Below are 103,394 nucleotides of genomic sequence, written 5' to 3'. Positions count from 1 at the left end.
GTTATAAGGGGTCAAAGAAGCGGATTTTATTATTTTTTTTATGACGCTCATGATCGAGATAGTGCACCAAAATTTGGAAATAAGTAGGTCATGACGTAACTAAGTAAAATCTCTAGGGGCGGAACGCTGCGTGGTCGACAAAGGGGTGGGGGTAGGGGTGAATATAAAAAATATAAAGGGTTTTTTGCGACGTTGGTGATTGAGATAGTGGACCAAAATTTGGGAATAAGTAGATCATGACATTACTAAGTAAAATGCCCAGAGCCGGAAACCAGAGATGGGGATGAGGGTAGTTATAAGGGGTCAAGGTCGCCGTTTTTATTATTTTTTTTGTGACGCTCATGATCGAGAGAGGGCACCAAAACTTGGGAATAAGTAGGTCATGACGTAACTAAGTAAAATCTCCAGGGGTGGTACGCTGCGTGGCTGACAAAGGGGTGGGGCAGGGGTGAATACAAAAAATATAAGGGGTTTTTTTGCGACGTTCGTGATTGAGAGAGTGCACCAAAATTTGGAAATAAGTAGGCCATGACATAACTAAGCAAAATCCTCAGAGCCGGAAACCAGAGTTGGGCATGAGGGTAGTTAGAAGGGGTCAAAGTCGCCGTTTTTATTATTTTTTTTTGTGACGCTCATGATCGAGAGAGGGCACCAAAATTTGGGAATAAGTAGGTCATGAGGTAATTAAGTACAATCTCCAGGGGTGGAACGCTGCGTGGCCGATAAAGGGGTGGGGGTAGGTGTGAATATAAAAAATATAAGGGGTTTTTTGCGACGTGCTAGATTGAGATAGTGCACCAAAATTTGAGAATAAGTAGACAACGACTTAGCTAAGTAAAATCCCCAGAGCCGGAAACCAGAGTTGGAGATGAGGGTAGTTTTAAGGGGTCAAAGTCGCAGTGTGTATTATTTTTTTGTGACCCGGCACAACATTTGTCCCCCACGCAGCGTTCCGCCCCTGGAGATTTTACTTAGTAATGTCATGATCTACTTATTCCCAAATTTTGGTGCACTATCTCGATCACCACCGGCAGAAAAACCCCCATATATTTTTATACTCACCCCTGTCTACCACCCCTTTGTACCCCAAGCAGCGTTCCGCCCCTGAATATTTTACTTAGTTACGTCATAACCTACTTAATCCCAAATTTTGGTGCACTATCTCCATCATGAGCGCCACAAAAAAAAATAATAAAAACCGCGAATTTTACCCCTTATAGCTACCCTCATCCGCCACTCTGGTTTCCGCCGCTGGGGATATTACTTAGTTATGTCATGGTTTACTTATTCCCAAATTTTGGTGCACTATCTCAATAACGAACGTCGCAAAAAACCCCTTACATTTTTTTATATTCACCCCTGCCCCACCCCTTTGTCGACCACGCAGCGTTCCACTCCTGGAGATTTTACTTAGTTACATCATGACCTACTTATTCCCAAATTTTGGCGCACTATCTCGATCATGAGCGTCACAAAAAAAAATAATAAAAAACGGAATTTTGACCCCTTATAACTACCTTCCTTCCCCACTCTGGTTTCCGGCTCTGGGGATTTTAATTATTTATGTCATGTTCTACTTATACCCAAATTTTGGTGCACTATCTCAATCACGAACATTGCAAAAAACCCCTTATATTTTTTATATTCACCCCTACCCCCACCTCTTTGTCGGCCACGCAGCGTTGAACCCCTAGAGATTTTACTTAGGTACGTCATGACCTACTTATTCTCAAATTTTGGTGCACTATCTCGATCATGAGCGTCACAAAAAAAATAATAATATCCGCGACTTTAACCCCTTATAACTACCCTCGGCCCCAACTCTGGTTTCCGGAAGTTGGTGAAAGTCATGTACACAACTAATTCAACATATCCCCGTATAGTTTTTCCATATTACTTATCACGCACAAAATCCGCTCCCAGCTCTTAGACTATAACGATTGTGGTAACCATAGTTTTACTTAGGTTTTTATTTGTCAACTTGACACTAAACCCACTCTATGGCTCAGTGGTAAGAGCGCCTAACCTTTGGATCGAAAGTTCCGAATGGTAGTGAGTTCGAATCTTACCAGGGTCAGGAATTTTTTCATTTATTATAAATTTATAAATGAAAATAGTTTCTGTCCTTGTGGGATCGGTACTCACCGGAGGGACCGCAGACGTTCGGATATAATTAGCGTCTCTTTGCAAAGACAATGACGTCGACTTTGCAAAGTAACAAGACACTTACTCAACACACACACTACACATTACACTTGAGTTAGTGATAAATTATGCAATTACGTGGCTAAAGGTTCTAGTTCTAAACCAAGGCTATAATCAGAGAAAAAAAACTTGACACTATTTAACTAGTTGTTTAAATTTAACGACCATGGGCGATATTTTTCAAATTAACGAATTTTGAATTAATTTTTCAAATTAATTCAAATTATTTTTCAAAATAACGCCCTAGGGCATTATATCATATTTAACTGTCTTCGAAATCATGTCATTATTTGTCAAATAATATACCAGTCGGACATTAAAAATTTAATTCCCAAACCATCACCCAAACCATTGATTATTGCCTTGTCTCCAGCTGCTGGGTAAACGCGCCTTTAGTCCCATAGCAACGCTATTTACAAACAAAATGAGCTTGGCTGACGCTGTGATATGTATTCTTTGCTTGTCACATCAAACGCCACAATATGTAGCCAACCCAAACGAGTAGATCTCATACCGAATAGTGCTAATAGGTCTACTTACCGTGGCTGTTAAAACCATTTGAAAAAGTTACAGTCCACTCTCCACCTTACAATGGAAAGGAGCAGTCGAGTTCAACCATATACGTCACCCAAAATAAGTCCCCTACGGTCTTTTAGTAAGAAGCTGGTTTAGGATCTTTCCCTTTTTGTCTAATCCTAGTATTGGTGATCGCTGCTTCTTTTCACCAGGTTGTTTCTTTACCATCCCTAGAACCAGGGTTGCCACTTGTTAATTAACTGTATTAAATAATATTATATTTTCCAGCTTTACTAAGCTGTGGTCTTCACACATTTCCCTATACATGGGAACTCCGTGTAATTGGGTCACTATCTGAACTTAGCCATCTACTAGCTCAGGAATACTAAAGCAAGTGGTGCCGACTCCTGCTACTTGAACCAAACACGACTTGCTCATTTGAGCGACAAAGAAGGTGATTCTTTGCTTCATAACCAAGTTTAATGGGAATTTATGATTTCCTTCCAAAAGGCAGCTGCTTTATAATACAGGTAAAAACAGATATTAATAATGTATAAACATTCTCAATTTCTTTGCTACACGAAAATGCAGCAGCTGCATAATACTATGGTCAAATCTGAGAGTGCAGGAAGAGACTATACCGGTTTCGGGGGTTGTTTCCCCCTCATCAGTAGTCCCATATTATCCTCCTCTCAGATTCTTCCACGTACCACACTTTGGGCCTTTCCGAATTGCAAAGAAAGAAATGTCACAGTTGAAATATAGCCATCTACCGAATAACAAAGTAAGTTATCAATCGAAGTAGCACAGAAAACGACAATAAATATCGTCTCCATACCACCAGATTGACAACAGGTGGAATACTTTCTTTGGTTACACCTCCTGAGATTTTCAAAATTTATAAATCATACAGGATGCCGAGATATAGATAAAGATACGGGAATACAAATAAAATCTTATCTTCTTAGTCTCATCTTACAGTTTATCGACTAGACAACTCTTCAATCATAACATACTACACCGTACATCTTTCATGCCAATATCACAGCATACTTTGTCCAACCACCCAGACCCTCCAACGCCCTCCATCTTTTACATTCATTTATTTTCAGGCAATTTGGTGTCCGGTCTCTGGAGTACTCAGTTTCATCAAATTACTTTTAGTCTCATTTTCAGTCATATACAATAACAGTTTTTCTTTAGCAATATTACATATTCCATCTTTATTTCATTTATGTTGGGTCCACCTATAATCCTGGATCCCGAGTACCAAAAAAAAGTTCATTAATAGCAAGCTGAAAATTTGTTAATAGCTTAAGGATGCTTAAGTGGACAAACTTTGATGTACGGGAACACTGCAACAGGGGAAGTTTTAATTGTGGAACAGTTTAAAAATTTGGAACGTCAGATTACGAAAACGTCCCATGCATTTTGTCGGACAGAACATTCAATTGATTTGTTACCCTTTCATTAAACTCTCATGCAAAAATCAGACTGCTATTACTAACCAACATGATTCCTGTCATTTGACATGGTCTCCGTGTTCCACTCATTAAAATGCCCAGTTGATGATAAACACCAGTACGATTTTTTTATGAGAGTTTAATGAAATGGTAACAAATCAATTGAAAGTTCTGTCCGACAAAATACATGGAACGTTTTCGTAGTATAACGTTCAAATTTTTAACTTGTTCCACAATTAAAACTTCCCCTGTTTCAGTGTTCCCATACATCAAAGGTTGTCCGACTAGATACCGTTAAGCCATTAACAAATTTTTAGCTTACAATTAATCAACTTTTTTTTGGTACGCGGGATCCAGGTCTACTACATTTTACATATCAGAGCAAGTTATCATGTCCAGTTACACCAACAGATAAACGATTGATTTGAATTGCTCGTTTATTTTAAAACATAATTGTCAAAAAACTGCCAAATTAAAAACAGAAATTTCAGCGATTCCCCAAAAAATATTAAATTTTACCCTTTTTCGAAAGAAAAAAAAAGTGTTCTGCTATTATATTTGATGGTTAAAAATTTATTATTTTTCGGTGGAATCGTTAAAATTTCTGTTTTTAATTGACAGTTTTTTGACAATTATATTTTAAAATAAACGGGCAATCCAAATCAAAAAATCAATCGTTTATTTGTTGGTGCAACTGGACATCAGTCATTAAAACAATAATTACCCTTTAATTAATACTCTGCAAATTTTGTACTCCATTTTAAACATACTTCTAGGCTACCTACGCACCTGAAATTTTCAGAATAGCTCATAACTAGTTTACAATGCAATATTTAACTGCTAATAGGTATTTTAAAAATATGACTACTGCAATGACATTTACATCCCGTTTTAATTAAAAGTTAGTTTACTAAAAATTCATATTTTATAAGTTAATTATTCTTTCCAAACAAGTTTCATTAATTTTATGCTATTTTTAAATATTTTCTTTGATTTATATGAGTTTAAAATCGATTAAAAAATTCTTTTATGAAATAGGGATTTAAATAACAATTATAAAATTACATTTAATAATAATATAAAATTGTAGTTAATAATTTTATATTTTGTCGAATATGACCCGTATGCACACCAATGGTGAATATAAAATTCATAATTTTATGTCAAAAAATGCCCAATAACTACATCTTAAAACCTACCAAATTCCATTTGCATATCTCAACCGGTTTCAGATCAATAAATAAATCATCAGTTTGTAAGAAAAAATTCAACATCCCGTATCTCGGAAACGAATCATATGCGGACGTATACGTGCAAAGCAAAAGGTCATAATTTTTTATTGCAGAATATCCCTTTAAGTTTGTCGCACTTATTTAGAAACACCCTGTATTGATGAGGAACGTTGCTAGATGTTAAAGTACCTAACTCTTTTATTATCCAACATAAGCGAATGAATCAAAAAGAAAAATATTAAGAAAGCCTAAGGCTACAGTTGTGTTTTAATTTGTTACATCGATATTCTTGAAGAATAAAGCTATAACATATTAAAAAAAAAACCACCAAAATCGGACAACAGGTTTAGGAAATACGAGACATCAAATATGTCCCATTTTTAAGGCGGTGCGTAAATTTTGATGCTTAGTGTATAACAAAACCGTGGTATTATAAAAAGTACTTTTTTATGAAAGTGTAATTCTGGAATGTTAAGCATTATTTTAGTCTATTTGAATTCTAAATAGTGCAATGAGCTTTCCATCCAACATTTACGTCAATAATATATATCTCAATTGTTTAGTGGATAAGGTACAGTGCTTTTACCCAAAAGCCTGGGGTTCAATTCCCGGTATCGGAAATCCTTTTTTTATTTTTAAAATTGACATTTAGATTTGAAAAATAAATATTTTTCTAAAAGACTAAGTTTTCACTCTAATGGCATATAAAACAACATAATGCTATTCTACATCCCACCAGAATGAAAACAATGGGAACATTCTCTGGTTACACCTCCGAGGCTTCTACAATTTGCAAGCCATACAGATGCTGAGACTAAGGAAGATGAGGGAATTCTACAATTTACAATTCACGTCCCATCTGCTCAGCGCGGTAAAGTTCCAACGAGAATGGTTCCCTTCATACTCCACACAGAGTAAATGTAAATCAAAAATGAATAACCATTTTCAATTTCGTTGTAAAACAAAAACACAGCCGAACAATATTCTAGTCCAATCAGAGAGTGCTGCAAGCACCCCTACCGGTTTCGAAACTTATTAGTCTCCCATCAGGAGGCACATATGCTGCTCTCCCTGATCCAACCAAAACAAACCCCAGTGTGCAGTCCCGGATTGCAACGAACGAAATGGCATAGATGCCCTAGCGGCAACTGCTAGCATAAAGACTAAGTTTTCACTCTAATGGCATATAAAACAACATAATGCTATTCTACATCCCACCAGAATGAAAACATCAAACTACATCTCGTTGGAACTTTACCGCGCTGAGCAGATGGGACGTGAATTGTAAATTGTAGAATTCCCTCATCTTCCTTAGTCTCAGCATCCGTATGGCTTGCAAATTGTAGAAGCCTCGGAGGTGTAACCAGAGAAGGTTCCCATTGTTTTCATTCTGGTGGGATGTAGAATAGCATTATGTTGTTTTATATGCCATTAGAGTGAAACCTTAGTCTTTATGCTAGCAGTTGCCGCTAGGGCATCTATGTCATTTCGTTCGTTGCAATCCGGGACAGCACGCTGGGGTTTGTTTTGGTTGGATCAGGGAGAGCAGCATATGTGCCTCCTGATGAGAGACTAATAAGTTTCGAAACCGGTAGGGGTGCTTGCAGCACTCTCTGATTGGACTAGAATATTGTTCGGCTGTGTTTTCGTTTTGCAACGAAATTGAAAATGGTTATTCATTTTTGATTTACATTTACTCTGTGTGGAGTATGAAGGGAACCATTCTCGTTGGAACTTTACCGCGCTGAGCAGATGGGACGTGAATTGTAAATTGTAGAATTCCCTCATCTTCCTTAGTCTCAGCATCCGTATGGCTTGCAAATTGTAGAAGCCTCGGAGGTGTAACCAGAGAAGGTTCCCATTGTTTTCATTCTGGTGGGATGTAGAATAGCATTATGTTGTTTTATATGCCATTAGAGTGAAAACTTAGTCTTTATGCTAGCAGTTGCCGCTAGGGCATCTATGCCATTTCGTTCGTTGCAATCCGGGACTGCACGCTGGGGTTTGTTTTGGTTGGATCAGGGAGAGCAGCATATGTGCCTCCTGATGAGAGACTAAAAAGTTTCGAAACCGGTAGGGGTGCTTGCAGCACTCTCTGATTGGACTAGAATATTGTTCGGCTGTGTTTTCGTTTTGCAACGAAATTGAAAATGGTTATTCATTTTTAAATATTTTTCTACTTACCTCTACCGAAAGTATAATTGTCCTGACCTGATTGTAGGGAGCAAAGTCGTACTTTTCCTCCCTAGGGAGTAAAAGTACTTTTCCTCCCTAGGGAGGAAAAGTAAAAGTGACGTCATGGTATGTCATTGATGAAATAACTTATTGACGCCCTATACAACATTCTATTATCTATTACGTAAGTATCTATACATTTTAACGTTTATTTGTAGAACACCCTGTATTTTGCAGAATGGTGAAAAACAGTAAATTGTTATTTGGGTTTAATAATGTTTACATTAATAATTTGACGTATATTTGACAGTTTACAGTTCTACTATACCTGCTTGTAAATTTTGTTAGTTAGTTATGTAAATAAATTATTTAAAAATGAAAAAATTACGTGTTATTATGTAAAGAAGCTGGAAAAATCATATTATTTATAACATATGTATAACATGGAAGTAAAGTGCCTTTTCCTCCCTTGAATGATTGCAGTAAACCTGGCAGTAAACTTCATTCTCGGGAGGAACTTTCCTCCCTTGTTATACAAATAGCAATTTATTACACTTTTTATATTTTGTTTTTAAATTAATAAAAACGTGATATTATAAAAAGTTCTTTTTTTACGAAAGTGTGATTATCTTGATTTGTATTTTTTTTTTGCTGATAGTTTGTATCAATAATTTTATAAGACTGCTCTAAATTTTTGTGTAGCTATGGGGCCTATGGGTAATAAACTGTAATTTGCATAATTGTTTTATTTTTTCTTTATTATCAAAATTTCGTTAATAAACGTAAATCTGTATATATTTATAAATAAAAATTAGAAAGTATAATTGACAAGTAATTTTATTTATACTGTTGTCTTGATGAACGCTTGGAAAAGTGAATGAAAAATTAAAACATAAAGTTATATTAGTTATTTTGTTGAAACAAACCAAGCCAATAGACATGTTTCTGATAGTATGTTTCTAAAAAAATAGGATCAGGGGGCTTCCTTGCCCACAGTTTGGTTTGCGTAACGGGTTTGGAACGAGAGAGGTAATTTTTGGAATGAACGTACTTGCTCAAATATGTCGAGATATATCTGTAGACATATACTGTTGTTTTATTGACTTCCAAAAGGCATTTGATCGTGTTAAGCACTCTAGATTGATCAAAGCTCTAAAAGACATTGGCTTGGACGGCAGAGATGATCGAATAATTGCAAATTTATATTGAAATCAAACAACATCAAATTTAGTAGATGGTCTGGAATTACAGGCTCTTAATATTAAAAGAGGGGTACGGCAGGGATGCCTCTTGTCACCCCTGCTTTTCAACGTTTACTCCGAAAGAATTCTCAGAAAAGCACTTTCTGCAAAACAAGAAGGAATACTGGTGAACGGTGAAGTCATCAATAATTTGCGATATACGGACGATACAATACTCCTAGTTTCTAGTTAAGAAGATCTGCAAACACTACTTGATAGTGTCGTTGAGAGTTGTAGGGAGGCAGGTCTGGATCTGAACATACGGAAAACCAAAATACTCGTAATAAGTAAACAACAGCATATAAAACCGTCTATATATGTAAATATTACCAAACTTGAGCAAGTTGATAAAATGGTTTACCTTAAACAGCAATTATTTTGTAACGCAGAAAGTCACGGCGAAGTTAGATTTAGGATAGAACAGGCTAGAGCCGCTTTTACAAGGATGTCCAAGGTGTTACGTAACAGAGACCTAAAATTGGGCCATGTTAAACAAAAAGCAACCAACCCTCAATTTGTAAATTAATAGAAAATTAACTTTTTATGTTTTTCTAAATATTTAATTTTCCGTTATATTTTTTACACGATAACTCCACTAATCAATAGTTTAATTTTAGAGCAATTCTATCATAGTAGTATCAAAAGGATCCTAATAAATTTTTACAAAAAAAATAGCCATATTGAGGGTTTGTTTCTTTTTGTTGTTGGAAATATATCTAATAAAATGCAATCTGCAAAATCCAACCAACCCACAAAATCCATGAATAAAACCGAATAATTTCAGTCAACTCAGTAATACCATACAGTAGAATTTCTACTATTAAACATAATATCAATACAAATAAAAAATGTGCGGTAATCAGTCAAAACAACAAACCATAATATTTAAAAAGTAAGATAAACATAGCCTTAATCCTAAAACTTACCACTTTCTGCAATTTCACGAGCCGCTTTAATTATTTTAACAGTTCTTGATTTAAACATATTTTTCGCATTAAAGATTTAAAGATTTCTTCATATAATAGATATAACACAACAAATATTTTAATATTTAAGCACGAAATAATATTGGTCAGCACCTACACGTAAAAACAAAAAGATGCAACATTCCAGGAACCGTAATCGGCATAACAATATCAACCCACTTGGCTGGTACTTTTCGACAGTGCAATGTAATAATATGTTCAGTCACACAAATAATCCAAGTGGGTTGGTTGTCTTATGCGAAATCTTAAGTGAACTATTATTAAACAGAAATAATTTGGAGTAGTATTTTTCATGGTTTATTATTTAGAATGGCTTGGTTGCTTTTTACACAATGTAGAATACACATTTTTAAATCGATATGTGACATTATCTTGTTTTCCTAAAAAATGTGGGTTGGTTGCTTTTTTCATATCAAGGCCCAATTGGCATTGAGGTTCCGCCTACTTCGCTGCTACGTGTTCTCGGTCGTACTTTATGGTGTTGAGTCCTGAACTGTGAATAAAATCAATCTAAATCTCCTTGAGGCTTTCGAAATGTGGTGCTATAGAAGAATATTAAAAGTTTCCTGGGTGGAGAAGATTCGAAACTCCACAATACTAGAACGTATCAGCAAGACTACTGAGATCATAAAAAGCATCAAGCAGAAATCTGGAGTATTTCGGACATGTAATGAGAGGTCCCAAATATAGGTTGCTACAAAATATTACGCAAGGAAAAATAGCAGGCAAACGCAGTCCAGGACGAAGAAGAACCTCATGGTTGAAGAACTTGCGAAATTGGTATGGTGTTAATACAAGTATACTATTTAGGGTGGCAGTGAATAAAATTAAGATAGCTATGATGGTAACCAACGTTCTGCAAGGACATGGTACATGAAGACGTAGAAGGGCTTCCTTCCATTTGTTTGGTGGTTCGCCAAAATCTTCACAATATTTCAGGTGGTACGCATTTGCTAGAAGGTTGGGAACTCCTGATCTAATCAATCAATGAGATAATATAATCTCATAAGTCTAGGGCACATCTAGAATGCCAGAATGGGCAAAAAATATTTAATTCCTGAAATAAAGAAAATTTAGGCCAACTTCAGCAATTATAAAAGTTCTAACACAAAGAAAATGCAAAGCGATAAGAAAATAATATTAATAAGACAACCGATACAATGTAATAAATTGAACAAAAAAATTTATTATTGCTCCGTATTGTATGCACACATTTTATTTTAATGATCAATATATATCTTTCCAATTGTGAGAAAACGATTAAACTAGTTATAAGTTTGTATATATAGATATAAACGAAATATTCGTACTTGTTTCATGTACGTAAGTACAACCATGGGTTTCAAATACATTTTGTTAACATCTTTACTGATTGGCATTACGTAAGTATCGGATATTATTGCTTTTATGTACCTTTACAAAAATATATACTGTACATATTTTTGTACTCTATATGTATAGTTTATATCAAACTATTTAATTTTCTATTATTGTCTCAGTTGTGTTTACCAATTAATAAGCGCTAACTCTATCTAGGTGTAATTTATCTTAATTATAAAACGATTTTTTAGTACCGCTGATATTGTACTTAACAAAAAACGATTTCCAAAGGATTTTATGTTCGGAGTGAGTACTGCAGCATATCAAATTGAAGGTAAGAAATAATTATTTTTTATTATTTACGTATCAGTGGCTTTACATAGCATAAATTCTGTTTGCCGTTTACCATATCCTAATCGCCATTTTTTCTTGTAACATATTTCTTCTTCAGCGAGGTCTCTTTTTTTCCGTTTATCGTCATTCTCTTTGCCTTATCCCTACGCGGGGTCGGCTTCTCCCATTGCATTTCTCCATAAGTTTTAATCTTGGGTCATATCAATATTAATCCCCTTTGCCAGCATGTCCCGCCTAAGCTTGTCCCAACAGGACTTCTTAGTATTCCTCTCGAACTTCTTCCAGGAATCTGCACTTCAGCAGTTTTTCGTGTTGAGTGATAAACTTCTCGACGTTAAACCAAACCATGACCAAACCATCTTAACCGCCCTCTCATTTTGGCATCAACTGGTGCTACACCTTCTTCTCCTTCTTCAGGTGCCATCTCCGCTACGGAGGTTGGCAATTATCATAGCTATTTTAATTTTTGAGGTAGCTCCAAATAGATGTTTTGAGCTGCATCCAAACCATTCTCTCAGGTTCTTCAGCCATGAAATTCGTCTTCTTCCGATGCATCTTCTGCCATCTTTCTTTCCTTGCATTATGAGTCGCAGGATGCCATACTTCTCGCCCCGCATCACATGTCCGAGATACTGTAGTTTTCTTTCTTTAATTGTATGTTTAACTTCCTTCTCTTTACCTATTCTCCTCAGTAATTCGTTGTTCGTAACTCTATCTACCCAGGAAACCCTCATAATCTTTCTATAGGTCCACATTTCAAAGGCGTTAAGTCGTCTCATTGTCTCTACATTTAACGTACATGATTCCACTCCACAGTATAGTACAATGTATACGTATCATTTTGTTAGGCATATTTTAAAAGCTAATGTTAAATCTTTGCTACATAGTACCTTTTTCATTTTCATAAAATTATAACGTGCTTTTTCGATTCTGACTTTGATTTCTGCAGTGCAGTCATTATTTTCTGTTATAAGTGTTCCTAGGTAAGTGTACTTTTTTACTCTTTCGGTCTGTTGGCCCTCTACTATCAATATTTCGTTAGTGTTATGGTTGTTTTTACTAATTTTCATAAACTTCGTCTTTTTTAAATTGAGAGAGAGTCCGTACTCCCCACCACACCTTACTTTTTTACTCATGAGTCTTTGCAGGTCTTGTAAACTAGCGGCTATTATTACTGTATCATTTGCATATCTGCCGATTTACTCTTATGCCGACTGTTTCATCTTCCAGAGTTTCTCGTAATACCTCTTCAGAATAAGCGTTAAATAATAGAGGTGATAGTATGCAGCCTCTCTTTATTTCAATTTCTTCAGATGTTTCTTTTTTAATTCTTACTACTGCTCGCTGATTGTAATAGAGGTGTGTTATTAGTCTTAAATCTCTTTCATCTAGGTTTTTAGTTTTCAGAATTTCCATGAGTCGATCATATTTTACTTTATCAAACGCCTTATTGTAGTATATAAAACCGACGTAAAGAGGACGTTTAACATCCAAACATCTCTGTGTCAGCACGTTGAAGGAGAATAATGCCTCTCTGGTACCCATACCATTGCGGAACCCATATTGAGTGTCACTAATATCCAGCTCCAGTTTAGAGTGTATTCTGGCGTGGATAATTTTCAGCAGAATTTTTAAATTATGTGACATTAAGCTTATGGTTTGGTAGTCACTGCGTTCTTTGGCATTCACTTTCTTTGGCAAGCACACAAATTCTGATGTCAACATTTTTATAGGGATGATTCCCATAGATGATAGCGTTGAACAGTTCTACTATTATGCCAAGGTTTTTCTCGGTGACCAACTTTATCAGCTCGCTAGGTAATTCATCTGGCCCAGCAGATCTATTGGTTTTCATAGAGTCTATTGCCTGACTAACCTCTGATTTGGTTATCTCTGTGCCCATATTTCCGGTTTGGCTATCTACGGAGCACCTACTAGCATCTTTTGCTACACCTAAACTTCCCCTAATATACTAATATATAATTTTATCATTTTTTGTCACTCCACTCATACATCTAAGCATTCTCATTTTCGCCACATGCATTCGTTGCTCCTCTTTTTTTAACTGTCTAAATTTCAGTTCCGTACATCATAGTCGATCATATGGCTGTTTTGTAAAATTTTCTCTTCAGCTTCATCGGAAATTTTCTGCCACACAACACACCACTCGCCTCCTTCCACTTTATCCATCCAGTTCTAATTCTATTGCATGCATTTCCATCTATTTCTAATTTACTCTGTGACACCGAGCCTAGGTACTTAAAACTATTGATTTTCACAATAATTTCAATTTTCATCCGTCTCTTTTTTCAATTGATGTTTTTATTTGTCCGTTCCACTATAATCTAGGACCATTTGGCTTCCATTTCCAAATTCCTAGTGATAATCTGGTCCCGCTCACTCTTGACGTTAGTTCATACCAGATTAATTATGTGTTATATTTTGTCTTTACATTAGTATCTACTTTATAATCATTATTTTTCTATTTTCTTCATTTTTCACGTTTCGCATTAATATTATTATACAACTTCTTCTCTAAAGCATCACTTCCATTTAATTTACCTGTCTTTTATTGCTCACCCACGTGTCTGAGCAATACAGTGAGCAGCTTTTCAAGATTTTCCTAAAGACTTGGTGTTGAAATTTCCTTATAATATCATCGTTCCTTAGACTTCAGTGCTATTGGCGTGTTATTGCCTTTTTTTCTATATTTAATTTATTTTATTACTTTCATCTGAACCTATATTTTTTGTTAAAGGTACCCCCATGTATTAATATTCATGTGTTTGCTTATTGAGTTGTTATTTATCTCCAAGTCTTCCGCGGTGTTTCTAATGACCATGTATTCGTTTTATGATACTAATTTCCAAATCTCAGCTTCCAGGTTCTTCTTCCAGCTTTTCTATTATGAATATAATGTCGTCTTTGTTGTCGTTAAGTTTTACACCTATTTGTCCACATTTCTTTCTACGGTTATTCTGCGATAACTTGTACATAGGTGAGAGTGTGAATACAATCTTAGGATTGGACTGTATGAGGGATTTCTAATTTACTGGTTCAAGTGGGAGAATAAAAGTTTTATGCAGACAATATTGATATGTAGATAAAGAGTCTTACCAAACTGTGAAGCCTTGTTGAACACTAGAGTCGGTCACACACACGAGTTGACAGTTCTCTTTCCACGTGCCTCGCGTTTTTACTGCTGCGAAATCGTGTATGGCATCACTCCCGAATTAACTGTTCGTGCCCGACTTTGATTGGTCGTTTCAGCCCAAAAAAGGCTGTACTGCGAAGAGATGAGCGGTACCCGAGATGACCCTTTCGAAAGGTCGTAGAGAAAAATGGTTTCACCTTCACGTGTGGTGAGGGGTACGAGAGAGTACCTCACGCTTCGACGGGTGTAGGGTGTAGTAGAAGAGAGAAATTTTTAATCGCAAATTTTCCAAAGGTTGAGGAGAGAGTGTAAGAAATAGGGGGTATGAAATGGTACTATTAAACAGGGCTGGCTTGAGAGTTATTTAAAGTTAAGGGTTTTAATAAGAGATTAAAGACAGTAAAAAATATAATAATATTTTTGACATGTGAAAATTGAACAGTTATTACCTTTCTTTTTATTTTACCTTCGTTGTTTTCCTAGTAATTTTACGACTTTATTGTAGTTGTTAGCTACTCCGTGATTTTCCGTTGCTTTCCAAAAGTTATTAACTGTGACACTATCGTAGACTTTTCGGGGGTCCACAAATATAATGTGCAATTCTGCGATGTATTTTTTCTATGGGCTCTTTTGTAGAAAATGTAGTTATCATCGTTACATGATCCTTTCACTTTCACAAAGGATTACTCCATCCTGTCTTTAATGATTTTCCCGTACAACCTACCTACCCAATAACGAACTTTGGATAAACAACACCTTTTTTAAAACACAAAGACCTTAAGAACAAAGACTTTAAGAATATGCATTCAATGACACCCGTGGACAAAGGTGCATGATAGAATATGTTGTAACTAATAGATACATACATCCGTCAAAGATAATCGACCTAAGATACCTCAACTCAGCAGATATAGGTAGTGACCAGAGCCTAGTATTATGTAAAATTAGAATCACCATGAAATACTTCACACCTAAGAGAGTGGCACTAACACAAACAAAAATCAGAGTCGAACGACTAAATACGGAATCCACGGAATACTTATACAGAAAAAGAATATCAGAAAAGATTGCTGAGAATGGAATATTAGAAAACGATAACATTGAGGAAAGGTCAAAACATCTGGGAAAAACTCAAAAGTAACATAATTAACGCAGCAACAGAATCACTTGGAGTGAGAAAAGTAACGAGTACTAATATATCAAAAAAGAAAACCCCATGGTTTCGAGAGAAAGATAAAATTTGAAGAAAAGAAGAAAGCCATTTTACAATACAGAACAAAACAAACGCAACAGGCATACAACCACCATAAACGAATTAGAAACGAAACGAACAATTTAGTCAGACAAACAAAAAGGGAACACTGGGAAAGCTTCTCAAAACAGATGGAACAGGACTTCTACGGAACACAAAAGGAAATGTGGAGAATGATCAGAGGACAAAGAAAAGAGATGAACGAACTAATAAAAACGAAACACATTCAGAAGGAAACTTGGGCAGACTATTTTCGATCTCTGTTTGCTAAAGGTGACGATAACGAACCACCAACACCTGAAGTGACAAAAAACGAAGAAATAAACATTGAAGAAGTAGAAGTAACGGACGCATTAAGGAAATTAAAAAATAGAAAATCACCAGGAGAGGACATAATATCGAATGAACTCCTAAAGTACGGAGGACAAGATTTGAACAAAGAATTTTATAATAGAACAAAACAGAATACCACAAGAATGGAGATCAAGCATCCTAAAAACTCTCTTTAAAAAGTGAGAAAAATCGGACCCGGAGAATTATTAGGCTATTGATTATATTCAAAATAAGATAGCTTAAAGGAACTACAACGTTAACGGGGTTTTATTATTTCATATACTACTATCATTGTTTGATTTGCGTGTATAGATATAATGCTGTGTGGAAATGCGATCAATGATTGTCCCCGTTTAGGATTTTGTCCTCTTCAGGGTTTGTAGTGAATGTATAATGTTGGCAGCAAAAGCAAGCAAAGCAAAAGCATTATTTCATATGGTCAATGGACATCTATATATGACAAAACCGTGGAGTGCTACCATTTAAAGAGGTGCGTTTTTGAGAAATGGGTGAATTAGTCCCTGGGCACAGGTTACATTAGGGTGAGTTATATGCACTTTTGGTACAAACATGTCTTCATAAAAATTGTTCCTGGTTAAATTTCCTATCTAAATATCACTTTTTAAAGTCAACGATACTTTTTTTTACAAAAATATATTCAAAAGAAAAAGCACAAAGAAACCCAAAAAACGAAATTTTGTTTTTTGTGCCATAACTTTTGTCCACGAGGATATAGGTATAGACATTGCTTAACAGAAAAAATACCCACATATTTCTTCTTTAAAATATTGTTTAGTAGAGGTAATTAGGATTTACAGTTTTCGAAATATGATTTTTTAAATTTCGCCACTCACAGCAATTTTTGGCAATTTTCCTTGTTATTTCGCAAATATTGTTCTGTAACTTTTTTCTACGTAACTTTAGGTATATACCATGGTACACGTATTAGGAATAGAAATCAATTAACTTTAAAATGGTCTACTGTATAACGTCGTGCGACTCTTTTTAAAGAGATTATGGTTTTTCGAGGTTTTATACTTTTAACGATTTTTTTATAATATAATATAAAAATAAAATAATACTATTATATAATATAATATTATATTATATATTATATATTATATATTATATATTATATATTATATATTATATATTATATATTATATATTATATATTATATATTATATATTATATATTATATATTATATATTATATATTATATATTATATAATACCTAATATAAAAAAATATTATTTTTTACATTTTTTACGATTATTTTTAAAATTTCTTATTAATTTTTTTTTTCTTCTACATTTAGGTATATATAGCATTATATAATAAAAAAATCTTATTTTGTTTACTTTAAAATGGTGTATTACAATAAATTCTAGGATTATTTTTGAATAAGATATTATTTTTCAAAATGTAATAAGTACTTGCAACGATTTTTGATTTTACGATTATTTTTTTAATTTCTGATTTTAACTTTTTTTTCTTGTACATGAATATACTATATATTGCTCAATAAAGAGGGCTTTCTTTTACAAAAATTACATAAACATTAGTCTTAGAAAACATCACTTTAGTTAAAGTTATTTAAACGTTGACATTTAAAAAATTTTCAAAATCAAAGTCCATCTCTTCGTTATCATTAGCTTCAATATCTTCCTCTGACACCTCAGTTGTCTTAGAGTTCCCACAATTAGTACCCATGCACATGCACCCTTTGCAGAATATTGAACTACTAATTCCTATCTTCCTACAGCCGCAGTTTTTTGTACATCCTTTGGTACATTTACATGCTATTTTTTCAAGCAAAGCTTGTGGTGCAGGAGCTTTGACAGTAAATATTGGAATTAATCCATATTTTGAAGTTTGCCCGGCCGAGTCAAGTGGATCCAAAGTATTACCTATAAAAACTAAGATTCAATCATAATACACAATCACATAAAGAAGTATAATGAAGAATTTTAAAAATAATCGTAAAATCAAAAATTGTTGCATGTACTTATTACATTTTGAAAAAGTATATCTTATTCAAAAATATTCCTAGAATTTTTTGTAATACACCATTTTAAAGAAAACAGAATAAGCTTTCTTTTTTTAGTATATAATATATACCTAAATGTAGAAAAAAAAGTTAAAATGGGAAATTTAAAAAATAATCGTAAAAAATATAAAAACTCGTTAAAAGTATAAAATCTTGAAAAAGATAACCTCTTTAAAAGAAGTCGTACAACATTATACAGTAGAACATTTTAAATGTAATTGTTTTCTATTTCTCTTACATGTATCATTGCATATGCCTAAAGTTACGTAGAAAAAAGTTACAGAACAATATTTGCGAAATAACGAGGCAAATTGCCCAAAATTGCTGTGAGTAGCGAAATTCGAAAAATCATATTTCGAAAACTGTAAATCCTAATGACCTCTACCAAACACCATTTTAAAGATAAAATATGTATGTTTTTTTGTAGAGCAATATCTATACCTATATCCCCGTGGACAAAAGTTATGGGACAAAAAACAAAATTTCTTTCTTTTGGGTTTCTTTGTGCTTTTTCTTTTGAATATATTTTGTAAAAAAAAGTATCTTTGACTTTAAAAAGTTATATTTAGATAGGAAATTTAACCAGGAACAATTTTTATGTAGACGTGTTTGTACCAAAAGTGCATAGAACTCGCCCTAATGTAACCTGTGCTCAGGGACTAACTCACCCATATCTCAAAAACGCACCCCTTTAAATGGTAGCACTCCGCGGTTTTTTCATATATAGAGATTAATTGACCATATGAAATAATAAAACCCCGTTAACGTTGTAGTTCCTTTCTATAGTACATAATCAATAGCCTATATAGAGGAATTAATTTATTAAACACAACACTAAAATGAATAACAGTTATTATACAACAGTTAAAATTTGCCCAGTTAATCTTTCAGAGTTAATGTGCGGACTATGTGTCCGCTTGTCAAATTATTGGTCGATTTCTGACGATTAATTATGTTCTCGGTCGTGGGATGCTCGATAGCTTCAAGTAAGGGGACACTTTATTCAGAGGGGGATGTGAGATTTGTCTAGTGCATTTAGTTCTGATGTTATATTGACTTGCGGACTGTGAGTCCGCACGTTATACAAGTTGTAACAAATTTTCAGGTAAGATCCAATTAGAAAATATTTTATTTAAAGGGTAAATAAAAATGTTTATGTGATTTATAATTATGAGTGATATACTGATTATGTGTTACGTATATATGAATCATATTATAAATGTATTTAGGGTTTTTTGAATATGAGTTTTGAAAAGCAACAAACATATCTTGTAAAGCTTCATGCGACATTTCTCTCTGATTCTGAGCCAGAAGTTGAAGCTTGTCCATGACGATGCTAGTTTGTAAAGAGATTTCGAAGAGATACAAGACCACGTCGCCGACATGGAAAAAAATTAAGGAGCCAATCTCAGAAGCCTTGGATGTTCCACTAAGCGTGTCACATTGCCTTACATGTATAGAGGTATCTACTATTCTGCTCAAACATTTGTTTCTTATTAAGTCTGTGTTTAATTTCTTAGAAATAGTTGTTTTGTTATAATTTGGGTTTTTGGGTTTTTGTGTTTTATAGTACCCAAAATGTGAAAAAGATATATCTGTTAACTTTTATTTTTAAAGCATGAGTTTATAAACAAATGATACTAAATTTTTGTGCAAATTGTTTTTTTGTTTATTTTAAATATATGACAAATTCTCAGATAGTTTTTCCGAAAATATTATTTGTTTTTTGGACTTTTTCTGGATTTGCGGACTGTGAGTCCGACGTTACCTTTTATGTACCATCATGCCACGTTATCTCTGAAAGGTTAAAATATATGGAGCTTTAACTGGTCGTGCTCCAATTCAAGTTAATAAAATAACAATAGATAATAGTCTTCAAAATAATATTTTATTAATTGGATAAAATTGAGTTCTTAAATATTTTTCTTTCACTTACAAATGGTAAAATATACAGGGTGTCCCGAAAAGATTGGTCATAAATTATACCACACATTCTGGGGTCAAAAATAGTTCGATTGAACCTAACTTACCTTAGTACTAATGTGCTCATAAAAAAAGTTACAGCCCTTTGAAGTTACAAAATGAAAATCGATTTTTTTCAATATATCGAAAACTATTAGAGATTTTTTATTGAAAATGGACATGTATGGCAGGAACATCTTAAAAAAAAATTATAGTGAAATTTGTCCACCCCATAAAAAATTTATGGGGATTGTGTTCCCTTAAACCCCCCCAAACTATTGTGTACGTTCCAATAAATTCATTATTGTGGTACCATTAGTTAAATACAACATTTTTAAAACTTTTTTGCCTCTTAGTATTTTTTCGATAAGCGAGTTTTTATCGAGATGCGGCTTCTTTTTCAATATATTTATGTAAAAATTTTATGGGGGTTTTGTACCTTTAAACCCCCCAAATGTTTGTGTACGTTCCAATTAAAATATTATTGTGGTACCGTTAGTTAAGCACAGTGTTTTTAAAACTTTTGCCTCTTAGTTTTTTTTATAAGTCACCTTTTATCGAGATGTAGCTTCTTTTTCAAAATATACCTAAAAATGTAAATTATAAATAAATTTTCAGATTATTAACAGGTCTCTATAATCGTACTTATACAAATATGTGGTGGATTCGACAAATATTCAAAATATCTCGATAAACACTGGTTTTTCGAGAAAGTAGTAAGAGGCAAAAAAGTTTTAGAAACAGTATGTTTAACTAATGGTAGCGCAATAATAATTTAACTGGAACGTACACAAAAGTTTGGGGGGTTTAAGGGAACAAAACCCCCATAAAATTTTTATTGGGTGCACAAATTTCACTATAATTTTTTTTTAAGATATTTTTGCTATAATAATGCCACATGTCCATTTTCAATAAAAAATCTCTAATAGTTTTCGATATATGGGAAAAAATTGATTTTCATTTTGTAACTTCAAAGGGCTGTAACTTTTTTATGTGCACATTTGTACTAAGGTAAGTTAGGTTAAATCAACCTATTTTTGACCCCAGAATCTGTGGTATGATTTATGACCAATCTTTTCGGGACACCCTGTATAAAATAGCAATTGATATTACTAATGCAATCACTCCATCCAACGTATTGGGAATTGAACGTAAAATTGCATATGCGAACAAAAAGTATCATTCTGGTTGAATATTACATCTACATTGTATCTATATCTATAAAATATAGTTATAGAATATTATATCTATCACTTTGGTAGGAACCAAAGTGATAACAAACAAACTGAATACAATTATAAGATTAGCAGAAAAACAACAAGGTTTTAGGTCGAGAAGATCATGCACCGACGCTATATTTATAATGAGGCAGGTTCAAGAAGAATCGTTAGAATACAACAAACCGGCATACTTATGTTTTGTCGATCCTGAGAAGGCATTTGACAGGCTCAAACTTAAAGACCTTATCCATTTATTACAACGTATTCTGCAACGATTTACAACGTATGCTGCACCAATTTAATATAACCGCTAGAAAATTTAACACGTTAATTTCTCCAAAAAAGACTAAATGCATGGTTATAACAACAAATGTAATAAGGTGTAAATTAGAGCTGAAGGGTGAAATAATAGAACAAGTCATGGAGTTTAAAAATATCTAGGCATCACACTATCTAGTTACGGAAAGCTCGAAATCGAAGTGGAAGATCAGGTGAATAAAGCAAACAGAGCCGCAGGCTGCCTGAATGACACAATATGGAGAAATAAAAATATTGGAAAAGAAGTGAAAGGCAAAATTTATAAAATAGTCATCATACCAATAACGACATACGCGGCAGAAACACGAACTAAAAGAGACAGGACAAAAAGATTGCTAGAAATAGCAGAGATGAAAACACTTCGAAAAATCGATGTTAAGACGCTATGGGATAGAGCTAGAAGTGTAGATATAGGGGAGAGTCTTGTACCTTGAACCAGATTTTTTCAAAGCTCAATTATTTTTAAGTTTTAAAATTTCTAGGAAAAATTTTTGAACTAACTTTTAGTTTACACGCCATAGTATATTATATTAAAAGGTCATTTTAATAAAACAAAACCTAACACATTTTTTAGAATTTTATTTATTAGAGCTGATTTGGTCCAAGGTACAAACCGGTACTGTACCTTGAACCACGTAGTCTTGTACGTTGAGCCACCTTCAAACTTTAAAAATATATACAAAAAACTGTGTTATTTAACACTGAACCTCTAAAAATCTAAGTCAAACTCATGTAGGTACTCCTTTTTGCCTTTAAGACAACCCAGCCTGACTTGGTGGTTTAATGTCAAATTGTCTACCACTTGGGCCAGAATATGTCTTGCTGTTCAGAATTCTCTTTAAATACTGAACTGGTAAATACGGACTTACAGTAATTACTTGTGAAACATAAAAATGTGTCTTCTTTTTTTTTCCTAAATACCCTTTCAGGGTATTTACAATACGGCTCAACTTACAATAAGTGATAGCGGTCCAAGGTACAAGACTTGGCCGAAAAGACAACAACTGTGAATTTAACCTAATAAATCGGTTTTGATATATTCCTCACCATGTTGTTTAACTACCTATTATAGGCATACACACCTTGTGATTTAATTTACGATATCTGTTAATACAAAATTTAGAAAAAAAAATATGTATCCTATAAATAGTTACTTTTCACGAAATAAAACACTATACAGGGTGTCCCGGAAAATAGTGCGTTCCTTAAAGGTATAGGTAGAAGGCACCATGTAGAACAAAAAACTCTTATAACATTTTTTTCTAAATGCAACCGTTTGACCAAAAAATTAAAATGTATTTTGGTAGGCAAATTTAAATCTGACAACTATGTGCGGTACGCAAATTTAAGCATAGACAGTCCCATGTAAATAAATAGAGAGAGAAGATAGTTAGTAAACAGATAGTTTTAAAGAATCCTGTTTAGTGTCAATGCCGAAAATGTTTTCGAATAGTGAGTGTATTACCTATTATGTTATTACCTATGAATGGTGTTTGTGAAAGGTTACTTGAAACATCTATTCGGTATAATAATTATTTTCAAGTAAGTACAACTTAGTTATTTCAGTTCACAAGTAAACAAATTACTGAGACATTATCTGGTGTATTTAAGTTCCACTGTAAACTATTAAAACTATGTAATTCAGATAAAGCCCTCAGCAATACTCAGCATTCAACCCATTTTAACCTTACTAAATACATAATACTAGTTCAGTTAAAAGATGTGTTTTTATGTTAAAAGATGTATAATTCGTTTAAAATTATGCAATAGGTATTTCAATACATTTCAAAAGAAAATAATTTTAGTAAACAAATTAATAGTAAATACATAAGTATTACCTACTATTAGGTTGGATTATGTTAAATACTGTTAATCACAATCACAAACGAGTTCTTATTATGTTATTATTCCGTAGTGCGTACGATGTTGCCAGTTTATTAAAATTTCCAAACATTAAAATACAGGTATATGGAAAACAATGTTAACTTTTTTTTTGGAAACGGCTAACTTTAGAAAAAAATGGTATAGGACTTTTTTGTTCCAAATTGTGTATTCTCTCCATACCTTAAAGGAACGCACTATTTTCCGGGACACCCTGTATTTTTACGATAGCCGCAAACGATTTCTAGTCACGTTCAACAACTAACCACAGAATGACGACGATTGTAGAACTTGAGATAAGAAACATAGAGAGTTCGCGGGCAAAATAAAAAGAAAATGGGGTGGCCCATGGTACAAGCCATAGGCGTAACCAGGGGGGATTTTGGGGGTTGTAACCCCCCCCCCCATTGGGATGTACTTTGAGCTCTATACGCTTAACACCATAGCCCTCAGAGACCTTCCAGTAGTTGTAACCCCCCCTTTCAGATAGTTGTAACCCCCCCCTTAGGATCATCCTGGTTACGCCTATGGTACAAGCTGGTCCAAGGTACAAGCCTCTCCCCTACGACAGAGATGCAAGGTGGATGGAACGACCACATAAGCCGAATGACAACAAATAGGGTAATAAGGACGGCGAGAGACGATTCCTCAATAGGAAGACCACGAAAACGGTAGAATGACAACTTACTGGAGGTACATTGAAAAGCAGACAGAGTCATTTCTACACAAAAAGATGAAGCAGAAGAAGAGAACCTCCTCACAGAAGATGTGACGCATATTTCCATATAACTATTGGAGTCATTTTGTTTCCTTTTTTGTGTATGGAGCATAAGTTGCCCATTTTCCATTCCTTCAGTAATTTTCTATCATATACAGGGTGATTGATTAGTAGGGTGAAGGTATATACAGGGTGATTGATTAGTAGGGTAAAGCTCAATAGCTCCGCTATAGTAATAGATAGCAATAAAAGTTAATAACAAAATCTTTAGCCACCTTTGAGCTTCACATTACAAAATTAGTTAGAATGTTACAGGGTGTTCGGTAACACAGTGGCAGATCAAACTTTTGTTTTTTTAAATGTAACACCCTATATGAAATTCTGTTAACTTCTCCATCACAAAAATATAAAGGTTTGTTATGTTACACAGGGTATTTACAAAATTATAACCAATTTTATATGAAAATCGTAAAAATTCAACTCCCTATATAAATAAAAATAAGCAAATCAACAATGGTTTATTAATGCCATATTTTTTTACGTATTGTTAATATTTTCAATAATGATCGATATTGCTAATTTTCTTTATATCAAATACAGGGTGAGTCAAAACGCAAGTACATTATTTTCTCAGTAATTTTAAATGGAACACCCTATATTTTATATCACTACTGAAAAGTACCATTACCGAACTTTAATTTTTAGATAACATTCCCTATGTCTAAATTTATTAGTTTTCGAGATATCACCAGAATTTAATAAACTGGACTGATTTTTTTGGGGTTAATTTTAATAATGAAGTTTATAAAATACCTCCAACAACAAGGGATGAGATGAAAAATAGAATACAAAGTGTATTTCGATGTGTTAATTTACAAATGCCCCGTAGAGTAAGTAGCTCATTCAATGATCGTTTTTAGGCGTACATAAATGTGTTAGAGATAATTTTGAACACCTTATGTAATTAAATATTAAAAATATTTTAATAAAAGTAGCTTCTAATTTTTTCAAACATGTTTTTTTGCAAAATGTATTACTGATAACTCATATTTCGTTCTTTATTTGTTACATTGTTACATTTACATAAAAAAGTAGTGTTTAATTGTCTTCAAAAAATATTGTATTTTGTGTTTGTGTGTTTTTTTGTAAAATTTATCACTAATTTTCTTACAATAAAACACTGAAAAACGTTTGTTTTCTATACTTCCACAAAATTTATTACAACTATGTTATTACTACAGCTGTTTCGGCAAAGTGCCTTTCTCGTAGTAGTTTCTTTTTATACAGCTCCGTCATATAAACTTTCAAAAAAACTGTCAGATATTATTACAGAATACACTAAATTTTCACCTAAATTCACCGTAAAATATACACTAGAACTAGTTAATAAAATACAACATTTTCAATTGCCCAACAACTCCAGACTAATTTCATTTGACGTAAAAAATCTTTTTCCTAGTGTTCCTCCTACAGAAACTTTTGTTTTAGTTAAAAACCTTTTAGAACATAATAGTACAAATCCGATCATTGCATCTGAAATTTTACACTTTCTTGAAATTTGCATAAATCAAGACTATTTTGAATTCAATAATCAAATTTACACAAACAACAGTGCAAGACTTATTATGGGTAATCCTCTAAGCCCATTACTATCAGATATATTTATGAACCAACTTGAAACAACAATTTTTAAACACCCCGTATTTAAACAGTTCTTATATTGGTGGAGATACGTGGATGACATACTAGTCTGCTTTACAGGAACTAACAGACAACTTGACCAATTTCTATCATACATTAATTCACTTCATAGTAATATTGAGTTCACAATAGAAACAGAACAGAATAATTCCATAAACTTTCTAGATGTAACGATTACCAGACTACACAACAAACATGAGTTCTCCGTATATCATAAACCTACACATACTGACACAACTATACACAATTCATCATCCCATCCTACACAACACAAATTAGCAGCCTACTATAGCATGATACATAGACTGACAGAAATTCCTATGACAAAAAATAACTTCGAGACAGAACTAAATATCATTAGACAAATAGCAGTAAACAATGGCTATAACGAACAAACAGTTAACAACATTTTAAACCAAAAACTCCATAAGAAAGCCTTGAAATTAGTGTATCCACCACCACAGAAAGAACCCAGTACCTTCTGCTCTCTCACATATACTGGCAAAATAACAACAAAAATAGCCAGATACATAAAAAAGAAAGGAATAACACCAGCTTTCAGAACTAACAACAACTTAAGCAAACATATTAAAAACAATAAAAGCCGAAAGAGAAAGCAACTACAGAGTGGTGTATACAAACTAACTTTTGGTGACTGTCCGAAAACTTACATCGGTCAAACTGGCAGAACTTTTGACAAACGGATAGCAGAACACAAAAGGGCTTTCAATAATAGAAAAACAGACACTTCTACATACGCACTTTACCTTGATCATAATCATTCTTTCAATGAAGAGTTTCAAATTCTACATATTCAAAATAAAGGCCTTAAGCTATCACTTTTAGAATCAATGGAAATTAATAAATTGAAAAATACAGATATAATTCTGAATGACCAACTCGAGACAAACAGCTCCCCACTCCTCAACCTCTTCAGTTAAAGACTTAAAAAGGCAAACACATTGTAAAATATATCACTTGAGAAAGGCACTTTGCCGAAACAGCTGTAGTAATAACATAGTTGTAATAAATTTTGTGGAAGTATAGAAAACAAACGTTTTTCAGTGTTTTATTGTGAGATAAAAAGAACTTTCATCAAGTAACGGTCGAATCCATCAATTACTAATTTTCTTTGTTTATTTGTTGCATTTACATAAACAGATAGTTTTAAATTGTTTCAAAAATGTTGCATGTAGTGGTTGGGTTTTTGTTTGTAAAATGTATTACTAATAAATTACTTTTATTTCTTTATTTGCTACAGTGTAACATTGATTACCGGATTGATAATCGGTAATCTTCAATTGACAATTCAGTCATGGCTTACTTAAAATTTCGATAAATTTAAACACCTAAAATAATTTGCTCTGAAAAATGAAAATATCTCGAAAACTAATAAATTTGGGCATAGGGAATGTTATATAAAAATTAAAGTACGTTAATGTTAATTTTCAATAATGATATAAAATACAGGGTGTTCCATTTAACATTACTGAGAAAATAATGTACTTGCGTTTTGACTCACCCTGTATTTGATATAAAGAAAATTAGCAAGATCAATAATTCTTAAAAATTTTGACAATAAATAAAAAAATATAGCATTAATAAACCATTGCTGTTGTGCTTATTTTTATTTATACGGGGAGTTGAACTTGTTACGATTTTCATACAAAATTGGTTATAACTTTGTAAATACCCTGTATAACATTACAAAACTTTATATTTTTGTGATGGAGAAGTTAACAGGATTTTGGATATAAAGTAAAATATAGGATATTCCATTTAAAAAAAAAACATAAGTTAGGTCTGCCACTGTGTTATCGAACACCTTGTAACATTCTAACTAATTTTGTAATGTGAAGCTCAAAGGTGGCTAAAATTTTTGTTATTAACTTTTATTGCTATCTATTACTATAGCGGAGCTATTGAGCTTTACCCTAGTAATCAATCACCCTGTATGTAAGCATTTGCTAAATATAAGTTTTAAAGTATTGAGTCCGAAGTGCGTCTTTTACCAGTTGTGCAGGTATGTCTCCAGCTCCAGTTGCTCTTTAATTTTTCGTCGTCTCCAGCGCACCTTTTATTTCGTATTGAGATTTATCTGTAACTTAATAAGTGAGTAATATTTTACCCATTCATCTATTTGCATTAGTTGTATCTTTACCCTTTCATCGGTATTCTTTATGATGTTCCACAACATTTTCCATGCCTCCCTTGCTTTTAAGCTTCCGATTAAGCTATCTATATCTTCACAAAATTGTTTTTTTTTCTGCTCTTTGTATTATATTATTCGCCGTCGTTCTTGTTTTGAAAATAATATTCTTATATTGATTTTTTACATTGTAAATTCTAGGTGGGTGGAATGAAGATGGTAAAGGAGAAAGTAACTGGGATTATTTTTCTCATCAAGTTCCATCTCCCGTTTTAAATGGAGACACAGGGGATGTAGCGTGTGATTCTTACCATAAAGTGAAAGAAGATGTGGCGTTATTAAAATATTTAGGAGTTAAGCATTATAGATTTTCCATTGCATGGTCAAGAGTTCTTCCAACAGGTAAGCAGAAGATATATAATATATAAATGAATCTGTGAACCAAAAAATGGTTGTTTAAATTGTAAAAGTATATATAGCTCAGCTCAACAGGCCTCAAGGGCCCAAGGCTTTAGTGGTTTTTTCCATTTATTTTTGTCTTGTGCTAGGTTTTTCCAATCTTGTACCTTCAGCGACTTTAGATCTTTTTTTGCCGACTCCAACCATCTTCTTCGGGGGCGTTCTCTTTTTCTTTTTGTACCAGCCTCTGTGTTTATTAATTCATTGGGAACTCTTCCTTCTCTCATTCTTGCTACATGCCCGAGCCATCTTAATCTTTGAATTTTGGCGAGTCTTGTTATTTTTGGTTGTCCATATATTTGCATTAGTTTTTCATTCGTTCCTATTCTCCAGATATTCCCCACTTTTAGACCTCCTTATATCCTTCTGAGAATCTTTCGTTCTCATCTATCTAATTTTACTTTCATGTCTTTATTAGTATCCAGGTCTCGCTAGCATAGAGTACTGTAGGTCGGATAACTGTTGTATATATTCGTTTTTTGCTATTCTGGATATTACCTTCGACCTCAGTATCTTATTCAGACTCCCAGCACCCGTACTACCTTTGTCCATCTTTGTTTTCTGCGTTCTCGTTTTGATTTGGTCTTCCAAATTCTCTAACCAGTTTGCTGATTTAAAAGTAAGGTTGAAATCCTCCGTAAAATTGTTCCAATTTTCCCAGAAGTCGACGTTGTTTCGGAACCATAGTATCGCTTTTCCCTAAATACTTCTGGTAGCGCTTTCAATATTGCATCGTCTTGAATCCGGTAACAGGTTTTTAGTTCGTGTAGCCTTTCCAAAAATTCTGTGGGGTCTTTGGATCCGTCAAAATATAAGCCCCATTTTCTAACTGTGTCCATTATTTGACTATGTTCATTTTCCGTTTGTGTATCGTATGTTTCCGGATCCTCAGTTGCGATATTGGTAACTGTGACGGTCTTTTTTGAGCGTAAGTGTAAGACCATTCTTGATCGAAGATCGTCCAATTTACCTCTAGTATCTAAGTTAAATTCTGCCATAACATTATTAAATCCTCTTTCTTTAGTTTATATATTCAGCCTACCCTCTCATCCGCAATTTCTTAACCTAACGTACCTTCTGATTCCGCCATATTTATAATATATTTTTTCGATCCGTTTAAATGTCTTAAACCCTTTTAAAATAAATGCTCGGACGCCAATGTAACGTGGTCGTTGCGTTTGTTGCTCTAGGTAACAAAATCAGTCGAAGACAAAAGGTTCACTTTTTAAGACATTTTTATTTAGAATCAAAACATACAAAAGATAAGATAATTAGCCTTAAGTACTCGTTAATTTCGTTAATAATAGTTATTTATGATATAAGTGTTAAAAGTATACGTTTAAGGCACGCATGTGAAAGTTTGCAGAATGAGCGATAGCGAGTACTTAAAAGCGAGTTAAAAATGTACTTTTAACACGCATATCATACAATATCTTTTCTACAAACGTAATTACAGGACAATATCTAAAAAACTTTAACTTGAACTTGACTGACATTCCATTTTTCTATTTTTTTGACATTACATCAAAATTGCCTATACGGTCAATACGAACTGCAGTGCCTTAAAAAAATTTTTTTCTACGAGCGTGCAAAAATGTCTACTTTCGCGCACGCATTTTAGTTTAGAAAGTTTCACTTTTCCGCACGCGTGTTACTTTTCCGCACGCGGTTTTTACTTTTCCGCACGCGTGTTAATTTAGATATGTTAATATGGCCTTAAAGTAATTATAATACATGCAATAAACTAATATTTAGATATTATTTACTAATTTATTTTAAATATATCTTATTGTGTTCCTGTTTTAATGAAATTAACGCGAAAATTCGATGAAATAATAGTATATTACTTTATGAGGCGGAGAAGCATGACTTTTCTTGACGCGCCCGATATTACGCGCCGAACGAAGTGAGGCGCGTAATAGAGGGCAAGTCAAGAAAAGTCGCTTCTTTGCCGAATAAAGTATACTATTTTTTCTTCAAACGTAGCAATTTTCAACCATAAATAGTACAATTCATACGCTATTTTTACTCGAAATTAACTGTGACAACTATCAAAGTCGTCTAGATGTTAGAAATTAAAATAATTCAGTCGTCGGTGGGATTTGCGTCTCCCTGGTTACAGTTGTTTGACAGTTGTTTGCAATTATTATTACGACGAACTTCAGCAACACTTTTAATTGATGGAGGCGGAAATCTAGAATGCCTCAAACGACATGGGGGCTGGAAATCAAGCACGGTTGCCGAAGGATATATAGAGGATTCAATAAGAAATAAGAAAGATAATGCTCAAAAAATTTTAAACCCTCATGATTCGCCAACATCGGGAATGATTGCTGATAGTTGTGCTCGACCAGAAGTATCATCAACAATTACCGATGCGTATCAAGAGTCGGGAACATTTTTGCACGGTTTCAATGTTGAAAATACCTCACTAACTAATTGTACTTTTAATATTACTATAAATAAAAATTATGTTTAATTGTGGTTAATGACATTTGTATTGTTGCTTTGTGACATGTTTCATATTGTTGCCATGACAACATTTTTCTCTCCGCCGTAAAGAAATGGGAAAAAAAACTGCTGCCGGCGGAGACATCAAACTTTGACAGGATCAAGTTAGATAAGTAATGTCATCATTATTTGACGTTTGAAGAAAAAATTATTTTGATATAATATTCGAAAGTCAAATCGGTAGACAATAACAATCGTTTTGAATCATCGTCATGGAAACCAAGATCGTCGTCGTGCTAACTAATTTTATTGAAAGTTTGGTTTTGACAACCTTGTCAAAGAATTAATTTGTGTATGTATTTTCATATTAATTAAATTAATTGATTAAGATTTGGTAATTTTTTAAAGACTCTTAGAAAAAACATTGTTCCTAACTCTTGCAGAAAGTCTCTTTTCCGCACTCGACTGCTTGCCGAACTCCTGCTTCGCGTCGTTCGGCAAACTGCAGTCGCGTGCGGAAAAGAATGACTTTCTGCACTTGTTAGGAAAATAACTTTAAAGCACTAGTCCCTTAAAGTAGCATTTTTAACGCTCGTATGGAGTGCTAAAAACTGCATTTTTAACACGGTTGTAGAAAAAATATATTTATAATCTACGCATCGAGCTTTCGGTTCGGGTCAATGTGACAATATTTTGTACATGAATGAATGACATTGACGATCGCGTGGATTAGGAATTACTTTTATTTACTAATATGAAATGGACGCATAAGGAGAGGAAAAGACATGTAGGGAAATACGATCACCGCTCGTATAAGGATAGGTAAAAGGAAAAACCATCGGATTCGTTCAGCACACCAAAATGAGCTAAAAATGGTCTGGATAACTCATCTCTTATACCTCGTTGTTGTTTATTATTCTTCGATCAACGCTCCAAGAATAATAGTCAACTAGTCTTTTCGTTCCGACTTTTATATCGTCCAAGACGGTACAAAAACACGTTTTACTTAATTCATTGGCGTACTCTCGACGATAAAATTATGTTATCGTCACAGATGCATGCATTATTCCGATATTAACATATGGGGCATAAACATAAAAATCACAAAAAAGAATATAAACATACTCAGAGTCACTCAACACGCGATGGAAAGAGCAGTGCTTGGCATATCACTTATGGACAGGAAAACAAACACATGGATAAGACAGAAAACCAAAGTCACCGATGTGGTACAAAAATCACAAAAATCATTAAAATTGAAATGGGAATACGCTGGACATGCAGCTAGGAGCGATCTAAATAAATGGCACAGAACAATCCTAACCTGGAGACCATAACAACCCCTATCGTAGGGGGTAACTACCCCCAGCCACTCTGAGATGGTCCAGATGATGTAGAACTAATATAGTAGTATCTCGGTTGAATGAATGAGTAGTCAACCCGACCGATTCGTGGAATATGCTGAAGTATGTTTCAAGAATTTTGGAGCCGATATTAATGTGAATTATGGGAGACGGGATTGGTTGCGATATTGTTGGCCCTGGAAGAAAAACTAGCGATTGGAGAGTACCTTTGTGCTCACAACCCCTATTTAATTTTAAAATTCTCGTCCGTCTATTTTGTAATGTTTCTAAAATTCCGAATATCAGAAATTCCTTCTAGAATTTCATTACATAAACAGATTTGTATTTAACTGTTGAATGGGTTGCATGTGAGAGTTCATTTTGAATGAAGTAAAAGACAGACGTAGGTACTCTTAATCATTTATTGTAACTTCCGACGACCGGTTTCGCTCTCTAAAGTCAACAGTTACAATGCTACAAATAAAAACCAGAGTTAGAGCAATGTCTGGATGTAAAAGATGCTAAAGATCCATAAGATCAAGCCAATATTGAACAACATTATATAAAAGTAGTGAAGATAGCAGACAAATACATATACATGTAAACTCGGGGGCTGTAACAAACGTCCCCAAGCTCACAAACACATGCAGATGTATACCGTCTAAAATCATGCAATGATAACGTGTCGTACTTACATTCGGTTACAAGTAGCTAGTACCTCAGTATTCATTAACATAATATTTCTGCTTAAGTTATGCTAAAAGGATATGGTGGAATAGACGGAGAATGTTGCAAAGGTAAACAAGTTTATGGAATTTGGGAATTCTTGAGGGTGAAGAGATAGTTGGTGAAAGACAACCATCAAATCTGTGACTGTTATTCTTGTTTGTGAAGTAAACTAAAGTGAATGTCATAATATATACAATGTTTTAAAATGTGATGGTTTTAAAGATTTTTATTTCTATTTATTAAAAGATTTTTATTTTTATTTATATTTATTAAAAGACTTTTATTTATTAGTGTATGTGTTAGTGTAAGAATGACAACATTTGGATCAAAACGGGTCGATATGTAATATGTATGTTAGATGTTGACGTGCAGCTGTAACCTAAATTGTATTGTACAGTAAGGATTGTATTGTCCTTACTGTACAATACAATTTAGGTTACAGCTGCACGTCCACATCTAACATATATATTACATATCGACCCGTTTTGATCCAAACGTTGTTATTCTTACACTAACATATACACTAATAAATAAAAGTCTTTTAATAAATATAAATAAAAATAAAAATCTTTTAATAAATAGAAATAAAAATCTTTAAAACCATCACATTTTAAAAAATTGTATATATGACATTCACTTTAGTCTACTTCACAAACAAAAATAACAGGCACAGATTTGATGGTTGTCTTTCACCAACTATCTCTTCACACTCAAGAATTCCGAAATTCCATAAACTTGTTTACCTTTGCAACATTCTCCGTCTATTCCACCATATCCTGTTAGCATAACTTAAGCAGAAATATCATGTTAATGAATACTGAGGTAGTAAGTACTTGTAACCGAATGTAAGTACGACACGTTATCATTGCATGATTGTAGACGGTATACATCTGCATGTGTTTGTGAGCTTGTGGACGTTTGTTACAGCCCCCGAGTTTACATGCATATGTTTTTGTCTGGTATCTTAACTACTTTTATATATGTTGTTCAATATTGGCTTGATCTTATGGATCTTTAGCATCTTTTACAACCAGACATTGTTCTAACTCTGGTTTTTATTTGTAGCATTTAGTGACTTGTAACCGTTGACCAGAAGATGCTCTGCATACTTTAGAGAGCGAAGCCGGTCGTCGGAAGTTACAATAAATGATTGAGAGTACGTCTGTCTTTTACTTCATTCAGATTTGTATTTCCTTATCTCATAAGTCCTTAAAGGGATTGTATTGTTATTTCCATAGTGTGAAATACCAAGAAGATTTAACAGTATATTTATGCCCATTTAAACTAGGAATAAATTTTTCCCTGCTCTTAAAGGAATATTTATCTTTTGTAAACTACCAAAAACGTTTAAATGAAATATTCAGATACGGGCATTACTTCAGTATTCTATGTATCTTACTTCGATTTAAAATTGCAAAAAGTTTACTAGTTTTCATAAAATATGCAAAATATGGAAAATACGCAAAATGTGCAAAATATGCAAAATATGCAAAATATGCAAAATATGCTAAATATGCTAAATATGCAAACTATGCAAAATATGCAAAACATGCAAAATATGCAAAATATGTTAACTGTTAACTTTATCTTTCAGACAAATTTATCATTTTTATTATAATAATATGTCTTTCATTCTTTTTATTTCATATCTTTGTTAAATTATTTTTCTGAAATTCTGTTAAAAGCATCTTTTTGTTTATCTGAAGGATACATCAACAAAATAAACCAAGCAGCTATCAACTATTACAAAAGTCTGATCAATGAACTAAAAGCCAACAACATTATACCTATAGTAACATTACTCCACTTCGACACCCCACAACCGATAGAAGAAATAGGAGGTTGGATGAATGAATGGGTAGTCGACAGATTCGTGGAATATGTTGAAGTTTGTTTTAAGAATTTTGGAGAGGACGTGCAACATTGGATAACTTTCAACGAGCCCGTATTAATGTGTATCATGGGATACGGTATCGGTGTTATTGCCCCTGGAAGGAAGACTGGCGGAGTTGGAGAGTACCTTTGTGCTCACAATGTTATCAGAGCACATGCCAAGGTTTTCCATAAATATCAAGAGGCCTACAATCCAACGCAGAAAGGTAAAATAGTTTATACATTAAAACTTACTGAAATATAGTTCTAAAAAATGGTTTATAATGGTTGTGAAACTATTTCCTTGTGGCATTGCTATATTATCTACTTTATTTCATGGAAACTTTTTTTTTGGGAGGTGTGAATCTTCGCAAGACCGTCTGGGAAGGTGTCCCAGGTTTGTCTGATTCAGTCTGTCCTACTTCATCTTGACGGGCCGCCTACTGACTAAACCCACCCCCTCTTTCTCCAGCCGACGAGTCTGGAACCGCTCTTAGCGAGCATGTCTGACGATTCATGGGAACTAACCACAATTTTACTTAAACAAACGTCTATTTTGACTTGTCCTCTTTGTGTTATGTTGTGTCCTCTGTTACTCGTCTTCAAATGTCACTTTCTTTACTATATTTATTTTTGCTAATTATTTAGTTGGTGGCAAGTCCATATTCTTCAAGGTATCTCATTAGTTTACCAAGCATCTTTCCATATTCCCTAAACTATTTCCTATTATCGTGGTCTCAGATAGCTCATTGTCTGAGGAATGGTAAGACAATATCAAGGAAAATAAGTTTAGATTACAACGAAATATGCACAAAGAAAGAGATGTTCTAGGTATACCTTTGTCTGGAGGAGACGGGAGGTGAGATTTTCCAAATGAAGGACAATAAATCGGCTGGCCAAGATGATATACGAGCAGAAAAAATAAAGAACTTTGGAACAGAAACCGTACAGTGGTTTAGAGAAATGAGGAATTCCTGCATTTCTCCTTCTTCTTCTTCTCCTTGTAATACTACTATGTCCTGTTTCTTCTGTTACAGTCTCTGCTGCGATCCGGAGCTCCAGCTCTCGTACCATCGTTTTTTGGGTCTTTCCATGGGTCGCTTGGTATTGGACTTCTGTGTCTTCGCCCACTGCGCCATACGTTCAGAGTCCATCCGATCTACGTGGTCCTCCATATGCGTCGTAGTGCTCTACGTCTTGAACGCCTAGCTCTCTCAATGTGTCTTCGTTTCGTATTCTATCTCTGAGTGTAATACCTCTTATGGATCTTAGGGTTTTCATCTCTGTTATTCTCATTATTTGTTTGGTCTTTGTTGTCTCGGCCCTTCTCTCAGCTGCGTATGTCAGTACGGGTCTTAGGGATCCATAAACTATATGGAACTATAAATACAATGCTCAAAGAACTGGAACAGTAGCCTCGGATACTGGATGGAATTCCTGCATTTGTATGTTACAAATCCTCAAAATTTGGAACAAAGCTAGAGTAGTGGCCTTCCTAAAACCAGATAAGTTTTAGACCTGTCTCTCTTTTGTGTTACCTTTTCAAGGCGTTCCAAATAATCATACTAAACCAAATCGCCGCATCTGTAGAATATTTCAGAACGATCAAGGACGAATAATTCATACTCATCAAGTGCTACTTTAGTCAAATTCTTATTTTCATCCCATATATTATTGAGAATGGTTTTGTACGAAAAAAATAACAGGAGTAGCATTCAAAGCTATAAAATTTTTATGACATAAATATGGTCATAATGATAACGACAAAAGGTTAATGAAATGTCTTCTCCAGAGTAAATGCTTCTACGTAACGCTTCAGTCCAAGAGTAGAGAGTGAAGGAAACAAAAAAATGGACACCCACAGGGTAGTGTTCTCGCGCTGATTACAAGAATTTTGTATGTATCCCTTGTATCACCAGCAGACTGCAAAAAACCTAAAATCTCGGAAAAGCTTTCTGAAAATATCAAAATCCATTGCCGAAACACCAGAGAAGCGACGAATATACCTATGGAGTCAGCTACCACAAAACATTTTGCCCTCTCAGAGGAAATGGTTACTGGACACAATTATTTGCCTAATCCGACATAGAAAGTGCTTAACCGACTAAGAACGTTGTGCTAGTAATCTAAAAATGGGGATACCACCCCATTCACATTCAGAATAGTCACCATCTAGTATAATGTATCATCATAAGAAATGCGTAACCACAAATTGTAGTAACTACCTAACCATTTCACCAATTTCATACCCAAGCAAAATTCTGTTGCGAATCATCAAGTGTCGCATGCAGACATACCTGGATAGACAAATACCACAAGAACAGGCAGGCTTCGTGAAGGGTAAAAGCACAAGGAAGCAAATTTTTAATATGCGACAACTCATTGAGAAAGCACGAGAATTCAAAATTCCCATGATCATCTGCTTTCTGGATTATCAGAAGGCATTTGACTGTGTAAACTAGACAGTTATGTGAAAAGTTATACATGAGATGGGGGTTCCTGATCATCTGTCAGCTCTGGTGAAAAGCCTATATGAGAACAGTGAAACCAGAATAAGAATTAAAAATCATAAGTCCAATCCTTTTAAAATAGGTAGAGGAGTCCGACAAGGATGTATTCTATCTCCAAGTCTTTTTAATTTCTATGGGGAATATATAATGATAAAAGCACTCTACAAATGGAATGGCGGTATTTCTATCGCAGGAAAGAAGATCTCAAATCTCAGATATGCAGATGATATAACATTAATAACTGCATCCGAAGAAGAAATGTCCAGCCTGCTGCAGCTAGTGGAAGCCGAAAGCAATAGATGTGGTCTCAAGATCAATAAACAAAAAACAAGAATTATGATAGTAGATTATTCAAATTCACTTCAGACAACAGGAGCCTTAGACCAGTTTGAAGTGGTTAACGAGTTCAATTATCTAGGATCGTACATTAGTAATACAGGATATTGTGAAACAGAAATACGTAGGAGAATAGGCATGACCAAAAACGCTATGAGTCGATTATCGAAAATCTGGAAAGATCGCTCCTTGTCGAAGAACACCAAAATAAGATTAGTACGTGCCTTAATTTTTCCCATATTTAATGAAGGATCCGAAACATGGACAATGAAATCGGACGACAGAAAAAGGATTGACGCCTTTAAAATGTGATGATGGAGTAGAATGCTTCGGATTTCATGGACGGAACACAGAACAAATCACTCAATCCTCCAAGAGCTTAATATTCAGCCACGACTTTCCTCCATTTGCCTCTCCACCGTCTTATAAAATTTTTCATCTATATTGCAAGAAGAAGTGATGATGATCTTGAGAGACTTATAATTTCGGGAAACGTTGAAGGGCGCAGAACTAGAGGGCGCTCATCTACTCGATGGACGGATCAAGTACAGAAAGCCAGTGGAAAAACATTATCTGAATCCATGAGGGAAGCTCAGGACAGAAGCCGATGGAAAGAGATAGTTGCTCGTGTTATAGGGAATCACGACACTAAGTAATGAGGAAACGACTGAGGAGGAGGAGAATCATGTACAGATATGAGAGACCTGCACCAGAAGACGTAATCTCACAATGGTGGCCAAGCATTGTAAGTACAGAACTTAAAGATGTTGGTGGTCCGGACATGGAAAGAAGTAAGTATGGTCTTCTCCTTCTAGAAACTTATGCTCTGCAGCACATAGGGATTCATGCTTGTTGGATTATGCGTAAGGATTCTTCTGCTCTTCCTATTATTGTACTGATATTAGGTAACGAGCGATCCAAAATTATTGGGATCAAAGCTAGCCGTGCAAAAAATTACGTATGTCCTCTTTTAATCTGAATTTATATCATTGGTTTATCAATTAATTTTGATTAACATTATAAAACATAAAAAATCAGTCAAAACCTTTAACACTGAACTTTAATCAAAAATAAAAAGAATTAACAAAATTATAAGTAACAATAATAAATAAAATCAAACAACCAACATCTCTACATAACCTAACTTTTCTTGAAGTTGACGTACACTGCAAAGTTGACGTAAACTGGTAAATATATCTGAATTAAGAATAGACATGCACTGTATAGCTATCTCTGTCGTTCAGAGCCACCTATGGTGACAATAATTTTGGATCACACGTTATGTCACACCAGTTTCTTATATCTATGAACCATGAGTGTCGTTTGCGACCTGGTCCACTTCTACCTTTAATCTTGCACATTAAAATGATTTTTAAAAGACTATACTAGTCGCCCATTAAATTGAAAATATTTCGATTTAAACTAAACTAATAAACATTTTGTTACTGCAGGTAAGATAGGAATATCTTTGGTTACTGCTTGGAATGACCCCAGAACTGATAAACCGGAGGACATTGAAGCTGCTAACAGACTTATGCTGTTCACTGTAAGCGACCAAACCAAATATACCTTTATATAATATATATTTTACTTGTATTCTGTTAAGGCTATGGGTTCATAATTCGCAAATATTTTACGGCTATCCCTACCTTTTCTGTCTTTACATGGCAAATTACGTGTAGTAAAATTCACACTGGTATGGATATATACATATTACTAGAATGTCATTCTACTTGACAATGTCATAACTGGCTTAAAGAGATGGCTTTTGACTGTTCTTTGATAACTATTATTTTTTGTATAATTGCAAATTATTAATTCAGTTAATAAAAATGTGATAATTTTTTCACTAGCTATGTATTCAGTGATTGTAATAATATATACCTACAACAAAAGCTAATGCTCAATCGAGAAAAAAGCAAAAGTGTTAAAGTGATTTTTTAATAATATATTGTTACTATGGAACGCTTACAATTTTGAACATCTTTAAAAACAAAATACTTGGATCACAGAATATATCTTAATGTATTCTCTGCTTCTATCGTCCATAAATAATACACAATAAATAACTTTTTATAAAGTTCACCTCTTAAATAAATTATTTATCAAATACACTATACGCTATGATCTCGTCAGAGATATGTAAAGAAAATAGATCAGGCTAGTCATATGCCACTCAATGCATCGGGGTGTAACGCCGATATCAAGTACGGTGGTCTATTTATCTTTGTCTGTCGTGCGAGTGTGAGCGTATCTACCAAGAGGTGGGAATAACGGAACGACAGTGACACACAGGCGGCGGCCATCATATGCTAGAGAGAGAAAGCTAAGCGCCGGTAGAGAGAGATAGATAGACCACCGACCCGAACTGTTCCGCGTTACGCTATTTTTCGAACTGGCCTAATCTATTCTGTTATATCTATGGAGCTCGTACGTAGAGGGGATATTTACAAATTCGCGAGCGCCAGTAGTGACAAATCTGTAAACCTTTACCGGAAATTTGACATAAACGTCTAAGTGATTAATTTAAAATTAAAATTAAAAACATTAATTATCAAAAATATTAGTTGGTCAAAGCTGTGGTATATATTTTTACCTTAAATATACTTACGTGTTAAATACTGAATTTAAGTTTTTTTACTGTTCCGTAATATTTATTTATAAATTATTCTATTAATATTAGCGCCATCTACACGATAACTGTGAAAAGTATCCGAAGTAAGAAATTCATATTTTATCAATAGAACTTCAAAATGATTAACAAAATCTTAAAAAAATCGATTACAATTTAATTACTTTTTTGCGTTGTAAATATTAAGCGATAACAAATAAATAATAAATTTAAAAATTACCGGTGAAAGTTGAATTAGTAATCCGCTAGGAGCGCCACCAGCGAAGCTTAGAGCGTATATATCAATATTATTTAATCAATGACTAAAAATATTACCGATTCATGTCAAATAATTATTTAACACTGTCACTGATTGTCAGTGTCTGACTGACAATATTCTATTCGACTAAGTGCGTTGTATGACAAAGATAGATTTGGAAAATATTATCACGGACATTGTGTTAATTTTTTTCGATTCCTGAAAAAACCAATAAATATTTTTGAAAAATCTAAACGCAGAATGAAAGACTAAATTATTACCGAGGGCCGAAAATCTCTTAGAATAAATAAAAAGTTTATTTTGAATGAGATATTTGAAATTAAAAATTACACTAAATTTTCTCTTAGTTTTTCACCCCTGCAACTTATTAAAATAAACAATATATAAGTTCTTAGGGACTTTCGGCCCTCGCTAATAACGTAATCTTTCATTCTGCGTTTAAATTTTTGAAAAGTATTTGTTAGTTTTCTCAGGATTCGAAAAAAATGAATTCCCATTTGAATAGCATTGCAGCCGAAAAAACGCACCGATCCTCTTAACAAAAAACGTGAGGGTCGTGGTTATTTTCGAAGAGAATGAAAAGTAAAATAAAAGCAAAAAAATATCTCTTTGGGAATATCTCAGGGAGAAACAATGCTCGGGCAAGTTTTCTATTTTAGTGGCGCGGTCAGCGGGTATAAATGTTCAAATAGGTACTGTTTTTTTATTATAGCATTTCACCAGGACGCGAGGGAGGGGTTATGTTTTGTGTCATTCATTAGATTTTTGAAAAGTATTAAACACGTATTTTTCTACTACTACATCGCCCCGTGAAAATCGTCAGATTATGTTTTTTCCATAATCCTGTAACATGAAAAGGGAAATAGAATTTGACGTGATGTTGATATGTCATATTAGGGGATGTTACACAATGAAGGGCATGGCCTAGTAGCTCAGACTCGGAAGAGATATGGGCTGGATTTTTAAGGGATGTTGTTAGTATACTGTTATTAGCTTAGAAATGAAAAAACATAGAAAAATCAAAGTAAGAATGTCAAATTAAAAAATAAAATATTGAGCGCCACCGGTTACCTTAAGGGAACCAAAAATTTACAAAAAATAAAAATATTAAAAGAAAGATAGCTAAATCAACATAAAACAAAAACATAGTCAAATAAAAAATATGTAAAATACTTTTATATGAAAACAAATATGGTGTGAAAACAAATATATCGTGAATTACCTTATCTACTCTATATATACTCAGCCAATTCTTTATTGTTCTTACGATACAAGAGAGAAGGAAAAGAGAAATAATAAATTTGTATTTTGAAAATCCAACCTTATTTATTAGAACAAAAACGTAAATTTATGAATCTGTGATCTCATGGTGTTATTTATTTTATTTAGCGTATGGCTACATCACAGGTTCATATATATACATATATATAAATTACAAACAAACAAATTACAAAATTACAAACAGTAAATACAAAAATATTCTACACACAAACATCTAGATTATAAATATATTCGATTGACTCTTTTGTAGCAACCAGGAAATCCGAAGGGTTGCCGTTATAGTATCTAATCGGGCATTCCTCTACCATGTGTTTTACTGTTTGCCTTTCGGCGCCGCAGTCGCAATTTGGTGATTGTATTTTTCCCCATCTGAAAAGTGAGTCGGAACATCTGCCACAGTTCGTCCTTATTCTATTGAGTGTGGTCCAAATTCGTCTCGGTTGGTTGAAGCCCTCAGCTTTGCTTGTAATACATAGCATGTTCCAGTTAGCTGGTGCAGCGTTATTCTCCCATTGTTCTCTCCACCGTTCAGTTACATTAAAGTTTTGATCTACTAGCCTTTTTGCTGTTTTTAGAGGCGGGTGTCTTGAACGGAGCCTATTTATGTCTCTGGCGGAAGTTCCGACATGGGAGCGGAGGTCAGGATCAGTATTGATTTTTGTAAATTCTCTGACAAGGGCATGTTCCCGGCGGATGGGTGGTGGAGCTATATGACTCAAAGCTGGTAACCAGTAAGTGGGCGTGGCCTTGATTGTGCCCGATATAGTTCGCATGGCTTGGTTGAGTTGGACATCAACACGGTGAGTATGTGTACTGTTTATCCATACTGGTGCACAGTATTCCGCTACGGGGTATACCAGTCCTAATGCTGTCGATCTAAGTGTGGGTGCTGAGGAGCCCCATGTAGTGCCGCAGAGCTTTTGCAGGATGTTGTTACGAGTTCGGAGTTTTGCAGCAGTCTTAGTAAGATGCTCTTTAAAGTTTAGCGTTCTGTCGAGTGTAACACCTAAGTATTTTGGGTGTTTATTGCAGTTAAGGAGTCTGTCCTCAAAATGGATTTGAGGTTGATAGTTGGCCATCTTGTTGTTCAAATGGAAGCAGAACACTTCTGTCTTAGTTGGATTGGGTTGCAATCTCCATTTGCGGAAATAATTCTCTAGGGCATTTAAATCGTTTGTTAGAATGCGTTCAGTGACCTCGAATTCTTTTTGACTTGCGGCAAGCGTCCAGTCGTCTGCGTATCCAAATTTTTTGATGTGGTTTCTGGCATGTCTGCTATGTAGAGGCTGAAAAGCATGGGAGCCAGCACGGATCCTTGTGGAAGTCCATTATTCAGTTTTCTTTGGGTACTAGTCTTGTCTCCCAATATAACTTTAAAACATCTGTTGGATAGCATGGCGTTAATAACCTCAGTGGTCTTTCTGCATGGGATTATTCGCACTAATTTATATATTGCCCCTTGTCGCCACACAGTGTCGTAAGCAGCAGATTGATCGATGAAGACAGCGGTTGTTTTTAATTGCTTTTGAAAGTTTGATTCCACATAATTGGTCAGGGCGAGTACCTGGTCTGTGCAGCTGCGGTTTGGCCGAAATCCTACCTGTTCCACTGGTAAGTGTTGGAATATGGTTTTGCTGATTCTATTATACAACAGTCTTTCGAACAATTTGTACACCATACTTAAGAGTGCGATGGGGCGGTAGTTTTTCGGTGAATTATTACTTTTCCCTGGTTTTAAAATGGCGACGATTTTTGCATTTTTGAGTTGGTGGGGGACGTTTCCCGTTTGAAGGATGTCAGAAAAGAATTTTGCAAGCCATTGCCTAGTGAATCTGCCGCTATGTTTGAGGAACTCAGCGTGAATGGCGTCGAAACCCGGCGCTTTTCCTGTTTTCATTTCATTTAGGGCTTGCGATATTTCTTCATGCGTAAATGGGTTGAAATATTCTGTTGAGTGTGCAAGACTAGATTTTATGGTTTTGAGGTCTTTTTTTAATTTAATTGTGTGTAAACGATTTTGAGGTGCCCTAGAGGTTGACACTATGTGCGTAGCTATTTGGTCTGGAGTTACTAGGTTGGTTTGGCGAGCGGGTGGGTTGCTACTTCCGAGTTTCCGTAGTAGGGACCAAGCTTGTCGACTTGACTTCTGAAAGTCTAGGTTTTCTATTGTCTGGGTCCATTTTTCACGCCTGGCAGCATCAATGCTGTGGAGTAGTTCATCTGCAATCTCCTGCTTTCCATCTTCGCAATATTCTTCATACAGTTTTTCGCTCTGTTCTGTCCAACCAGGGATATATTCTTTGCGGTATCCTCTAGGGATTGTCGCTTTTGCTGAGGTGATTATTGCTCCTGTTAGTTTCCCGTAGTTCTGTCTCTTTGGTGGAATCCATCCTAGGCATTTGTCAAGGTTACTGGTGAAAGCAGACCAGTTAGCTTTCTTGTAGTTCCATCTGGGGCGTGGGAACGATCTTATAATCGGAATGCTGATACCGATCTTGATTAGGACGGGGCGATGTTGACTATGTGGAAAGTCGGGCATAACCCTTCGTGATGCTGCTAGCGGTTGGCCTTTGTTGTCAATGGTAACAAAACAGAGATCAGGGTTATATTCTCTCCTTCAGGCCGCAGATCTGAAAGTGCCTCTATCTTTGGCGTCGAATAGAAGGTGGGCACCATGTTCCTCTGCCCATTCCACAAGGGACGTGCCATTTCTGTCAGTTTCTGAGTATTTCCACATCTCATGGTGGCTGTTGAAATCCCCTACGTATATGGCTGGGTGTTCATAGGGATTAAGAACTTGGACAGGCCAGGTAATAGCAGGAGGTTTGTATATGTTAGCTATTATGACATTGCCTATTTTCACAGTTACCTCGTGGATGTTGTTCTCGGGAGAAGTGGCGATTAATGCTGCATTTTCTATGTTTGAACGGACATATGTTGCCACTCCGTAAGCTCTATCGTAGGTAGCGCCCAAAAGATCATAGCCGGGGATTTTTCCTCTTGAGCTTAGTTGACCTTCGTTTTCTGTGTGCGTTTCCTGAAGTGCTACTAGGTCAACTTCGTTGTCTTTTAAAAGTCTGTGCAGGATTTGACATTTTGCCCTGCTTATGCCTTCTATGTTAAAATGGCAAACTCGTATGCTTGGTCCGAGTTCTTTGGTCAAGTGGTCCTGATAAGGTCCATTTACAAGTGTCATTTCTGGAAAGATTTTCTGTGATATTTGAATTGCCAGGAGATTCAAGATTGTCTGGCGTCTTTTGTGCTAGTTCATTTAGCGTTACCCAGGGTGTACGTGTAGTGTTCTACTACGGACGCGAACTAGCTTTACACCCCTCTCATGGTGTTACAAATTGAGATCGAGATTACCAAACAAAAAAAAAAATGAAAGAAAATTCTACATAACAAAAAATTATACCTTGTGTTACAATCATTGTCCTGGTTCTTCCTGGTGGTTGTTGAGTCCAAAGCGCGATTTCCACTTCACTTTAAAGTCACTTTATAAATGATTGGTACAGCAACAGTAGATAATTATTGATGAAACCATAGTTCATAGAAAAATCTTTATAGAAAATTCAGCATTGTATGCATTCTGCATTCTCAAAAACAAATTAGTTCTACTCGAAAAAGAACATATCAAATACATTTATATCAATTATTTCCCATGTTTCACTTAAGATTATACAGTCAATATCAGAATTAATTTTATTTAATGTTATTAAAAATTCATCTAGATTTTTGTTTATACTGCGAATATTCATAAAAGTTAAACACAGTATTTTTAAAACTTTTTTGCCTCTTTGTATTTTTTCGAGAAGGCACCTTTTATCGAGATATGGGTTCTTTTTTAATACGGTTCAAAATATACCTAAAAATGTAAATCATACATAAATTTTCATATTATTACAAAGTCTCCATAATCGTACCATACACAAATACACGTAACCATATACAAATATGTGGTGGATTTGACAAATATTCAAAATATCTCGATAAAAACTGACTTTTAGAAAAAGTACTAAGAGCCAAAAAAGTTTTAAAAATATTGTGTTTAAGTAATGGTACTACAATAATAATTTAATTGGAACGTACACAAAAGTTTGGGGGGTTTAAAGGAACTAAACCCCCATAAAATTTTTATAGGGTGTCCAAATTTCACTATAATTTTTTCTTAAGATGCTACTGTAATTAGAATGCCATATGTCCATTTTCAATAAAAAATCTTTAATATTTTTCGATATATTGGAAAAAATTGATTTTCATTTTGCAACTTCAAAAGGTTTTAACTTGTTTTATATGCACATTTGTACTAAGGTAAGTTCAAGGTTCAATCAAACTATTTTTGGTCCCAGAATATGTGATTATATTTATGACCTCCATTTTCGTTACACCCTGTGTATTTGAGGTGCAGATCTGAAAGTACAAATAAAAACGCTTAGAATAATATATGCAGTGGACCCCAAATCTTTTTTTCAGTGCGTCATTAATTTTGACGTCATTTAAGATTTTAAGAATGTCTCAAATCATTACATGGCATTTTAGTTATATCTGAGAGTTGTCAGAATATTTATATTTATATTTTTTTGTATAAACATCAATAGGTACTTTTACAAATATTTGCCAGAATATGAATATTTATAGTTATTTAACCAAAAAGTGTATTAATAAGGGCGATTAACAATTGAGATATTTTACCGCGTGAGCGGAGTGAGTGCGTTAATGTTCGAGATTGTTAATCGCCATTTTAAGTCACGAGTTCGTTACAAAACTTTTCCTTCGACCGTACTTTTCAGAAATAAAGATATATTCATCTTTTGATTTTTCAAATACACAGAATTTTAAGCAATAAAGTAAATAATAAGATACAATTACATAATATGGTACTAACAGCGGCTACTTGATTTTAAATTTTTTAGTGGGAATATAAATAGGTAGGTATATGTTTGGTTGCCTACACCACAGGTCACTGCCTATCACAGAACGTTTAATTAATTTATGCAAGCAATGTATATTGTGTTGCCTATAATGAAATCGTTCACTAATAGAAAATCATTCATTAATAGGGGTCATTAATCAATGATTTTGAGGGTGTGAAAATTGATCATAAATGGACGGTCGACGGAAAAAATATTTTAATGTAAAAGTTAATAAATATAAAATCAAATTTCACTATATAATGTCTGAATATACCAATGACATAAAATATTTATATTTACGTCGCTGAAAAATACTAACCTAGAAATGAGGCGCTCAGAGCAACAGTGGCCTAACCCCAAAAACGAAGTTTTGAGATAAATACAACCTTTGCATACGTATTTTCATTGCTCGTACGAGATGGCGCTACAAATTATGTAGCACTATTTAGCCAAATATAGAGATAGGTTGTGTAGACCCTTGTCAATCCGAAGATTTAATGTTGCCGCTTTTATTGATACATTAATCTAAAAATGCTTAATTTGTGGGTTTTGATCACTGTTGCTCTGATCGCCTCAAATTACAATTATCATTTTACCATGATAATGTGAAAATACTGTCACGATCGATTACTTTTGTGTCGAATTATCTTTATTCGCATCATTGATAGCTTATCTATTTAGAGTATTGTAATCGCCAACCGCTATTCCGCTATTCCGAATCGTGAACTCGTCATAATTTTAGGAAATTTTAACGCCAAAGTAGGGTCATCTAATGAAAATATTGAAGGAGTGCTGGGCAAAAATGGACTTGGACAGAGAAATGAGAATGGCGACCGTCTAGTGGAGTTCTGTGTAGAACATCTTACAATTACAGACACGTTATATCAACATCATCCACGGAGATTATACACATGGCGCAGCCCAGATGGACGAACAAGGAATCAAATAGACTACATCCTAATAAGATCAAGATGGAAGTCGTCGTCCATCAACTTAAAACATATCCTGGCGCAGACTGTGGAAGCGATCATCAACTCCTGGTATTGAACGTTCGACTTCGTTTTAATGTCCCCAAAAGGAGACCCCAGAGAAAAGTAATGTCTCTAAGTCCATCAAAAATCAGTGACTTCCAACAAAACCTAAAAGATGCTCTTTCTTTAGACCAAGTAGATAGTGACCCTGAGAGCACCTGGATCTATCTCAAAGATAAGGTAATCGAGGCTGCAAAAGACTGTGAGGCAGCGGTTTCCACTGGCCGTAAGCCATGGATATCCGATAATACGTGGACTGTGATTCAACGCAGAAAAGAACGTAAAACTAGATACGGAGTAAACGATGAATACAGAGCGTTATCGAGAGAAATCATAAAACAGTGCCGCAAAGATAAAGCTGATTACATCATCTGCAGAGAGATAGAGGAACATGGCTGTCGAAATGAACCGAGGGACTTATTTCAGAAGATCAAACTCCTTACCAGAGAATTTAAACCTCAAACGTGGTCTGTAATAGATAAGGAAGGTAATTTAAAGACCGATACTGATGACATATTGGAAACATGGCGAAACTACTGTGGCGAGCTATATAAAAATAACGAGGTATCAGAAGAAAATCAGTGGCCTTCTGAATACCCTAGAGAACCTACTGTCTTACTCGCTGAAGTTAAAGATGCAATTAAATCACTAAAGAGAAATAAATCCCCAGGCATTGATTCAATACCATGTGAAATACTACAGTTACTAGGTGACAAAGGGTTACATATCATCCATTCTATCTGTGTCGCTGTTTGGAGTTCAGGAAAATGGCCATCTGATTGGTGTACCTCAATTTATATCCCACTACACAAAAAAGGAACTACTACCAGATGTGAAAACTACCGCACACTGTCACTAATAACACATGCTAGTAAAATCTTGTTGCATATAATCAAAAACAGACTAAAAACATATCTACATTACCAAATACCTCAGGAACAAGCGGGGTTTGTAAAGGGTAAAGGTACAAGGGAACAAATCCTGAACCTGAGACAATTCATTGAAAAGTCTAGAGAATTTCAAGTACCTTCGTTAGATATGCTTCGTTGACTACCAAAAGGCATTTGATTGTGTAAGCTGGATAAATCTGTGGTAAATTTTAATAGAAATGGGAGCACCAATGCACCTGGTGACACTTATTAAAAATCTGTACCAGTTTAATATAGCGGCAGTACGACTAGAAGTTCTCAAACCAATTCAAGACCGAGAGAGGTGTCAGACAAAGATGCGTGTTGTCACCTGACTTATTTAACATTTATGGTGAACATGTCATGAGGATGGTTTTAGAAGGATGGGCCGGTGGAGTAACAGTAGCTGGTAGGAAAATCTCCAATATAAAATTTGCTGATGACACTACACTTATAGCAGCAAATGAGCAAGAAATGTTTGATCTTCTGCGAAGAGTTGAATACGAAAGCAATAAAGTTGGTCTGAAAATCAATAAAGCTAAGACAAAAATAATGGTGGTCGACAGATTTAACACTATTCAACTGACTAACATATTACAGGAATACCAGATAGTAAACACCTTTGTCTATCTCAGGTCTAGTATAACTTACGATGGTAACTGTGAAGCAGAAGTTCGGAGACGTATTGGTATGGAAAAAAATGCGATGAGTCGCATAACTAAAGTTTGGAAAGACAGATCTATCTCTCAAAATATCAAGATGAGACTGGTGAATGCCCTTGTATTCTCAATATTTCTATACGGAGCAGAGACTTGGACTCTTCGCGCATGCGAGTGCCAAAAAGTTGATGGCTTTGAGATGTGGTGCTGGAGAAGAATGCTGCGCATACTTTGGACAGCTCATAGGACAAACGTTTCCATTCTAAACCAACTCAATATTAAAAAAAGGCTGTCCACAATATGTCTGCAACGAATTCTGCAATTCTTTGGTCACGTGGTTCGCAGAGGTGACGACAGTTTGGAGAGATTAATTGTTTCTGGAAACGTTCCAGGGAGGAGATCAAGAGGACGATCACCAACTAGATGGTCTGACCAAATAAAGCATTCAGCTGGAAATTCATTCTGCGAAGCTCTTAGAACAGCTGAAGATAGAGACCAATGGAGAAACATTGTTAGGAATATTGGAAGAAATCACGATCCTCAGTAATGGGGAAACGATAGGAGAGAGAGAATCGCCAACCAATTATACATCTTTAAGTATAAGCCATTTTAATGTGCAAATACCCGTCAGGAAATACATAATTTTCTAAGTTCAATGTATAATAATCACAGAGATACGTTTTTTTTTTCTGTCACTTCTAACTCTAATGCGTAAGAGAGAATTCGATATTCTGTAACGCACTGAAAAAAGAGTTGGGGATGATCTGTAAATAAATTTTAAATATAATAAAATTATTCATGTTTCAGTTTGGTTGGTTCGCACATCCACTCGTATTTGGCTCCTATCCACAAGAAATGGAAAAAACAGTTTCTAATAGAAGTGATGCCCAGGGATATTCAAAATCCCGTCATACTGGGTTTACAGAAGAAGAATCGGCATATATTAAAGGTACAGTGGACTACTTTGGCATTAACTATTACACGTCTGTGCTGATTTCCCATTATGACGATTTACACCAAAACGAGTCAGGTTGGGCAGCTGACTCTCAAGTCATTCAGTACCAGCCACCCGATTGGGAGGATACAGTAGTCAATATGTTTAAAGTAAGTATATTGTTATATATTTTTATACAGTATTGGAAATCCTTATCCTATTTTCGGAACATAGGAACTTTCTTGCAGTAAGTTAGAACCTCGCGACGTTTCATATTTAATTCATTTGTTCTACTTCACTGAACTGAGGTGTCCCATCGAATTGCATCGTTTGTGCGATAGCTAGCGGTAAAGGGATTACAGTCGAACAAATGAATTAATTTTAAAACATTGCAACATTATATTGAAATTTACACTGGTTAATCAGTATCAGTTACACAGAGATCTCAGTTTGGTGCAGTCGAACAGATGAATTAAATATGAAACATCGCGAAGTTAGGCCGGCGACAGGAGACTGGGTCGACAGACACACATGGAGACATACGGAACCGTGGGGCGCAAGACGCTATAAACCGGACATTATTTATGTAGAAATAAGAAAAAATAAGATGCAGGTAGATAATTAAAAACTACATATTATTATGAAGTGGTCCAGAATGTTTTTCTTTAAATCGCATTTCTCACCCATACATTCTTTTTTCCATACATTTGTTCTTCCTACTTGCTTCTTCTTCTATTGATCCTTTTTCTATAAATAACATTAAACTGTTACTATTTTTTCATTATTTCTGGTTTTATGTTGTTTTTTCTTGCCTAGCGATTCAAGACGTCTTTTCAGTTTTCCCATTCAACGTTTATATAGAGTTTTGTAAATTATTTCCTATTACATCAATGTGGTATAAATTCCCACGTTGGGCCCCCATTTGTAACAAAAAATTGAACGGGCATGAACTTATCCTCACTAGCTTGATATCACCATCATCATCAACCCGTACTCCTCCACTGCTGGACATAGGTCTCCCTCAGCTCTTTTCATCTTTCTCTGTTTTGTGCGGCTTGCATCCAGTTGCCGACAATACGCTTCAGATCGTCAGCCCATCTGGTTGGTGGTCGTCCTCTGCTCCGTAGTGCTTCTTCTCGTGGTCTTAACTCGACAATACGTTTTGTCCATCGGTTGTCTGACAATCTGGCGACGTGTCCTGCCCAATTCCACTTGAGTGACTCGATTCTTTCGACGGCGTCCGTTGTTTTTGTTCTACGACGTATTTCTTCGTTTGGGATTCGATCCCTCAGGGAGACATCCAACATCTGGCGCTCCATAGCCCTCTGAGTTATGCGAATCTTGTTCACTACCTTTTTTGTGAATGTTAATGTTTCCGCTCCCTAAGTGAGTACAGGCAATACACACTGGTCAAAGATATTCCTTTTCAGGCATATGGGTAAGTCCGATTTAAATACATAGCTCAGTTTATCAAACGCTGCCCAGGCTAATCCTATGCGACGTGGGAGCTCGCACGTCTGGTTATCTCTCCCAACCGAATTTCATGTCCCAAGTACTTATAAGATACAGTCTGCTCAATATCCATTCCATCAACAACAATATTACGATTTAACACCAGATTAGTCATTATTTGCGTCTTGTTGATATTAATCTTTAGTCCGACCTCTAAGGAAGCCTGATATAACTTGTTCAACATTATTATTGCATCATCCATACGATCGGTTATAAGGACGATGTCATCTGCGAATCTCAAATGACTGAGCTTCTCTCCATTTATATTGATACCATATTCGTTCAGATCTGCCTTCTTAAAAGTGTGTTCTAAAAGGGTTGTGAACAGCTTTGGTGAGATGGTGTCTCCTTGCCGTACTCCTCGCTGCATACAGAATTTATTAGTTTGTTGATCAGAGAGTCTTACGCTAGCTGTTGCATTGTGGTAGATATGTTTTATCATGTTAGGGTAGCGATTGTCTATTCGGCATTCTGTCAATGCTTTTAATATTTTCTGTGGATTTATGGTATCGAACGCTTTCACGTAGTCCACGAATATCAGTGCCAATGATTTGTTGTATTCCGCCGACTTCTCTATCATGTTTTTATTACCAGTAAGTGGTCGTTAGTGCTATATCCGGATCTAAACCCAGCTTGTTCTCTAGGCTGATAGATAGTCTAACTTAGCCTCCAGTCCTTTTTTGATAATTTTTGTGAAAACTTTATACAGGGTGTCCAGAAACTCTACCGACAAACGAAGACAGGAGATTCTTCAGATAATTTTAAGATAATTTAACCCAATTCACTTAGTCCGAAAAGGCTTCCTAAGGTAGCTAGAGCTCTTTGAAGATGGCGTCTTGTAATTAGTTTTTCTTAAATACCTCCAGAACGCTTCTATTTAGAAAAACAAAAATTGGTACGCATATTTATCTACAAGATATAAATCTAATCCATCCATTGCAAATTTCTAGTACCTAACATAGGCGACCGTTTTGGGTAGGGCAACGGATATTTTATCGCATAACTTTTTTATCTTTAACTTTTATGCATTTCTGACACTGGATTATGAAATTTTGAAGTATTTTAGTACTAAAAGATACTCTTGTTTTAAATCGGTAGAACACACCGTTTTCTAGAAAAATCGATTTTAAAAATTTTTCGCTTTTTAAATAAAAAAAAATTTCAAAAAAAAACTGTTTGGAAAGACGAAAACTGGTACATTTATTTATATTCCAGAGATAAATCGATTTCATTAATTGCGAATTTCTATTACTGGTCATAGGCGTCCGTTTTGGGTAGGTCAACAGTTATTTTATAGCATAACTTTTTTGTCTTGAATTTTTGAGCATTTTTGACACTAGATTATTAAATTATGAGGTATTCGAGTACTAAAAGTTACTCTTACTTTATGTTGGTAAAATACTTCGATTTTTGTTGAAAAGTTCTTTCAATTTTTTTTCAAATTCCAAAAACGAAAAACTTTCAAATCGATTTTTCTAGAAAAGGTGTGTCCTACCAACTTAAAACAAGAGAACCTTTTAGTACTAGAATACCTCACAATTTAATATTCCTGTGTCAAAAATGCATAAAAGTTAAGGACAAAAAAGTTATGCGATGAAATACCCGTTTCTCTACCCAAAGCGGACGCCTATGACCGGTACTAGAAATTTGCAATGGATGGAATCGATTCATCTCTGAAAAGTAAATAGGCATACCAATTTTCGTTTTTCTAAATAGAAGCGTTCTGGAGGTATTTAAGAAAAACCAATTTCATGGCGCCATCTTCAAAGAGCTCTAGCTCCCTTAAGAAGCATTTTCGGACTAGGTGAATTGAGTTAAATTGTCTTAAAATTATCTGAGGAATTTCCTGTCTTCGTTTGTCGGTAGAGTTTCTGGACACCCTGTATATGTGTGATAGCAGACTGATAGAACGGTAGTTTTTTATATCTGTTATGCTTGATATAGATAATATTAATGTATTAAACTAGAAAAAGCAAAGAATATTTCCTAAAAAGTTCTTATTTCAGGTTTACCCACATGGTATCTACAAACTTGTAAAATGGGTCTCGAAAACTTACAACAACATACCAATAATTATTACTGAAAATGGATATCCAGATGACGGATCAACATTAGACGATAACAAGCGGATTAGTTATATTAAGGTAATAAGTTTTCTTTCATGGTACATAAATGTAACTTATAGTTTGAACTTGTAGCGCCATCTTAGTAAGTTGAGAGATGCGTTGGATGAAGGGGTTAATCTAATTGGTTACACTTACTGGAGTTTTATGGACAACTTTGAATGGTTGAGTGGTTATTCGTAAGTTAATTAAATATATTTTTAAAGGGATATTTGATAGAAACACGGCTAATACATTTATGTTATGACTGTATACATATTATTATCTTATATTTTTTAGAGTAAAGTTTGGAGTCATTGCCGTCGACTTTAACAGTCCCAACAGGACCAGAACACCAAGAAAATCTGCTAAGTATCTCAAAAACGTATACGCCACTAGATGCATTATGGAGGACAATTCTCAATGTTCTGATTAATTGCAACTTTTGTTTATTATATGGTTATTACCTATTTTATTTATAAATATATAAAATTAAAATATTTTCCTGTTATTTTGTTTTTTCATGACACTATTACCTATTTTTTGCTTTGTTTTTTGACCTTTAGCCACGTTATTAGAGCGAGTAATGTCTACCTTGTGTTGAGCAAATGTCTTGTTACTTAGTCACTTTACTATCTTTAAAAAGAGACGTATATTGTATCCGAACGTATTTGGTACCTACCTCATGTTACTATTAACTTGGTACCTACTTAAAATCGGTAACAACGTGTGAGTTGGTTACGAGCTAACTGCACAACAACAAAATATAAACATCTATAACTTATAACAAAATAAAAAAATTATTAAACAGAATTTATGAAAGAGAAATGTATGTTTTATTTTCGGTTCAGAGATGATCAATTATCCGCTTCCATACGTTTCGGTCTCCCCCGACCTCATCAGAGGGACTACGTAAGCAGCTCTGAATCAAAATAAAACCAACCTTTCCAATTGAGCAGAATTATAAAAATAATTCGCGTTTTGGACGCTGCTGCGGCATCTAATATTCAAATGGGAAGTTCCACATTTCCACATCTTAATCTGAAATCTCTCGTAGTAGTATCGAAAGTAAATCTGAAACCTCCCGTAGAAACAATTTCTGGATACATCCCTAATCTTTGCCTTTTAAAATTTATAAAGCAAGCAGACGAAGGACAAGAAAGACGACAGGGACTCTACAATATGCAGTCACATTCTCCATTCATCTAAGAACAAATTCCACCGAAAGTTGGTTAGTCAACTGAGAAAATAAACGACAGCTTATAAAAATTTATACAAGACATTTACATCTACACGAAGCATCAAAATTAACGCACCACCTTAAAAATGGGACATTTTTGATGTCTCGTATTTCCTAAACCTGTTGTCCTATTTAAGTGATTTTTTTAGTATATTATAGCTTAATTCTTCAAGAATATCGATGTAATAATATTATCGCTAAAGAAGTAAGTGTCATTGTATACCGGGTGTAACAATGATAGTGTGTTTTTTTCCTTAAAGTTTGGAACACCCTGTGGAATATTCTAGCGTATATAAAATATTGAAATTAAAACTCAAATGTAGCCTTAGACTTTCTTAATATTTTGCTTTTTAATTCATTTACTTACGTTGGATAATAAAATGTTAGGTACTTTAACAACTAGCAATATTATTCATCAATACAGGGTGTTTCTAAATAAGGGCGACAAACTTTAAGGGGTAATTCTGCATGAAAAAATAATTACCGTTTGCTTTATAAAGATATGTCCACAAATGCTTTGTTTCCGAGATACGGGATGTTATTTTTTTACAAACTGACGATTTATTTATTGCTCTAAAACTGGTTGAGATATGCAAATGAAATTTGGTAAGTTTAAGAGGTAGTTATTGCGCATTTTTTGCTATATAATTAAGAATTTTATATTCACAATTGGCGTGCATACATCTATAAACATTTTAGATACATCCCGTATGCACGCCAATGGTGAATATAAAAGTCTTAATTGTACGTCAAAAATTGCGCAATAACTACTTCTTGAAACCTACCAAACTTCATTTGAATATCTCAACCGGTTTAAGAGCAATCGTCAGTTTGTAAGAAAAAATTCAACATCCCGTATCTCGGAAACGAAGCATTTGTAAACATATGTTTATAAAGCAAACGGTCACTAATTTTTCATGCAGAATTACCTCTTAAAGTTTGTCGCACTTATTTAGAAACACCCTGTATTGATGAATGACATGGCTAGTTGTTAAAGTACCTAACTTTTTATCATCCCACATAAGCGAATGAATCAAAAAGCAAAATATTAAGAAAGCCTAAGGCTATAGTTGAGTTTTAATTTCAATATTTTTTATACGCTAGAATATTTCACAGATTGTTCCAAGCTTTGAGGAAAACACACACTATCATTGTTACACCCGGTATACAATGACACTTACCTGTTTAGCAATAATACTATTACATCGATATTCTTGTAGAATAAATCTATAATACACTAGAAAAAATAATTAAAATCGCACAACAGGTGAGGAAATACGAGATATCAAAAATGTCCCATTTTTAAGATGGTGTCAAATAATAAAAAAATAAAAAATAAAAATAAATAATAGAGAGTCCTCAATATACAAGAATAGCAATACACAAGATGAAAAATATGGAAATGAGGAAGTTATACCAAAGAGAGACAGATAAAATACTGGAACAGTATGAAAACAATGAGGAAATATGGAATATGGAAGAGAGATGGAAAAAATTAAGAGACACGTTACGGAACACTGCAAAACAAGTATGTGGAATAAGAAAGAATGGTAATAATAATAAAAGAACTGGATGGTGGAATAAGGAAATAAAGCAAGCTGTAAAAAGGAAGAAAGAAATGTGGAAGCGATACATAAACACAAATCAAGAGCAAGACAGAGACGAATACAGAAGACAGAGAAATATAGTGAAAGAACTAGTAAAAGATGCGAAGAAAAAGAGCTGGAAGGAATTCGGTGAAGAATTAAACGAAGGTTTTGGGAATAACAATAAACAGTTTGGAATAAAATAAGAAGCATGAAAGGAACAAAAAGGAAACAAATAAGAGGAATTAGAAATGAGCGAAATGAATTGAAAACAAACATACAAGACATACTAACCATATGGAATAAGCACTATAAAGAAAAATTCGAGGCAAGTAACCAACAAGATGAGGAGAGAGGACAGCAGGCAAGAGAAGTGGATAGGGACAATCGAGTAGACGAAATTCATATCAAAGATATTGAAGAAGGATTGGCAAGAATAAAGATTGGAAAAGCGGGAGGTGCCGATGACATAGATCCGGAGATGATGAAGTACGTGGGAGAACGAGGCAAGTTTTGGCTGCTGGAAATAATGAGGGAAGCATGGAGAACAGAAAAGATACCGGAAGACTGGGAAGAAAATTTATTGATACTAATACACAAGAAAGGAGATGAAGCGGAATGTGATAACTATAGGGCTATATGCTTATCATCAGTGGCATATAAAGTCTACACCGGGATAATAGAAAGGAAGCTCAGGAAAGAACTGGAAGGAAAACTAGAAGAAGAACAAGCGGCTTTTAGGAAGGAAAGAGGAACAACAGATAATATATACCTACTGAGAAATATAATTGAAAGGAAAAACGAAATAGGAGAAGACTTATATGTTACGTTTATAGATATTAAAGCTGCTTTTGATTCTATAAATAGAGAAGTAATATGGTCAGTAATGGAAGATCTGCAAATCCGGCAAAAGATAGTAAGCGTGGTAAAAAGTACGTATAGAAACGTACTTGCTAAAGTACAAATAAATGGAAACAGATCGCCAATAATAAACCTAAGGAGAGGAATAAAACAAGGGGACAGTCTCAGCCCAGTTTTGTTTATATTAGTAATGGATAGAGTAATGAAGAGCGCTAAAAGAAGGTCAAGGCAATTACAGTCAATAATAGGGTACAGGAATTTAGTACCAGTGAGAATGGAGGGATTACTATATGCAGATGACTTAGTAATAATAGCAGACAATAAAGAGAAAATGCAAAAATTAATCAATATATGGGTGGAGGAAATAGAAAATTTGAAAATGAAGGTAAATGTAAAGAAAACGAAGACCATGATAGTAACCCAAAAGAAAAGGGAAGAAATAAACCAAACGATATTTAGGTGCAAAAACGAAATACTAGAAACAGTCTCGACGTTTGAATACCTTGGAGTAATAATATCAGAGGATGGAAAGATAGATCAAGAAATCTCATACAGAGCGAAAAAAGCAAATAAGATCTACTATGCACTAAATAAAACAATATTTGGAAAGGAAGAAATAGATAAAGAAATAAAACTGTAGGTATACAATGCAATCTCTGTGCCAACTTTAATGTATGCAAGTGAGACATGGGTAAAGAATGCAAAAATAGACAGTACAATAAACGCAGCGGAGATGAAGCAGCTAAGAAAAATAGCAGGAAAAACGAAATTAGACAGAATAAGAAATGAAGATATTAGACAAATACTGAAACAGGAATCGATAATAACCAAGATACAAAAAAGAAAATTAAAATGGTATGGACACATTAACAGAATGGACCAGGGAAGACTACCAAAGCAGGTGATGGAATCGAAAAGATATGGTAAAAGAAGGAAAGGAAGGCCAAGGAAGAGATGGATCGATCAGATTATAGAAATTGGACAGGAAAAAGGAAAAACACATCAACAAATGAAAGAGTTAGCAAAGGACCGCAAGAAATGGAAGAGATGGATAGAAGATGAATAAAACCTCCGACGCCCCTGGGGGGCATAAGGAGTTTCGAGAAAGAAGAGAAGAAGAATATTTCACAGATTGTTCCAAACTTTGAGGAAAACACACACTATCATTGTTACACCCGGTATACAATGACACTTACCTGTTTAGCAACAATATTATTACATCAATATTCTTGTAGAATAAATCTATAATACACTAAAAAAAAATAACTAAAATCGCATAACAGGTTTAGGAAATACGAGATATCAAAAATGTCGCATTTTTAAGGTGGTGCGTTAATTTTGATGTTTAGTGTATTTATTCGAGCTTTTCAGAGGCCAAAACTTTATAATATTTTTTGTCTTACTTTTCTATTTTAGAAGGTACCACAGCTATTTCTCAGTCGGAATTATTTTTATATTATTAGTTGGTTTGATTTAGATGAGCATGAGACATGACAGTTCAAATAAAACACTAGATAACTATAGAGAATATAATGTCAACAAAATTTTAAGTCCCTTTTTACATACAAATATTAATTTTGATTTCAATAGTTTATAAGAACAAAAGTAAGTAATTAATTAAAAAAATAAACCAGAACCAGCTGTTTCCTTCACATAAATATAAAAATCATTGTATTTTAGTCCCCTTTTTAGACCCCTTAACCCAATCTAAATTGTACCTTGTTCTTTCTTGTTTTCTCCCATAAAATAAAATAAAATCTATTACCGTCCTTATTTCCTTCAATAAAAAAAATCATTTGCCTGGATAAACACACTGCAATCTTCCTTAAATTTTGTCAAAATGTCACGTCAAATATCGAACTTCTAAATAAATCTGCCAAATTTATTATTTCCAATATACTGAATAAATGTAAATCTGGTAAATAAATGTACTTCTATTACTTCTTTAAACAGGATCGATAAATACATACAATTTTGTACTACCGGAACACCCTAGCAAAAGAAAAAGAAAATAAAAATAACTGAACTAACTTCTTAAAACTGAGAACCAATAAACTGAACAAAAATGAGTTCAGCTTACCTTTAACATACAAAAGGGTCTATTACACGACTCTCAGCCTGGCCATCAATAAACATCGAATTAATCTCTAGAGGATTTTCCAAGACAAATCTTTACGTGCCCCAAATTTCCAGCACACCAACGGATACCTCAATAAGAGAATTCCCAGTACATCCCACCAAAGGATTGAAAAAGTACCATTTCAATTAAAAAAACTGGGAATCCAAATCGCCGACCAGGCTTCAAGTGCTTTCTCAAAAATGTTTATTGAAAAGAATGAACGTTGTTGATTTTCTAACAAGGCGTTCAAAACAAAAAAACTCTACAACAAAAATCTTCTCTCACTGACTCACACAAAAAGCATATACATCCAAACATACAAATTATACATCCTCCAAGGACAAAATAATCGTTTATAAACAACCAAAACTCAACAAACGTTACTACTAAATTTTCAACCGTAATAAAGGTCGGTTATTTGTCGAAAAACTAATTGAATTTTTTCAACCATCTCATCATTTAATTCGTCTTTATATATTTTTCTTATATTGAATCGAATTTTATACAAATCTGCAACTAAATTTATTTTTATCGAAATACAGAAAAGCTTCGAGTTCATCTTTGTTATTCTAAAGAACCTAATTTATTTTTATGAACGTCATTCGATTTTTGCAGTACATTGAAGACAATTGCTTCGTTATTTTTAGGCTGTTTAAGCTGCAAGAATGAACGAATTTTAAAAAAGCAAATACAAAGGAATATACAAGGAGATTGTAATAGTAGACTTATAAAAAAGTTTGTATAATAGACAAAGCAGCTTAAAAAATATTATAATCACTACAATTTAATATAATTAGCAAGGTCCTAAAACAATTTTTTTGTTGCATGTTTAATTTAGTACAAAGGGCCCCATTCACGTTGAGATCGACATCGATACATGTCGCAAGTATCAGTATCGCGATACAAATCTCATAGCGTATTTGGCTGTCTCAGTATAAGCGGTAACTGATTTTTTATCGAAAATGATATTTTTGTATTTCTAGGTAGAACAGGGTATTTAGTACATATTTACAAAGTCTTTTAGTTGTAGAAGCAAAATATTTTAACTAAAATTTCAATTTTGTTAGCGGTATCTACACTTTTCAATTAAAATACTAAGCCATTTGGGGGCAAATGTTAAATACTATGGCGTTTTGACGGTATCTGCTACAGTTGCCGTCCATATACTTTAGCATATTGCACTTGCTGCTAAAATACTTTCAAAATCGCCATTTAGAAACCGCCAAATCGCCTTAGTATTCGGCCTAACTTTACATGGTTAGATTATTGTATAAGTTAAAAGAATTTTGTTAGTAAAAGAAATAATTAGCGGGGATGGTAAGAACTTTTCGAGATTATTATATCTCTTGAAATTTATTTTCATTTTTGTTTATAGTATTTCAAGAATTAACTAATTATGTTGTCCTAACTAAACAATATGACTCTGCGCCAAGTGGATGATTTATATCTTGAATTGGCGGTAAGAGATTTTCATATTTCTTTTTTTTTTAATTAGGGTTTAAAAACTTAATAATATATCCACACGCTGTCTACAAACATTTTTAGAAAAAGTGACTTAAAATATTTTATGTTTATTTAGAAAATCGAGTAGAGTCGAGTAAGAGTTGTGAAACACGAGGTATATATGTAATATATAGGTACAATATTATAGAAAGATAACAATTTATTGTAAAGCAATTACAAGAGGTAGAAAAAAATATGTTCAGCCTGTACAGGCGCAAGGTTTGTTTCATACTTAAAGGTTTCTGTAATTAACCCTTTGTTGGTCGTACATGGGATTAGTACTCCCATTGATTGCATTTTTTTTTTTGTTTAAATACAAGATATTATCATTGTTTAACTAGACAATGTCTAGTTATACAATGCTATTATAGATACGGGATTGTAGATTTGGGATATACTTACTTAATCTTTTGAGAATCCTTTACCTAAATTTTATACAAAAATGCTGGTTTTATTTCTTTATAAAATTTCTAAGAATGCGTCAGGTACCTGGATAATGATACAACAATTTGTTTGAATGTTTTAAAAATCTTATATATCCCATAATTAGGTACTCTTTCGGTATAAAAGACAATGTGATCATATTTTAATCATAACATATAACTAGTTTGTACAATACAACTAATAAAATATTAAAATTTGCCCTAATTACTGTAAGTAATGGTATTTTACCGAATATAATATTGTGTAATGCCCAATATTATAACAATGCATAATAATATTGGGGTCGGTGTCGGCGATCATAAAAATCTTAAAGCTCTATAAAAACAGGTCGTAAAAAAATTGGAAAAAAATATAATAGCTGAGAAAGTGAAAAGTACGGTTTAAATTCACAGTTGAAGAATTCTTTAAAACGCTTAACAGCAGCAGATGTTTGAAATATTTGATAACAATCTGAACAGGTTCTGACAGTTTCTGGCCAAATTTTTAGACGCACTATAAAAGATTTTATAAAAAATATTAATTCTGAGGTAATACCATTTTAATACTAAATAGGTTTTTTGTATGTACCAGACACAAGGTATGTTGTTTGGTTGTATATTTAATTGTCTATATTGAATCAAAAATAGAACATCATTATTAATGAAATAAAAAGTATTTATTGACTCTTGAAAGAAAACAGAGATAACGACAACTAAATATTGTCAATTTGTTGTTGACATATTGAAGCTCAACAAAATAATAACATTTAATAGTACTTTAATTCTTTAAATTTAATAAACTTTCATACACAGAAAAGCTTTTTATTTCATATCAATCACAGCTGTAAACAACATACCGCTAATGGGCTTAGTTTTATAGTAATTTTTGATAAAACGTTTTAGCGGTATCTAACTTTTTGTTATATAAAACTTTGTTTTAAAATATAATTAATGGTTCCCTTAATAAACTGGGGCAAATATCAATGCCTAAAAACTATTAGCTAGTCCATAAATCCCTAACGGGCCAAGATTTTAGCATTCAATTTTGAAATCGATTTTGCCACCATTTTGTCAAATGTTAGTTACCGCCTTTAGGCCTAGCACGGCAGTACAACTCTATCGCCGTCTGTATCACTGTCGTGAAACAGATACAAATCTCATGATAAGTGAATCGCAACTTATACCGATCTCAATGTGAATGGGGCCCTTTAAGTTTATGTGGGATTGAGCCACAATTATTATTGTTGGTGTTGGTGGTTCAACCACAGATTGCTCTGAGTCCATAAGATCGAGATCAAAATTTTATTTGTACGTAGAAATCGAAACGCCAAATAATAGTTAAGGGTACAGGCACAAAATTTCGCCTCTCAAAATGTTCAATGCAATTTAAATGAATTCATTTTTTTTAATCCTGAGAAAACTAATAATCGAAATGTTTTTGGTTTATACGAAACTTATTTCCAAGCCTCTATTTTAGTAATTTAATTTAAGAGGAAAGGAACATTTTGACGCTTGTCAAAATTTTCAATGTATTTTAAATTTAATCATTTTTTTCGATTTCTGAGAAAACTAATACTAAGTATATTTGAAAAATTTAAACGCAGAAAGAAAGATTACATTATTAGCGAGGGCCGGAAGTCCCGTAGAATGAATAAAAAGTTCCTTTTGAATGAGATATTTGAAATTAAAAATCACACTAAATTTTCTCTTAGTTTTTCACCCCTATAACTTATAAAAATAAACATTATAGAAGTTTTCAGCGACTTTCAGCCCTCGGTGGTAACATAATCTTTCATTCTGCATTTTAATTTTAAAAAAATACTTTTTAGTTTTCGCAGGATTCGAAAAAAATGAATCCTATTTAAATAGCATTGAAGCCGAAAGTTCGTACCAATCCCCTTAAGAGAAAAAGCGTAAAATGTCGACTGTCAATATTCTTAATGTGATTTAAATATATTCATTATCTTCGAATCCGGAGAGTACAAATAAGTATCTGTGAAAATTTAAACGCAGAATGAAAGATTGCATTATTACCCAGGGCCGAAAGTCCCTTAGAATTACCACAAATTTCATTTGAATGAGATATTTGAAATTAAAAGTTACACTTATTTTTTTCTTTTTTTCAATCCTTTAACTTATTAAAATAAACAATATAGAAGTTTTTAGCGGCTCCCGGCCCTCGGTAATATCGTATTTTTTCATTATAATTGATGGATTCGACCGTTACTTGATGGAAGTTCATTTTATCTCACAATAAAACACTGAAAACTTTTGTTTTCTATACTTCCACAAAATTTATTATTTACAACTATGTGACTACAGCTGTTTCGGCAGAGTGCCTTTCTCAAGTGATATAATTTACAATGTGTTTGCCTTTTTAAGTCTCTAACTGAAGAGGTTGAGGAGTGGGGAGCTGTTTGTCTCGAGTTGGTCATTCAGAATTATATCTGTATTTTTCAGTTTATTAATTTCCTTAGATTCTAAAAAAGATAGCTTAAGGCCTATATTTTGGATATGCAGAATTTGAAATTCTTCATTGAAAGAATGATTATGATCTAGAATCTAGAAGGTGAAGTGCATGTGTAGAAGTATCTGTTTTTCTATTGTTGAAACCCCATTTGTGTTCTGCTATCCGTTTGTCAAAAGTTCTGCCAGTTTGACCGATGTACGTTTTCGGACAGTCACCACAAGTTAGTTTGTACACACCACTCTGTAGTTGCTTTCTCTTTCGGCTTTTATTGTTCTTAATATATTTGCTTAAGTTGTTGTTAGTTCTGAAAGCTGGTATTATTCCTTTCTTTTTTATGTATCTGGCTATTTTTGTTGTTATCTTGCCAGTATATGTGAGAGAGCAGAAGGTACTGGGTTCTTTCTGTGGTGGTGGATACATTAATTTCAGGGCTTTCTTATGGAGTTTTTGATTTAAAATTATGTTAACTGTTTGTTCGTTATAGCCGTTGTTTACTCTATTTGTTTAATGATGTTTAGTTCTATCTCGAAGTTATTTGTTGTCATGGGAATTTCTGTCAGTCTATGTATCATGCTATGGTAGGCTGTTAATTTGTGTTGTGTAGGATGGGATGATGAATTGTGTATAGTTGTGTCAGTATGGCTAGGTTTATGATGTACGGAGAACTCATGTTTGTTGTGTAGTCTGGTAATCGTTACATCTAGAAAGTTTATAGAATTATTCTGTTCTGTTTCTCTTGTAAACTCAATATTACTATGAAGTGAATTAATGTATGATAGAAATTGGTTAAGTTGTCTGTTAGTTCCTGTAAAGCATACAAGTATATCATCCACGTATCTCCACCAGTATAAGAACTGTTTAAATACACAATACACACAATACACAATATACACAAACAACAGTGCAGGATTTATTATGAGTAATCCTCTAAGCCCATTACTATCAGATATATTTATGAACCAACTTGAAACAAAAATTTCTAAACATCCCGTATTAAACAAAGAGAGTACTAAAAGTCAGTACTCGGTTTTATTGACTCGTATCAGTTATTAACGTCGTGTAACTTTAGTTTAGTAGTTCAGTAGATATCCAATCGTCGCGTTTTTTTCTTGTATTTGATGGAAAAATACGTTTCTGATATGATCGCTTTATCCGTGTGACACATTGAGCCCACAGCAACGTACTTACTTAGCTTGATTAAAAGGATAATAAAACGAAAATTAATAAACGAAAATTAGTCTATTTGGAATGACTAACGAAGCAACTAATTAGCTGACAAAAGTGCATTATGAATAATTAAACACCTCGATATTGACATAATATAAACTAGTCCTGGCTGTCTCGTCGCCCCCGTTAGGGAAATTATTCCGATTCGATTATTTTGCACACACTTACTCAAAAAGAGGTCCTTATAACCAATCCACAGTCACATAAGTCAGGAAGTGGCCAAATCAAAGTTTAAATTGCCCCCTACAAGATCCTGTAGAAATTTGTGTCATTATTGTATTACTAAGCGGTTATTTTTAATTGTTAACAATGAGCGCTAAGTGCGTATTAGGCCGCCGTCAATGGTGAGTGCGAAAGCGATGCACTATTCCGGCCGTCCAATGGTACATCTCACTAGCACTCACATTGACGGCCGCCTTAATACGCTTTTAGCGCTCATTGTTAATAATTAAAAATAACAGCTTAGTAATTAAATAATAACAAATGTTTCTTCGGAATCTTGTAGGGAGGGCTTTAAACTTTGATTTGGTGACTTTCTGACCTTCATAATAATAATTTTTACCTGAGTTGTAAAGCCTTCAAAATGAAAATTTCGCATTTTTTTAAATTTTAAATCGCGTCTAACTCAACAACAATCAGTTTTAGAGAAAAATCACAAGAAACCTTTTTTACTTCGAATAATCCAAATGATCTAAAAAAAATTTGTCCAAGTGAAAAATTTATTTTTGTGAATTTGTTTAAAAAAAATTTTTTAATCCATTTTTCGACCACGATACCACCTGCCACCTGTGGATTTGTTGTAAGGACCTCTTAAAAAAAATCGAATCGGAATAATTTACCTAACGGGGGCGACGTTACAGCTTGGAATATACAGCACCACGGTTTTCGCTATTAGATAATAGAGGTTTAATTTAATGGACAAATGATTGATTAATTCTAGGTGACCATTGTTTGTGGACAAATACGTAGGTATACTCTTTTAATTTTCTAGAATTGAAATTGATGAATCCAGATATAAGTAGTATTGACCATATATTGTTTGTTTTTTCCTTTGTTGAAGTTTTTGATATATGACAAGCACAGTATATTTACAAAAATAATACAGTTGTTTCTGTCACTCACAAATTTAAGAAAATAATACTATTGCTTAATAATACCCACTAATACTAATAATACCCACTATAAAATATAAAACGATGTTACCATGTAGGAGCAATACAAATAGAATTACTAGTTTATACCATTAAAATGTTTTGTCCCACAGTACTATTAGCTTGATATTAAATTAATATAAATTTTATATTTAAAAAACGATGTATTTTTTTTCTACGAGCGTGCAAAAAAGTCTACTTTTCCGTACGGGTTTTAGTTTGAAAAGTTTTACTTTTCCGCACTTAATTTAGATATTTTAATATGGCCTGAAAATAATTATAATACATGCAAGAAACTAATATTTAGATATTATTTACTAATTTATTTTAAATGTATCTGATTGTGGTTATGTTTTAATGTTGATGGTAAATCACTAGGTGTATTCCGTCTAAGTCTTCGTCTGACTGGTTGTCTCATCAGGTTTATGGCTAGTACATTGGGATGTTGTGTCAGTCTGTCTTCGTATTTCTGAGCGAGGTTAGTAATTATTTCTTCTTTTACTTTTGCAATTTCTAGGTAGCGTCTAATAATATTATTTGCAACATACCATGGGGCATTTTTGTTTATTCGAAGAACCTTTGACTGAAACCTCTCCAAGATTTCGATATTGGCGTTTGATGCAGTACCACAAAGTTGGATTTCGTAACTCCATATTGGCTTCAGGATTGCTTTGTAGACAAGTACTTTATTTTTAATTGAAAGTAATGATTTGTGACCAATCAGATAATATAGATTGTGTAATTTGAGACCAAGTTGTTTACGTTTCATAAAAATGTGTGTTCTCAAGTTTAGTCTTTGGTCAAGATGCATCCCAAGGTATTTGACTGTTGCTTGCTGTTTTAGTTGGCAGTTGTTAATATAATATACATGCGGGCAGTGACCTTTACGGGCAGGCCTCTTGGTTGAAGAATATCCGGGAGTGGACAGGAATAAAGAAATCAGAACAACTATTTAGAATACCTCGAGACAGATACAGTTTTGCCATGTTAATCGCCAACGTCAAGGGGACTTGATAGGGCGCGATAAGAAGAAGATAGGTAATATGAACCGACTCTGTTTCATTTGTTTAAAACGCCACCGATTTAGCTAAGTTTGCATTTTGTTGAGGCTAGTTTGCAGAAGTTGAGAAGATATCCGTGGGTCCTGATGTACTGACATCACTGCTGTGTCATCTGTATATGCAGTTGTCGTAGTTTCAAAGCTCATGTGACCAATTTCTGTGCCTAGTTTCAACTACGATTACATAGAGTGTAACTTGATGATGGTCTGATAAGATCGAGAACGTTCGTTCTGTGATGTATTTAATAGTCCAATTTGGATAATTTTATAATTTTTAAAATAATTTTTTAAATAAAATTCATGTACAAGTTACAAAGGAAGTCTTTTTACTTCTTCAGTATTTTTACTATGGTATACAGCCAACTAGAGGATTTCTTCTTTAAGATTATTTCTTCACATGCTCAGATCCCAGAATCATCTTACTTTGGCGATCAAAATTGCGAAGCCTTTTCGATCTTCCGCAATATGACATAATTGTCTTGCATTTTATATCTGAGTGCATTCACAAATATGTTTCAACAAAGAAACTTACGGCCCTCTATTTTACCTTTAAGGACTAAGGATCAGTTGTGGTGTTTTATATCGATTTGCCCTCGCTATATAATATGTCCCAGATAAATCATTTTCTGGTGTTTGAGTTTTTAGCAGTTCTCTATCTTTGTGGACTGTCCTTAGTACTTCATTAGGTTTTCTTGCTGTCCAAGGTATCTTCAGTATCCGTCTATGAATCCACATTTTCAATGATGTAATTCTGTTCATGATTGATACTTTTTGCGTCCAGTCTTCTGCACTATAGTACAGACCAAACATAGCACTTAACCATTCTTTGGCTTAGTTCTAAACTGAGATGAGTATTGCAAAGAAATGACTTCATTTTCATAAAAGTAGTTTTAGTTATTTCTATCCTATGTATTTTATTCCTATATTTGGATCTAGCTGGTCCGTTATCACAGAACTTATATCCGTTGAACTCCATTTGATTGAAGCTCTGCATCTGGATATGGGTCACGACTAAAAACTAAAAATGTGGTTTTGTTTGAGTTTACTTTAATGTCTATTTCCTCTCCTACCTCGTGAATACGAACTTTTTATTCGATATAGCTGTCTCTCAAGTGCCTTTTAAAATAACTGGTCCGACTAAACATTAAACAATGTTGGCGACAAAATGCAACCTTACCTGACTCCTCGTTTTATGGAAATTTCCTCGTTGTATGGTGTAGTTTTCTCCAATAGGGTGGTTCGAAAAAATCATTTAAATTGATTTTACATACTTTTAGTAGTTAATTCATGGTATATGAACGCAATTAAAACCATCTGGCCTGTTAAAAAAATATATGAACAATTAAGGTTTTTCACAATTTTTGCTAACTTCGATGGCATTGCGCGACCGGAAGACAAATTAATTAGAAAATAATAATTAGTGCTTTTTTCAAGTCTATACCAATGGCAACTTTTGCGCACTATAGCGATCTGAAATAAAAAAAAAGTTTTTTTCGAACCACCCTAATCTCCAATCTTTACGATAGCAGGTTAATTCCAGTACAAATTTTTAATGACATGAATAGCTTTGTCATCTATTCCTATATTTTTCAGTGTCCGCATAAATTTTACATGCTGTACTTTATCCAATGCCTTTTGAAGTCCAAGAAACATGCAAAAACATATTTTCTTTGTTTACAGAAATTTTTTAATAGGATGTTTAGCACAAAAAGTGCCTCCATGGTTCTCATAGCATGTCTAATACAACCAAATTGGGTATCATCGAGACCTTCTTCGCATTTGCGTCTAGTTCTGTTGTGAAGCATTCTTAGAAAAATCTTAAGAGTGTGGATCATTAGGCTAATTAATCGATATTTTGAGCATTTTCTCGCATTGTGTTATTTAGGTGTTGCGACAAAGATGAATTTGAGCCAATCTTTGGGAATCACTCCGGTGTGTTTGGGAATCACTACGGTGAAAAGGTTTTTTTTTATCTTTTTATTTGATATAGCGTTTTTCTACGTTATGTAGGTCTTCTATCTTTCTCTTTGGAGTTGTATTCATAAGTTTTTCCTATAATCGGTTTTCGTATTAAATCAACAATACCAACATTTTTTTCCGCTAAAGAAGTAAATTTCCTTTCACAATAATAAAACTGATTATAAATTGTTTATATAAATACTTAACCCATTAGTGCCTAGCGTTACAATTATGTGACGGCAAAGTGGTGCCATCTAAATAGATCCTGTGTCGCATACGTCGCAAATTTTCAGTTGAAAACAGGTCAGTTCTTGTCAGAAGGTTACAGTGTTTACATTGTTTGAAGTGTGATATTTTATTAGAACTTTAATTTGAATCTGTGCCTCGATAAAATATAACAAAACAAATAAAGCTTCAAATAATGGACTTCGTCGATAAAGAGTAAGTATATAAATCTCATTTTGTATAATAACGTTAATATTAGAAAACAAATAGTAAAAGTAGATATAAATACATGTTTTTTGTATAAAAAAGTTTTGATATTTTTTCAAATAAAAAAGTTACTAGGTTAGGAAGTTGACTGTTACATATTTGTAACGCTAGGATGTAACGTAAGCATATTTTACAGTTATTTTGCACCGATGTATTATGTGTTTTGTTTTTATTGTATGGTATTTTTAGTAACATTTTTCGAAACATTAGTATACAGAGTGACTATAGAACTTAAGGAAATTTAAAAATGCATTAATTTAAAAATGCTGTATGTACCTACTAAGCTGTTTTTTTATTTCAGAGGCCTTGCTGCAGTTCTTCAAAGAGGCCTGACTGTTCAAGAAGCTATCGATATAGCCTTTGAAGAATACGACGGGATAGAAGACTCTATAGAGGCAGTTTATATAGCGCCACCGGATCCGGCTACTCTGACGGATGAGGATTCCGGTGATGAAGACGAGGGCGGAGATTTGGACAATTTGAGCAAACGTCAGCTACTTGCCGATGCAGAAGTTAGAACTACTAATGGAATTATACTAGGAGAAGATGATTCTATTCAACCGTCAGAATCGACATAAGGTAACATTTCTTTGACAAATGATGATATCGATATTACACCTGCTCATTTGGTATATCCAAAAGTTTCTGCAGCTCAGGATTGGGTTTCGGGAGATTTCACATATAAAATGGGTGATACTGATCGAATGGATCAGAACGTTGGACAGTACAGGATTCAAATTAGAAACAGGAAATGGTACTGGCCATTGTTTACATGGCTTCTTGATGTTTCAGTCAATAACGCGTGGTGTTTGTATCGAAAATCAAACAACTCTCAGACGTCCCAAATAGACTTTCGAAGGGTTATCGTGAAAGTTTATTTGAAGAAATATTCGTCACCGCCCAAAGGCACTAGCAGAACTCCATCTTCTAATGCGCAAAGAGCAGCCGATGGAATTAGATATGATAGGATGGACCACCTAGTGGATAAAATTTCAAACGACAAAAGAAGGCCCTGTGCTGGAACATCTTGCAAAAGTTCAACACGCACGATGTGTAGGAAATGTAACGTAGGTCTTTGTATTGATTGTTTCGTTACCTACCTATCACACAAACCAAAATGTTTAAATTCCTTTTTGTTTATTTTCCGTATTTAAATAAATAAAACTGTTTGCAGTTATATTTTGTATTATTTACACCCATTAGCCCTAGCGTTACATATATGTAACGTCATATATTGAGTGATCTATAAACCCGAATGCATAAATTCATTTGTTTTTATGTTTTTTAATAAAACTGCTCCCAAAAAAATATTAGTATCACATTAAAAACTGGAAAAAAATAATCTGAGCACTAATGGGTTAAACTTAAGTTGAAGTCAGTCGGTCCAGACAACACAAATCAATTTGTTTAAAAACTGATAGCACAGCCCCATTCAAACAGATCCCTGTCTGAGAAAAGTCTGTTTATGACAAGAGAGGAACATTTATCCTGGCTTACTTAAAGTAGTTCCCTTTTGGTATAACTAAATATTGGATCTTAATTTTATTTTAGTGGCTAGCTAATTTTAACCCTTTAGGGTTTTTTCCAAAAGTTATCTAGCTTTTTTCCAAAAAATATAGTACGACACATGTTTTTATGGTAAACCTAAGTATAGACACTTAGTTTTATATTATTGACAGGGTTCGAGTTGGTTTCAAAGCTTTGGGATTGATTTGCTCAGTTTTTTCAAATAATATGGTGAGACACAATGTTTTTATAGTAAAACTTATCCCGAGTTTTATACTGTTCACGGAGTTTGGAGTAATTTCAACGCTTTGGGAATAATTTGTTCAGATGTTGCAAAAATATAGTATGACTTATTTATGTTTTTATGATAAAACTAAGTATAGACACTGAGTTTTATATTATTGATTTGGTTCGGATTGGATTCAACGCTTTGTTGTTGATTTGTTTAGTTTTGCAAAAAAAATATGGTGCGACACATGTTTTTATACTAAAAGTAAATATAAATTTCGAATTTAAATTTATTCTCATTTTTAATTTTTATTACGTTAATTTTTAAACGGTTTTACACGTTAAAAGCTTCTATCAACTTCTATCTTTTTTTGTGCTATTGTATTCGTAACCTTTTCCTACAATTCATATTACATGTATATTAAATCACTACCGAACATTTTTTCCGTTAAAGAAGTAAATTTTCCTTCAATAATAAAACTGACTATAAATTGTTTATATAAATACTTAAACTTAAGTTGAAGTCAGTCGGTCCAGATAACACAAATCAATGTGTTTAAAAATTGATAGCACAGCCCCATTCAAACAGATCCCTGTCTGAGAAAAGTCTGTTTATGGCAAGGGATGTACATTTATCCTGGCTTGCTACCAACATATAATTCCCTATTGTAATACCAAGTCACATTTTAAAATAAGAACAGAAGATAGAGGATATAAATCGCCGATGGTGATGTTTATGGTTTACGGAAACTGTTTTGAAAGGTATAAATATCAATTGAATGAGTAATAATTTTATTGTTTCCTTTAAAAAGTGTTTCTTTGTCACCAACAATGACATATTTTGTAAAATTTTCTGTTGAAAAGGAAATAATTTGAAATTTCCGTAAATATGTTACAAATACAGTATAATATCTTATGTATTAAGTCTATAGGTACAGGGTGAAAATTTAAAAGCCTCCCACCTTCACCTTTATATTATAGAAAAAACAATCAAGATATAAATGAATATTAACTAAAGAAGAACATCATCGAAATAAATACAAAGATAAAAATAAGAAAATAGAAGACCGATGTTGCAGGAACAAAAAAAAGCTGTGGATGGAAGAGTTGGTAAAGGACCTAGAAAAGAATAGTACCGACAGCACTAAACTATTTGGATAGCTAAAAGCTCAGCAAAGAAAATGCAGACCAGTAGTTAAAATTGACAATAGATCATGGGAACACAGTTCCAGAGCTATATAGATGCAAAGAAAGCCCTGAAGAGGAAAACTGCGCAGTGGGAGACATGAGAGATAATATAAGAGGGATTCCAACATAATATGATTAATATTTAACCATCATCCAAAAACTGCAACAAAAAAAAGCTGGCCCAGTGGAAGTTCCCAACGAGCTAATTAAAAATGGAGGAGAAAAATTATTAAAGAGCATCTATAACCTAATATGTAGTTGGAATATGGGAAGAAGAAAAAATGCCCGATGATTGGAAAGAGGCCACAATTATACCAATACTTAAGAAAGGGAAAGTAAGAGACTGTAACAACTATAGACGAATATCGCTACTGAGAACATCGTATAAAATTTTAAAAGCCTCATCAGACAATAACTCACTCAATTTGCAGAGAAAGAGGTGTGAATCAGCAGCAAGGATTCAGAGAAGGCAGATCAACTACAAACACGAACCACAAACAATCGAAAAATGACACGAACACAACATAGAACTCCACGCCCTCTTCTAGAGTTCAGATAAGGCTTCGATTGGAAGAAATAAATTATTTATTGAAATAAAAAATTAAGATCTACCAGCAAAGCTAATCAGATTAACAAAAATGACTAAGGATGACTCTCGAGCTAAAGTAACGAGAGAAGGGAGTAGCAAAACATTAATTGCAATAGAAACAGGAGTGTGAAAAGGTGATTCCCTGTCAACCACACTATTCAATATAGCAATAGAAAGAACAATTAAGGCCAGGGGAATTATTATACACCATTTATTAACACAAATAGTTGCATAAGCAGATGACAGTTTCTGATGGAAAGAGACGAGGAAAGATGAAAAGAAGCAGTAACAATCCTGGCAAATGAAGCACGGAAAAGAGGACTAGAAATTAACGAAGGAAAAACAAAATATCTATAGCCCGATCAGGGAAAACAAAATTTTACGAAAACCTCCAAAAAATAAAGGAAGGATGAAAATTCGGGAATAGGTAGTTGAAATTGTCTATTATTATATAAGAAAAAGTTTACAATTCTATATCCCCTCCATTTTACAAAAATTGGGAAATATGGGGTGAAAAATATTTTCTCGGGAGTGAAAAAAAATATACGTTCAAAATAGGCCAGGAATTGGTTAAAATGACTAATTCTAAGCAACTTTTGTTCTATAGAGTTTTTTCACTAAGTCAATACTTTTCGAGTTATTTACGAGTGACTATGTTCATTTTTAACAAAAAAAAAAAAACATGTTTGTGGACGTTTTTTCGGAGATAACTCAAAAAGTAAGTATTCTAGCGAAAAAAATATTCTTATTGAAAATATAGATTATAAAATATTAAAAAAATGGTGTACGTGTGAGGTCTGCAGACCCAGTAGAAGCAGAGCTAATGAAATGTAGGTTCTTCTTCGTCAAATTCCAAATCGAATATTTCAATGTGAAATAACCAAAAACAGAGCACTTTTCGGGGAAAGTTCATATTAACTTTTTTAAAGTGTTTAAAAAAGGTTTATTTTTGTTTTTAAAAAAAACTTCTAACTTAAAAAATAAGTGAGTTACGCTCAAAATATTGTTGGTCCCTTTTATTTTTTGGTACAAAAATCGCGAAAATCACGCCCTAATTAGCTTTTCAAATAAAATTAATCGTTACTGCTTCACAAGTAACTTAACTTATGTATTATTTATATTATCTATAAGTTTCATTGCTTTAAAGTGCTCATTTTTGAAAAAAATTGGGTTTAAAATAAAACATTTTTTTATTTAGAAAAAAAAATGGAATTGTTCATGGAATTAACTTAAAAATTATTAGTAATACCAAAAATCTTAAAGAGTAATGAAGTGCACGTTTTGCTTTTCTGAATATTTTTTCTTTTTTGTTTTCTTGTTAGACAAAAATTGGTTATGCTATGGCTGTTCAAAATTTGCCTAAACTCGTGATTAATTCAAGCCATTTTAACTAAAGCTTTTTCAAAAATAAGCACTTTGAACAGATGAAACTTACAGATCATATAAATAATATATGCAAAATAACTTGTGAAGTGATTATGATAAAATTTATTAAATTTGTGATGCTAATTAGGGGTGATTTTTGCGATTTTTTTACCAAAAAATAAAAGGGACCAACCATATTTTGAGCGTAACTCACTTACTTTTAATGTTACAAGTTTTTTAAAAACAAAAATAAACCTATTTTTAAACACTTTAAAAAAGTTGAAATGAATTTTCCCCGAAAAGTGGTGCGTTTTTGGATTATTTCATATTGAAATATTCGATTTGGAATTTAATGAAGAAGAACCTACTTTTCATTAGCTACTCTGCTTCTACTGGGTCTACAGAACTCAAGCATACACCATTTTTTTCAGTTTTTTATACCTAAGCTATATTTTTGTTAACAATATATTTTTCGCTGAAATACTTACTTTTTGAGTTCTCCGAAAAACCGTCCAAAAACATGTTTTTTTTCTGGTAAAAATGAACATATTCATTTGGAAATAACTCGAAGAAAAGTAATGACTTAGGTAAAAGACTCTATAGAACAAAAGTTGCTTAGAATTAGTCATTTTATCCAATTCCGGACTTATTTTGAATGTATGTTTTTCACCTTCGAGAGGGGTATTCCCCTCCATTTTTGAAAAATGGAGGGGACGTAGAATTGTAAACTTTTTCTTATATAATAATAGACAATTTTAACTACTTTACTACTTCAACTTTCCCAAATTTTCATCCTTCCTTTATTTTTTTTGGGTCAGATTGTTCTCTGATCGGGCTACTACTCTGTTCTAGAATAGAAGATACCAAGCCGAGACAAATCAAGATAGAAACTACATTTTTGAAAGAGTTCAACAATTTAAATATTTGACAGTAATTGTGAATGGCAAAAATTAGCGAAGTGAAGAAGTCACAGGGCGAATATTAGCAGGCAACAAAACACACTGGAGATATTATAGGCTAATGAAGGATTGAAGGATAAGAACTTATCCAGAAATACAAAACTGAAAATCAGTTTTGCAATCAGACCAGCAGTTACATACGCAGCTCAGCTGAGACAATGTGTCTTACAGAAAAAGATAAAGAAAAATTAAGGATATTGGAAAGCAAAATCCTCAGACAAATTATAGGCCCGATAAGAATGGAAAACGGAGAAATAAGAATAATAATGTACCATGAATTAAGAGATATAATGAAAGGAGAACATATAGTTAGATTTAGTAAAGCGCAGAGACAGATCGCTGGGACACATAGAGAGAAGTAAAAATGACCTACTGATTAAAGAGATCGCTAGATAGAAGTCACTGAAAGACCAAAAGGAATACCCAGAGAGAGATGAAAGGACTAGCTCGTGAGAGACATGAATATCCCGAAAGTGAGAAAATGGAGAGAACTATGAACACATCGAAATGAATGAAAGATAATTGTAACGAATTCCAAGTCATACAACAAACCTATATAGTTTTATGGCATTCAGTTTATGTTTGTGTTATTTATTTTTAATCGGTTTTGTATTTGTAAATTTTATCTTCTTCCTTTGATTGATTAGAGACCATCAGGGCCGTAACTATAAGGCAACCGGGGCAGTGCCCCGGGGCCCCGGCCAAGGGGGCCCCGCAGGAGTCCCCTTTGATTGGCCGAGATATTTCATTGATTGGCAGAGATTGACATAGACTTTAACGAGGAAAATAAAAATACGTGTTTTGAAAGCCGATCCCAACAAAATATTCTTAAATGACACAATTTTAAAAAGACTTTTTAAAAATAACGCAGCATAAAGTTTTAATTTTTTACTGGGGAAATTAGTCTTTTCGACTAAAATGCAATTGTAATAGAACAGGGGCCCCTGAGGCCTGAGCTAAGCTGGGGCCCCTGATACCTTAACATAAAAATTTTAATTATTACTTAGGAAATTATTTAATTCGGCGTAATAAAACCTAAAATGCCATTGGAAGAGGGGGTGCTAAGCTGGGGCCCCGAGACCTTTCGTTAAGATATAAATTGTTACTGAAAAAATTAATTATTTTGGCGAAATAAAAACTAAAATTCAACCGGAATAGGGGCCAAGTTCCTAGCTATTTGTCTTAACCAATTTACTCCAGACCACATCTTGGTACGTGAAAGGAACCACATGGTACCACATATTGAAAAGAAAGATAAGGGTAAGATAGAATCAGCACATTAGGATCAGTCCCACCAGTACACTGACGAGCTTCACAGAGTGTGTTTGGCTCACACTGCAGTTGCTTAATGCACCTTAAGGTGCATTAAGGTGCTTATTCACGTTTGCTTGGTTATTCGTTCGCTACAAATAAGACCATTTACATTGTAGCGAACGAAGCATTCGTTGATGATCCGTCCGCAATGTCAGATACAGATGAAGATGTAATTATTAGCGCTGTTAATTTTATATTTATTGCAGGACATGCTGAAAACAAAAGAAAGAAGAGAGTGTGGTGTTCACACAGGAGGAAAAATGCGTTTTCAATGGGTTTAAATATAAAACATTTTATCCCCAAATCACGTTACGGCCCTGAAGACGAGTCTGTTCAATGGGCTTCAAATACGATGACATGAATCTTAATATCTAATGTTGTTCATGCAAACTCCAGTTACCTTTATTCCAGCTATTTGGCTCTTTCACCCTCACGAGGATCTCTTCCGGGTAGGCACTAAAAAGAATTAGCGACAATACGCATCAGTGTCTCATCCCACGTCTAATTTCAAATTTCCCTTGACAGTTGTTTGTTAAATAAATACTTTAGCTTATATAAACTCCATTTCGATTTTCCTGGTATATTTTCGTCAATTATATAAAAGCCATCACCGCGAAAACAATTAATTTTGTTCTAAGGGACCGTTTGAACACCCCTGTCAGTAAATTTCTCTGTGAATATGATAAAATCGACCAAGAAAATTATTGTAATAACTATTGTGTTGAACAGACAAATAGGCCTCGGGAAAATTGACACATCCGCAAGCACAATATTTGAAACTATCACAAATTTCGTTGGGTAAACAGAGGGTTATTATGATAGATATCATTTGGAATTTCCGATTAGGCTTGAGAGTAAAATCCATTAGAATATATTTGCAGTTTCAACTAAAATAGCAGGGATTTCTGATAGGATCCACAATTGGAAACTAGAGACCCATCCAACCTGTATATAAATATTAGTGTAAAATTTATATCTCCGTTATATTGGACCAAAAAACACTAAACAGTTAATTTTAAAAGATGACGGAAAAGTTAATTAGGTATAAAAAATAATAGAAATTATCTAAAACATGAAATAAATTGATTACACAATTTGTAGGAATTATATCACTTGGAACTGTTAGAGATACTAAATTTGAAATACTTCACCAAACCTCAAGAAAGAAGTTTGAGGAAAAGAGTCCTTCTGGTATGTATAAAAAAGTTTATGAGAAAAATGAATAAGAGGAGAAACCCCCACCCAGGCTTCCTCGCCACAGTTTCTGGGCGCCGCAGTCGGATTCAACAGAGATTTTCAACATTCATTTGTGAAGGGAGTCTGCGCAAACTCCGTGTTCTGTACGTATTATCTTGATAGTTGATCATTGATCATGCATTTTGACTTTCCATGGGGAAGTCAAAGTCTTGTGGAGTTTCTGTGGCGCATGGTATGTTTCTGGAAAACCGCAACAAAAATAGTACGACGACTTAATAGGAAAAACGGAGCTAAATTGATACCGGCTACTCCAGAATAGAGAAACCTGACTAGAACTTAAGGAGGCACGCATCGAGAGATAAAATCGACTGAAAGAGAAGAAGAAAGAGAATTTTTCCATGTTGTTTTTCCTTAACGCGCCTGCCACTGTAAATGGGTTAAGTACAATAGCATTTTGTTGCATTTTTATGGACAGCACTGAAGAAGTTTTAAGTACTCTATATAAATAGATATAAAGTAGCTCAACTTGCCTTTTGCAAAATACTTTCAGTTTACTTCTTCAAGTGCTATTTTTGCGACGGAGGTAGGCAATCATAACTCAAACTTTAGAGACGGCTGCTATGGAAAGTTAATTTAATGTACATTCATGTCATTCTCTCAGGTTGCGCAACCAGAATATTCTACGTCTCCTTATGCTTTTTTTTTCTTGAATCTTTCCCTGAATAATCAGTTGTACAGAGTAAGTTGTATCTCTTATCTTATGTAATATGTCGAGCTATTCCAATTTTTTTGTTTTGATTGTATTTAAGATTTCAGTTCCTTTATACATTTTTCTCAGAACCTCCTTGTTTGTGAAATATTTGGTCAATGATATTTTCATAGTTCCCTTATACACCCAAAACTCGAATTATTTCAGTTTTTCGTTGCTGCCGCGTTCAAGGTCCAAGCTTCTACTCCATAAAACAAAGTCAAGAAAACGTAGAACCTTGCCAACCTAACTCTTAGCTGGAAATTCAACTCTCTTGTGCAAAGTACTCTTCTTCTTTTGTTCATTTTGCTCTAGCTTTTTCTATTCTAATTTTAATGTACTGGAAGTTCGTACACCGAGAGAAAAAAATTCTTGACATAAAGAAACTTTATTAATATTTAAGAAATATCGACTTGGCATATTGCCTAAGAAATATATTTTTGTATGTAAGATATAATGTTCCAAAATATTTCAAATAAATTTTAATATACCCAAAGAAATATATCTTAAACATGATTGAACTATCACTTTCTTGCAAACTGCAAACCCATTTGTCAGAAAGAGATTATATTTGTCATAAGAATATATTTTCTTGGCATTACAAAACTCTTCTTTCTGAGCAATATTTCTTAGTAAGGAGTATTGTTATCTTACCATTATTAATTAATCTATTTAATGTTAAGATATATATTTCGCAGATATAATTGTATATTTATAATTAAGTTTCACTTCTTAAAAATAAAGTGATATTACATACGGCGAAATAAATCATTCTGTTAAGGTAAAATTATTCTTTATTAGATTATAAAAATAGGATATAAAACATTAGATATTAATACACACAAATAATTTCTCCACTCTTAAATCACTGGTTTCTATACAATAATACAAGGATGGAGAAGCAAATCAAACTTCCTTAATTTTCCTTCTTTTTTTTAATAGCACTTTGTATATCAGCAATTACCTAAAACAGAACCGTTATGGAGAAATAATAAACTTATTTTAATAAAAATATATTTATAAGGATATAAGTACATACTTATTTTGACAAAAGCAAATACAAAAAAATAAAACAAATACACGGGCCCACCTAAAAACCATTAATTTTTTGGTATAAGAACGGTAGGTATCAGTAAAACAGTCTACAATCCAAAAAAATTCTTGGCATTTCAACAAATAAAAATCAATCATAATTTAGTTCAAACATGGCTTTATTTATCCTACCATCTTTGTTAATTTTTTTCTTTTTGTATATGATATATTAATTATTTATCTGTATAATATCACACAATAGACATTGTTTAGCTAAAATAAGAAGAAAAATACAACCAATGTAAAACATTGAAGCAGATATATTATATTGTAATTTTATTTATTTATATAATCTAAAAGAGACAGCAAACCTAATCATTAAGGAATTTTATTACAGGAAAGTATTATTAGTTTACATCATAAGTTATTTTATACCTATTAACTTAGTCAGTTTTTGGCAATAAGAGTTTTTAATCGTTAAGATGTTTCTTTTAGACTAACTAATATTTCTTTATGACAAATAAAGCACACGCCATGTTTGATATAACGTTGAATTGTAAGATTGTATATAGAAGAAGATACATTTAAGAAACATATTATAGTTTATACATAAGTATACACATTTTTATAAAGGAACTTACTTGTATACAGTTCCACCATTTATGGAATCCCCTAGTTGGTTAATAGCTCCTTTCAATATTGTTCTGAAGTTTTATATTAGATATATTATTCTCTCCGAGGTGGAAGTCGAAACGTCAATAAAATGATTTTTTAAGTTAAATTGTGGCTTATTTCCCAGTTAGAATAAGATCCTTTCTTTCAGAGTTGTCTATCAATATAGATATCTAAAATGCATATAAAGATACTATGTTTTTTTAGAATAGAATAGAATAGAAATATGCTCTATTGTCACTGAAAATTATACAAATTTTATGGACAAAGCTTAATATAAAGTCAAAAAAAATAAATAAATAATATCTAACAATAACAATAACAAATACAATTTTCTGAAATTTGATAAATCGTCAATATAAAAAAAATACAAAAATACAAAATATAAATTAATAAAGTAAAGAAAAAAAAAACAAAATCGATATATTGCAACAATTTATAGAAATTTCAAAGTGAACATACAACAAAGTAAACTATAGACATAGGAACTAATAAGTTTAAGCTGCTGCATATGACACCTAAATATAGATAAGTTTGGTTACTTGTACATTACTGTAATTTCCTAGTTAGTCATTAAGAAACTCTTCTACTGAATAATATGGTCTTCTAGATAGATGAGCTTTTGTCATTTTACGGAACTTTGGGAAAGATGTTGCAGATTTGAGTTGTAAAGGAAGATGGTTGTATAGTTTTTTTGCGGAATATAATATAGATTTCTTTACTAACTCAGAGGACGGGATCGGTAAATAGACATCAAAATTTGAATTTCTGGTGGAGTAGTCATGATGAGGCCTTGTTGGAAAGACATGCATGTGTTGACGAATTAAGCAAACAGTTTCTAAAATATATAAAGATGTAAGGGTTAAAATTCCGTGATCTTTGAAGTATCTTCTGCAATGTGTTGTTCTTCTGAGGTCAAACAGATACCTTATTGCTATTTCTAATTGGGCAGCTGTACTAGAACCCCAAAAAGGAAGACCATATCGAAGATGAGACTCGAAAAAGGAAAAATTTGTTAGTTTATAAGATGCTAAATTGAGTTCTTTCGAAACAGATCTTATAGCATAGCAGGCTGAGGCGAGTTTCTTACTTAACAAATCGATATGAAGGGACCATTTGAGGTTGCTGTCTAAAAAAATATCAAGAAATTTTACAGAACCAACGGTAGAGATCTGGCTGTTATTAACAAGCAGGGGTTGAAGAGCACTTTTATAGGATAATGCTACTGTCTTATCCACGTTAAAAGAGAGTAAATTAGAGTCAGACCAGGTTTTTATCGTAAGCAAATCAGAAGTTATAGTTGCATGAAGAGATGCAATAGTTGAGTTGCTCCAAGTGATACTGATATCATCAGCAAAAAGAAAAATTCTTCCATCGATTTTTAAGTTAGTGATGTTATTTATAAAGATAAGGAACAGTAGAGGACCCAATACTGAAGCTTGTGGTACTCCACATACCATGTTTTTGAGACTAGAGTCAGTATCATTTGCTCTAACTAGTTGTTTCCTATTATTCAAGTAAGATTGGAACCAATTCAAAGAAATACCTCGAATCCCATAGAAATTTAGTTTTTTAATCAAAATGTCGTGATTTACACAATCAAAAGCTTTGGCATAGTCACAGAAAACAGTGGCAGTATAAAGATTATTGTTTAGTGCTTGGTAAACTTCATGAAGCACAGAAAACATGGCATCAGTGGCACATTTATTAGTTAAAAAGCGGAACTGATTTTGGGATAAGATGTTGTTATCAATGAGAAAGGACATAAGACGGGTTTTTATGAGTCTCTCAATAATTTTTGAAAGTACCGGTAGTAAGGCGTTAGGTCTACAGTTGCAAGCATTAGATTTTTCACCACCCTTATGAAGGGGAATAATAATGGCTATCTTTAGGCACTCTGGGAATTTGCCTTTTTCAAAGGAATCATTAATTAGTGAGACGAGGATTTCCAACACATTTTCTGTGAGATTTGAGAAGATTTTTATGGATAGTCCATCAGTACTACAGGATGATTTGCTTTTGAGACTATTGAAAATTTGGATCAGTTCAGATGTATCGATTGGTCTTATAAAGAATGAATTCGAGAACACTTCTGAATTAGGGAGATAGAAAATGGGAGCTTTTTGTGGCAAAATATTAGAAGTTATATTTTTACTCACATTAACGAAGTATTCGTTAAATTTTCCGGGTCTGGAAGGGCAAATGTTTGAACTGCGTGAGTTCTATTTCGAAGATCGTTTATTATGGACCAAGTTTCTTTGGCAACACTTTTAGAGCTTTCCAGACGATTTTGATAGTAGGCTTTTTTAGCTGATTTGATGAGTTTTAGATAGGTTACCCTGTGCTTGGTGATATATTGAGTGACAGAGACGTTGGTAGCAAATTTCTTGATATACAATAGTGAGCGCATATTTTTGGCTGATATGCGGATACCTTTGGTAGCCCAGGGTTTGTGATTTTTTTATCTTAATTGAAATTAAAGGAAATGCCTTATTGAAGATAGAGACAATCTTTTCTATAAAATCGTTGAAATTATAGTCCACGTCCGCAGAAGGAAAATGCCACTCAGAAGTTAAGCATAAATTTTGAAATTTATGAAAATTCCGAGCGGAACAAATCCTACCTAAACGTCGGGTTTTCGAGGAGGGTTTGCTGAAGATGTTAAACTTCGTAAATACTGCTTCATGATCTGATAATCCCGCATTAATGATTGTAAAGCACACATCAAGGAGTGAGAAATCTGAGACAATATAGTCAATTATAGTAGATGTAGTTTTTGTAATCCTTGTAGGAGAATTAACGTGCATTGAGAGACCATATGATTCAAATATGTTGACCAAGGATATTTGGGTAGCACAAGCAGCATCGTAATTAATGTTGGAGTCCCCGCATAGAATTTTTCTGCTTTTATGAGGCAAGTCATCTAACAAATTTAGCAGGTCCTGAAAAAATAGTTCCACAGGAGAGTCAGGTGATCTATAGATGCAAATAATGTAAAGATTAAGATTTTTATTATAAACTAGGGAAAACTCAAAGAAGGCTTCATTTAAGAGAAAGTCATATTTTGCTATCAGAGAAAAATCATTATTTCTAGAAAGAATTAGGGTGCCTCCATGAGCTGAACTTGGACGATCATACCTAGCAATTGTGGTATATTTTTATACAAAAAAAGGCTCGTCGACTTCAAGCCAGTGCTCTGTAACCGCAACTATCGGGGGAAATCCTAATTCCTCTAGAAACAAAAATAATTCGTCAGTTTTGTTTCTTATAGAACGAATATTAATCAGAACCATACTAAAATTGTCATCACTAAAATTATTCGAGGTTTCTAGTTCCTCAGAACACGTCGTATTATTTAAAAATTTCGTCTTGGAGAGCTAGTAGAATAATAATTTCGGTGACATTCCCTTGATTTTTGTAGATGTATGATTCTTTCTGAACTTCTGAACTTTAGAACTACATATTTGGATATGCAACAATATTATTATTACATCTTAAATTAATCAATTTACTTTTATTTAATAACTATGTACATGTACGTACCTTCAAACTATTCCTTAGATTTTAAAGAATACCAAAAAATCCAAAAACTATCTATGAAAATGAACTAATGCCACACCATCTTGTCAAACACTGAGATTAAATCACAAATAGTGAATAGTGGTTACTGCACACTGCACAATTATTTTGTGGAAGAATATCCCTTTGCAAGTAACATTTCGGCATTAATGATAAAGTTTTTATTTATAGGCTATTGATTATCTACTATAGAAAGGAACTACAACGTTAACGGGGTTTTATTATTTCATATGGTCAAGAATCTCTGTATATGAAAAAACCGCGGAGTGCTACCATTTAAAGGGGTGCGTTTTTGAGAAATGGGTGAATTAGTCCCTGGGCACAGGTTACATTAGGGTAAGTTCTATGCACTTTTGGTACAAACACGTCTACATAAAAATTGTTCTTGGTTAAATTTCCTATCTAAATATAACTTTTTAAAGTCAAAGATACTTTTTTTACAAAAATAAATTCAAAAGAAAAAGCACAAAGAAACCCAAAAGAAAGAAATTTTGTTTTTTGTCCCATAACTTTTGTCTACGGCGATATAGGTATAGTCATTGCTTCACAGAAAAAATACTTACATATTTTCTCTTTAAAATGGTGTTTGGTAGAGGTCATTAGTATTTATAGTTTTCGAAATATGATTTTTCAAACTTCGCCACTCATAGCAATTTTGGGCAATTTTCCTTGTTATTTCGCAAATATTGTTCTGTAACTTTTTTATACGCAACTTTAGGCATATGCAATGGTACATGTAAGAGGAATAGAAATCAATTATGTACCTTTAAAATACTGTACTGTATAATGTTGTACGACTTCTTTTAAAGAGGTTATCTTTTCAAGATTTTATACTTTTAAGGAGTTTTTATATTTTTTACGATTATTTTTTAAATTTCCCATTATAACTTGTTTTTCTAAATTTAGGTATATATTATATAATAAAAAAGAAAGCTTATTATGTTTACTTTAAAATGGTGTATTATAAAAAATTCTAGGATTATTTTTGAATAAGATATGCTTTTTCAAAATGTAATAAGTACTGACTTGTAACAATTTTTGATTTTAGAATTATTTTTTAAATTTCTCATTATAACTTTTTTGTGTGATTGTGTGTTATGATTGAATCTTATTTTTATAGGTAATACTTTGGATCCACTTGACTCGGCCGGGCAAACTTCAAAATATGGATTAATTCCAATATTTACTGTCAAAGTTCCTGCACCACAAGCTTTGCTTGAAAAAATAGCATGTAAAAATGTACCAAAGGATGTACAAAAAACTGCGGTTGTAGGAAGATAGGAATTAGTTGTTCAATATTCTGCAAAGGTGCATGTGCATGGGTACTAATTGTGGGAACTCTAAGATAACTGAGGTGTCAGAGGAAGATATTGAAGCTAATGCTAACGAAGAGATGGACTTTGATTTTGAAATTTTTTTAAATGTCAACGTTTAAATAATTTTAACTAAAATGATGTTTTCTAAGAGTAATGTTTATGTAATTTTTGTAAAAGAAATAATTTTAAATAATACAGGTAAAAAAATATCAAAGAAAACTAGGTTTCCATTATTTAAATATAGATGACACACCATTTTAAAGGACAGAAAGTAAGCCCTCTTTATCGAGCAATATATAGTATGTTCATGTACAAGAAAAAAAGGTATAATGAGAAATTTAAAAAATATTCCTAAAATCCAAAATCGTTGCAAGTACTTGTTACATTTTGAAAAATAATATCTGTAGTTTTTTTTTGTATCTTTGAATTTTTTGAAATAGACCATTAAAGTAAAAAAAATAAGCTTTTTTATTATATAATATATACCTAAATGTAGAAGAAAAAAAGTTATAATGAGAAATTTCAAAAATAATCGTAAAAAATGATATTTTTTTATATTAGGTATTATATAATGTATAATTAATTGATTGGTTGACTTACCTGTTAAGGAAGGACAATCATAATTGTCCTATCTTACATTTCGAACATTTGTACTAATTGTAGTGGCATTTTCTGGCCGCTGATCACAGTTTAAAAAAGAAGAATAAGAAAAAAGAAGATATTAGGCTTCTTGACACGTGACGTGGGCACATCACTGTTTTTGTTTTTTATTTTGATCGCACAAAAACGGGTGGGTTCGAAAGAATCAAAGGGAGGGAGCGTACAAATGTTCGAAATGTAAGATAGGACAATTATGATTGTCCTTCCTTAACAGGTAAGTCAACCAATCAATTAATTGTCCTTCACATTACATTTCGAAAATTTGTACTAATTGTAGGCTGTTGAAAGATTAAGCAATATTGTGCGATAATTAAACAAAACTACATTGCAATCCAAAAATCGATACTTTACATTTTTTTTTCGGAACTTTACCAAAAAAAAGAGAGAATATATTAGAACAATTAAGAGTAATGTTTTTAAATAATAAGAAAATTACTGTTCTTATGTAATAATAATAATATAAACATATAATTACAAATGTATAACAAACAATAAACAAACGCAAAAGCATATATGGACTAAACAGACAATATAGTTTTTGCAAAGAGTCCGTAATCTTTTGCTAGAGGTTTATTATAAAAAATATTAAATACTTGAGAATTTTCTGTCCATCCCGCCGTCTCTCTAATAGTTTCTATACTTATTTAATCTAGCCCTAGCTCCTGCTGACGTAGATGCTTGTCTAACACTATACCCTTTAAAAATATTGGTGTCTATGTTACATAATTTTAAAACATCTTTTAGCCATCTACTCAAAGTCTGCGTAGATGGTGCTTTATATGGTTTTTTTATTGTTATAAACAACTTGTCTTCGGATTGAAGATGAATATTTTTAGAAATCTCTAAATAGTGACATAAAGTCGATGCTACACACAGCTGTGGTTTTTCTTTAAAATAGAGAAATCTTAAAATAGGTTGATTTTTATTTTTCGAAGAAGTCTTTGTCCTATCTGGTATCAAAATCGCAATTTTATCTTGATCCATGAAAATATTTTGAATTTTTATTAGAGATAGGGATTGCAACCTGTGAGCTGTAGTCAGAGCAATCAACATTACAAGTTTGCAAGTAAGTTCTTTCAAGGAAAGACCTGTGGGAGGAAATAATGTTTCTAAATAAAATAATACTGGTTGAGGGTCCCAAGTAAATTGATATTTGGGCAATGAAGGTTTGAGATTATATATACCTTTGTAAAAATTTTTAAACATGTTTTTATGATTTTCTGGTATATCTATTATCAATGCCAATGCAGCTCTATGAATGTTTATAGAGCTATATGTATAATCCTCATCTACGATATATTTATTAAAATTAATAATATTTGATAATTCATAAGCAAAAGGGTCCATATTTTTTCTATACTATACCTCCACCATCTCTTGAAAACTGTATCATGTAAATTTAGTGTTTTTGTTGTAATAGATGCAATCACAATTGCGATGGAATGCTCAGGAATACCTTTTCTTAAAAAATCTTGCCTGACAAACATGCGATAGTCAGGGTAAGATGTTGGTGTCCCGGATATGAAAGCGTAGAAGGGTTCAAAATTAAATTTTTATCAGGTCCTAAAATTACCTTTTTGCCTGATATCAGTTTATTAAAGGTTGGTTACCAAATCTGATTTGCCCATTCTGCTACTACCACAATTCCTACTGCTTTGTCACATATGATTTTTTCTAAAACTCTTGGAATAATAGCAAAAGGTGGAGTGGAAAAGCATAAAATTTTAATCCATGCCAATCTATAGTGAAGGCATCAACTTTCTCCGATTCGGGGTCAGGTTTTCAAGATACATACCTTGCACATTTTTTGTTAAGATATGTGGCAAACAAATCGATTTCTGGAATATGAAGCTGCTTAAAAATTATATTAACACAATTATCACTTAAAGAATACTCTGTTCCTATATTCAAAGATCTTGACTCTGAATCAACAATAATATTTTCTTTTGTACTGATATAAGATGCAAGTATTTTAAATTTCTATTTTCACAGTATTGCCAAATTTCTCTGCAAATGTTGTTAAGATTAGAATATTACACACTCCCCATCTTGTTAATAAAAGATACAGCTGTTGTGTTATCTATTCTTAGCAAAATATTACAATTCCTATATTCCTTGGAAACGGGTTTCAAGTCATTATATGCTGTCAATAACTCAAGAACATTTATATGTAGTTCTCGCTCTTCATAACTCCAAAGACCATGAGTTTTATTATTATTACCGCATGCTCCCCATGCTAAAATAGATGCATCACAAAATATTTCAAGTACATCATTAGATTCTTTTATATTTTTTTTTACTAATTGGTATGTTATGTACCTAACCACCAATTGAAATCGTTTTACTACAAGTATTTAGGTATGGTCATTTTTGTGTTAAAACTATTAGTTTTAGAAAGAGTAAGCCACTTTTCTTTTTCTAAATTTTTTAAGTGTAATGTTCCATATTTAACTGAAGGACAAACTGCTACCAACTGACCGATTAAAGCTGCAAATGATCTTATCATACATGTACTTTTATTTTTGATGGTCTGAATACTATTAATTATTTTTTCTTTTTTGTCAGCAGGAGAAAAATATATCATTTTATTAGAATCAAACGTAAAACCAAGAAAAGTTATAATATGTGTGGGTGAAAGTATACTTTTTCTTTATTTATAGTAAATCCCAGGCGGGAAAACATAGAACAAGTTTCAACAATATTTTCTTTAAATTTCAAATATGATTTTGAAATCAGTAAAGTGTCATCTAAAAAAAATGACAGAAGTAAAGCCTCTTGTTTTTAGATGGTTTAAGGCTGGTTTTAAGGTTTTCGTAAATATAAAAGGCGAGATATTCAAACCAAATGGTAAGCAGTTGAAATGATATAGAATATTTTTGTACTCAAATTTTAAATATATTTTTTTTAATTTTCATGAAGAGGAATAGAAAAATAGTCATCTTGTAAATCTACTTTTGCCATAAAACAACCATTGAAAGTGAGCTTGAGAACTGACCTATAGTCTTCCAACTTAAAATGTGGGGCTTCTATAAAGCAATTTAACTGTTTTAAATTTAAAACAAATTTATGACTTTCGTCCTTTTTGGGCACTAGAAAATATGAAGAAAGGAATTGCTCTCTTGTATGTGAAGAAGGAGAAATAGCTCCCTTATCAAGTAATTGCTTTATAGCTAAATCATACGACTCATTTTGGTCTATGAAAAACTTTTGGTGCTCTCTCTTGAGACGGTGTTGTTTTAAATAAAATATTAAAACCTTGGACCCAACTTAAAACTTTGATGTCTGAAGTAATCTTTTTCCGGTTTTTAAAATAATTAGCCACATTTCTTGCTGATCTTTTATTTACCTTTAGTATGACCTCCTGGTTGTTCTGGTTGGGTTTTGGTGCTGTTGTCTGCTCGACTGTTTGTATCTCGATGTTGGTTGAGGATGATTTGGGTACTGGCTTGGTCGAAATCTTGGTCTGTTTGAGGCTGGATTGAAGTTTAAACTCTGCTGATTGAAGTTGTTAGATTCTGGAAGAACTCTTGTTGTATGCTGAGTGGTAAAAACAGCTTGGCGTTGTGGCGTGGTCTTTGGATAAAAAGTGGCTTTTTTTGGCTTCATTATAGAGCTGACTTGAAAAGCTGCCGATCTTGTATCTTTGCTTTCTTTCAATATTTCAATCAAATTCTCCCCAAATAAATATTTATCTATAGGTTGCTCGCCTAATAATTTTTTAAATTTTAAATTTAATGAAGAACTGAGCAAAAATCTTCTGTGCAAGGACATCTTATAAAACACTTCTATATTGAAGTTTATGGAATTGGCAATTGTTTCGATATTCCTTTTTTTTTTTTTCGTTTAATCCTAATTCGACCTCTTTATAAAGGGACATAATACTTGCAGCTAAAATTGTTTGCATAGTTTGCAAGTATTTATCTTCCCTAATTTTATTTTTATCTTTTATGGCAGATAAAACCTCAGAATTCAACTGAGGTGGGCAAAGTCTTTCGCAGTTTGTAGCAGGTAAGAATTTTTCTGTAAGTTTACCCACAATACTTTTGTCTAAGCCTGTGGAAAGAGAATAGTTTAGCCTTTTTGCTACATCTGGCAACATTTCAGAAGCATTAAGGTTAGTTTTTAATGGGTTTCCCCAATTAAGTTAATCATATTTAGATAAATAGATTCTTTCTGTGTAGGTACATCTCCAATGAAAAAATCTTCTGTTTGTTGTTGCGACTCCTCAATAAGTACTGCTGGTTGTAGATCTTCACTTGCCCCAAAATCTTCAATTATGCTCAAATTGCATTGGATCTCATTGTCTGTATTATTTAGTGAAACTGACGGGCTATGCACCTCCACAATGGTTTCTGTAATATTATTTTTAATATTTTGACAAAACCAAACAAAAATTTAGTGTAAGTAAACTTGCTACTGTGTAAGAAATAGGAGCATCTCAAATAAATCATAAAGATTTTCTGGGCTATTAAAACATACCCGCTCCCCTAGTATTATTGTTTGAAGACAAGCCAAACACAAATTTTGTGTAAGTAACTTGCTATTCTTGTGATGTAAATTCGAAGTAAAATATGTAAAATTAGTTAAATAAAAATATATTCCATTCTATACTTCTGGGCTAATATAAAGTGCCTCTGAGAAATAGAAGCAGGTCACATAATCATAAAGATTTTCTGGGCAACTTAAAAGTACCCTCTGATTTATTGTTATATCCTTAATTATTTAGTCTGTATTACTTTGGACTACCTCAAGGCACCCTTATTGAGACAAACAATATAATTTTTCTTTGCAAAATGTGACGTTTTTGCATGTCATTTATGTTAACCCATTTTCTACGAAATAAACATTAATAGGAAAACCAGTGCAGTCCGGCAACATAGTGCCTGTTTTTTATTCGAACAGGAAAATGGCGAAAAAACATGTACTATGGCAACAGAAAAATATATTGATAACAACAAAATAAAAGTCTCCATGTTTGAAGTTGATTAAAATTGTCACTTTGTAAATAATTAATAAATATAGCTCTATTTATTCACGCTAAATTTAATTTAACTACCATAAGAAAATCAAAAAAAATATCATATAAATACCTGAGTCCTTTTCATCCATTTTCTCTCTCAACTTTACCAATTTCTGTTGCAATTCTTCATATTTCCGCCGCTTTCGGGATAAACAATCACTCTTTGATGACCTTTTTGGCATTTTAAACGCTTTTTAACAATTTTTATAAAATTATTTCGAACACGCGTGTGATCAGCCGCTCACAGAAAAAAACAGTAATGTGCCCACGTCACGTGTCAAGAAGCCTAATATCTTCTTTTTTCTTATTCTTCTTCTTTAAACTGTGATCAGCGGCCAGAAAATGCCACTACAATTAGTACAAATGTTCGAAATGTAATGTGAAGGACAATATAATATTATACAGGGTGTCCCGAAAAGATTGGTCATAAATTATACCACAGATTCTAGGGTCAAAAATAGGTTGATTTAACCTCACTTACCTATATACAATAGTCCACACAAAAAAAGTTACAACCCTTTGAAGTTACAAAATGAAAATCGATTTTTTTTCATATATCGAAAACTCTTAGACATTTTTTGTTGAAAATGAACATGACGCATTCTTATGGCAGCGTCATCTTAAAAAAAAATTAAAGTGAAATTTGTGCACCCCATTAAAATTGTATGGGGGTTTTGTTCCCTTAAACCCCCCCAAACTTTTGTGTACGTTCCAATTAAATTATTATTGTGGCACCATTAGTTAAACACAATGATTTTAAAACTTTTTTGCCTCTTAGTCCTTTTTCGATAAGCCAGTGTTTATTGAGATATTTTGAATATTTGTCGAATCCACCACATATTTGTATATGGTAAAGTACGATTATACACTATTAATTTATACAGTCCTGTTAATAATCTGAAAATTTATTTATAATTTACATTTTTAGGTATATTTTGAAAAAGAAGCCACATCTCGATAAAAAGTGACTTATCAAAAAAAGACTAAGAGGCAAAAAAGTTTTAAAAATACTGTGTTTAACTAATGGTACCATAAAAATAGCTTAATTATAACGTGCACAAACATTTGGGGGGTTAAAAGGAACAAAACCCCCAAAAATTTTTTATGTAAGCATATTATAAAAGAAGCAGCATCTCGATAAAAACTGGCTTATCGAAAAAATACCAAGAGGCAAAAAAGTTTTAAAAATGGTGTGGTTAACTAATGGTACCACAATAATGAATTATTTGAAACGTACACAAAAGTTTGGGGGGGTTTAGGGGAACCAAACCCCCCTAAAATTTTTATAGGGAGGACAGATTTCACTATCATTTTTTTTTAAGATGTTCCTGCCATAAGAATGAAACACGTCCATTTTCAATAAAAAATCTCTAATAGTTTTCGATATATTGAAAAAAATCGATTTTTATTTTGTAACTTCAAAGGGCTGTAACTTTTTTTATGAGCACATTTGTACTAAGGTAAGTTAGGTTCAGTAGAACTATTTTTGACCCCAGAATGTGTGGTATAATTTATGACCAATCTTTTCGGGACACCCTGTATAATGTATTCGCGGTGTGCAAGTACTTGGAAGGGATACGCGAAACGAACGTGCGCGAATAGCGGAGAAATATTGCAACTTTCTTACATAATTCATGTCAATTGAAATTGTCAAATTGACGTACATTTCATAACTACTGTCATTGAAGGACAAAAATTATATATTGCTCCACAATATTGATATGATATGCAATTATTATATAAAGGTAAATTTAATTAATTGTATTTGGCTTGCAGTACTGCATTTTAATAACTAATTTTATTTACTACATACAATTGTTTACGTTTTAATAACATAACCTAAATCTTAATTTTTCTTCTTATTATTTTTTTTTTGGACTATGGCCTTGACAACTATCCAGTAACCAGGACCATATGATTGGCCAATATAATTAAAAGTGCGAATAAAAGTGCAGAGCGTAGAAACCAGGTGTCACTTTTCCGAACTTGCACGGTCCCAATAGTATAATATTATATAATATATAATATATTATATAAACTATTATTTAATTTTTATATTATATTATAAAAAATCGTCAAAAGTATAAAATTTTGAAAACCCATAATCTCTTTAAAAGAAAGTCGTACAACGTTATGCAGTAGACTATTTTAAAGGTAATTGATTTCTATTTCTATTACGTGTACCACTGCATATAACTAAAGTTACGTAGAAAAAAGTTACAGAACAATATTTGCAAAATAACCAGGAAAATTGCCCAAAATTGCTGTGAGTGGCGAAATTTGAAAAATCATATTTCAAAAACTATAAATACTATTTACCTCAACTAAACATTTTAAAGAAGAAATATGTAGGTTTTTTTTCTGTAAAGCAATGTCTATACCTATATCCTCGTGGACAAAAGTTATGGGACAAAAAACAAAATTTCTTTCTTTTGGGTTTCTTTGTGCTTTTTCTTTTGAATATATTTTTGTAAAAAAAAGTATCATTGACTTTAAAAAGTGATATTTAGATAGGAAATTTAACCAGGAACTATTTTTATGTAGGTATGTCTGTACCAAAAGTGCATAGAACTCACCCTAATGTAACCTGTGCCCAGGGACTAATTCACCCATTTCTCAAAAACGCACCCCTTTAAATGGTAGCACTCCGCGGTTTTTTCATATATAGATGTCCATTGACCATATGAAATAATAAAACCCCGTTAACGTTGTAGTTCCTTTTAGCTATCTTATTTTGAATATAATCAATAGCCTATTAATAACCACAGATACTACCGAGGGTATTTCTTAAGAATTATTTCTTGTGATTTAAAATATTTATTTGATTGCAAGAAAATTTCTTGTTCACAAATATAAATTTGGACTAACTTAACATATATTTCTTATACTGCAAAATATTTGTAGTTTTCAATTTAAGAAATAAAAACTTTAGGATAAGAAACTTAAATGTTACCATTAATGCATTTCTTAGTATTGAAGAAATTATCTGTAAGAAATTATTGAGTTGTGTTTAAAAAAACTCGTTTCTTTATGTGTGAAGCGGTATGTTTTAGATAATATAATATGGTCACTTTTAAGAAAGATAGCTCAAAGGAATCAGTGTTTTAGGAGAAAAGAGATTGTTCTCTCGGTGTACCGCTACTTATGAGGTAATCATAAGAACACCTTTTGAAGATCTCTATTGAGAATGAAACGTACGTAAGGGTGTTTATGGTCGTCGTGAACAAACTGAAATATAAAATGCCTCTTAATTTCATTTTATTTAAAATTTTTACTAAATTAAAACCTATGTTTTCGACAATTTTCAGCATGCCTAGAATATGTGTACCCCCATGGACATGACTATAATAAATAATAATTTAAAAGAGAATAAAGTTGTAATCCTTTTCGTTTCGGATACGTATGGATACCGAATAATTCGTTCCGTATTTTTTCATTTCTTGAACGAACTTTCTTGGCACTTGTAAGACCTTCGGATTTTCCGTTAAAGTTTTTGCTTCCATGAAACTCTATATCCCTTATCACTTTCATTTAATACCCGTATGATGTTTATGTCATTCCTGCACAAATTTTTTGTGTATCAGCACAAAATTTAAACCATTTTTTCTTTTATGTTAAGAAAATTTTAGGTAAAAAAGTTTTCTTACCTTAAATTGCATTATACTCTTCTTATAACTGAAATAAGAAAGTGTTCTGGTAAGTTTTTACTAAACTTTAACCATCATGCTAATTTTCCACCACTAAACCAATCTTATTTGGAAAGTTAGCCAATAGCTTAATATTCGAGCCAGTAGAATTCAAACAAAAATTATTTTTTAAATACCACAGTGTTCTGATAGGTTTTTACGAGTTTATTGTTCTCTTTTCCCTAAGCGTCCTCCAGATGGTACATACCTGGGTTAACAGTTTACTCGAATCGTCGTAGACACACATTTCATTTTATATGTCCCCGTTAGAGGTCGTTCTAACATACTCCAGGTATATATTTATAGACCAAGAGGCAGCGCTGAAAAATCTATTTGAATTTATTAAAGCTAGATTTTTCACAGATGATTACTGTGAGTGTGTAGAGAAACATACTGCGGTCGGTCAAGCGAAACGTAGAACAGGGGTTACTGAGAGGGTATCAAAATTGCTTTCCTACAAAGGTAATTATTTCCATTTACTAAGGCTGAAAATCAGTACACACATTCTAAATTAAATATAAATAAAAGTTATTCTGCCGTGCTTAGCAAAAACGCCGTATCTACAGAGACATCACATTCGAGTAAAATCGATTTTAGTTTAAGAATTCGTATACATTTACACAGGATACGGAATAAGACGCGGTGTGTTTAATGTGTTTTGGCTTAACTTACGTCATTTTTAGTACGCAAATAAGATAGATATGCACATTTGGGATAGAAAAAAGTAAAAATTTCATTTTTTCAGATTTTTGCAGATACGGCGTTTTTGCAAAACACGGCAGTATTATAGTCGGTCAGCTGTATGACGGGACAGAGCCGGTCGGTCGGCCTCAATTGTCGATTGAGGAAATGAAGCATTTTGGTTCGCAATTTTTTCGTCCAGCATGGATTTACTTGAAATTTTCACAGATGGTAGGTAATAGCCCAAATATCATTTTATATATCATGCCGCTATCATACGCTAAAAACTTGGGGGTGGTTGCCACCCCATCTCGGGGGTGGGAATTTTTATTTACATTTTAACCATATAATTCGATGGAAAGAGTGATTCTAAGAAAAAAATATTTTTTACATTTTCTTCGTAAAACTAATATTTTTCGAGTTATTCGCGCTTGAAAATAACAGTTTTTCGACGAAAAAATCGACTTTTTTAGATTGTTTGAAAATACCTCGAAAAATATGCATTTAATCAAAAAACTGTAGATATCGAAATTGTATCTTCTAGTAACACAAACCAAATTCTTTTTCTATAATATCTTTAAGACCAATACAAACCGAGATACGGCATGTTAAAAGTTAGCTTTTTTCGTCAAATGCATAATTTGAAATACCGTAAAATGGGGTGACTTTGACCGATTTTGTACTTTAATCCTATAAAAATCATATTTAAAATTTTGCTACATTTTTTTATATGCAAATATTTTATGGGTTTAGGCGTCTACTTTCAGTAGCTTAGATTATAATTACAAGAAAATAATCATGACTTAGAAAAAAAAAAATAAAAAATGCCTTTTGGTCAATCAAGTTCACCGTATATGCTTTTTGCCTGTTAAACTTATTTTTCTTTTAGGTGGGGTTAGTTTGACCGTTTTTTAAACCATTTTTTTAATTCGCTATATCGGTGGATTTAACAACCCTTTGAATATTAATTCTTTTTTTTTTATTTAAAAATGAATTCTTAGATATTTATAAATTTGAATCGTTAAAAATAATTTTAAAAATTATACAGGGTGGCTGAAGTATATTACAATAGATATTTTTCTATGTTTTCGGTCAAATTCACCCCAGCGGTCAAAGTAACTACATTTTACGGTATTCAAAGCCAAATAATGGGAAAAAATTGCATTTTTCGAGAAAAACTTAAATAATAATATTTTTTTCAAGTATACAATTAGACCTTTCAAAAAAAAATAATAAAAAGTTTCTAGCATGAAAATTAAGCGACTTACAAAAAATGTCGGTACCTGCTTTTCTCTACGAAAAAATCAGTGAAAACAACCCCCTAACTACCTTCCTAATTCAAAATTGGTCTTTACCTTTCTGTGGTTTCTTTTATATTTATATTATCAATACACTCAAGGAGTTTGACCTATTTGAAATGCCTAGTTTTGGAAAAATTGGAGTTTAAAGGAAAATTGATTTTTTGCAATTTGGTATTTTTCACCTTTTACTTCAAAATACCTCCGAAAATACCGAAGACATGAAAAAAATTATAAACTACTAAATTATAGTTTTAATGACTATAATTAGCCTGTGCATAGTGACTAAAATTACCCTCTGCATAGATTTTCATTTCAGTGAATAGCTAGCCAGACATAGCTGTTTAAAACCTCTATTTACCAGCAAACACCCCCTTATTCGGGCCCTTTAAACCCGCCCCAATTAAAAACTAAGGCATCTTACGGAATTTAATTTACACAGTCTTATAGCTCTTTAAAAATCCTACAAAATCATTTTTGAGGGGTCTCACTTACTGAGAGGGTATCAAAGTTGCTTTCCTACGAAGGTAATTAAATCCATTTACTAAGGCTGAAAATCAGTACACAGTGAGATATAATATTTTTCAAACATTAGGCATTTTAAATAGGTCAAACTCATTGAGTGAATCGATAATATAAATATAAAAAGAACTACAGAAAAGTGAAGACCAATTTTGAATTAGGAAGGTAGTTAGGGGGTTGTTTTCACTGATTTTTTCGTAGAGAAATGTAGGTACCTACCGACATTTTTTTGATTATAAGTGGCTTAATTTTCATGCTAGAAACTTTTTATTATTTTTTTGAAAGTTCTAATTGTATACTTGAAAAAAGATTATTTAAGATTTTCTTGAAAAATGCAAATTTTTCCCATTATTTGGCTTTGAATATTTCAAATTATGCATTTGACGAAAAAAGCTAACCTTTAATATGCTTTATCTCGGTTTGTATTGGTCTTAAAGATATCATTGGAATAGAATTTGGTTTGTGTTACTAAAAGATATAATTTTGATATTTACAGTTTTTTTGATTAAATGCATATTTTTCGAGGTATTTTCAAAAAACCCTCTAAAAAAGTCGATTTTTTCTTCGAAAAACTGTTATTTCAAGCGAGAATAACACGAAAAATATTAGTTTTATGAAGAAAATGTAAAAAACATTTTTTTCTTAAAATCACTTTTTGCATCATTAAAATGTAATAAAAAATTCCCACCCCGAGATGGGATGGCAACCACCACCAAGGTTTTAGCGTATGATAGCGGCATGATATAGAAAATGATCTTTGGACTATTCCCTACCTTCTGTGAAAATTTCAAGTAAATCCATGCTGGACGAAAAAATTGCGAGCCAAAAGGCTTCATTTCCTCAATCGACTATTGGGGCCGACCGACCGGCTCAGTCCCGTCATACAGCTGACCAACTATAATAACTTTTATTTATATTTAATTTAGAATGTGTGTACTGATTTTCAGCCTTAGTAAATGGAAATAATTACCTTCGTAGGAAAGCAACTTTGATACCCTCTCAGTAACCCCTCTTCTACGTTTCGCTTGACCGACCGCAATATGTTTCTCTACACACTCAGAGTAATCAACTGTGAAAAATCTAGCTTTAGTAAATTCAAATAGATTTTTCAGCGCTGCCTCTCCGTCTATTAGTAAATATTTACCTACCAGTCGGTTCGTTTTGGTTGAATCCAGTTTTCTTGCAAAGCCTCTTTGATAACGGGTTGAACTAGAAACACGTGTCAGAGGATGGCAAGATGTCTATTGTTATTTTATTTTTTAGTAGTTTTCTTAGCCATCTAGATCCCTTATATCGCAAAATTCAGCGAAATTTTTTTGATTACCTTAATTAAAGAAAAAGTCACTTGAATAACAATAAACCCCGTAGAGCTTTGCTGTCAGTGGCGTAACAAACTACGTTGAGGCCTCCCCGCATGGAGTCCATGGAATGACTTGGAAGTGGGGCCCTCTTTAAAAAATTACTAAATGCGACTTGTGTAACAAAAACTTATAATATGTGTTACAGTGTGAAAATGTTTATTGTTCGAAAAAAAAATGAAAATAATCATTACCGCTTTGCAAATAACTTAACTATTTTTTTATATGACCCGTAAGTTTCACCTTTTCAAAGTGTTTATTTTGAAAGGGTTCTAGTTGAAAAAGGACTTATAGAGTCACTAATCACGAGTGTATGCAGATTTTAAAGAGCCATACCTTAGACAATTTTTGTCTCACAGAGAAACAAAATAAAACCAAAATATTTATAAAAGCAAAACCTACATTTCTTTACTGTTTGAGATTTTTCGTAAAAAGAGAATTTGTAAAGCGGTAATGATTAGTTTCATTTGGGATAGTAAATAAGGGAAGATTTTCACGATATTTTTTTTACCAAAAAAGGGGTTAACTTTCTTTTGAGCATAACTCACTTAGGTTTGATGCTAGAAACTTTTATAAAAAATAAAAATGAAGCCTTTTTTAAACATTAAAAACATAATGAGTTAAAAAAGTTAAAGGTTTAAATAAGTTAAAATTTTTTCACTCCCCAGAAAGGGGTGACCCCCCCCCCCAAGTAAAAGCAACCAACGGCACAACTCCAACTTTGAAGTGGTGGGTAAGAGGTCTGGATCCCGCGTATGAAAAAAAGTTGATTAATAGCAAGCTGAAAATTTGTTAATAGCTTAAGGACATAAAGTCGGATAAACTTTGATATATGGGAACACTGTAACAGGGGCAGTTTTAATTGTGGAACAGGTTAAAAATTTGGAACGGTCAGACCACGAAAACGTCACATTTATTTTGTCCGACAGAACAGACTTAAACTCTCCGAAGAGAGATTAAACTCTCATGCAGAAATCAGACTGCTCTTTATCACCTGTCATAATTCCTGTCATTTGACATATTCTACATGTTCCACTCATTAAAACGCCCATTTGGTGAAAAATAGCAGTCTGATTTTTGCATGAGAGCTTAATCGCTGTTCGGAGAGTTTAAGTCTGTTCTGTCGGACAAAATAGATGTGCCGTTTTCGTGGTCTGACCGTTCCAAATTTTTAACCTGTTCCACAATTAAAACTTCCCCTGTTCCAGTGTTCCCATATATCAAAGTTTGTCCGACTAGACACCCTTAAGCTATTAACACATTTTCAGCTTGCTATTAATCAACTTTTTTTTCATACGCGGGATCTAGACCTATAAATCAAAATTGTCAAGCAAATCAGTCGTGCCGCTGATAATTTATTACACTTCAAAACGGTCATTTACTGGGCTATTAGTGTATTTATGTACTGTATATGACAACTTACACGTTTCATCTTTATGGGTATAGAATAAAATAGAACAAAAATTAATAAATTATTACATTAATACATAGTATTATTCTATTAGATGAACAACTTTTTTCGTGCACTACTATCAGCGGATATACCTACAATTGTATTAATACGTAAAATCTATCTGATGGGCAATTTAATTTTCAATGCTGTATGTATGTATCGGTTTTATAACGTCTTTCGACGTTGTCCGATGCCTAACTTCCACGTCCTTCTGTCATCCCATTGGCCATCTCTAAGATCCCTTGTACTCATTCCTTTGGTTACCCCTTCTTTCCATGTCTTTTTGGGTCTTCCTCGTTTTTTGCGGTTTGGTGGTACTCACTCCAAGATCTTTTTGGGCAATCTTGTGTCTTCCATTCTTTGAACATTACCATACCAAATCAACTGTTTCCTCTCAATGTCTGTTGTTAAGTAACCATCTATTCCAATTCGTCATCTTACTTCCTCATTTCGAATTCTTTCCCTACGGGATATACCTAACGATCTTCTAAACACATCCATTTCTACAGTTTCTAATTTTTTCCTGTTGTTCTCTGTTATTCTCCAAGTTTCTGCTCCGTAAAGTAGGGTGCTTTTAATAAGTGTTTCATAGATGTTGTATTTTCGCTGTATTCCTATTTCGGAGCTCCAAAGTATTCCATTTAGGCATCCAATTGTTCTTCTAGCTTGTGTTACCCTTTTCTTTATTTCCTCATTGTCTTTTCCCGTTCTATCGAAGATTACTTCCAGGTACGTGTATTCACTACAGGATGTGATTTGTTCATTATCCTCTAGTTCGATATTGGATAACTCAGCTCCTATGGGTAGGTATTTAGTTTTTTCCACATTAATTTCCAAGCCCCATTGTTCATATTCCTCCTTCAGTTTTCTTGCCATATACTGTAGGTCGTCTTTATCACTAGCTATGATGACTTGGTCATCAGCAAATTGTAAGGTATACAAACAAACCTTTTCGAGGTCTATACCCATACCGTGACATTTACGTTTCCACTGGTTTAGTGCTTTTGCAACATATATCTTGAACAAAGTTGGTGAAATACAGCAGCCCTGGCGCAGACCCTTGTTAACTATGAACTTTTTAGATAGTGTGTTGCCAATTTTTACTTGTGATGTAGAATTGTCATATAGATTTTTTAAGGCTGTCACTAGAGTGTAGCTGATGTTAGTTTCTTGTAGTGATTTCCACAATTTAGTCACAGGAACGCTGTCGTATGCTTTACGGAGGTCAACAAACATAAGATGGGTCTCTTGATTGGTTGCTGATTTTTTTTCAATTAATTGTTTTAGGCAGAAGACATTATCTGTGCAAGTCCTTCTAGCACGTAAACCAGCCTGTTCTTCTTCTTCTTGTTCCCTATACTCCATCTCAATGAGATTTCTAAGAATGCGCCCGTACACCCGGCTTAGTGTACTAGTTACCGGTATTCCTCTGTAATTTGAGCAATCCAGCTTACTTCCTTTTTTATGAATGGAAGAAGTATAAGCTACTTTTCATAAACTGGGTGGTGTGACACCATTTATATATTTGTTCATACACCAAGTAAGTGCTTGAAAGAGTTTATCTGTGCCACATTTTATTAATTCGGCAGGAATATTTTCGGGCCCTGGAGCTCCACCATTTTTTAGTTCATTTACAGCTTTCTTCACCATATCAACTCCCACTACAATCTCTTCGCCTTCAACAAATACTTCTGTTGGTGATTGTGTGGTATATTCGGCTCTACTTTCTGTTAGCAAACTCTCGTAGTATTCTTTCCATTTTTCTGTTGATATTAACTGAATAGAAGTAGTATTTTTTTCTGTGTTCTTTATTTTGTTTAAAAATTTCCATGTCTCTGAACACTTCCTTCCGCCTATGTAAGTATTGATCTCTTGGCATTTCCTATCCCACATTTCTTTTTTTGCTGCTGTTACTGCTCTTCTTGTTGTTCTGCGTAGGTCCAAATATTTGTCTTTGTCTACTTGATGTTTAGTACTTAGCCACCGTGCGTACGCTTTCTTTTTCTCCATTATTAGGTTTTGTATGTCTTCGGTCCACCATAGCTTTTTACTGTGGCGTTCGGATTTTAAACCAAGCGCTTCTTTTGCGGCTGTTTGTATACTCTCTATTATATTTTTGTACACTTCTTGCACGGATACATTTTGGATTACATCTTCTAATTTTTCATTTAGTCTTCGTTGATATAGTGTTCTCGTACTTTCATGTTGTAAGCTGTCCAGGTTGTAATTTGTTGTGTTAAAAATTTCTGTGGCTTCAGGTGGTTCTTTTGTTTTCTTGGATCTAAATGGAAAAACTATTTCGGACTTTACCATAAAGTGATCCGAATCACATGATACTCCTCTATATACTCTTGTATCCATTACTTGTAATCTTGTATTTTGTTTTGTAAGCACATAATCTATGATCGATTTTAAATTTCTGGTTACCTGAATCCATGTATATTTGTGTATCTCCTTGTGTTTAAAAAACCCGTTTGTTATTATTAGCTGATGGTTTTCGCATATTTGAATTAATCTTTCACCATTGTCATTTTGGGTTATTTCTCCATGTGGACCTATCACTTTGTTGTTTACCTTCTGTCCGACTCTACTATTCAGATCTCCTGCTATGATCACTTCCCTAGTACTTCCAATTTTAGTAATTTCGTCATTGATTTTCTCAAAGAATTCGTCTTTAACAGCATAAGGCTCATAATCAGAGACTGCATATATACCGAGAATAGTGACAGGTTTTTGGTTAACTGTCATGTTGATTCTTATGATATTTTCATA

At 33.3% G+C, this 103,394-nt stretch overlaps 1 protein-coding gene and 1 long non-coding RNA gene across 2 annotated transcripts; one reads left to right on the top strand and one right to left on the bottom strand.

Moving 5' to 3' along the window:
- The first annotated feature begins 11,076 nt into the window (after nucleotides 1-11,076).
- On the top strand, nucleotides 11,077-54,672 carry LOC114328482 (myrosinase 1-like). The gene is made up of 9 exons (XM_028277338.2): nucleotides 11,077-11,200; nucleotides 11,390-11,472; nucleotides 28,432-28,632; nucleotides 34,919-35,311; nucleotides 39,382-39,476; nucleotides 50,421-50,717; nucleotides 54,066-54,203; nucleotides 54,258-54,361; nucleotides 54,462-54,672. Exons 1-9 carry the CDS (start codon nucleotides 11,136-11,138, stop codon nucleotides 54,595-54,597), a joined length of 1,512 nt encoding a protein of 503 aa, XP_028133139.1. The 5' UTR covers nucleotides 11,077-11,135; the 3' UTR covers nucleotides 54,598-54,672.
- Nucleotides 54,673-59,363: 4,691 nt separating this feature from the next.
- LOC126879495 (uncharacterized) lies at nucleotides 59,364-60,368 on the bottom strand. Its single transcript, XR_007696072.1, has 2 exons — nucleotides 59,929-60,368; nucleotides 59,364-59,840 (listed from the first exon to the last, which is right to left on the bottom strand). It is a non-coding gene; the product is annotated as an uncharacterized LOC126879495 (long non-coding RNA).
- Between the last annotated feature and the right edge of the window lie 43,026 nt (nucleotides 60,369-103,394).

This window comes from Diabrotica virgifera, chromosome 2 (genome assembly GCF_917563875.1).
Source record: "Diabrotica virgifera virgifera chromosome 2, PGI_DIABVI_V3a".
NCBI lineage: Eukaryota > Metazoa > Arthropoda > Insecta > Coleoptera > Chrysomelidae > Diabrotica > Diabrotica virgifera.
This window is presented reverse-complemented; position numbering and strand designations above follow the sequence as displayed.

Excerpts from the sequence above, each read along its gene's own strand:
- LOC114328482 (XM_028277338.2), top strand. The coding sequence starts at position 11,136 with ATGTACGTAAGTACAACCATGGGTTTCAAATACATTTTGTTAACATCT. Across the intron at positions 50,718-54,065 it reads CAGTAGTCAATATGTTTAAA|GTTTACCCACATGGTATCTA; the intron begins GTAAGTATATTG and ends TTCTTATTTCAG. Across the intron at positions 54,362-54,461 it reads GAATGGTTGAGTGGTTATTC|AGTAAAGTTTGGAGTCATTG; the intron begins GTAAGTTAATTA and ends TATATTTTTTAG.